Here is a 127,069-nt window from a genome sequence, read left to right as displayed (position 1 = left end):
GTTACAAGTTAGATTTTACTCACCTATGGGCAGTCCCAGTTCAGTCCGGTCTGATGGGCGTCGCGGTCCAGCGCCTCCCATCTTCATACGATGACGTCCTTTTTGCTTCCTGCCATGGCTCCTGCGCAGGCGAACTTTATCTGCCCTGTTCAGGGCAGAGCAAAGTACTCCAGTGCGCAGGCGCCGGGAAAGGTCAGAGAGGCGCGGCGACTGCGCACTGCAGTACTTTACGCTGCCCTCATCAGGGCAAAGTACGCCTGTGCCGTAGCCGCAACAGGAAGCAAAGAAGAGGACGTCATCGTATGAAGATGGGAGGCGATGGACCCGGACCGCGACGCCCATCGGACCCAAACCGGGACCGCCCCTGGGTGAGTATAATCTAACTTGTTTTTCTTATCTTTCAGGTTACATCGAGGGCTTATCTACAGAATTACAGAATGCTGTAGATAAGCCCCTGATGGCGGTGGCCGCAGTTTATATACGAAATATGAGGTGACAGATTCCCTTTAAAGATGTAAACTGCGGTATCATTTTGGAATTTTCCAACTCCTCTCGTGTTCATTATTGGTGAAAAAGAATTCCTTGTGTCATCATTGGCACAGACATCTCACTTAACAAATCTGGTTAATATTCGTTAGTGCACCGATATTTTCACATGCCGTGCTGTAAGTTATTGAGTGGCATATCACATTTAGGACAAAAAGCAACCTGTCTGAAAAGTTTGAAGACACGTAAGCCATACAATCTCTTGATTACACGTATGCACTTTCTCCCAAAGAACACATTTCTGTAATATTAAGACTTCCTGTCATTAGGGGTCCAAATTGAAGAAGACATGCCGGTATAATGTGTAAAGGGCTACTCTATGCTTATGACACCTTTTATTCTAATTAAAAAAAAACAAAGAAAGAGAATTTCTTTTTGAATACAAGCACATTGTGCCTCTTTATAGATACAGGACATGTACAAATCATTTAAGAAACTCAACAGTCTTTGCAAGAGACAGCCCTGTGGACCTGTATGTAGTGTAACAAGGAGAGTAGAATTGCTGCCATATTGACAAGTATTATGAAGACGGTTAAACATTTGTCAAAAAAACTTACATTATTTTATTAATTATTGTTACAGAACCCCCCAGCACCAAGAATATGTTATGCAGTATATGTATGTATAATAGGTTCCATGTGAAATGCATCAGCCCACAGGCTGCCCCTGGACAAGATATTCTCCTTCTGACCTCCCCCACCTTTGTAATTCCCACAGTAAATATCGGCAGGCTCCGGCCACCTGCGGCTATTGTAATGTATGTCTGGCCTGCTGTTTTTCTATTGGCCTGCCCTCTGTATCTGTGTTATATATTCTGTGTGCTGTGAATAAAGTGTTGTTAGACTGGAAATACGTGGAGAAGCAGTGAGATTTTATATGCACCCATGTAATCAAGGAATTCCTGCCAGCGTCCTTCATTCAGAATCCAGCCAAGGCAGAGTGGACCTCCTGAAACACGGGGTGGTACCTAAAGAGGTACTACAGCACAGTAGACCCCGTTACACTGGTGGCAGACAGCGGGATGTGAGACCCCTTCTACAGGAGGAAAGGAATGAATGGAAAACAACTACCAGAAGTTAAAGAGGACTACATTAAAAGATCTGGTGGAAGCCCGAGGGTTAATCGCCAGCAACAAAACAAGAGCGGATTTGATAGCAGCCATCATGGAACACGACAGTGCAGCGCCCCCCAATGTGAATGTGAACGTGGAGGAGACTGAATTCCAGAGGGAGGTAAAGAACAGACTGGCTTCTATGGCCCAAACCCTGCAATAGAGATCATACGAGAGGTGATGACTGATGTGCGTACTGATCTGAAGGAAAAGATGGCAGAGCAGACCAGCATAGAGCTAGCCAAGATGGAGATGGCAGAGCGGACCAAAGTGGAGCTGGCCAAGATGGAGATGGCAGAGCGGAGAGAGGAGAGTCAGCGAGCAGGAGGAGCTCTGGCCTCCGTCCAAGTACCTTCAACAGTAAGCCACAAAAAGATCCAGTATAATGCCTTCCGACAGTTGGGGGAGGCAGAGGAAGACATTGATGGCTTTCTGCAGGACTTTGAGCAGCAGTGTGCCCTTCATCAAGTGAAGCCGGAGGAACGGGTTCAGATTCTGGCCAGCAAGCTGACAGGCCGGGCAGCGGACGCCTGTCGCACGGTGATGATCATGTGATAAGGACTGTATGGACTATGAGCGGATCAAAGAAGTGATCTTGGCCCAGTATGCGCTGACACCAGAGGCATACCGCCAAAAGTTCTGCGGACTTATAAAACGAGTAATCGATACCCACGCTGAATGGGCCTGTAAATTACGGCTGTCACTGCTACAGTGGGTACAAGGGAGCCAAGCAACCACTAAGGAGGACGTCCTCCAGCTCGTCTTGTTAGAACGATTCTTTAATGGACTAACCCCCGAGACACAGGAATGGCTTCGGGACAGGCGGCCAACGACTCTTGAGGAAGCCGCTCGTCTGGCCGATGAACATCATGATGCCAGGAGGCCTCAGTTGTCCGGATCAAAGATGGTCACTAGGGGTCCGCCCATGGACCTGGAGGGCCCCAAACCACCGAAGATTGTAGGGGGACCAGCTAGAAACCTGGCCTACCACAGTTCCCCTGGGGCGCGATGCCACACCTGCCGTCATCTGGGCCACCTGCAAAGACAATGTCCCAACCGGCCTCAGCATACCCAGTGGCCAAAGGCGGGAACAGCTACCTTCAGCTGGGCCGCTGTACACTGCTACCAAGGCGAAGTTGACCCGACATTGGGGGCTACGACTAACCAAGGGGTGGAAAAGATGGAGGAAGTGCTGCATGAAGTGGACCCCGTGCAGGCAGCCCGGGCAGATAATCGACAACAGAATCGACAGGTCGGGTGGGTTAATGGGAAACGTATGCAGGGACTAAGAGATTCCGGGGCAACTTTGACCCTTGTGAAGCCTCATCTCGTCCGGGACAAAGAGAAGACGGACCGGACAGTGGCAGTCCGTGTAGTAGGGGGAGCCATACATCGACTGCCCACTGCCCGGATTCACCTGAACTGGGGAGTCGGGGATGGCCTTGTTGAGGTCAGCTTGATGGAGGATTTGCCCGCAGATGTCTTGCTGGGAAATGACTTGGGGCCCATGTTGTCTGCCTTCTCGGTTGCCCCTCTGGCTGAGACATATCCTGTGACCACCCGGAGACAAGCTCGAGCTGCGGAGGCAAAATCACACTCAGATGAGGCCCAGGTAAGACATCCCAGCCCTACACGTATTCCCATAGCCAGGCACATTTCTTGGGCCACACCAGATGAATTTAAGAGGGAGTTACTTGAGGATCCTTCATTGAAGGGATATCGTGGGAAGGCACAAGAGGGGAAAGGGGTACAGTTTATATGGAAGCAGGGACTCCTCTACCGGATCACAGAGCAGCACCACACAGGGACGAGCCCCACTATAAAACGACAGCTGGTAGTTCCCAAGAAGTACAGGCAGGAGTTACTGCGAATCTCTCATGACATACCCTTGGCCAGGCACTTTGGCGTCAGTCGCACCAGGCATCGTCTGACACAAAACTTCTTTTGGCCGGGGGTAACCTATGATGTTCGTCAGTACTGCCAGACCTGTGACAGTTGCCAGCGCATTGGCAAGAGGGGAGATCGATGCAAGGCCAAATTACGCCCCCTCCCCATTGTGGAGGAACCATTTAGCCGAGTAGCGGTCGATCTGATAGGGCCGTTAGCCAAACCCAGTCCTTCAGGGAAAAGGTATATATTGACAGTGGTAGATTATGCCACACGGTATCCAGAGGCGGTTGCGTTACCTAACATACTGGCAGAGACGGTGGCGGCTGCCCTGCTTCAGGTTTTCTCACAGGTTGGATTTCCCCGGGAGATTATCTCGGACCAGGGTACCCAGTTTACAGCAGAGGTGACCAACCAACTGTGGATGCTGTGCGGCGTAAAGTCCATTAGAAGCGCCCCGTACCATCCGCAAACCAATGGGTTGTGTGAACGCTTTAACGGGACGTTAAAACAACTCATTGGGACTTTTACCTGGACCTACAGGGACTGGGAGAAATTCTTGCCTCACCTCCTGTTTGCCCCAAGAATCCACGGGGTTCTCTCCGTTTGAACTGGTATACGGGAGACGGGTAAGGGGACCCCTAGACTTAGTGCTAGAACACTGGGAAGGGGAGGGCATCATAGAAGGGGTACCTATTGTACCCTATGTGCTGGAATTCCGGGACCGCCTACAGGAGCTGACCCAGGCTGTACGTGGGAACATGCAGGAGGCTCAGTGGCGCCAGCGTGTATGGTACGATCGGAAGGCCAGAGAGCGCACCTTGGAAATAGGACAGAAGGTCCTGGTGTTAGAGCCCACTAGGCAGAACAAGTTCCAAGCTGCATGGCAGGGGCCCTACCAGGTAGTGGGGAAAATAGCCGACATCACCTATAATGTCGCCGATTGTGACGACCCCAGGGTTTTCCGCATGTTCCATGTGAATATGCTGAAGCCCTACCGGGAGCGCCCTGAAAAGCTAGTGGCCATCTGTGCACCTGAAGCAGAGGATTTAGCCGGACTTCCCTTGCCTGATGTTTTAGGGGAAAGGACTCAGTCTAAAACATGGGACCAGGTACACTTGGGTGAAGACCTAGGTCCCCGGGAGAGACAGCAGGCGGAGGCGTTGTTGAGGCAGCGACAGAGGATGTTTTCGGGGAAACTCGGGTACACTCACCTGGCACAACACAAGGTTGAGACCCAGGATCAGACCCCCCTGCGACAACCCCCCTTCCGCGTCTCTGAGTCTGTACGAGAAGGCATGCGACAAGAGATACAAGAGATGTTGCGTTTAGGGGTCATTGAAGAGTCAGATAGTCCCTGGGCATTCCCCGTAGTGTTAGTGCCCAAGAAAGATGGGACTACACGGTTTTGTGTAGACTATTGTAAGCTCAATGAGAAAACAGTGACGGATGCGTATCCCATGCCGCGTGTGGATGAGTTTTTAGACCGGCTGGCAGGGGCAAAGTATTTGACCACCATCGATCTATGCAAAGGCTACTGGCAGATTCCCCTTAGTCCTGACGCTATTCCCAAGTCTGCATTTGTCACCCCGTTCGGCTTATTCCAGTTTCGAGTTATGCCATTCGGGATGAAGACTGCCCCGGCGACCTTCCAGAGGCTGGCTGACCGGCTTCTGGATGGTCTCCAGGACTATGCTTGTGCCTACCTGGATGACATCGCCATCTACAGCGCGACATGGGAAGAGCATCTAAATCACCTAGAGACAGTATTAGACAGGATCCACAAGGCCGGAATCACCCTGAACCCAAACAAGTGTCACGTGGGCAAATCAGAGGTTCAGTATTTAGGGCATTGGGTGGGAAGTGGGAAACAGAGACCAGAACCAGCCAAGATTGAGGCCATAGCCAAATGGCCCACCCCACGCGCTAAAACCCAGGTCATGGCGTTTCTAGGGACAGCGGGGTATTACAGGAAATTCGTTTCCAATTACAGCAGCGTAGCCAAGCCCCTCACTGATCTGACCCGTAAGAACCAACCCCGCCAGGTAACCTGGACCTCAGAATGTGAGGAAGCCTTCCACAAGCTAAAGGACACCCTCACCAATACCCCTGTATTGGCCGCACCCGATCCAACTAAACGTTTCCTTGTACACACAGACGCTTCTATGTTTGGATTGGGGGCAGTACTAAGCCAAGTCGGGCCAGATGGCCAAGAACACCCGGTAGCTTACCTGAGTCGGAAACTACTGCCCCGTGAAGTGAGCTATGCGGCCATCGAGAAGGAGTGCCTGGCAATAGTATGGGCACTCAAAAAGTTACAACCATATTTGTATGGACGACAATTTTCTCTCCTAACGGACCAGAATTCCCTAGTCTGGCTTAATTGGGTCTCCAGAGACAACGCCAGATTACTGCGGTGGGGTTTAGCCCTACAACCTCTGGACTTCACCATCCACTACAGACCCAGCAAACAAAACGGTAACGCCGATGGACTAAGTCGACAAACGGAACTTGTACCAACCCCAAAAACTTCGGTCATCCCCAAACCGATCCGTTAAGGATCAGACTGTGTATGCCGATCGCGTCGCTGAAAAGGGGAGCCGTGTTACAGAACCCCCCAGCACCAAGAATATGTTATGCAGTATATGTATGTATAATAGGTTCCATGTGAAATGCATCAGCCCACAGGCTGCCTCTGGACAAGATATTCTCCTTCTGACCTCCCCCACCTTTGTAATTCCCACAGTAAATATCGGCAGGCTCCGGCCACCTGCGGCTATTGTAATGTATGTCTGGCCTGCTGTTTTTCTATTGGCCTGCCCTCTGTATCTGTGTTATATATTCTGTGTGCTGTGAATAAAGTGTTGTTAGACTGGAAATACGTGGAGAAGCAGTGAGATTTTATATGCACCCATGTAATCAAGGAATTCCAGCCAGCGTCCTTCATTCAGAATCCAGCCAAGGCAGAGTGGACCTCCTGAAACACGGGGTGGTACCTAAAGAGGTACTACAGCACAGTAGACCCTGTTACAATTATATCAAAGCAAACTTGACTTGTGACAAATGTGTCACTGAATATGACTTTTTTTTATTAAATCGGTCAAACTGTAAAAAAGTAGTCACTATCAATTGCCACATTATTTATGACTTTTTAAAAAGTTGCATTTCATAAGGCCACTTGTACACAAAAATTGGTCCGATCATCAGGTAGGGTTTCAGATTTTACCATCTATGTTTTACCAGTGATTCTCTTGTATGGAAAAATTAATAAATTGCAAATCTTTTCCTACATATAACACTGTAAAAACAGACAGCACATGGGTGGCAATGTGCACGGTCATTGATTTTCCCCAATTTCGTAGACTTAGGTAATTTTAATTCATGACTCACATCAAAAGTAGACAGGTCTCTGTATTTTTGTGGACCGTGGGTTCGTAAAAAAACAAACATGTGAATAGCTTCATAGAATAGAATGGTTATGTGTTATAGCCGTGAGAAACAATCACGTATTTGATTTAAGGACGTCTGAATGAGGCCTGAATGTAAAAAAAACTGGCCAAGTGGCAAACAAGGCTAACTTTTCTCTACAATTTTACAAATGGACATACATGGCACAAATTCCACAAAATTTATAGGAAAATAGTAATAAATATGTCACACAACAAATAAAACTATTTTAGAGCAACATGAAACAAAAAGAAATGGAAATACATAGGATTGAGGGCCATATTTCTCACTGTTCTTATGTATTCACACCATATGCGTCTACATGTCACTAAAGGCTTGAGAAAACAGTAACAAAATGTTTAAATTAATTTATTTGAAAAAAAAAAATAATAATAATAATATATAAACAGGGATCTCATTCACAATAGACAGTTGTGTGTTCCACCAACATTAGTCTAATGTATATGGGGGCCTTAAAGAGGATATCCAGAACTTTAGGATAAAAAAGGCATCTTGTTGCTAACAGAGGTAGCTACCTGTCTGTGGTACCCGGCACCGGTCATTGACCGCTCCTGCCAGAGGTTCAGCTACTCCCTGTCAACAGAACAGCAGTTTCTCTTCTTGTTGACAGGGCAGGACTACTGGTGTCATGCTGATTAACAGCTGGCTTCTGCTGCCTAACTGGGGGAAGCCGGCTGTCAATCAGCATGACACCAGTAATCCCGATCTGCCAAGAGGAAGAAAATTGCTTTTCTGTTGATAGGGAGTAGATGAATCTCTGGCAGGAGCCATCAATGACTGTCAAAAGGTGCAACAGGCAGGTAGTTGCCTCTGTTAGCAACTACATGGCTTTTCTATTTTTTTTAAAGTCCCAGATATTCCCTTTAACATGCAGATTAATATTTATATATACACAAACCAAAGGTGTTTCAAGACAAATATTACATGTTCATCTGTCAAATGTCTGACTGCAGGAATTTATAACAATCCCAAGACTAAAAGCAGCCATAGCCCTCTGGTTCCTGGCAGAGTTGACCATATATAATTAAGGTCACAGACTATGGAAACAGCTTTTCATGAAACAGCTATACTTTTATTATTGCTGAAAACTATCCTCCATACATGGAACAGATAATCATCCCTGATCCGTTACATTGAGTAAATACTCTTATGAGTGCAATAAAACTAACATCTCTGTACAGTAAAATAACATGTACTTTACAAGACTAATAATTGGTACATTTTTGCTATGGCTACAAAAAGAGTTCTAAATTAAAGAGGTTGTCCACTTTTTGGACACCCACTTCTCAATCACCATATTTTCTTTACTGTACAATGAAAACAGCTATACTCACTCTGTGGGCACCGATCCAGTGATGTCAGCACCCGTTCTTCAAGGGCTTGCGTGATGTTCTTATGTTACGCGAGCCCTGCAGGCATTCAGCAACTGCTTCACTTTCACTTCTTTGACATCAAAGGGAAAATAAACTCCAAGCAAATGTGGCGCTAAGCACCTACGGATTTTTTGAATGCATCCACTTCCAGTGAAAAATGTTAATAAAAATTCATTTATTTTCTCAAAATAAAATAAAAAAAAAAATTTGTAAAATATGTTTAAAATACAGTACAACGCGTTTCGGCTGCTATTTTTACAGTGCAGCCTTCATCAGGTAGCAAAAAAAACAAAAAGAACAGACATACAATAAGCACTATATGACTTTATAGTGCTTATTGTATGTCTGTTCTTTTTGGGGTTTTTTTGCTACCTGATGAAGGCTGCACTGTAAAAATAGCAGCCGAAACGCGTTGTACTGTATTTTAAAAATATTTTACAAATATATATATATTTTTTTATTTTGAGAAAATAAATGAATTTTTATTAACATTTTTCACTGGAAGTGGATGCATTCAAAAAATCCGTAGGTGCTTAGCGCCACATTTGCTTGGAGTTTATTTTCCCTTTGAATTCGCCACCTATGTGGATCCGAAGCAGGATCAACACATAGTTCTCCAAAGTGAGCTGCACACCTTATTGGATTATCCAACATACGGAGAAGAGTTGCCTAAAGAATTGATTCCTTGAGAATCTCAACGTGCATTTCTTACCGATAGAAGGTGAGCATAACCACAACTAAAATATATATATTTTTTTAACTGTTGGTAAAAACGTATTACGCTCAGAGGAAGCGCCGCACTTGTCTCTTTTTCCCTAAACCAGGGTATTTCTAAAGACTTCTTTGACATCAGGAGGAATTGATATCCAAGGGAAATCTTAGCAGCTGCTCCAATTTCCTCTGGATGTCAGTTTTGTCCCAAGGAAGTTAAAGTGAACCAGTCACTGATTGGCTGCAGGACTCATGTGACAATGTCACGCAAGCCCCGGGAAAACAGACGCAAAGAGGTGGTTACAGCTGTTATTACAAAATCATGGGACAATATGGTAATTGAGAAGAGGTTGTTTGAGTTGTGGGCAAACCTCCAATTTGGAAACTTTAATCACATTAGTTTTGTAATTAGAAACACAAGAAAAGGTGGAAAACTTGTCAAGCATCCGATAACAAGAATATGTAAAATAGATCACTTTATTTGTCCATTCAAATTATTACTTTATTCCACTACAATTTGCTCTCTGGCAACTTGAACTAACTCTGTAAGAGCAGCAAAGCTTTCGAAATCATCTGTAGACAGTCCAAAATTCTGAATCTAAACAGGAAAAAATACAAAATTATAGTTAATTGGAGCAAATGTTACAAAATAATGCAATAACATATTCCATAATGGTTTGTGCCTAAGAAGTAGACATTAGACTTTTCATCAATGTTTATGCTCTTAGGTGCAGAATGCTGATAGTTTAGTTTAAAAGGGAACCTGTCACCTGAATTTGGCGGGACCAGTTTTGGGTCATATGGGCGGGGTTTTCGGGTGTTTGATTCACCCTTTCCTTACCTGCTGGCTGCATGCGGGTAAGGAAAGGGTGAATCAAACACCTGAAAACCCCGCCCATATGACCCAAAACTGGTCCCGCCAAATTCAGGTGACAGGTTCCCTTTAAAGTTGGTCCAAATTCACCTGTCAATTTTTTTTCTCAACTGTAAAAAATGGGATAGCTTTTTAGTAGTGTACTGGATCAGATTTTCATCAGTGTTTGGTCCATTTATCAGTTATTACCATTAGTTTTAATCATTTTTTTCCAGATAAAAAAAAAAAAAAAAACTGAAGGAAATTTCACATCCTTTTAAGTCAGACAGCGAAAAATGACAGCAAACAGAACCCTCGACCTACTGTCTCCTTAGGCCATGTGCACACGTTCAGTATTTTTCGCGTTTTTTTTCACGTTTTTTCGCTATAAAAACATGATAAAAACGCGAAAAAAACGCAAAAAAAACACTAACATATGCCTCCCATTATTTTCAGGGTATTCCACATTTTTTGTGCAAATGTTGCATTTTTTTCCGCGGAAAAAAAAGCAACATGTTCATTAAATTTGCGGAATTGCGGGGATTCCGCACACCTAGGAGTGCATTGATCTGTTTACTTCCCGCACGGGGCTGTGCACACCATGCGGGAAGTAAGCAGATTATGTGCGGTTGGTACCCAGGGTGGAGGAGAGGAGACTCTCCTCCACGGACTGGGCACCATATAATTGGTCAAAAAAAAAATTAAAATAAAAATAGTCATATACTCACCTTCAATGGCCCCCGGAGTCTTCCCGCCTCTCAGCGCTGCATGCTCTCTCTTCCGTTCCTATAGATGCTCTGTGTGAAGGACCTGCGATGACGTCGCTGTCTTGTGATTGGTCGCATGACCGCTCATGTGACCGCTCACGTAACCGCAACGTCATGGAAGGTCCTGCACACACCATCTATAAGAACGGACGCCGCTGAGGAGATCGGCTGTCTGCAGAGGGTGAGTATAACCATTTTTTTAATTATTTTTAACATGATATCTTTTTACTATTGATGCTGCATAAGCAGCATCTATAGTAAAAAGTTGGTCACACTTGTCAAACAGTATGTTTGACAAGTGTGACCAACCTGTCAGTCAGTTTTCCAAGCGATGCTACAGATCGCTTGAAAAACTTTAGCATTCTGCAAGCTAATTACGCTTGCAAAATGCTAAAAAAACGCGAAAAAAATGCAAAAAAAAATAAAATGCGGATTTCTTGCAGAAAATTTCTGCAAGAAATCCTGACGTGTGCACATACCCTTAATCCTGTAGAATGTAAGCCCGCAAGGGCAGGGTCCTCTTCCCTCTGTATCAGTCTGTCATTGTTAGTTTTGTTTACTGTAAGGGTATGTGCACACGATGCAGATTTAAGGCCCCGTCTCACATAGTGATTTACCAACGATCACGACCAGCGATACGACCTGGCCGTGATTGTTGGTAAGTCGTTGTGTGGTCGCTGGGGAGCTGTCACACAGACAGCTCTCTCCAGCGACCAACGATCAGGGGAACGACTTCGGCATTGTTGAAACTGTCTTCAACGATGCCGAAGTCCCCCTGCAGCACCCGGGAAACCAGGGTAAACATCGGGTTACTAAGCGCAGGGCCGCGCTTAGTAACCCGATGTTTACCCTGGTTACCAAAAAAAACAAACAGTACATACTCACCATCTGATGTCCGTCAGGTCCCTTGCCGTCTGCTTCCCGCTCTGACTGAGTGCCGCCGTACAGTGAGAGCAGAGCGCAGCGGTGACGTCACTGCTGTGCTCTCACTGTACGGCGGCACTCAGTCAGAGCAGGAAGCGGACGGCGAGGGACCTGACGGACATCAGATGGTCAGTATGTACTGTTTGTTTTTTTTACATTTACGCTGGTAACCAGGGTAAACATCGGGTTACTAAGCGCGGCCCTGTGCTTAGTAACCCGATGTTTATCCTGGTTACCAGTGAAGACATCGCTGGATCGGTGTCACACACACCGATTCAGCGATGTCAGCGGGACCTCAACGACCAAAAAAAGATCCAGGCCATTCCGACACGACCAGCGATCTCACAGCAGGGGCCGGGTCGCTGGTACGTGTCACACATAGCGAGATCGCTACTGAGGTCGCTGTTGCGTCACAAAACTTGTGACTCAGCAGCGATCTCACTAGCGATCTCGCTATGTGAGACGGGGCCTTTAGTGCAGAAATGGTGCAGAACTGCACTGTGATTTACAGTACAATGTAAAAAAAAAAAGCTGTGCACATGGTGCAGAAAAATCTGCGCAGAAACGCTGCAGATTTCAAAGAAGTGCATGTCACTTCTTTTGTGTGTTTCTGCAGCGTTTCTGCACCCCTCCATTAATAGAAATCTGCAGTGGTAAAATCTGCACAAAAAACGCATAAAAAAAAAAGCACAAAAAAATGCACCTGCGGATTCTGCCAGGAGATGCAGATTTAGTGCAGAAAATTCTGCACCACATTTCCTACGTGTGCACATAGCCTAAGTGATATTTGTATTTTGATGTAACCCCATCTAGTGTACAACACCATGGAATCAATGGTGCTATATAAATAAATAATAATAATAGTTAAGACGACATCAGAACGTGTGCTGCCCCTAGAATATAGTGTGCGATCAGTGAAAAACAATGATGGCACCCATGGACAAAGACTGACATATGAATGAGCTCTTAGAGCTTGATCAAGCAAGTGTATTTTTGGTCTGTGTGCTATCTGTGCTTGCAACAGAACTCGCAGACAGGATACAGACCTGCTATATCCTAATAATATATAAGGATAATAATATATAGCTTATATATTGTTGCACAAAAAGTGAATTTCCACCTGGACTGTTCTTGTGGGAAAAAAAAATTGCAATAATTATTCTTTCTATAGGGCCAACATATTCCAGGGCACTTTACAATTCAGAGGCTACTTGTAGAAACAAGATAAGACATTACTGAGCAACACTTAATACAAACATACCAGGAGGAGTGAGGGCCCTGCTCGCAGGCTTACAATCTATGGAAATAGGGGACCATAAAGGGTAAAAATAAAGAAGTGCTTGTCGTGTAATGTCCAGCCATCAGTGTAATTAATAGGGCAAAAAGGAGGGGACTAAAATCCTCCAAAAATTCAAGAATGAATACATCACAAAGGGACTGCAGTGCTTACCTGTCCAGGTACCTGAGCTAGTGCACTCCCAGGATGCAGCAAGCCCATGTGATAACAATACAGGGGCAAAATACTGATGAGGCAGCCTCTCACAGCCTACCAACACATGGAGGGGGTGATTGCTTACTGTTAGATTGCACAAAAGAGGCTTGTATAGGGCGATGGTAATGCACAGTACATGGTTTTCAGCCTATTAGTGACGCCTGTACTATTAGATCAGGCGGGCCGCCCAGCACTATCTAAATGCATCCCATGAGGGCACACACAACATAGTTTACAAGACCAAAAGTACTGAGCCTGGCTGCACCCTGAAAAATGAAGAGCAAAAAACATATATATAAAGCAATCATCCCCTCCATGAGTTGGTAGGCTGTGAGTGGCTGTCTCACCAGTGTTTTGCACCTGTATTGCCGCCATCTTTATCACATGGGCTTGCTGCATCCTGGGAGCGCACTAGTTCAGAGACCTGGACAGGGAAGCAATGAGGCCCCTCTGTGCTGTATTAATAAATAGGGCATTCATATAACGCTGCATGAACCAGTCACCAGCCAGTACATGTACAAGCACAGATACAAGGTACTATTGAGTGCATGGAAAAGCGAAGCGGGAATAGGGAATGTTTTACGGCAGACAGCTCCATTACCGGTGTGCAGTGCAGATAAACACACGCAGACAAAACGTATGGACATCTGGCCTCAAATGAAGATTGATGGCAGAGGTGTGTGTCAGGCCTCCACCATTCTGATACTGATTACATATCTGCGAGAAAAAGGTCATCAGCATCTTAAGTCCGAAAACCAGCATTATAGAGTTACCATATAATGTATGGCTGTTCCAGGTCTCCCATAGAGGGAGCAGCTATGTTTGTCCCCTTTACAAGTTGCCATTTCACATGGCCGTAAGAAAAACAAATGTAGAAATATTATAGGAGATCAGATTTAGGTCGTTTTTTGAAAATTTGATTTAATGTGCTTTGAAGTACTGATGTAAAATATAATCTGCATACCTGATTTGCAAAATATTCCACGTCAAGCGCTAACTGTAGACGGATTTTGTTGTCATCGCTGATCCCACCATTAGTAGTATTACTGGGCATTGCAGTTTTCCGTGCTTGTTTGAGTCTTTTCAGACTTTCCTCCATTTTCTTAACAGAACTGAGAACATCAGACACAGTCTCGTAATACCTGTAGGGCACAGGTGATCCATTTTAAGGTAATACCATATCAGAACAGACAGCAGAATGTTCAACAAACCAGTTTGTGTGAAAAGTATGCATATAAAGATATTTTCAGGGGGCTGGTAGATATTGAGTTAACTAAAAGTATTCCTTCAAGTAGACCCAAAATATTGAAGATTTTTTTTTTTACATATTACAATCTGTATTAAAAATAGAAAACAGAAATCTTGCAATTTTCACACTGGCTTTTTTAGACTCTTAACTTCCAGTTTCAGGAAATAACATGTACATAGCCCCAACCCTATCTTTTGCATTCAAGTATCTAATGAGCCTGTGCAAAGGTGAAGGGAGGGGGAGAAGGTCAGCTGTGATATCGCATATGGTGAATACTTTGTTATTAGCTATATACAATGCCTACAAGTAGTATTCAACCCCCTGCAGATTTAGCAGGTTTAATAAGATGCAAATAAGTTAGAGCCTTCAAACTTCAAACAAGAGCAGGATTTATTAACAGATGCATAAATCTTACAAACCAAAAAGTTTTGTTGCTCAGTTAAATTTTTATAAATTTTAAACATAAAAGTGTGGGTCAATTATTATTCAATCCCTAGGTTTAATATTTTGTGGAATAACCTTTGTTTGCAATTACAGCTAATAATCGTCTTTTCTAAGACCTGATCAGGCCGGCACAGGTCTCTGGAGTTATCTTGGCCCACTCCTCCATGCAGATCTTCTCCAAGTTATCTAGGTTCTTTGGGTGTCTCATGTGGACTTTAATCTTGAGCTCCTTCCACAAGTTTTCAATTGGGTTAAGGTCAGGAGACTGACTAGGCCACTGCAACACCTTGATTTTTTGCCTCTTGAACCAGGCCTTGGTTTTCTTGGCTGTGTGCTTTGGGTCGTTGTCTTGTTGGAAGATGAAATGACGACCCATCTTAAGATCCTTGATGGAGGAGCGGAGGTTCTTGGCCAAAATCTCCAGGTAGGCCATGCTATCCATCTTCCCATGGATGCGGACCAGATGGCCAGGCCCCTTGGCTGAGAAACAGCCCCACAGCATGATGCTGCCACCACCATGCTTGACTGTAGGGATGGTATTCTTGGGGTCGTATGCAGTGCCATCCAGTCTCGATCTTGGTCTCATCAGACCAGAGAACCTTGAACCAGTCAGTCTCAGAGTCCTCCAAGTGATCATGAGCAAACTGTAGACGAGCCTTGATATGACGCTTTGAAAGTAAAGGTACCTTACGGGCTCGTCTGGAACGGAGACCATTGCGGTGGAGTACGTTACTTATGGTATTGACTGAAACCAATGTCCCCACTGCCATGAGATCTTCCCGGAGCTCCTTCCTTGTTGTCCTTGGGTTAGCCTTGACTCTTCGGACAAGCCTGGCCTCGGCACGGGAGGAAACTTTCAAAGGCTGTCCAGGCCATGGAAGGCTAACAGTAGTTCCATAAGCCTTCCACTTCCGGATGATGCTCCCAACAGTGGAGACAGGTAGGCCCAACTCCTTGGAAAGGGTTTTGTACCCCTTGCCAGCCTTGTGACCCTCCACGATCTTGTCTCTGATGGCCTTGGAATGCTCCTTTGTCTTTCCCATGTTGACCATGTATGAGTGCTGTTCACAAGTTTGGGGAGGGTCTTAAATAGTCAGAAAAGGCTGGAAAAAGAGATACCGTATATACTCGAGTATAAGCCGACCCGAGTATAAGCCGACCCCCCTAATTTTGCCACAAAAAACTGGGAAAACTTATTGACTCGAGTATAAGCCTAGGGTGGAAAATGCAGCAGCTACCGGTGAATTTCAAAAATAAAAATAGATGCTCCATACCATTCATTATTGCCCCATAGATGCTCCATATAAAGCTGTGCCATATACAGTCATATGAAAAAGTTTGGGCACCCCTATTAATCTTAAGCTTAATGTTTTATAAAAATTGTTTTTTTGCAACAGCTATTTCAGTTTCATATATCTAATAACTGTTGGACACAGTAATGTTTCTGCCTTGAAATGAGGTTTATTGTACTAACAGAAAATGTGCAATCTGCATTCAAACTAAATTTGACAGGTGCATAAGTATGGGCACCCTTATCATTTTCTTGTTTTAAATACTCCTACCTACTTTTTACTGACTTACTAAAGAACTTTTTTTGGTTTTGTAGCCTCATTGAGCTTTGAACTTTATAGCTAGGTGTATGCAATCATGAGAAAAGCTACTAAAAGTGGCCACTTGCAAGTTGTTCTCCTGTTTGAATCTTCTCTGAAGAGTGGCATCATGTGCTCCTCAAAACAACTGTCAAATTATCTGAAAACAAAGATTATTCAACATAGTTGTTCAGGGGAAGGATACAAAAAGCTGTCTAAGAGATTTAACCTGTCAATTTCCACTGTGAGGAACATAGTAAGGAAATGGAAGAACACAGGTACAGTTCTTGTTAAGGCCAGAAGTGGCAGGCCAAGAAAAACATCAGAAAGCCAGAGAAGAAGAATGGTGAGATCAGTCAAGGACAATCCTCAGACCACCTCCAGAGAGCTGCAGCATCAACTTGCTGCAGATGGTGTCACTGTGCATCGGTCAACTATACAACGCACTTTGCACAAGGAGAAGCTGTATGGGAGAGTGATGGGAAAGAAGCCGTTTCTGCAAGCACGCCACAAACAGAGTCGGCTGAGGTATGCAAACGCACATTTGGAGAAGCCAATTTATTTTTGGAAGAAGGTCCTGTGGACTGATGAAACCAAGATTGAGTTGTTTGGTAATACAAAAAGGCGTTATGCATGGCGGCAAAAAAACACAGTGCGTTGTATAGTTGACCGATGCACAGTGACACCATCTGCAGCAAGTTGATGCTGCAGCTCTCTGGAGGTGGTCTGAGGATTGTCCTTGACTGATCTCACCATTCTTCTTCTCTGCCTTTCTGATGTTTTTCTTGGCCTGCCACTTCTGGCCTTAACAAGAACTGTACCTGTGTTCTTCCATTTCCTTACTATGTTCCTCACAGTGGAAATTGACAGGTTAAATCTCTGAGACAGCTTTTTGTATCCTTCCCCTGAACAACTATGTTGAATAATCTTTGTTTTCAGATCATTTGACAGTTGTTTTGAGGAGCCCATGATGCCACTCTTCAGAGGAGATTCAAACAGGAGAACAACTTGCAAGTGGCCACTTTAAGTAGCTTTTCTCATGATTGCATACACCTAGCTATGAAGTTCAAAGCTCAATGAGGTTACAAAACCAAAAAAAAGTGCTTTAGTAAGTCAGTAAAAAGTAGGTAGGAGTATTTAAAACAAGAAAATGATAAGGGTGCCCATACTTATGCACCTGTCAAATTTAGTTTGAATGCAGATTGCACATTTTCTGTTAGTACAATAAACCTCGTTTCAAGGCAGAAACATTACTGTGTCCAACAGTTATTAGATATATGAAACTGAAATAGCTGTTGCAAAAAAAACAATTTTTATAAAACATTTAGCTTAAGATTAATAGGGGTGCCCAAACTTTTTCATATGACTGTATAATGCTCCATACCATTGATTATTGCCCCATATATTATCCATATATAGCTGTGCCATATAGAATGCTCTGCACCGTTCATTATGGCCCCATAGATGCTCCATATAAAGCTGTGCCCCATATACAATGCTCTGCACCGTTCATTATGGCCCTATAGATGCTCCATATAAGTTGTGCCATATATGCTCTGCACCGTTCAGTTTGGCCCCATAGATGCTCCTTATAAAGCTGTGCCATATATAATGCTCTGCACCGTTCATTATGGCCCCATAGATGCTCCATATAAAGCTGTGCCATATATAATGCTCTGCACCGTTCAGTATGGCCCCATAGATGCTCCTTATAAAGCTGTGCCCCATATACAATGCTCTGCACCGTTCATTATGGCCCTATAGATGCTCCATATAAAGCTGTGCCATATATGCTCTGCACCGTTCAGTTTGGCCCCATAGATGCTCATTATAAAGATGTGGCATATATAATGCTCTGCACCGTTCATTATGGCCCTATAGATGCTCCATATAAAGCTGTGCCCTATATGCTCTGCACCGTTCAGTTTGGCCCCATAGATGCTCCACATAAATCTGTGCCATATATAACGCTGCTGCTGCAATAAAAAAAACAAAACACATACTCACCTCTCTTGCTTGCAGCTCCCCAGCGTCCGGTCCCGGCGTCTCTCCGCACTGACTGATCAGGCAGAGGGCGGCGCGCACACTATATGCGTCATCGCGCCCTCTGACCTGAACAGTCAGAGCGGAGAGACGCCGGGAAGACAGAGCGGCGCCCGGCGTGTGGATCGTGGACAGGTAAATATGCGATACTTACCTGCTCCCGGCGTCCCGCTCCTTCCCCCGGGCTGGTCTCCGGGTGCCGCAGCCTCTTCCTCTATCAGCGGTCACCGGCACCGCTGATTAGAGAAATGAATATTCATTTCTCTAATGAGCGGTCCCACGTGACCGCTGTACAGGGGAAGAGCTGCGGCACGGGCAGGGGGAGCGTCAGGATCGCCGGGACTAGGTAAGTATGCCTCAGCGCTCTCTCCCCCTCACCCGCCGACCCTGCCACAGACTGTGACTCGAGTATAAGCCGAGAGGGGCACTTTCAGCCCAAAAATTTGGGCTGAAAATCTCGGCTTATAATCGAGTATATACGGTAATTAATCCAAACATGTGAAGCTCATTGTTCTTTGTGCCTGAACTACTTCTTAATACTTTAGGGGAACCAAACAGAATTCTGGTGGGTTGAGGGGTTGAATAATAAATGACCCTCTGAAAAGACTTTTCCCAATTTAAAAAAAAAAAAAATAAACAAAGAAATAACATTCTTTTTTGCTGCAGTGCATTTCACACTTCCAGGCTGATCTACAGTCCAAATGTCACAATGCCAAGTTAATTCCAAATGTGTAAACCTGCTAAATCTGCAGGGGGTTGAATACTACTTGTAGGCACTGTATATGGTCATCACGCCAATAAGAAGCCTTGCTGAAAACTCCTCCCGAAAGAAAAGGGAGAGTCTAAAAAACAGCCCTAGTGGCTTGTGTTAACACGGAAATATAACTTTTTTTTTTTTTAAATATTGGGATATAAAAAAAATTATATAAAAGTGCTGATTTCTATAACAAAAAAGAAGAAGCAAATGTAATAAAAATCTGATTTAAATAGCTAATTTTCTTATGATGGCTTCCCTTTAACCCCTTTCTGACCTCGGACGGGATAGTACGTCCGAAGTCAGAAGCCCCTCTTTGATGCGGGCTCCGGCGGTGAGCCCGCATCAAAGCCGGGACATGTCAGCTGTTTTGAACAGCTGACATGTGCCCGTAATAGGCGCGGGCAGAATCGCGATCTGCCCGCGCCTATTAACTAGTTAAATGCTGCTGTCAAACGCAGACAGCGGCATTTAACTACCGCATCCGGCCAGAAATGACGGCATCGCCGACCCCCGTCACATGAGGAACGGCGATGCTTCAGTATTGTAACCATAGAGGTCCTTGAGACCTCTATTGTTACAGATCCCCAGCAGCTGTGAGCGCCACCCTGTGGTCGGCGCTCACAGCACACCTGATTTTCTGCTACATAGCAGCGAACATCAGATCGCTGCTATGTAGCAGAGCCGATCGTGCTGTGCCTGCTTCTAGCCTCTCATGGAGGCTATTGAAGCATGGCAAAAGTAAAAAAAAAAAAAGTGAAAAAAAGTGAAAAAAATAAAAAATATATAAAAGTTTAAATCACCCCCCTTTCGCCCCAATCAAAATAAATCAATAAAAAAAAAAAATCAAACCTACACATATTTGGTATGGCCGCGTTCAGAATCGCCTGATCTATCAATAAAAAAAAGCATTAACCTGATCGCTAAACAGCGTAGCGAGAAAAAAATTTGAAACGCCAGAATTACATTTTTTGGATTACTGCACTTTATTTTGCAATTTCACTGCACTTGGAATTTTTTTCCCGTTTTCTAGTACACGACATGCTAAAATCAATGATGTCATTCAAAACTACAACTCGTCCCGCAAAAAAGAAGCCCTCACATGGCCAAATTGACGGAAAAATAAAAAAGTTATGGCTCTGGGAAGGAGGGGAGTGAAAAACGAACACGGAAAAACTAAAAATCCCAAGGTCATGAAGGGGTTAAGTAAAACAGAGACCGCAAATGTTCTCTGAGATCTTAATGACTGGTGACATGCCTTTTCACGGTGGTCATTAAGTGACTTTACCGTTATGAAAAAGCAATGCTGAAGATAAGTGGATAGCCCACTCCAATAGGCAAAAATGCAGCAGGAGTTGGCTGTTTCGGAACTGATCAGAGCCAATTAACTCCTTAGATGCCACTGTCAATAGTGACAGCATTATCTATATGGTGTAAGATGGCCGCCGGACAGGTCCTTGAGGGGAGATATGCATTATGGAGGTTAGTAGCATCGGTGATGTGAGCTCGGAAAGCACGCTCCAGCACATATAGTGCCAAGAGAGTTATTAAGGCATTCCAGGGCTGGGTTTAAAAAGCTGACAAAAGAGATGGGTGGGAATGACTGCTCACAAATCCCACCCTGGAGGCGTGGTATGGCAGATAAAATGGAGACCGAGTGTCTCATTCAGTGTCTGTGACTGGAGGTGTGGAGGCCACCACTGTGTTTGCTAAAGACACTGACCTGAGCGGGCGGCCGCAGTACTAGATGGACTGGTTATTTTCTGTTTGGGTTCACTTTGTGTCGGAGAAGGCTCTCTTTTGTTTATGCTTAAGCAGGTTTATAAAGTCAATAAACCTGACTAGACATTTTTATGAAAACTGCTTCCTGTGCCTACCTCAACCGCAGCCGAGTGAGTACAGACCTCCACAATGGTTAGAAGAGGGAGAGGATCCCGCTAACACCATCTGCTGTAAGCAGTGAAGAGCCGGTGAAGAACTGACACGAGAAGGAGACTAGCATTCAAAGTAAAAAATAGACATGGGCCACAGGGAGGGTTAGTAGAAGAAAAAAAAAGTAAAAAACACAAAAGTTAAATAAAATGTCTAAAAATGTAAAAACAAACAAAAAAACCCACAAAAAGCTGTTTTGCTACTAAAATTGCAGCTGGTACCAATGACAAAGTTAGAGGGAGATGGAAGGTCTTTTAAAATGATTACAGGGAACTGGCAGAGAAGCTGAAGGCCACGACCTCCAAGGTGGTGTTTTCAGAAATACTGCCAGTGCCCCGAGAATCACTGGAAAGATAGCGGGAGCTTAGGGAGATAAGTGGCTCAGAAATTGGTGCAGGAAGGAAGGGTTTGAGTTCATGGAGAACTGGGTCGACTTCTCTGTCGGCTACAGGCGCAATGGTAGGGATGGGCTGCAGTGCTTAGGGAAAAAAAACGGTCAGACGGATGGAGGAGATTTTAAACTAGGATCTGGTAGAAGGGAGGGTGTTAAAAAGGGGATAGATAAAAGTAGACAGAGAGCGAGACCGTAAGGGTCAATCAGGATGTGGTGGTGGTGGGGGTGGTGGTGGGGGGGGGGGTTATTGGCTCATGCAAGGAACTTATGAAGGTGAGAAGGAGTAATAAATGTGCTAACAGTATTAAATGTCTGCTGGCAAATGCAAGAAATCTTGAAAACAAAATTAATGAACTGGAGACTTATGTCAGCCACAGAATACGATGTGGTGGGCATTATGGAAACCTGGCTGGATGAGAAACGTAGACACTACATTTATAAACAACAGGAAAGACAGAAAAGGTGAAGGGGTGTGTATTTTTACTAAATCCAACTCAAGACCTGTGCTCAATGATGATATTGGGGGGAGTTGTAACAATGTACAGGCAGTGTGGGTAAATGTACATGGGGATGGCAATAATGGAAAGCTGCTAATTGGAGTTTGCTACACGCCTCCTAATATAAGAGAAAAATAGACCACAAAATATATTACACAATTTCTCCTGAGCACACGGATATCCCATATGTGCTTATAAATTAATTTTGAGGCACAGTGCAAAGCTCAGAAGGAAAGAAGCGCCATATTGTAGTGCACATTTTACTGGAATGGTTTCAGGGTGCCATGTCACATTGGCAGAGCCTCTCAGGTGCCAGAAGAGCTGAACCCCCTCCATAAGTCATCTCATTTTACACCTCTCAATGAATTGATGTAGGGGTGCAGTGAGCATGTTGATACCACATGTGCCGCACAGAATTTTATACCTTTGGGCAATGAATAATTACATTTTTACCATAAAAATGTTGTTTTAGCCCGTTATTTTACATTTTAACATTGGGAAATGGGTAAAAAAGGTACCAAAAATTGTCTCACAATTGCTGCTGAACATGGTCATAACCCATAAGCCTCTGAATGACATGATTAAGATAAAACTCCAGAGGAATCCATTCATAAGGGCAGAAGTGCACAAAACTGGCTGACCGCGCTTTTATGCATGCTTACAAAGACGGACACCGCTGGATCATAGGCCAGACGGCATCCACAGGGTCTCCATCTGCCTCGTTAAGGAGAATTTTCTGCAGGGGTTTCCATCTGAATCACGTGTTTCAGAGATTTACCCAGAAACCCAAGTGTAAGCACTCAGCGCAGACGCAGGATAAATGTGCGACAAGCCTTACTACGATCTCTGGGAGGTAAAATTAACAAATGAACAGCAGGTGAAGAATTGGTTTTAATTTTCACGCCGTTCCTTGTGCAGTATAAGTGATTAGGCGACTTTATTCTTCGGGTCGGTGCGATTACAGCGATACCAGATTTATATTTTTTTACTAGCTGTTTCCAGCCAGCTAACGCTCGGCATGCTCATTGCTATCTAATTAACGCTGCTAGTGATTAAACTAAAGTAAATAATGACAACATTCAATAGTGCTTACGCACGTGGTAAATTAACTTAAAATGAAGTTAATAACAATAATAATTAAAAATCGGAATAATACTAATACATTTTATTCACAGTGTAAAATCAAAAGCAAACTGGATTTGTGTGGTAATGTGTGGGGACAGAGCCTCGTGTGGTAATGTGTGGGGACGCAGCCTCGTGTGGTAATGTGTGAGGACGGAGCCTCGTGTGGTAATGTGTGGGGACGGAGCCTCGTGTGGTAATGTGTGGGGACGCAGCCTCATGTGGTAATGTGTGAGGACGGAGCCTCGTGTGGTAATGTGTGGGGACAGAGCCTCGTGTGGTAATGTGTGAGGACGGAGCCTCGTGTGGTAATGTGTGGGGACGGAGCCTCGTGTGGTAATGTGTGGGGACGCAGCCTCATGTGGTAATGTGTGAGGACGGAGCCTCGTGTGGTAATGTGTGAGGACGGAGCCTCGTGTGGTAATGTGTGGGGACGGAGCCTCGTGTGGTAATGTGTGGGGACGGAGCCTCGTGTGGTAATGTGTGGGGACAGAGCCTCGTGTGGTAATGTGTGAGGACGGAGCCTCGTGTGGTAATGTGTGGGGACGGAGCCTCGTGTGGTAATGTGTGGGGACGCAGCCTCATGTGGTAATGTGTGAGGACGGAGCCTCGTGTGGTAATGTGTGGGGACGGAGCCTCGTGTGGTAATGTGTGGGGACGCAGCCTCATGTGGTAATGTGTGAGGACGGAGCCTCGTGTGGTAATGTGTGGGGACAGAGCCTCGTGTGGTAATGTGTGAGGACGGAGCCTCGTGTGGTAATGTGTGGGGACGGAGCCTCGTGTGGTAATGTGTGAGGATGGAGCCTCGTGTGGTAATGTGTGGGGACAGAGCCTCGTGTGGTAATGTGTGGGGACGCAGCCTCATGTGGTAATGTGTGAGGACGGAGCCTCGTGTGGTAATGTGTGGGGACGGAGCCTCGTGTGGTAATGTGGAGGGACAGAGCCTCGTGTGGTAATGTGGAGGGGGGCGGGATTGTGTGTGGTAATGTGATGGGGAGGCGGGATTGTGTGTGGTAATGTGTTGGGGGGGCGGGATTGTGTGTGGTAATCTAGTGGGGGGCGGGATTGTGTGTGGTAATGTGGTGGGGGGGCGGGATTGTGTGTGGTAATATGGTGGGGGGGCGGGATTGTGTGTGGTAATGTGGTGGGGGGGTGGGATTGTGTGTGGTAATGTAGTGTGGGGGGCGGGATTGTGTGTGGTAATGTACTGGGGGGGCCGGATTGTGTGTGGTAATGTAGTGGGGGGCGGGATTGTGTGTGGTAATGTGGTGGGGGCAGGATTGTGTGTAATAATGGTGTGGGTGGCGGGATTATGTGTGGTGATGTGGTGAGGGGCAGAGCTACTGTGCAGGGGGCGGGATTAGCGAGTAATCACGATGCCTCATATATATAGATGTTTGGCAGCTGTCACACTAAAAGAAGCTCATTTTTGCAAAACAGTTTTTGCATCGCCATATTTTGAGAGCTATAAATTTTCCAGATTTCTGCCAACAGTCATGTTAAGGCTTGTTTTTGCAGGACGAGTTGACGTTTTTATTGATACATACATTTTTTGATCGCTTTTTATTCCAATTTTTTGGAGGCAGAATTAACAAAAAACAACAATTCAGAGGTTTTTTCCGATGTTGTTCGCCATGTGGTAAAAGTGATAAGGCAGCTTTGTTCTTCGGGTCGGTATGATTACAGCGATACCACATTTATATAATTGTTTAATGTTTTGCGCTTTTACATAAACACAATTTTATATAAAAAATTGTTTTTTTGCACTGCTGTATTCTGAGAGCTATAGCTTTATTTTTTGACTGATGGAACTGTATGGCGGCTTGTTTTTTGAGGGACAACATGACATTTTCAGCTATACCATTTTTATTTACATTCAACTTTTTACTTGCATTTTTTTCCACTTTTCATTCAGCAGTATGATGAAAAAGCAAAAAAAAAATGTCCACTATTTATTTTTACTGTGTTCACTAAAGTGAACTAGTGGGATATTATTATAGGTCATTTCGTTCTGGAAGCGGCAATACCAAATATGTGTACTTTGTTTATTTTTGTTTTTACATAAATATATGTGTTTATTGTGTTTATTGCATTAATATTATTTTCATTTGTTTTGTTCTTTATTTTGTGATTTTTTTTTTTTTAATATATTTTTTTTCTACCTGGTCCCAGGATGGGACATCAACATTCCCTGCCCGGATTGCTGATCTAATACTCTGCAATGCTTTTGCAGACCGTCGCACATAGGGAGGAGACCAGTCAGGTCCTGCTCTCTATATATTCATTCTAGAGAGACGTTATGTTTGTATTAGTTTCTCCATTTGATGGCAGTAGAGTATAAGAGACAGTCAATGGTGCTGGTGAAGTGGAGAATGGTTATGCTATTATGTATGGTACCTGCCCACAATAGCAGCAGCATCTTGGACGCAGCGTAAGTAAACACTGCGTTGTACAGCACAAACGCATGGATGGAATTTATCGAAATCCCATGCCCACTGTGCTTCTATTTGACATGGCGTAAACTCAACCATGGCGCGGCTTAACGAGCTGCAGCATGTCAATTTCTGCTGTGGAGACGCTAGTCTCTGCAACGGAAATTAACACAATAGATATGTATTGGATGCAGTACATCCGCATTGTTCACTGAACACATGCAGATTTACCTGTGTGATTAGAACATAGTGCTTTGGACGCAACGAAAATAAGCTGAGGCCAAAGCGCTGATACTTCCTGATCGTGGGAACATAGCCTAAAGTAGGGGTGGGGAACCTCAGGCCCCAGGGCCATTTACGGCCCCTTGATGACCTTTGATCAGGCCCCCCCGAGCAGATTCTCAGGTACCGCATTCTTGGGCAGGGAGGTGTATTTTGATTACAACCAGCTCACTAATTTCTTCTTGCTCTGTTAGCGCACACACACACACACACACGCAGTGTTCACTACTGAACACTGAAGGGCATTCAATGAAAGATTACGTCCTGACACCAGTGCCAGAGTCAGGATGTACTTTGTGGGCGGAGTTTGTACGGCCCCCGAAGGATGGTATAAATATCCAAAAGGTCCTTGGCAGAAAAAACGATTCCCCACCCCTGGCAGAAAAAAAGATTCCCCACCCCTGGCCTAAAGGGTTATCTTCAGCCAAAGATGATAAAGACAAAAAATTGGGCCAGTGATCGCCAAGAATAAGGTCCTTGTAATAAGATCCTTGATTCTTCAAGGGAAAGCAGGCTTGCTGTAGATGAATAAGTGGTTACACGTCTAAGTTACCATAAAACATTCAGTTAGAGACTGTGCAGAGAAGAACTTACTATCTGTTAAGATGTCGAGATTTAGATGTAGACACCGTCCACAATATGGTTGCTTAAGGAAGGGGAGAAGAGGCTAGGAGATTAAAGGCAGCCAAAGTCCATTGTTCCCTATTGCTTTGTGACAGACAACCTCAGTTCCTTAATTAGGTGGATCTCAGAGGGACACATGTGGACCGGAGGATTTCCACAGCAGCAGATGGACAGATTCAAAATGGCCAATGGCAGTTATAGAGGCAAATCAGCGTGTCACTGGTCATACTTGGATGCAACTCTCCAAGTTGGTGAGGACTTCAAAGCCACAAGCAGCAAGGTCCCCTGCTCTGGATGTTCTAGGGAGAGCATGTCACCAGATTACCAGATCCCAGGGACCCCAGGCTCGTTGGGGAAGTTGTTAGAGCTGGATTTTAAGACGGCTTCAAGATGTGCAGATCAAGCAAGTTCTCACATTCCTCAAGATGACTGCAGATGGACTCTACAGCTAGGGTCACTCAAAAGGGATAGGTAGAGATAAGGTATGGTGCAGGGGGCTAATGAGGTCAACCCAGCAAGTGATAGTGGCAGTCACCTGAAGCCAAGCAATTCCAAGAGAATTGGTCACCGGGATTTTGCTATCTCATTTGAGAGTAGCATATAGGATAAGAAACCCTCGTTCCAGCAATATATCACTTAGGGTGCTTTCATATTGCGTTCAAGCACTCTTTCGGTGGCCCTGTTGGGGCTTAGGCTACTTTCACACTAGCGTTAACTGCAACCCGCCGCAATGCGTCGTTTTGCCGAAAAAACGCATCCTGCAAAAGTGCTTGCAGTATGCGTTTTTTCCCCATAGACTTACATTAAGCGACGTATTGCGACGGATTGACACACGTCGCAACCGTCATGCGACGGTTGCGCCGTGTTGTGGCGGACCGTCGGGACCAAAAAACGCTACATGTAACGTTTTTTGCTCACGACAGTCCGCTTTTTCCGACTGCGCATGCGCGGCCGGAACTCCGCCTCACAATGGGGCAGCGGATGCGCTGGAAAAATGCATCTGCTGCCCCCGTTGTGCGGCGGAGACAACGCTAGCGTCGAGAACCTCGGCCCGACGCACCGCGACGGGCAGAGCCCGACGCTAGTGTGAAAGTAGCCTAACTTGCAAATCACCCGCAAAACAGGATTCAGATGAATGTGACAATGTTGCCATAGACTATAATGGTGCCAGCAGAGAAAACGTGCGCTCTGATGTGTATGATTTTCAGGAGTGTACGCCTACTGGAGGCAGACACTCAGAAGCAGTAGACCAACTACTGAATGTCATAGTTTCCCTGCATATTCTTTGGCATGTCACAGATAAGCTGTACAGCTGCAAGATGTATCCCTTCCATACTCTATTCCCCTCTCATCAGCACTGCTCTCTCCTTTCCCTCTCCCTGCAATTTTATCACTCTTGTTTAACAAGTGTCTCCCCAGCCTGTGCATAGGGCATACTAAGGGGTTCTGGTGAAGTTACAGGTGTTTCTCTCAAAATTAGAATATCAACAAAAAGTTAATTTCAGTTCTTCAATACAAAACATGAAACTCATTATATAGAGTCATTACAGAGTGATGTATTTCAAGTCTTTATTTCTGTTAATGTTGACGATTATGACTTACAGTAAATGAAAACCCAAAAGTCATTATCTCAGTAAATTAGAATACTTTATAACACCAGCTTGAAAAATTATTTTAAAATCCGAAATTTTGGCCTATTGAAATGTAAGTTCAGTAAATGCACTGAATTCTTGGTCGGGGCTCCTTTTGCATCAATTACTGCATCAATGTGGCGTGGAATGGAGGCGAACAGCCTGTGGCACTGCTGAGGTGTTATGAAGCCCAGGTTGTTTTGATAGCAGCACACTCGACTATGTGGTTAAGGTCAGGCGAGTGTGCTGGCCAATCAAGCACAGTGATACTGTTGTTTTTAAACCAGGTGTTGGTACTTTTGGCAGTGTGGACAGGTGCCAAGTCCTGCTGGCAAATTAAATTTCCATCTCCAAAAAGCTTGTCGGCAGAGGGAAGCATGAAGTGCACTAAAATTTCCTGGTAGACGGCTGCGCTAGATTCGTCTTGAGAAAACACAGTGTACCTGCACCAGCAGATGACATGGCTCCCCAAACCATCACTGACTGTGGAAACTTCACACTAGACCTCAAGCAGCTTGGATTGGGTTTGTAGCAAACAAGTCATGCCAGACTAATTAATTTCATTCTATGATGGAATCACTGACTGGGTCAAACAGGGAAATGCGGTAGATATACACTGTGTTCCAAATTATTATGCACAAAGAGTTTAGGAGTGATAAGGTTAGAATTTTTTTGTTTGTCATTTAAACTCATTGATGGTGATGTGTGTCAGGGCTCTTTATATCACTGAAAGCAATTGCAGATACCTGTGCAAATTAGGGTACTGTCACACAGTGGCACTTTTGTCGCTACAACGGTACGATCCGTGACGTTCCAGCGATATCCATACGATATCGCTGTGTCTGACACGCAGCAGCGATCAGGGACCCTGCTGAGAATCGTACGTCGTAGCAGATCGTTTGGAACTTTCTTTCGTTGCTGGATCTCCCGCTGTCATCGTTGGATTGGTGTGTGCGACACCGATCCAACGATGCGTTCGCTTGTAACCAGGGTAAACATCGGGTTACTAAGCGCAGGGCCGCGCTTAGTAACCCGATGTTTACCCTGGTTACCATTGTAAAAGTAAAAAAAAACCAAACCGTACATACTCACATTCCGGTGTCCGTCAGGTCCCTTGCAGTCTGCTTCCCGCTCTGACTGACTGCCGGCCGGAATGTAAGAGCAGAGCACAGCGGTGACGTCACCGCTGTGATCTGCTTTCACTTTACGGCGGCACTCAGTCAGAGCGGGAAGCAGACTGCAAGGGACCTGACGGACACCGGAATGTGAGTATGTACTGTTTGTTTTTTTTTACTTTTGCGATGGTAACCAGGGTAAACATCGGGTTACTAAGCGCAGCCCTGCGCTTAGTAACCCGATGTTTACCCTGGTTACCCGGGGCCTTCGGCATCGTTGGTCGCTGGAGAGCGGTCTGTGTGACAGCTCTCCAGCGACCACACAACGACTTTCCAACGATCACGGCCAGGTCGTATCGCTGGTCGTGATCGTTGGAAAGTTGCAGAGTGTGACAGTACCCTTAGTTTGGCAGGTGTGTCCAAATAAAGGCAAGACTACTTAAGAAGGCTGTTCCACATTATTAAGCAGCCTACATTTTTTGCCAAAATGGGAAAGAAAAAGGATGTGTCGGCTGCTGAGAAGCAACAAATTGTGGAGTATTTAGGTCAAGGCATGACTACAATCAACATTGCCAAGACACTTCATCGTGATCATCGCACAATCAAGAAGTATGTAGCTGATTCCCAGCACACATGTGTGCGTGCCGATAAGGAAAAATTGAGGACTCTTTCCAACAGGCAATTGCGTAAGGTTAAAAGAGCAGCTGCAAAAATGCCTTGTCATAGCAGCAGACAAGTTTTTGAAGCTGCTGGTGCCTCCAACGTCCCCAGAACAACAAGATGCAGGGTCCTTCAGAGGTTTGCAGCTGTGCGTAAGCCATCCTGTCGACCACCTCTATCCACTGCACACAAGCAGAAACGGCTCCAGTGGGCCAAACGATACATGAAGACTGACTTCCAAACGGTTTTGTTCACTGATGAGTGACGTGCAATGCTCGATGGTCCAGATGGATGGAGTGGAGGATGGCTGGTTGATGGACACCCCATGAAAACACGGCTAAGGCGCCAACAAGGAGGAGGTGGAGTAATGTTTTGGGCTGGAATCATGGGGAGAGAGATTGTCGGCCCCTTTATGATCCCTGAAGGGTAAAGATGAACTCCATAATCTATGTGGAGTTTCTAAAACAACACTTCCTGCCATAGTTCAAGAGGAAGAACCGTGCTTTCCGCAGCAAGATCATTTTCATGCATGATAATGCACCGTCTCATGCTGCAAAAAACACATCTGCATCTCTGGCTGCTATGGCCATAAAAGAGGACAAACTTATGGTGTGGCCACCATCTTCCCCTGACCTCAACCCCATTGAGAACCTCTGGAGCATCATCAAAAGGAGTGTCTATGATGGCTGGAGGCAGTTCACATCTAACCAACAGCTCTGGGAGGGTATTCTGTCCACATGCAAAACAATTGAAGCAGAAACCATCCAAAAACTGACAAATTCAATGGACGAGAGAGTTCAGAAGCTTCTTTCGAACAAGGGGTCCTATGTGCAAATGTAACATCACCTAGAATAAAGTTTTCACTTGAAAACTGTTTGATTTCATTTTGTAATAAGCTGATAATGCTTATAACTTCACAAATGACCATTTTTTTGTTCAAAAAAAAAAAAAAAAGGTTGAAAACTCTGCTGTGCATAATAATTTGGAAAAACAAGGGGGGTAGCCAGCTCACCAGTAATCACCGCAGGTGCACGGAACTCCGCTGTGGACAGGCGTAATGTTCATCAGAAGAAAAAGATTTGAGTTCCAGCTCCTAAAATAATTTGTTTATTGAATCCAAATTAAAATCTAATGTCCATGGTGTACACGCACCCACCGATAAGTGCCTTGGTTACAGAGCTTATACGGCAACGCATTTCGATCAGAGTGATCTTTATCAAAGCCATACCTTGGTCTGGTTGTGTTCCTCTATATGGGGAAACTCCACCAACCAGAACATTTGTATATATCACATGACAATTTGCAAGGTCCTGTTTTAAAACCAATATATAAACATACAAAAATACTTAAAATATTTATCTCACAGTCAACAATAATGTAACAGTTTCAATTCTTTTATTTAGTCCCATTGGAGCACGAGTATTTAGTTGGAAAATCCAATATGCTTCTCGTGTGAGAAGCCGGCGTCTAATATCGCCGCCACGAGGAGATGCATTGGCTCGTTCTATTCCCTGGACCTGGAAAAACGTAGTACTGCGTGAGTGGTGCATAACAAAATGTTTTGATGCTGCCGATATACTTCTATTTCCATTGAGTACATTACCTATATCATATAGGTGTTCTCTAATGCGAGTTTTTAATTTTCTGGTTGTACAACCCACATATGATAAATTGCACTTTGTGCATCTAATGTAGTGTATAAAATTAAATGCACAAAGTGCAATTTATCATATATGGGTTGTACAACCAGAAAATTAAAAACTCGCATTAGAGAACACCTACACTCACCGGCCACTTTATTAGGTACACCATGCTAGTAACGGGTTGGACCCCCTTTTGCCTTCAGAACTGCCTCAATTCTTCGTGGCATAGATTCAACAAGGTGCTGGAAGCATTCCTCAGAGATTTTGGTCCATATTGACATGATGGCATCACACAGTTGCCGCAGATTTGTCGGCTGCACATCCCAAAGATGCTCCATACAAGGCAGGATGGATCCATGCTTTCATGTTGTTTACGCCAAATTCTGACCCTACCATCCGAATGTCGCAGCAGAAATCGAGACTCATCAGACCAAGCAACGTTTTTCCAATCTTCTACTGTCCAATTTCGATGAGCTTGTACAAATTGTAGCCTCAGTTTCCTGTTCTTAGCTGAAAGGAGTGGTACCCGGTGTGGTCTTCTGCTGCTGTAGCCCATCTGCCTCAAAGTTCGACGCACTGTGCGTTCAGAGATGCTCTTAGGCCTACCTTGGTTGTAACGGGTGGCGATTTGAGTCACTGTTGCCTTTCTATCAGCTCGAACCAGTCTGCCCATTCTCCTCTGACCTCTGGCATCAACAAGGCATTTCCGCCCACAGAACTGCCGCTCACTGGATTTTTTTTCTTTTTCGGACCATTCTCTGTAAACCCTAGAGATGGTTGTGCGTGAAAATCCCAGTAGATCAGCAGTTTCTGAAATACTCAGACCAGCCCTTCTGGCACCAACAACCATGCCACGTTCAAAGGCACTCAAATCACCTTTCTTCCCCATACTGATGCTCGGTTTGAACTGCAGGAGATTGTCTTGACCATGTCTACATGCCTAAATGCACTGAGTTGCCGCCATGTGATTGGCTGATTAGAAATTAAGTGTTAACAAGAAGTTGGACAGGTGTACCTAATAAAGTGGCCAGTGAGTGCATATGATATAGGTAATGTACTCAATGGAAATAGAAGTATATCGGCAGCATCAAAACATTTTGTTATGCACCACTCACGCAGTACTATGTTTTTCCAGGTCCAGGGAATAGAACGAGCCAATGCATCTCCTCGTGGCGGCGATATTAGACGCCGGCTTCTCACACGAGAAGCATATTGGATTTTCCAACTAAATACTCGTGCTCCAATGGGACTAAATAAAAGAATTGAAACTATGTTACATTATTGTTGACTGTGAGATAAATATTTCAAGTATTTTTGTATGTTTATATATTGGTTTTAAAACAGGACCTTGCAAATTGTCATGTGATATATACAAATGTTCTGGTTGGTGGAGTTTCCCCATATAGAGGAACACAACCAGACCAAGGTATGGCTTTGATAAAGATCACTCTGATCGAAATGCGTTGCCGTATAAGCTCTGTAACCAAGGCACTTATTGGTGGGTGCGTGTACACCATGGACATTTGATTTTAATTTGGATTCAATAAACAAATTATTTTAGGAGCTGGAACTCAAATCTTTTTCTTCTGATAATAATTTGGAACATGCATTTTGAGTGTTTATTTTTTTTAAATAGATACCGTTTTCATAGGCAGTTTGTTCCAAAACATTGCAATTATACTAGAATAGTAGATGACTGGAAAATAACAATGACTGCAATTCAGATAGGTAATTTAAAGAAAATATGAGGAAATATTATTTGCATAATAATTTGGAACACAGTGTAGTACAGTGCTGTGCTAATTAATTGGGACAAAGCATTTTTTAAGTAAAGTTGTAAGTCAGTGATTCAAACCAGTTTTAATATATAATAAATAAATCTTGGTCAACTAGCCAGTGGAAAAAGGTAATTTTCAGAATTAGTATGTAACAGTGCATTATAACATTTTATTTTTTTGCTTTGTCCCAATTAATTTGCACAGCACTGTATATCTCAACTTCAGCAAAGCATTTGATAAAGTTGATAAAGTATCTCATACTATCCTTACTGAAAAAATGACCACGAATGGGATTAACAAGGCTACGGTTAGGTGGATTCATCTCTGTCTCAGTGATTGTACTCAAAGAGTGGTAATAAATGGTTGTACATCCAATTGGTAGAGTGTTTCAAGTGGGGTACCACAAGGCTCTGTCCTGGCCCTAGTGTTGTTCAACATTTTTATTAATAATCTAGATAAGGGAACTGAAGTTAAACTAATCAAATGTGCAGACAATGCAAAGCTAGGAGGGATAGCTAAGGCCAAGTTCACATTTGCGTATACGTCCGCAGCATGTTTACGCAGCGTTTTTTATCCGCATCAGGTTAAGCATGACGGCTAAAAAAAAAAAACGCGTTTGCGTTGTTTATGAGCATGCGTTCGATATTTCCAGGAGGGTGTGTCTCAAAACAGTTCCTGGACATGTGCAGTCCAAAGAACGCAAGTGCATCAAACGCATGCATACGCATGTCCTCGCGTACGCATGCGTTCCCATAGACAGTAACACGTTTAACACACTCATTCGCCTGCGCATATGTGACGGATTTTTGACACCTCCAAAAATGCAACATGTTGCGTTCAGCCGCACACCGCTTAACGACGCATGCGTACGCAAAAACATGCGAACGCATGTCCATGTGTACACCATGTTAAATATATGTGCGCATGACGCATGCGGATCAAATGCTGCGCAAAAAAAAAACGCAAATGTGAAACCAGCCTAACACTAGAGAAGATAGAGAAAGGTTTCAGATGGATCTAGATAAGCTTGAACAATGGGCAGCGACTATGAGAATGGAATTTAACAGAGAGAAATGCAAGATTCTACATCTGGGAAAGAAGAACAAAAATTACATCTATATAATGGGAGGAATAGAACAACAACACGTCTGAAAAAGACTTTGGTATGCTAATAGATCACAGACTGCACAAGTCAACAGTGTGATGCAGCAGCAAAAAAAAGGCAAACAGTTCTAGGATTTATTAAGAGAAGCATAGAGTCTAGATCGTGTGAAGTAATTATCCCCTTCTACTACTCCTTGGTTAGGCCTCATCTGGAATACGGAGTTCAGTTCTGGGCACCACATTTTAAGAAAGACATTAAAAAGCTGGAGCAACATCTGAGAAGAGCTACCAGGATGGTAAACGGACTACAATGTATGTCCTATGAGGGACAGTTAAAGGATCTGAGCATGTTTAGCTTGCAAAAAGAAGGCTTAGAGGAGACAAACGCTGTCTACAAATATCTGAAGGGATGTCAATGTAGAGGGATCATCATTCTAATTTGCACATGGAAACACGAGAAGCATGGAATGAAACTGAAAGGGAGAAGATGCAGATTAGATAAAACCTTTTGAAAGTGAGGGTGAACAATGAGTGGAACAGACTGCCACGAGAGGTGGCGAGTTCTGCTTCAATGGAAGTCTTCAAACAAAGACATCTTTCTGAGATGATTTACTGAATCCTGCATTGAGCAGGGGGTTGGACACTACGATGACCCTTGAGGTCCCCTCCAACTCTAACATTCTATGATTCTATGTGGCTGAAGAGGCATGTCTGAAACAGGAGTGATAAGAGCTTTTACAGGGGTTCGGAAACTCACAAGGCACACTAGCTTATATTCATTTAGGTAAAGATTCTTAAATACAAAATATTTGTAAGGCAGGTCCACTCACTTGTGTGTACATTCAGAGAGGGTTCCTTTCAGCCATCCTTGTCTAGTTGCCATTTTTACTTTGTTCCCATACTCGTGCTGAATTTGGAACAGTGGCTTGAGAGCATTGTCCACGTAGGAGGACGCTTTCGTAGGCACCTCCTGCAAACAACAATATATATTTCTCACAACATACTGTTTTCACTTAAATGACATCTACCAGAAGAAAAAAAAAAAAGTACACTAAAACCCCTCTGAATATTTTATGTTTATGCGGAGATGTGATCACAAATTTACAGTTTTGGTGAAAACTTTGCAACTGTGTGACTTTTAACCTTTATTTTTGAAACTTGTAAAGCTCTGATAATATTTTTCCAAACAGGAGCTGTTATAAAAGGTTATTCACGCACTGGACTTTTTATTACCAAAATTATGCTACAAAGCTGGCTATATTAACCACCCAAAACATAAGAGTACTGGACCCTACTCTGATATAAAATGAGACTAGACAGTGCAAAGTTCTGGCTATATTTAACCCCTTTTCCAAAAATGACATACTGTTGAAGCCAGAAGTTTACATACACTCCTGACAAAACTGGTGTAACTGACCCAGGTTTGTAGGTCGCCTTGCTCACATCTGCCTTTTCAGCTTTTCATAAATTTTTAATAAGACTGAAATCAGGGCTTTGTGATGGCCACTCCAAAATATTGACTTTGTTATCCTTAAGCCACTTTGTTACTATTTTGGAATTATTCTTCGGGTCATTGTCCATTTGGAAGACCCATTTCCACCCAAGGTTTAACTTCCTGGCTGATGTCTTGAGATGTCGCTTCAGTGTTGTCACATAATCTTCACTTCTCATGATGCCATCTATTTAGTGAAGTGCACCAGTCCCTCCTGCAGCAAAACAACCCCACAACACGATGCTGCCACCCCATGTTTCACAGTTGGGATGGTGTTCTTAGGCTTCCAAGCTTCTCCCTTTTACCTTTAAATTTAACAATGGTCATTATGCACAAAAAGTTCAAATTTTAGTTTCATCAGATCACAGGACATGTCTCCAAAAATTAAGGTCTTTGTTCCTATGTGCATGCATTAGTCTGGCTTTTTTATGTTTCTTTTGGAGTAATGGCTTTTTCCCGGCAGTGGCCTTTCAGCCCATGTTGATACAGTACTCGTTTCACTGTGGATATTGACACAAGCTTACCAGCTTCCGCCATCATCTTCACAAGGTCTTTTGCTTTTGTCCTTGGGTTAATATGCACTTGTCGGACCAAAGCACGTTCATCTCTGGGACACAGAACTCATCTCCTTCCTGAGCGGTATGATGGCTGGACATTCCCATCTTGTTTGTACTTGCGTATAATTGTTTGTACAGGGGCTATACAACCGCTCTGCGCACCAAATCTGAGACAAAGATGGCGTGCAGAACGGTGATCGTTATTTTACATTAACCCCTTTGGCGCTGATTGGCCAGAAACGATTGTTCAGCCAATTGGCGCCAAAGGGGTTAATCAGGTGAGGTGACGCGGTGATCACCCCACTCATTGTGATGGTTGTGATTGGTGCTGTGTCACACAGCACAGATCACAACAGGTCACGTTTTTTCTTTTCACTAACTTTATTGACATAATGGTGTGCCTGGCTAAGCCAATCACAGCGATTGCAGATGCGGGGGAGGGGAACGGGGTTGTGGTGCAGCCCCCCCGGGGCGACATGCAGAGATGGTCTGCTGTCAGGGACAGCAGCCATCTTAACCCGGTCACCGGGTGATGCAGCGCGGTAACTGGAAATAGCATCGTCGTATTAGTATTGCGGTTTGCGCAAGTGCACCTCCCACAGAGCAGTACTAGAACGGCGCATGTTGCGAAGGGGTTAAAAAGACCACTAGGATTTATAGTGGTTTTTAAACACAGTCACATAGTCGATTTGTTTTTCAATGGATCTGGCCCATTCATCTTCAATATGAAAATATATGTGGCAGACATGGGGGCCTTGAGAAGTTCCCATGGAAACCTAAAATCACATTCCGGGGATGCTCGTAGGGTAACAGAAACTCCTTAGGTAATGTGTGCACTGCTGACTACTGCATCTGAGATAATAAAGGGATGAATGGCTAGCACTGGAGTTATTTCTGATCCTGGCCATTACAGCTGACACCCAATGCTCAGGATGCCAAGCTCCTGTAACAGAACTGTGCATTGAGGTGCGTGAAGTCATTCAAAACGTGAACGCACAGTTATATGGTTTTTCAGAAAGGAGTTAGCAAGAGAAGCACTGTCAAGGCCCCCCCCACACAGATAAGTAATATGCGCAGAACCTGTACGGCTCTAGATATAAAGTGGCACATTTATAAGACTGTCTCAAAGAAAAATTACCTTTATGCCCATAGCAACCAATCAAAGCAGTTTTCATTTTATAGACTGAAATGGGCCTGTGTAAATGGGATTTTCCCATCTCATATAGTGATATCCCCAGTATTTGCCATCAGTTTTGAGGCATGTCTTAGGAATAATATATAAATATCAGATCATTAATACTTTTCTGGTCTTGTTAATGTAAGGTAAATTGATCTCAACTGCATCATGTTCACTTCAGTCAACATGTAAATAAATCTAGATATGTCCCAAACAAAACACACAGATTAGACTTAATAGTTCACTTAATGTTACATTCTGGAAGTCAGGAGACTAACTTTGTTCGTCCTTCTGTAAAGCCTAGGGACTTCTACGGCACTTTTAAAGTATATCAGACATGATTCTCCAAGGTCCTCTGAGATTTTGCCATTTATAGCAGACAGAGGTGCTGATAAAGAACTGGATACGTCTCCTAGTGCGTCTAGAAAAACACAAAAATGAGAGCATTCAGTATTTCAGAAATAAATTCCATTTATTATTTTTCATGGGGAGTATAGCTGCAGTGCCTCTTTCCAGGGAATGACTGGACAAACTTGCTAACTGAAATCAGATATTCTCTGACGGCTCCTTTGTCCTCTATCCCAGATCAGCTCCAAGGCAGCACTATGCCTCTGGTACAAGAGAAAGTTATAGAAGGCTGCTCATTGACTCTTAGACAATGACAAACCAGCATCAAAGTGTGGCGTGTCAGGCATATTTCCAATTCAGACACATACGGCACATACACATGGATTCATTCTACCGCCAATGATATATTGAGGAGAACACAGAAGGTAAGGCAAATAGTGAAAAACTTTCTACAGATTACTCAAAAAATTGAGAGAATTCTTGAACCTCAGAGTACCCTGGAATTTGGATTACATTTCATGGATATCAATGTGTCCAGGTTAGAAGCATAAGCGCTGGCGATTCAATTATACCTTCTTTGCTGCAAATGAAAGTTGACAACAGGTGAACTGGAGGGGCAACCGCAAGACATCCCCAAAAGGGAACATAGGTGGTGGGTACATACATTTTCTCCCTACTAATCCTTTGTGCGATTCCGTCTTGTTTTGCAAGTGTCCTTGTCACTAACTGGTAGCATGAGGCCATTAAGGTAGCACAAGCAGTCCAGCTCCTCCTGGATTGCACACGTGCCATTGCAAACAGGTTTCCATGCATCAGCCCAGCAGCAGGATAGGTATCTGCTCCTCTGTGCAAGCAGGAACAGAAGGGGAACTGCCAGGGTCCTATAAAATAACCTCCAGTGAGATACAGGCGTGCATGTCTCTGGTCATCCTATTGGAAACAGACCCCATGACGGCGGCCCACATTCTTTAGCAGGACCAGTGCTCACAGTTCAGCACAATGCAGCTTGGTTGACATTCAGTAGAATTGGGAGGCCTGCAATTTGCATCCACCTTAACCTTACCCATTCACTTCACATATGAGTGTGCATTTTCACACTGAGCACATTTGAGAGATGTTAAAAAGTCTAGAGAAACAGTGTGCTGCCTGTAACATTATCCATCATGACAAAGCCAACAAATGCATTCCCATGTGCAAATAAAAGTCTTTTATAAAGGTGACTATGTAAGACAGCTGTCTTTAATGCAGGTAATGAGTTGATTTGGAGCGTCTAACTGGTCTGTAGGAGCCAGAACTCTTAATGATTGGTAGGGGATCAAATACTTATTTCTCACAGCAAAATGCAAATAAATGTATATAATTTATACAATGTGATCTTCTGGATTTTATTTTCGATATTCTATCTCTCAATGTTAAAATAAACCTACCATTAAAAATTATAGACTGTTCATGTCTGTCAGTGGGCAAACTTACAAAATCAGCAATAGATCAAATACTTATCACCCCCAGTGAATATAGTTATTTCTAATGGAGAATAGTACAATGTCTCCACCTAGTGGTCAAACATATGTATAGTATTGGGAATAATCATATCTCATACTTTTTCAGTGATGTACAATAACAAATTGTATTGTGGCACCGTGTTAGCCAGAAAAATCGATGTGAATACTTTTCTGCCCAATGATGACAAAAGTATTGTAGGTGTGATACCTTTATTGACTAACCAGGAAGGTATTACTCCTGGAATACTTTTGTCATCATTGGGCAGAAAAGTGTTCACATCCATATACCTTTTCAGTGAAACTACCCTAGTACACAATAGAGATACAATTGATACTCCCTACTACTGATGGTGCAGACTGTATGGACACGACAAGTGGCTTGAGGCCTGCTGACTATTTGTAAAAGTTCTGTGATAGCTGGGCACTGGCATACAGAATAATGGTCAGAATTACCGTAAAGAACTGAATTTTGTACATTATCATATGTGTGGAAGACAGTCTTACCTTTAATTATTTCCATATTCTTAAGTCCAGTTAAACGAAGTTTGACTTGAATCACATCAATTAATTCTGGTATCTAGAAAATATAAAAAAAATTCTATGTAAATGGATGGTCATTTGAAATGCTGTGAGTAGTAAATCTGTCTAATGGTTGGAAGTGGGGGGGGGGGGGAAACACCTTGCACCAACTAGGTTTTTTCTAAGGCTCTTTCACACATCAGTTCTAGAGTCTCTGCTAGGAATTATTCTAGTAGATCACGGACCCACTATAACAAATGTTATATGTTATAGAATGGTAACAAAATTCTCATTGGGGTCTGTTACAAACCCCCAAATATAACAGAAATCATGGAAAGTCTACTTCTAAAGCAGATAGATGAAGCTGCAACCCATAATGAGGTCCTGGTTATGGGGGACTTTAACTACCCGGATATTAACTGGGAAACAGAAACCTGTGAAACCCATAAAGGCAACAGGTTTCTGCTAATAACCAAGAAAAATTATCTTTCACAATTGGTGCAGAATCCAACCAGAGGAGCAGCACTTTTAGACCTAATACTATCTAATAGACCTGACAGAATAACAAATCTGCAGGTGGTCGGGCATCTAGGAAATAGCGACCACAATATTGTACAGTTTCACCTGTCTTTCACTAGGGGGACTTGTCAGGGAGTCACAAAAACACTGAACTTTAGGAAGGCAAAGTTTGACCAGCTTAGAGATGCCCTTAATATGGTTGACTGGGACAATATCCTCAGAAATAAGAATACAGATAAAAAATGGGAAATGTTTAAGAACATCCTAAATAGGCACTGTAAGCGGTTTATACCTTGTGGGAATAAAAGGGCTAGAAATAGGAAAAACCCAATGTGGCTAAACAAAGAAGTAAGACAGGCAATTAACAGTAAAAAGAAAGCATTTGCACTACTAAAGCAGGATGGCACCATTGAAGCTCTAAAAAACTATAGGGAGAAAAATACTTTATCTAAAAAACTAACTAAAGCTGCCAAAAAGGAAACAGAGAAGCACATTGCTAAGGAGAGTAAAACTACCGTATATACTCGAGTATAAGCCGACCCGAGTATAAGCCGACCCCCCTAATTTTGCCACAAAAAACTGGGAAAACTTATTGACTCGAGTATAAGCCTAGGGTGGAAAATGCAGCAGCTACCGGTGAATTTCAAAAATAAAAATAGATGCTCCATACTGTTCATTATGGCCCCATAGCTGTGCCATATAGTGCTCTGCACCATTATTGCCCCATAGCTGTGCCATATAGTGCTCTGCACCGTTCATTATTGCCCCATAGCTGTGCCATATAGTGCTCTGCACCATTATTGTCCCATAGCTGTGCCATACAGTGCTCTGCACCATTATTGCCCCATAGCTGTGCCATATAGTGCTCCGCACCGTCCATTATTGCCCCATAGCTGTGCCATACAGTGCTCTGCACCATTATTGCCCCATAGCTGTGCCATATAGTGCTCTGCACCGTCCATTATTGCCCCATAGCTGTGCCATACAGTGCTCTGCACCATTATTGCCCCATAGCTGTGCCATACAGTGCTCTGCACCATTATTGCCCCATAGCTGTGCCATACAGTGCTCTGCACCATTATTGCCCCATAGCTGTGCCATATAGTGCTCTGCACCGTCCATTATTGCCCCATAGCTGTGCCATACAGTGCTCTGCACCATTATTGCCCCATAGCTGTGCCATATAGTGCTCTGCACCATTATTGCCCCATAGCTGTGCCATACAGTGCTCTGCACCATTATTGCCCCATAGCTGTGCCATACAGTGCTCTGCACCATTATTGCCCCATAGCTGTGCCATACAGTGCTCTGCACCATTATTGCCCCATAGCTGTGTCATATAGTGCTCTGCACCATTATTGCCCCATAGCTGTGCCATATAGTGCTCTGCACCATTACTGCCCCATAGCTGTGCCATATAGTGCTCTGCACCATTATTGCCCCATAGCTGTGTCATATAGTGCTCTGCACCATTATTGCCCCATAGCTGTGCCATATAGTGCTCTGCACCATTATTGCCCCATAGCTGTGCCATACAGTGCTCTGCACCATTATTGCCCCATAGCTGTGCCATACAGTGCTCTGCACCATTATTGCCCCATAGCTGTGTCATATAGTGCTCTGCACCATTATTGCCCCATAGCTGTGCCATATAGTGCTCTGCACCATTACTGCCCCATAGCTGTGCCATATAGTGCTCTGCACCATTATTGCCCCATAGCTGTGCCATACAGTGCTCTGCACCATTATTGCCCCATAGCTGTGTCATATAGTGCTCTGCACCATTATTGCCCCATAGCTGTGCCATATAGTGCTCTGCACCATTATTGCCCCATAGCTGTGCCATATAGTGCTCTGCACCATTATTGCCCCATAGCTGTGCCATATAGTGCTCTGCACCATTATTGCCCCATAGCTGTGCCATATAGTGCTCTGCACCATTATTGCCCCATAGCTGTGCCATACAGTGCTCTGCACCATTGCCCCATAGCTGTGCCATATAGTGCTCTGCACCGTCCATTATTGCCCCATAGCTGTGCCATATAGTGCTCTGCACCATTGCCCCATAGCTCTGCCATATAGTGCTCTGCACCGTTGCCCCATAGCTGTGCCATATAGTGCTCTGCACCGTCCATTATTGCCCCATAGCTGTGCCATATAGTGCTCTGCACCATTATTGCCCCATAGCTGTGCCATATAGTGCTCTGCACCGTCCATTATTGCCCCATAGCTGTGCTGCTGCTGCAATAAAAATAATAAAACACATACTCACCTCTCTTGCAGCTCCTCGGCGCCATCTTCCCGGTGTCTCTCCGCACTGACTGAACAGGCAGAGGGCGGCGCGCACACTATATGCGTCATCGCGCCCTCTGATCTGCACAGTCAGTGAGGAGAGAGAGACGCCGGGAAGATGGAGACAGCGCCCGGCGTGTGGAACGCGGACAGGTGAATATGCGATACTTACCTGCTCCCGGTGTGCCGCTCCTTCCCCCGGACAGCTGGTCTTCGGTGCCGCAGCCTCTTCCTCTATCAGCGGTCACCGGCACCGCTCATTAGAGAAATGAATAGGCGGCTCCGCCCCTATGGGAGGTGGAGCAGCCTATTCATTTCTCTAATGAGCGGTCCCACGTGACCGCTCAGGGGAAGAGGCTGCTGCACCCGGAGACCGTGGGACGGGCAGGGGGGGCGACAGGAGCGCCGGGACTAGGTGAGTATGCATCAGCGCCCTCTCCCCCTCACCCGCCGACCGTGACTCGAGTATAAGCCGAGGGGGCACTTTCAGCCCAAAAATTTGGGCTGAAAATCTCGGCTTATACTCGAGTATATACGGTAATCCCAAACTGTTCTTCAACTTTATCAATAGTAAAAGAATTAAAACTGAAAATGTAGGCCCCTTAAAAAATAGTGAGGAAAGAATGGTTGTAGATGATGAGGAAAAAGCTAACATATTAAACACCTTCTTCTCCACGGTATTCACGGTGGAAAATGAAATGCTAGGTGAAATCCCAAGAAACAATTTAAACCCTATATTAACCCCTTAATCCCATCTGACGTACTATCCCGTCAAGGTGACCTGGGACTTAATTCCCAGTGACGGGATAGTACGTCATACCCGATCGGCCGCGCTCACGGGGGGAGCGCGGCCGATCGCGGTCGGGTGTCAGCTGCCTATCGCAGCTGACATCCGGCACTATGTGCCAGGAGCGGTCACGGACCACCCCCGGCACATTAACCCCCGGCACACCGCGATCAAACATGATCGCGGTGTGCCGGCGGTATAGGGAAGCATCGCGCAGGGAGGGGGCTCCCTGCGGGCTTCCCTGAGACCCCCGGAGCAACGTGATGTGATCGCGTTGCTGCGAGGGTCTCCTACCTCCTTCCTGGCTGCAGGTCCCGGATCCAAGATGGCCGCGGCATCCGGGTCCTGCAGGGAAGGAGGTGGCTTACCAAGTGTCTGCTCAGTGCAGACGCTGGTAAGCCTGCAGCCCTGTCAGTGAGATCGGTGATCTGACAGAGTGCTGTGCACACTATCAGATCATCGATCTGTGATGTCCCCCCCTGGGACAAAGTAAAAAAGTAAAAAAAAAATTTTCCACATGTGTAAAAAAAAAATAAAAAAATTCCTAAATAAATAATAAAAAAAAAAATATTATTCCCATAAATACATTTCTTTATCTAAATTAAAAAAAACACAACAATAAAAGTACACATATTTAGTATCGCCGCGTCCGTAACGACACAACCTATAAAACTGCCCCACTAGTTAACCCCTTCAGTAAACACCGTAAGAAAAAAAAAAAAAAAAACGAGGCAAAAAACAACGCTTTATTACCATACCGCCGAACAAAAAGTGGAATAACACGCGATCAAAAAGACGGATATAAATAACCATGGTACCGCTGAAAACGTCATCTTGTACCGCAAAAAACGAGCCGCCATACAGAATCATCAGCAAAAAAATAAAAAAGTTATAGTCCTGAGAATAAAGCGATACCAAAATAATTATTTATTCTATAAAATAGTTTTTATCGTATAAAAGCACCAAAACATAAAAAAATGATATAAATGAGGTATCGCTGTAATCGTACTGACCCAAAGAATAAAACAGCTTTATCAATTTTACCAAAAGCGGAACGGTATAAACGCCTCCCCCAAAAGAAATTCATGAATAGCAGGTTTTTGGTCATTCTGCCTCACAAAAATCGGAATAAAAAGTGATCAAAACCGGTCACGTGTCCGAAAATGTTACCAATAAAAACGTCAACTCGTCCCGCAAAAAATAAGACCTCACATGACTCTGTGGACCAAAATGTGGAAAAATTATAGGTCTCAAAATGTGGAGACGCAAAAACTTTTTTGCTATAAAAAGCGTCTTTTAGTGTGTGACAGCTGCCAATCATAAAAATCCAATATAAAAAACAGCTATAAAAGTAAATCAAACCCCCCTTCATCACCCCCTTAGTTAGGGAAAAATAATAAATTTAAAAAAATGTATTTATTTCCATTTTCCCATTAGGGTTAGGGTTAGGGCTAGGGTTAGGGCTAGGGTTGGGGCTAGGGTTAGGGCTAGGGTTGGGGCTAGGGTTGGGGCTAAAGTTAGGGTTAGGGCTAGGGTTAGGGTTGGAGGTAAAGTTAGGGTTAGGGTTGGGGCTAAAGTTAGGGTTAGGGCTAGGGTTAGGGTTGGAGGTAAAGTTAGGGTTAGGGTTGGGGCTAAAGTTAGGGTTAGGGTTTGGATTACATTTACGGTTGGGATTAGGGTTGGGATTAGAATTATGGGTGTGTCAGGGCTAGGGGTGTGGTTAGGGTTACCGTTGGGATTAGGGTTGTGTTTGGGTTAGGGTTTCAGGTAGAATTGGGGAGTTTCCACTGTTCAGGCACATCAGGGGCTCTCCAAACGCGACATGGCTCCGATCTCAATTCCAGCCAATTCTGCGTTGAAAAAGTAAAACAGTGCTCCTTCCCTTCCGAGCTCTCCCGTGCGCCCAAAAAGGGGTTTACCCCAACATATGGGTTATCAGCGTACTCAGGACAAATTGAACAACAACTTCTGGGGTCCAAGTTCTCTTGTTATCCTTGGGAAAATAAAAATTTGGGGGGCTAAAAATCATTTTTGTGGGAAAAAAAAAGATGTTTTATTTTCACGGCTTTGCGCTATAAACTTTAGTGAAACACTTGGGGGTTCAAAGTTCTCACAACACATCTAGATAAGTTCCTTGGGAGGTCTAGTTTCCAATATGGGGTCACTTGTGGGGGTTTTTTACTGTTTGGGTACATCAGGGGCTCTGCAAATGCAACGTGACAGCTGCTGACCAATCCATTTAAGTCTGCATTCCAAATGGCGCTCTTTCCCTTCCGAGCTCTGTCATGCGCCCAAACAGTGGTTCCCCCCCACATATGGGGTATCAGCGTACTCAGGACAAATTGGACAACAAATTTTGGGGTCCAATTTATTCTGTTACCCTTGTAAAAATACAAAGCTGGGGGCTAAAAAATCATTTTTGTGAAAAAAAAAAAAAATTATTTTCACGGCTCTGCGTTATAATCTGTAGTGAAACACTTGGGGGTTCAAAGCTCTCAAAACACATCTAGATAAGTTGCTTAGGGGGTCTACTTTCCAAAATGGTGTCATTTGTGGGGGGTTTCAATGTTTAGGCACATCAGGGGCTCTCCAAACGCAACATGGCGTCCCATCTCAATCCCAGTCAATTTTGCATTGAAAAGTCAAATGGCGCTCCTTCCCTTCCAAGCTCTGCCATGCGCCCAAACAATGGTTTACACCCACATATGGGGTATCAGTGTACTCAGGACAAATTGCACAACATTTTTTGTGGTCCAATTTCTTCTCTTACCCTTGGGAAAATAAAAAATTGGGGGCGAAAAGATCATTTTTGTGAAAAAAAATATGATTTTTTATTTTTACGACTCTGCATTATAAACTTCTGTGAAGCACTTGGTGGGTCAAAGTGCTCACCACACACCTAGATAAGTTCCTTAGGGGGTCTACTTTCCAAAATGGTGTCACTTGTAGGGGGTTTCAATGTTTAGGCACATCAGGGGCTCTCCAAACGCAACATGGCGTCCCATCTCAATTCCAGTCAATTTTGCATTGAAAAGTCATATGGCGCTCCTTTCCTTCCGAGCTCTGCCATGCGCCCAAACAGTGGTTTACCCCCACATATGGGGTATCAGTGTACTCAGGACAAATTGTACAACAGCTTTGGGGGTCGATTTTCTCCTGTTACCCTTGGTAAAATAAAACAAATTGGAGCTGAAATAAATTTTGTGTGAAAAAAAGTTAAATGTTCATCTTATTTAAACATTCCAAAAATTCCTGTGAAACACCTGAAGGGTTAATAAACTTCTTGAATGTGGTTTTGAGCACCTTGAGGGGTGCAGTTTTTAGAATGGTGTCACACTTGGGTATTTTCTATCATATAGACCCCTCAAAATGACTTCAAATGAGATGTGGTCCCTAAAAAAAAATGGTGTTGTAAAAATGAGAAATTTCTGGTCAAATTTTAACCCTTATAACTCCCTAACAAAAAAAATTCTGGTTCCAAAATTGTGCTGATGTAAAGTAGACATGTGGGAAATGTTACTTATTAAGTATTTTGCGTGACATATGTCTGTGATTTAAGGGCATAAAAATTCAAAGTTGGAAAATTGCGAAATTTTCAAAATTTTCGCCAAATTTCTGTTTTTTTCACAAATAAACGCAAGTTATATCGAATAAATTTTACCACTAACATGAAGTACAATATGTCACGAGAAAACAGTGTCAGAATTGCCAAGATCCGTCAAAGCGTTCCAGAGTTATAGCCTCATAAAGGGACAGTGGTCAGAATTGTAAAAATTGGCCCGGTCATTAACGTGCAAACCACCCTCGGGGCTTAAGGGGTTAAGGGTCACCAATCTAACCCAAGAAGAGGTGCGAAACCGGCTAAATAAGATACAAAGAAATATGATACAAAACTATGTAAAGCAGTTAATACAAGAGAAGATAGTATTCTGCTACAGATGGATCTGGATAAGTTGGAAACTTGGGCTGAAAGGTGGCAGATGAGGTTTAACAATGATAAATGTAAGGTTATACACATGGGAAGAAAGAATAAATATCACCATTACACACTGAATGGGAAACCACTGGGTAAATCTGACATGGAGAAGGACTTGGGGATCCTAGTTAATGATAAACTTACCTGGAGCAGCCAGTGCCAGGCAGCAGCTGCCAAGGCAAACAGGATCATGGGGTGCATTAAAAGAGGTCTGGATACACATGATGAGAGCATTATACTGCCTCTGTACAAATCCCTAGTTAGACCGCACATGGAGTACTGTGTCCAGTTTTGGGCACCGGTGCTCAAGAAGGATATAATGGAACTAGAGAGAGTACAAAGGAGGGCAACAAAATTAATAAAGGGGATGGGAGAACTACAATACCCAGATAGATTAGAGAAATTAGGATTATTTAGTTTAGAAAAAAGACGACTGAGGGGCGATCTAATAACCATGTATAAGTATATAAGGGGACAATACAAATATCTCGCTGAGGATCTGTTTATACCAAGGAAGGTGACGGGCACAAGGGGGCATTCTTTGCATCTGGAGGAGAGAAGGTTTTTCCACCAAAATAGAAGAGGATTCTTTACTGTTAGGGCAGTGAGAATCTGGAATTGCTTGCCTGAGGAGGCGGTGATGGCGAACTCAGTTGAGGGGTTCAAGAGAGGCCTGGATGTCTTCCTGGAGCAGAACAATATTGTATCATACAATTATTAGGTTCTGTAGAAGGACGTAGATCTGGGGATTTATTATGATGGAATATAGGCTGAACTGGATGGACAAATGTCTTTTTTCGGCCTTGCTAACTATGTAACTATGTAAATGTGCTTTTTCTATTTTACATGTACATAAAAAAAAAAAAAAAAAGATATGTTACTTTGAGTCATGTTGTGGATCAAACTCCACGATCCAAATAAATGACTCTTTTGGAACCCCCCCCCCCCCCCCCCAAACCAACAATATCCATATAATTGCTTAACCCTTTCCAGACATTTTTGCAGCGAGTTCCCACAGATGGATGTACCGGTATGTCCAGATGGTCATGTGGGCACAGGAGCTGTGCACGCACAATCATTGCTAGGAGGTCGGCTTTAGCTGAGCTCCTCCTGTAACAGCCAGGGAAACTGCCATGTCTGCTTAACCCTTTAAATGCTTAAATCAATAGAGATCACGGCATTTAGAAGGTTGTGAGAGGGAGGGTGCTCCATCTCTACTCATCAACACACCTGTGTATTTATATCTGTACTCACCCAAAAATCTAACATTTTCACACCAATAAATACCCATATTAATGTGAAAACAAAAAAAGTATACATTGTTATCTCTGCATCCAGAAAAACACAATCTATAAAATGGCCACACTTTTTAACTCCTACAGTGAACAATGTATGATTTAAAAAAAAAAAAACCTGAATCCATCACACCAGCGAACAAAGGTGGAGTACAACACGATCAAAAAGTCATGTAAATGTAAACAGCCTGGTTTCCCTGAAAAAAATCATCTTGTCCAGTAATAAAACCCCCACTCAGCTCTGTCATAACAAAAATATATAAAGAGTTCTCAGAGTCTGGAGATGCAAAAACTATTTTTTTCTTCTAAAAAATTGCTTTTGGTGTGAAAGAGTAGCAAAACATTAAATGCCCTACATAAATTGAGGGATTGAGAGTAAAGTGTCAGTCTTTGCTGATGACACCAAACTATGCAACATATTAAAATCTGACCTAGAATTACAATATTGCACAACGATCTGAATAAGATGACCAAATGAGCAAACACTTGGTAAATGAGGTTTAATGTAGATAAATGCAGAGTTATGCACCTAGGACGGAGTAATCCTATTGCTGCATATACATTAAATGGGAGTATACTCGGGGCTACAGAACAGGAGAAGGACTTGGGTATTCTGGTTACAAGTAAGCTGAGCAGCAGTGCTCAATGTCAAGCAGCAGCCGCAAAAGCAAACAAGATTTTAGGATGTATAAAAACAGAGATAAAATCCCACGATCCCAACATATTACCCCTTTATAAATCACTGGTGAGGCCACATCTAGAATATGGGATCCAGTTTTGGGCTCCACATTTTAAAAAGGATATTCAGAAGTTAGAATCAGTTCAAAGATGGGCAATTAGATTATTACAAGGGATGGAAGGCCTGTCATATGAGGAGAGGTTGGAAAAGCTGGGCTTGTTTAGCTTTAGAAAAAAAACGCCTCAGAGGAGCTCTCATTTAGACTTATGGGGGAGGCGGGAGGCGGTGCCGTTTTGGCATTGTAAATGCTTTTCAAATGTGACAATTATAGCACAAAATTACACTCCAAAATTCTAATAGAGTTCCTTACTCACTTCTGTTTGCCCAAACTGTAGTTTCTTAAAGCAGAATACTTAATTTTCACCGCCCAATGTTAAAAAAAAAAAAAAAAAAAAAAAAATCTGATCTGCAAATCAGTTGCGAGTTCCTAGTGCTCACTACACCCTTGTATACATTTTTCGATAGATGCAATTTCAAAAATAAGGTCACCTATGGAGAGTTCCTGATTTGACATGGTGTCTGCAATCTGTTACAGCAAACATTGTGCTCCTTCCCTTGCCCTGCTACGTAACCCAGGTTGTTGGTGTTATAGCACCTCAGTTCTTCAAATGTAACATTGCGTCAAACCAGCCAAATATGCAATGTAAAAATCAAATAGTGTTTTCCTTCTGAAGCCTGCAGTGTGCCCAAGCAATAGTTTCTCACCACATATGGGGAACCCATGTAGCAAGGAGAAAATGCAAAGCAAATAGTGAAGTCCATTTTCTCCTGTTACTGTGGTGGAAATGAAATATTTCTGGCTCAACCAACAATTTAATAAAAAAAATAAATACGTTTTTCATTTCTTCCAGTTTGCATTCATTTCTGTTAAGAATCTGAAGAGTTAAACATTCTGAAGGCGGATTTTAAATAATTTGAGGAGTGCAGATTTAAAAATTGGGTTTTGCTTAAGGGTTTTTGATATATAGTATAGGCCCCTCAAAGTCACCTCCAAAGTGAAGTGGTCCCTTAAATATAGAGGCTTTGTAAGTTTCATTGAAAAATGCTGCTAAAATTTTAACCATTCTAACATCTTAAAAAAAGAAGACTTTTCAAGAATTATGTCAATTTAAAGTAGACATGTCGTAAATGTTAATTGCTTTAATTATACATCATGAAAAAAAGCAAACTGACTTTTGTATCTACTGTCATTCTACAGCAATTACAGCTTTTATCTTTCATACTGTACAGCTGGTTCGGCCACTAGTGCCAGCCCAGAGTGTACAGTAGCTACAGTCCAGGAGAGAGGTTAACCCTTAACATACCAGCCACCTCTCTCTATCCCATTGATTTCTACACAGCAATTCGATGCTCATCTCTCCCCTCCCTCTCAGATCCTAAAAAGCGGACGTTATAAATCTTTTAAATTCACCAGCACCTACCATTGGCTATTTTCAGCATCGTTCTGCTATTCAGGGCTCAATCTGCTGTCCGGACTTTTATCTATGTATGTAAATACAGTGTAGACTTCAGAACAAACCACTGATGGCTGAATGAGTTGCAGCACAACTTGTGTAGAGCTTTATAGTACTACTTATGTTATAGCAGCTCTGCTACGCGCCAGAATGGTCACTCAAGGAACAGTGCCCGACCTTTCAGAAACTAGTGAGTAAGGAGACTTCACGGCTCTGAACTGCACAAGAGACAACTTGAAAATACATGTTTAACTATTTTGTTTGGTATGACTTAATTTTAGGGTCATACAGTCAAAGTTTGAAAATTGGTAACTTTTCAACATTTGTCAATTTTTTTATCTCTTACATTTTCCTAAATAAACAAATTCATATCAACCTAAATTTTCTGCTAGGATAAATTACAATGTGTCAAAGAAAAAAAAAAATCTCAGAATCACTGGGATATGTTGAAGCATTTTACAGAGTTATCACAAAATAACACCTCAGTCTGGAAATATTTGGCTTTGTCAGGAAGGTGAAAACCGATCATGGCGGTAAGGGATTAATGGGAAGGAGAAGATGAGAATTTTTTTTCATGAAAGAAAAACAGATGCAACAAAGATTGTAAAAACTGACAGACCAAAAATGGGTCCACACATTGAATAAAACAGATATTTTCAAATATAGGAAACGATAAAAATATCTTGTGAACCTAATATAATCCACCATGTGCTGGGGAATTAATACAGTTTTCAAGGCAAACCAAGGAGTGCGACACATGATTATGATTTTTGATCTCTTCAGTTTAAAACATTTTACAAAGAGGAGCTGGAAGACACAGGAATGTAAACTGCAAACATGCATTATTTGTTACAAAATGTTACTTATAGCTGATAAATTGCACTGAAGATGCTCATTAGGATTGGATGGAATTTCCACAATATGCAAGTTGATTACTTTCAGAAAAGGTAGACGTGATTTTTTTTTTTAAAATTCTAGAGTCTAGATTATATTTGTGCATGGGCAGCGAAAAAGTCATGCGAAAGGATGAAGCAAAAATAAATACATGATTTTAATAAAGCCTAGTATTTTATCTGACAAAAATAGTCCCCTATGAATACAGGACAATATACCGTATTAAGACAAGCCTTAGCTACACTTAACTAATGTATCACCAACTTAGAATCTTGCATGGAAGTACTGTTAGGCAGCTTTTACACTTGCTGTGTTTTTGTGGGCCGTTTTTGCTACAGAACTGGTATTTACCAGTGTATGGTCACCATATAGAAATATCATCGGTTTTGGTCTTTGTATAGAGATTTATTTTCAATAACGGCACAGTCATCTGCTGAGGTTCCCATAAACCCCCCGATTAGGGTGTGCCACCACAGTGGTAAACATTCTCAACTGGTTTGGGGCTGATGTTTTGCAACCCGTGAGCTGAACAAAAGATCATCATTAGTGATAAGTGAGTGTACTCGTTGCTTGGGTGGTCTCGGAGTATATGTAACTGCTCGGAGATCTAGTTTTTGTTGCCTCAGTTGCATGATTTAAGTCAGCTAGCCAGCCTGAGAACTTGTGGGGGTTGCCTGGTTGCTAGAGAATCCCCACGTTTTCAAGCTGTCTATAAGCTGTAAATCATGCAGCTGAGGCAACCAAAACGAAATCTCCGAGCACTGACATTCTCAGAGACCACCCGAGCGTGCTCAGGAAAACCCGAGCAATGAGTATATTCGCTCATCACTAATCATCATGTTAAGTCTTTCCTCTGACATCTGCCATATTGGAGAAGAGTTATAAAACATACACTGCTGAAAAAAAGGCAACATTAATATACCACATCCTAGATATCACTGAATGAAATATTCTAGCTCCAAATCTTTATTCATTACATAGTGGAAAGTGTTTAGGACAATTAAAAATAAAAATGATCAATGAAAATCAAAATTAATATCCCACGGAGGTCTGGATTTGGAATGATGCTCAAAATCAAAGTTGAAAATCACATGCCTCAAGTCAAGAAAATGATTCTCAGGTGTGTGTGTGGCGTCCACGTGCTTGTACGACCTCCCTACAACGCCTGGGCATGCTCCCGATCAGGCAGCGGATGGTCTCCTGATGGATCGCCTCCCAGACCTGGATTAAAGCATCAGTCCTGGATAGTCTGTGATGCAGCGAGACAATGTTCCAGATGCGATCAATTGAATTCAGGTCTGGGTAACGGGCGGGCCAGTCCACAGCATCAATGCCTTCATCATGCAGGAACTGCTGACTCACTTTAACCACATGAGGCCTAGCACTGTCATGCATCAGAAGGAATACAGGGCCCACTGCACAATGGGTCTGAGGCTCTCATCCCGATACCGAATGGCAGTAAGGATACCTCTTGCTAGCACATGAAAAGCTGTGCAGCCCTCCAAAGAAATGCCTCCCCATACTATTACTAATCCACTGCCAACCCGGTCATGCTGGAGGATATTACAGGCAGCAGAATGTTCTCCATGGTGTCTCCAGTCTCTGTCACATGTGCTCAGTCTGAACTTGTATGAAGAGCACAAGGCGCCAATGTCAAATCTGCCAATCTTGGTGTTCTGTGGCGAATGCCAATCCCCTGCACAGTGTTGAGCTTGTGGTTGTCCGGCCCTCCTACTACCCCCATGGAGTTTGTACTAGTATGGCGCATGTCGTGTCTCTCCCTTTGATGTGGCATCAGGCACTGAGCCCACATCTTTCCTGGCACATGTGAGCTGTCTTTAACAGTTGACATGTGCTCCTAACAGCCACGGGTGGAATCGCAATACACCGGCGGCTGTTAACCTGTTAAATGCTGCCGACAACAGCATTTAATGTGATTGCGCTTCACTAATCCTGCCTATTCGTGACCCCATCACATGATCGTGGGTCACCGATGGCTCGGCATGACAACCAGAGTTCTCCAGCAGACCTCTATGGTTGTCAATGCTAGATTACTATGAGCGCCGCTCAAACAAAGTGAATATTTCCGCTACATACATGTGATCTGATCATCGCCTGTGTGTAGGAGAGGCGATTGGGTTATCGCAGCTTCTAGTCTCCCGTGCAGACTATTGAAGCATGCAAAAAGTAAAAAAAAAAAATTAAAAATATTTTTTATAAATATAAAAGTTCAAAGCACCCCCATTCAAAATAAAACTAAAAAATTATATATGTATATACAGTACAGACCAAAAGTTTGGACACACCTTCTCATTTAAAGATTTTTCTGTATTTTCATGACTATGAAAATTGTACATTGACACTGAAGGCAACAAAACTATGAATTAACACATGTGGAATTATATACTTAACAAAAAAGTGTGAAACAACTGAAAATATGTCTTATACTCTAGGTTCTTCAAAGCAGCCACCTTTTGCTTTGATGACTGCTTTGCACACCCTTGGCATTCTCTTGATGAGCTTCAAGAGGTAGTCACCGGGAATGGTTTTCACTTCACAGATGTGCCCTGTCAGGTTTAATAAGTGGGATTTCTTGCCTTATAAATGGGGTTGGGACCATCAGTTGTGTTGAGCAGAAGTCTGGTGGATATATAGCTGATAGTCCTACTGAACAGACTGTTAGAATTTGTATTATGGCAAGAAAAAAGCAGCTAAGTAAAGTAAAACGAGTGGCCATCATTACTTTAAGTAATGAAGGTCAGTCAGTGCGAAAAATTGGGAAACTTTGAAAGTGTCCCCAAGTGCAGTTGCAAAAACCATCAAGCGCTACAAAGACACTGGCTCACATGAGGACTGCCCCAGAAAAGGAAGACCAAGAGTCACCTCTGCTTCTGAGGATAAGATTATCCGAGTCACCAGCCTCAGAAATCGCAGGTTAACAGCAGCTCAGTTTAGAGACCAGGTCAATGCCACACAGAGTTCTAGCAGCAGACACATCTCTACAACAACTGTTAAGAGGAGACTTTGTGCAGCAGGCCTTCATGGTAAAATAGCTGCTAGGAAACCACTGCTAAGGACAGGCAACAAGCAGAAGAGACTTGTTTGGGCTAAAGAACACAAGGAATGGACATTAGACCAGTGGAAATCTGTGCTTTGGTCTGATGAGTCCAAATTTGAGATCTTTGGTTCCAACCACCGTGTCTTTGTGCAACGCAGAAAAGGTGAACGGATGGACTCTACATGCCTGGTTCCCACCGTGAAGCATGGAGGAGAAGTTGTGATGGTGTGGGGTGCTTTGCTGTTGACACTGTTGGGGATTTATTCAAAATTGAAGGCAGACTGAACCAGCATGGCTATCACAGCATCTTGCAGCGGCATGCTATTCCATCCGGTTTGCATTTAGTTGGACCATCATTTATTTTTCAACAGGACACTGACCCCAAACACACCTCCAGGCTGTGTAAGGGCTATTTGACCAAGAAGGAGAGTGATGGGGTGCGAAGCCAGATGACCTGGCCTTCACAGTCACCAGACCTGAACCCAATCGAAATGGTTTGGGGTGAGCTGGACCGCAGAGTGAAGGCAAAAGGGCCAACAAGTGCTAAGCATCTCTGGGAACTCCTTCAAGATTGTTGGAAGACCATTCCCGATGACAACCTCTTGAAGCTCATCAAGAGAATGCCAAGAGTGTGCAAAGCAGTCATCAAAGCAAAAGGTGGCTACTTTGAAGAACCTAGAATATAAGACATAATTTCAGTTGTTTCACACTTTTTTGTTAAGTATATAATTCCACATGTGTTAATTCATAGTTTTGATCTCTTCAGTGTGAATTTACAATTTTCATAGTCATGAAAATACAGAAAAATCTTTAAATGAGAAGGTGTGTCCAAACTTTTGGTCTGTACTGTATATACACACACACACATCTGGTTTCGACAAATTCAGAATCGCCTGAATCAAGCTATATAAAGAATTAATCCGATCGGTAGAGGCTGTAGCGGAAAAAAAATAAAACCGCCAGAATTACATTTTTTTTTGGTCACCGCAGCATTGCATTACAATGAAATAACGGGCGATCAAAAGATCATATCCACACCAAAATGGTATCATCAGAAACGTCAACTAGGCACGCAAAAATAAGCCCTCACTCTGCCCGAGATCAAGAAAAATGGAGACGCTATAGGGCTCAGAAAATGACGCAATGTTTATATATATATTTTTTTAATAAACTTTGGCTTTTTTTCACCATTTAAATAAAAAATAACCTATACATGTTTGGTATCTATGAACTCGTAGAACCTGGAGAATCATAACGGCAGGTCAGTTTTAGCATTTAGTGAACAAGGTTAAAAAAAAAAAAAAAAAAAAAAAAAAAAAGTTGTAGAATTGCACTTTTTTTTCAATTTTGCCGCACTTGGATTTTTTTTCCGTTTTCAAGAACACGACATGGTAAAACCAATGGTGTCGTTCAAAAGTACAACTCGTCCCACAAAAACCAAGCCCTCAATTTGCCATACTGATGAAAAAATAAAAACATTATGGCTCTGAGAAGAAGGTGAGCGAAAAACAAACTCAAAAATGAAAAAGGGCTGTGGTGAAGGGCCTAAGCAGACATATGTATGTTAGTGGCCTGCTGGAGGTCATTTTGCAGGGCTCTGGTACTGCTCCTCCTTGCACAAAGGAGGAGGTAGCGGTCCTGCTGCTGGGTTGTTGCCCTCCTACGGCCCCCTCCACAACTCCTGGTAACTGCTCCATGCTCTGGACACTGTGCTGACAGACACAGCTACCTTTCTTGTCACAGCTCACATCTTTATATGGGTTGTCTTACTTACTGCCCATCATTTCTACCTGTTGTCTGCTCCATTGCACAACACAGGAGAAATGTATTCTCAATCTGTGTTACCGGACAGGTTGATTTCACAGAAGTGTGATTGTCTTGGAGTTACATTATGTTGTTTACGTAATCACCTTATATTTTTGAGCAGTATATATTAGATAATTAGTGGGTTAAGTCAACAGTTATCTATATAAAGCGCATTCTATAAAATACAGAACAAAATTTAACTACGGTGGACCCGTAGAAGCGCTGGCATAGCGTGAAACAGCCGTCGTTCTGACCTGCTCGCACTAACTCCTTTCTTCACTCTCCCGGCCATGGACTCTTGAAGACTCAATAAAGCTAAGGATTTTTCAGATCGATGAGTGCTTTTCTTTTTTCTATTGTACAAGTGGACGGATTTGTTTTTTCTGGATATAGTACCCGAAATCTTGGAACATAGCGTCCTATCATACCGGCTTTGGATATCAGTGGTCTGCAGCTTCATGTTGGCAGTGGGTGCTGCCCCCCTGTCTCTTTCTTTTTTGTTGTTTGCAAAATGTAACTAAGGTTCTGCTTTTTTCCCTCCGTTTCTGGCACATAAAAAAACAATCAAAATAAACAAAATACAATTTAAATACCTACAGTATATTGTAGGTTTACATGCACAGTATATATTTTTCCTGTATTTTATGTTTTTCTTTTTTCAAGGTTAAAATACATTAGGGTGTTACAAGATTAATCCAATTTATGAACTTGCTCACCGCAAGCACATCTACAAACAAGAGTAATAAATAACACAATATGCTTGAAGAAAGACGTCGTAACAGATCATAATTGTTTGTTTCCTTCTCACCTGATCCATTAGTTTATCTATATCTGCAACAATAAGAATTAGCTGACGCGTTGACAAAACAGAAGACTGGGCATCTGGTGCTGATACAGTTTGCTGATCTTCAGAACTTAAAGTGGGGGGTACATCTCTCCCACTGGTTGGCATCAAACTTTTGCTCTCAGTTATATTACCTTCTGAAGTGGCACTGGCTGACAACTGGAAGATAAAAAATATTAGTCATTTAGGAAAAATCTATTTCTCTACAAAGTTAGACCCTTTAAAGCGAACCTGTCAGCAGCATTTTGCTAAGTAACTACAAACACTGTCGGCAGAGTTAAACTGATTAAAATTAAAAAATTATAATAATGTTCATCAAAACACATAAGTTGTTGCACTGAGATAGTAGAGATGCCTTTTACAAACTTTTGTGTGGACAAAGAGGTGACAATCTATGAAGGCGTCATGATTTTTTGGTAGGCTCTCACATTTGATTTTGCAATGAATGTGAATCAATCATGTCAAGTAAAAGGTGTAACATGGTTTCACTTAATGGAATGGGTATATATAAGGATGTTTTTATGTATTGTTCATATGCCTATGATTAAGAACTTTGTTCGAAACTCGTCAAGCGTTTAGGGGCTTCCCTGCATGATGTTTTATTCTTGACATGAAAATAAAATATTGAAGATTTTAGTGAAGAGACGCCTGGTGCTGGAATTTTTTTCCTTCCTTTGCTATTGCTAATGAGTGGTATCCAGCCACTTGCTCCTGGCACCTGTGTTCATCTGGATTCTGGTGAGGCACCACTAATGCCCTTCCCTGCTCACAGTATGATGTTTGATTAAAATGATACCCTGGGGTGAAGAAATCCATTTTTTGGCTCTTGTGTAATCAGTGTTCGTTTTCAGTCAATGAGATTCTTGTGCTTCGGTGCAGGACTGTAGGCAGAGTCTTATCTTCCTGCTCTAAGCCAGAGAAACCAAGGAAAGACCTGACCACAGGCCGCCATAAAGCACAAAAATCTTCCTCATCATAGAAATAGACTTTGTGCTTTGGGGCGGCCTATGGTCAGGTCTTTTCTTGGTTTCTCTGGCCTAGAGCAGGAAGATAAGACTCTGCCTACAGTCCTGCCCTGGAGCACAGGCATATCCTTAACTGAAAACTTCCAACAATGATTACACAAGTGGGGTAATATTTGTGGGGTTGATGTCACCTTTGTGACCCTGGTGACATCGAGCCTGCAGCTTCGTAAAGGAGAGGCGGCTATAAAACACCTATCCATTACTAATCCTATAGTTGAATTGTAAATAAAGACACAACAAGTATTAAGTATTTTATTTGAAATCAAACAAATCACACTTTTTCATTTTTATATCCCTCACCTCTCCGACGTTCTGTCCCACACCGTAATCCATGTCTAGGGATAAATAGTTTTCAACCTGGACGGTGCCAAGATGCGATAGAATTAAAGGATAGGCTCAGATTTAGCAAGGCTGGTTGTTAAATATGCAGGGGAACCCCAGGCCATTTTTTAAATTATTTAATCGTGGGGACCCCTCTATTCTTTATAACCAACCTTGCTAAAGATGACAGTTGAGGGTTGCAGCCCCCAGCTGTCAGTTTTGCCTGGCTGGTTATCAAAAATACAGGGTAACCCATGTCATATTTTATATTTATATTTATTTATTTTGAGCGTGGGTGCCGGCTGATGAATATTCCCATCAGCCGTGCCTGCTCTCACTGTAATTAGTGGCAGCAGGCATCAGCTGATGGGAGCAGTAGTCCCATCAGCTGACGCCAGTGACCTGAGGTAAACTTTTTTGATTTTACTGCCGATAAGAAGCAGTGTTTGCGCCGCTGACATGCACATGACAGCATGGCAAACACTGGGTGTTCGAGCATTTAAGTGAATGGGGTCCGGGTTCTGTTCTCCCATCTCTAGTCAGATATTATAAAGTAACCTAAAAAAAGAAGGACAAGCCAAGCCACACAGTTGTATAAAAATATTTATACTTTATTACTTTAAGCTATGACATATACAGACAGTATTATGGATCAGTATTATAAGAGAAAAGTGGGCTAACAGATCTAAAATAGCCAATTACAGCTTGCACATAAAAAATTCTGGACCCTTCCCATGGAAACGACACAGCAAGTAATTTACGTATATACGCAACAACCAAACATCATCCAGTAGAAACAGAAATTGGAACAGGTAATTTAATTTTCATGATAGAGGTTCAGAAGTGTATAATAAGATAATATATACTATATAATAAATTACTCGCTGTGTTATCGCCATGGGAAGAGTCCTGAAATGTTTGCATACACGCTGTAAAGGACTATCTAGATCTGTTATCCCCCTCTTTCTCTTTCCTCTATAATACTGGATCTATAATGCTGTATGTATTTGTCATATTTTAAACTAATAAACTACAAATATTTTCTGATCAGATTGCGTGGTTTGGCTTTTCTCAATTTTATTAGGTTGCTGCATGTAGAATTATGGGAGTCTCAGCCTAAAATCTTTTTGAGGGTCTATAAGGTGTACATTTTAAATAGTAATCTGGGCTTGTAAAGAGGAGGCTGCAAAGTGTTAATCCTGTGATGTTTATGAAAGGATATGAAAATCTAGAGCAGGGGTCTCAAACTCGGCTGGGTAAATGGGCTGCAGTCTACGGGCCACATTCCTAGCACGACAACATGACGTTTTCAGTGATAACACTTATTTTTCTAAACAACTTGTTAATCACTTTTTATTTTCTTTTTTGTATGTCAATATAATGAAAACACAAAATTGTAAACATTTTTTAATTTTGTTTAACGGTGTTCATTGTATGGGTTATGGGACAGAAAGGACGAAGAAATACTAAATGTACTTTTAATTTAGTTGATAAGCAAATACAGATGACAATGCACAGAATGAAGCACCATCAAACACCTGTGCCCAAACAGGGAATTATATGTAAAGTATTCAGTGCAAAAAAATTACATGACCCATATAAAGAACAAAATAACCAAATAAAGCACAAAAAAACAACAGGGTAACATTAAAAAAAAAATATATGCTTTATTACATCACTAGTAAAAACATGATTGTAACAGAAGGGATAATCAGGTGGTGAAAAATGCCAATAGTGGAACCACAGGTCTAGGCAATTAAGTACACAAGAATGCCATATATCCTCTCCAAACATCTAATCTGTATATATACAAAGTGGAATCTATGTTGTTACAGGAATTAAATAGAGCTGTAGGTATAGAGAAGATGGAGGAGTAGGAAGGAAATATCCAGTATAAAGTATTACCTCAGACCAGCGGTGCCACGGCCCCTACGCGCGTGTCGGCTAGTGTGCCTTCTTCCGGGGGAGGGGGGGTGTGTGTGTCATACTCCGCTGAAGATGACACTGGATGTTTGTGGGCCCCTCGAGGGGATTGGTTATCATTAGGCCCATTGTCATGGCAGCTCTGGCGCCTTGTAGGCGGCAGAATGAGGCTTCAGGTGCTCCTGTGTGTTTGAGACCCCTGATCTACAGGATGCCACTACTGAGTTTATGCATACAGCCATAGGTTCTACCAACAGTCAAAATAAAAAATAGAGGGGCACAATTTTCATTCCTCACCTCTTTAATAAATACACAATAACGTGACAGCAGTTGCAAGGTTAGCTTCCAGAAACGGTGGGCAAGTAGTGGTAGGTAGATGTCATCAGACCAACAAGCAGCTAGACACGTCCACAAGACATTAGTAACTCTGAGACAATATGCACTTTCAGCTGAAAAACACAACACCCAACAGAATAAATATAATTACCAACCTATTGTATAAAAAGTACGGTAATAATACATTGGGTTCATTCATTCATTGGGTGGATCGGCCCAATTACATGTGGCTATGTGCAAAAAAGGATTATTGTTAATACCATCTGCAGCTGTACATAGCCAGAGCCTGACCATCGCCTACTGTAGATAAACCTTCTTATTAAGACTGTCACATATTCACCAACTTTGAAACCTAGCCATTTATTTAGCTACATTATAATACGTAAACCTAATATACTCTTTGCTGTATGGCTGCTTTTAGAGTAACAGTCAATGAGTAGAAGTATTCTTGGAAAGTGATGTTAGGTTCTATACCTGAAGCCTCCTCTTGATTAGAAAGTATTGCAGATTCTAGGCTTCCTGCTATTTCTTTAAACCTAGGAGGAAAAGAAAATTACGTCAAACATTTACCAAATGCATTTTTTAATTTATGGCTTATTAGCTTCTAAAAATATATTTAATAAACGTCAACTGTGTATACTAGTGTTACCCATCATTCTAATCCTGCATCAGATAAGAAGTCTGAAAACCCTTCCAGACAGGGCATAAAATAGTCCCCATTGGCCAGTGTGAAAACTGCAAGATTTCTAATTTTGCTTATCACAGATTGAGACAAAAAAAGTATTTAAAAAATAAGTACCTGTGACAGGAAAACCTTATTAAAAGCACCACTTCAGCATTTTATGTTTTGAAGACAGTGACTGGAGAGTATATTACTAGGGGCAGGGAACTACAATTAATTGAACCACTCCAGCGCTGCAATAAAAAAATAAAACCTGGTGCTTTAAATAAGAGTTTTTTCTTTTGGATTATATGTTCATTCCACTTAATGTGCAATGAGGTCCATCAAAAAGAAACAATCCCAATAAAAAACACTTATATAGTGTGAACAGAGCTTTAGAATGTTTGGGTGGGAAGAAGTGAACTTGCCAAAGCTTTACATGATTACTAGCACACCGTAAATCTAAAACAGGGTAGTGCTATGAACTGATTTTCATGGAAACCTCTATCTTATCTCAATCAAATCTAGTACTAAAGATCTGTTGGTTTTTTTTGTTTTTTTTGGTGAACCTTCTTGCACCTTTAAAGGGAATCTGTCAAAAGGATCATTTCTCCTGGGCATGTAGGTCGCAGAAAGCTAAATAAAATGATACCTTGATATCTATGTTCCAATGTCTTATTCCAGAGAATTACATCTTTTTTCTTAAAGTAAAGGAGCTGTTAAAAATCGATGGGCCGGACGTGGATTTCCCTGAGCATGCGCCTCCAGAGCTTATTTTATATGAAAGGGAGCGTTAGGCTACGTTCACATTTGCGTTGGGCACAGCGTCGTCGACGCATACCGACGCATGCGTCATGCGCCCCTATCTTTAACATGGGGGGCGCATGGACATGCGCCGGTATGCGTTGTACTGCGTTTTACGACACATGCGTCATATAGACGCACAAGACAGGGCGCAGGGGACGCTACTTGTAGCGTTTTCCCTGCGCCGAAAGTCCCGATCTGTAGGATCTTAGGACAACGCATGCGTCGCAAAATGCTGCGTTGTGTACATGCGTTGTTGGCTGTGTCGCGTCGCCGACGCTGCACCCAACAACGCAAATGTGAACGTAGCCTTAAGGCCCCGTCTCACTTAGCGACGCTAAAGCGATCCCATCAACGATACGACCTGTCATGGATCGTTGCTGCGTCGCTATGTGGTCGCTGGTGAGATGTCAAACAGTGAGATCTTCCCAACGATCGCTGCTGCGATCTCACTGTTTGACATCTCACCAGCGACCTGTAGCGACCTGTACAACGATGTCACATGGGAGCTATTATGACGATTCAGTGTCTGAGTCGTCAACGAGGTCGTTGGTAAGGTGTCAAACACAGCGATGTGTGCTACCCAGCGGGACCTCAACGATCAGAAAACGGTCCAGGCCATTCCGACACGACCAGCGATCTCACAGCAGGGGCCTGGTCGCTGCTACGTGTCACACATAGCGAGATCGCTACTGAGGTCGCTGTTGTGTCACAAAACTTGTGACTCAGCAGCGATCTCGCTAGCGATCTCGCTTAGTGAGACGGGGGCTTTACCCGTGTGATCCATGTAATAATTGTTTGTCTGATCTCACTGCAGAGCTGTGCGTAAACAAAACCAGTACAGCAGAGCTGAGCTTTATCCTCTTACAAACACCTCTGCAGCTGTCCTCATACTGCTTTCAGTTCAGTTGTACTTCCTTTCCCCCGTACTGGCTGCCTGTCAGATGAAAGCTCATTCACATGCATGAATTCAATCCATGGTATTCACACAGAAACTCGCACCTCGTATAATCTATTGTGCTGTTCACATATCCGATTACTTTTGTGGACCAAGTGGGTCATGCAAAATTGTGGAGACATATCTGATATTGATCTGAGTGTTGGATCAAAATTGGCAATGCAAGTCAATAGGTCCGTGAAAACATTGGACAGCACGCTGATGCCATACGAGTTTGGTTCATTTTTCAACGGACTGCTCGATAAGAAAAGATTGAGAAATTATTTTCCTCATCAAAGAAAATCTGATGAAACTTCTCAAAAACACTGATGAAATATGTTTTTCTCCTACATAAAAAAATGACATCTAATAAAAAAATAGAGAGAAGCCAGAAAGAGTCCCCCAGTAAATATTTCTCCCGCATCCAGCTTGTATTTCAAGCAGCATGAAATTGGGACACATTCCTTTTAAAGAGGACATGTCCCAGATCAAAAGTGGTCAGTTTTTGCTTTAATATTATTCTCGCTGCTCCTATTTCTTATTTGTCTTTAATACACAATACGGATCTAGTGCTATGGGTCATTTAGTGTACAAAATATGCTAATTTTTATGGTGATTACCAAGGGGGGTGTTGCTCACAGAGAAATTATGGAGAGCAGCCCAACAAATTCCCTAGAGAATCTGGTGAGCAATACCCACTAGGTAAAGATCATAAAAATAAGCATGATGGGGCAGTAAACAAAAAGGCCCATAACTCTAAAACCTTCTTATGGTAAAGAAAAGCCCCAGAACAAAACAAAAAACAATTCTGAGGGTAGCTGCAGGACTAAAATAAGAACAAAAACTGATCACTTTTGACCTGGTGACAGGTAGTCTTTGACCAGAAGAAATCTGAGGGTAGACTGGATATCTAGTATGGTTGCACTTTACTGAGGCTCCCATTACAGCGCACAATTATCTAACAAATTACTACCATCCAAAACGAGCTAACGCTATAACAAGCACTTGCTTCTGACATAGAACATTAATGTGGGTGCCAAAAATGGAACTACTCTGAAGCCATAGTGCAAATTTTTGCACAGAAGGCCACATCACCCGATGGCCATCTTGCAGCTTATTGAAGGGAAGACTTCTGCAACACTACTGGACACACCATGCCCTCTGCCTCACCTTATGCTGATAACAGGCACTGAATGCTGAGGTCCTTCGATAGTAAAACGTGACTGTATGCTATGCAGAGCTCCCAGTTAACTCGCATCCCGAAGGCGGTGGGGCCTGTTTTGCAGTGTGGTCCACCCACACTCCTACTCCTCCTGACCCATCCCCAAATCCTGGGACTTGATAGGCCCAGATGCTGTGCAACCTTACAGCAAAGAGTTTCTGATGAACACCAGCTGGAACTGGTGAGCAAGTCTGTTGTTGGCATAAATTCACTTGCCATCTTGCACATGTGCACAAGCCTTCCCCACTTTTTAAGACAGGAGCAGTAAACAACTCCATACAAGACACCGCTTCATCATCAATGTACACTGATGGCACCCCAGTGCAACCTGGCATCTCAAATTTTCAAACCATACACAGCATTGAAGTAGATTTTGGTGGCGAGAACTGTTGCTTGCAAGTGGAAGACCTTCAAAAAAGGATGAATTACGTAAACTCATTTTCTTCTCTCGATTTCACTCTTATGTAACCCCTTGTTTTGAACATACACCTTTTTATATCTTGAGGCGAACACCATTTCTACAATACAATCCTCAAATTGTCAAACCAAGAATGAAAAGTCATGTAACTATGTAAATCATGGAATCGATATGCAAGTGAAAAATGGAAAATAAACGTTCAAAACATATTGATTTATCCAGTATTGAGCGCCATGCGCAGCAATACATGCACTTTCATGCCTTGGTTGACTTCAGTGAGGTTAGAAATCATCAAGATCAGCTGCCAGCAGCTCCCTGTGTAGTTGCCGACCAACGATGTATGAGATGTGCTGGATAGGAGTCGACCATTAATAACCTCTCTGACCGCATGCCAAGGCGTGAGTGAGTGCATGTATTTCTGAAAATGATGCCCAGACTCGATAATTAATAAATCGTCATCTTTTAAAAGTTTTGTTTCCATTTTTAAATCATTACTGTGTCTATTGAGCCTGTGATTTCCATAATTTCATTAATTTTCCTTTTTTGTGTTGCAAATTCAATGTTGAGGAGTGTCTAGGAGCAGATTATGGTAACATGCAAGGTGCCATGAATCTTTTCATTTTAGCATTTCAAATTCTTATTCTGATTATGATTTGAGTCCAGAAAATAAGAGTCAATAAGGCCTTTAAAAAAAAAAAAAAGAAAAGAAAAAAAAAAGGAGCCATGTTCCGAGACCCCTAGCGTTTCCATTTTTCGGTATCTGGGGTGGGTGAGGACTTATTTTTTGCGTGCTGAGCTGACATTTTTATTGATGCCATTTTAGTGTAGATACGATCTTTTTATCACCCGTTATTGCATATTAATGCAATGTTGTGTCAACCAAAAAAAGTCTGACAGCTTCCAATAAAATCAAACCTGTTAATTCAAAAATGAGATACAAAATGTACATCAGCGGAGAATATGATCAGAATAACATGAAAGGAGAGTTACTGGTCATGTAATTTTGATGATGTCTTCCACTGATGTACGTTTTTTTAGCTAATTTTTAAATAAACAAGTTTGATTTTATTGGAAGTTGTCAGACTGCTGGAACATTTACCTTGGACTTTTTTATATATTTTTTGTTTTCCCAGTTACGTAGTGGACTGCATCGAGAACAATAAAAATTATTGATATAAGTCAAAATTAACCCCTCCACCACCTTGGGTGAGGACTTATTTTTTGCGTGCCGAGCTAACGTTTTTATTGACACCATTTTGGTGTAGATATGATCTTTTGATCGCCCGTTATTGCATTTTAATGCAAATGTTGAGTCAACCAAAAAAAAAAAACTTAATTCTTTCGCTTTGATTTTTTTTTCTTGTTACGCCGTTTACCGATCAGTGTAATTCTTTTTACACATTGATAGGATTCTGAACATGGTGATACCAAATATGTGTTTTTTTTATTGTTTTATTTTGAATCGGGCAAATGGGGGTGATTTGAACTTCTATATTATTTTTTAATAATTTTAAAAACATTTTTTTTGTTTTTTACTTTTTACTGGCTTCAATAGTCTCCGTAGGAGACCTAAAGCTGCGATCATCGGAATGTTTGTGCTACACCGAGCAGGGCTTCAGCCCTGCACTGTGTAGCACAAATGCTCACTTGCTATTAACGATGACCGCTGGGTGGTTCCCGTAGCAATCCGGCATTGACAACCACACGGGTCTGCTGCAGACCCAAGGTTGTCATGCCAACCCATCGGCGTCCTGCGATGGGTGGGATTAGTGATGCGCTTCCGGCGCGATCATGTTAAATGCCGAGACTGACAGAGATTGACAGCGGAATTTAACATGCTAAGAGGCGTGGGTGGATTACGATTCCAGCCGCGGCTCTTGGTGCACAGGTCAGCTGATGAAATGCCAATCGCCCTGCACGGTGTTGGGCTCCTACCACCCTCAAGGAGTCTGTTTCGGAGCGTTTGAGCAGATACATGGATGTTAACGGCCTGCTGGAGGTCATTTTGCAGGGCTCTGGCACTGCACCTCCTTGAACAAAGGAGGAGGTAGCGGTCCTGCTGCTGGGTTGTTGCCCTCCTACGGCCCCCTCCACAACTCCTGGTATCTGCTCCATGCTCTGGACACTGTGCTGACAGACACAGCTACCCTTCTTGCCACAGCTCGCATTGATGTGCCATCCTGGATGAGCTGCACTACCTGAGCAACTTTTGTGGGTTGAACAGTAGACACCGCTACTGCTACTGTACCTCTAGGGGTGAGAGCAATGACAAAATGCATAAGTGACCAAAACACCAGCAAAAAAGATGAGAACAGAGAAATGGTCTGTGGTCACAACCTGCAGAACCACTCCTTTATAGGAGTTGTCTTGCTAATTGCCTATCATGAGTGCCAGTGAATGCACATAACAGTAGTTTGCTCTACCCTCACAGGGCACAGAAAAGTAGGCCCGTACAGGAGTGCGATGCTTGATACTGTGTGGGTGTCATCCACATGAAGCAGTGCAGGAGGATGGCAATTGCATGAAGAGAGGCGGCGCCGAAGCAAGACCAGACTCACCTATAGGGCCAGACCGCCCTGTAGAAGCGTATAATAAAAGGTCTTTTTCTTGTCTGACAGGCTGGATTGGGGGCATATATACAGCATATTAGGATGCTATTAGTAATGAGCGAGTGTACTTGTTGCTCGGGTTTTCTCGAGCACGTTCAGGTGATCTTCGAGTATTTGTAAGTGCTCGGAGATTAAGTTTTCGTCACCTCAGCTGAATGATTTACAGCTGCTAGACAGGCTGAATACATGTGGGAATTCCCTAGCAACCAGGCAACCCCCACATGTACTCAGCCTGGCTAGTAGCTGTAAATCATTCAGCTGAGGCGATGAAAACTTAATCTCCGAACACTAACAAATACTCAGAGATCACCAGAGCGTGCTCGGGAGAACCCGAGCAACGAGTATACTCGCTCATCACTAGAAGCTGTACATGAGAGCTTACAGGTACTGGCCTTAGCTCATATGGGAAAAACCTGGTGACAGGTTCCCATTAAGAATCTATTTTTTTTTTCCGTTATGCATAGAGATGGCTACTCTTAGTTTGCACCTGTTCACACCAGTTTTCGGATTAGTCTTTTGCTATAGGTTCCCTTTAAGGATACACTAGGAGTTGTAGGTTAATGCAATACAATTGTATTTGAGGCTGACCTGACACTACATTTTATTGGTGTACTAAGCTTGGCAATGTATCACTGCACCGACTGCGGCTCTGGTCAGGTGTGGGTGTCAACAGGGCAGGCAAAGTACGCCTGCGCCGGAGCCGCAGCGTGAATACAAGAAGAGGACGCCATCGTAAGAAGATGGGAGACCCCGGACCGCAAAGCCCATCGTACCGGGACCGCCCCTGGGTGAGTATAATCTAAACTCTTTTTCTCATCTTTCAGGATACATCGGGGGCTTATCTACAGCATTACAGAATGCTGTAGATAAGCCCCTGATGCTGGTGGGCTTAGCTCACCTTCGATTTTGGGGGGTGACAGGTTCCCTTTAAAGTGCCTAGGGCAGCATGAATTCAAAGATACGGTCCTGGCCACAGTGTGAATGCACACCTATGGACTGCATCTATACCATCATATGGGTCAGTTCATTTTTTTTCTTTTTAATATAGCTAAAGAATTATAAAGCTAAACAGGGGTGAGTGTTTACTATCACAATATGGAGTACACTGCAGAGGAATGGCATACATGGGTGTAGTCCATTAAGGAAGCCTTTGTTAAAACGCATGCACAAAAAAGTCTGCTAATTTGCCAGGGACCATGATGAATATACGAACACTATTGGGATGCTGTACTCTGAAGTGATGAGACCAAGATAAATGTTTTTGGAAGTGATGACTTGAAAACTATATGGCATTGCAAAGGCGATGAGTACCAACAAAAATGTATGTTGCCTACAGCTAAACATAGTGGTGACAGTGTCCTTATGTGGGGATGCACGAGCGCTGCTAGTGTCCGGGAGCTACATTTTATGAATGGTACCTGAATTCACCAATGTACTGCTCTATATGCCACCAACACTCCATGCCCCTGTTAAACATGCACTTTTCAAACATGCGAATTATCCAAAATTCATATCTAAGGTCACTGTTGCATTTCTACAGAAGAACAGGGTGAAAGTGTTTGAATAGTCAAAAGAGGTCATTCTTGAAGAATGAAAAAGGATAGAGGCTGCAATAAGCAACCAACTTATTAATTTCATATCTAGAAAACTTGGTGCCATCCTTAAAAATCATACAAGTCATAAAAAACTAGTACATCTAGAATTTTTCATGCTAAGTGTGTTCATTTTTATTAACATTACTTACATGTTATGGGTTACAATATGTTCTAAGAAACTCAGTCTGGTAAAAATGTTGGAAATTGTTCACGTGTTCAGTGAAATACTGTTTAAAATCTTTTCAAAGGTAGTGTACTCATTTATGCCGAGCAATATATAATATATATATATATATATATACACATAAACACACACTATATACATGCTCATTTACGATCAGCACTGTGTGTGTACCTTTTGAAAAGTAAGATTTTAATCAATATCTCACACAACAGATCTTCATTAGAGATTTAGAAAAGATTCTCTCCTGACCCCATATCATTACCTGATCTGAAAATATACAGGCAGATTCCACCTATTATTAAAACTGTGGTAGAAGGGATGTGCACGTAACCTCTTTACACTTGCTTGGGAACCACATTGTCTTTCAAACTTCCTCAGAAAATCCATGCTTAAAGTGTATTTCTGGAAAAAAAAAACATTAATATAACACAATAATAAACATTTAAGGTCACATTTATATAGTTTATAAGAGGAGTTTTTCCCCAAATACTCATTCATGGCATATCTAAGGTAAGTCAGACCCTAAAAATCAGAGCGTAATGTCATTTTGATCTAAAATCTGTGCAGATAACATTCAGTCAAATACCATATACCGTATTTTGCGGACTATAAGACGCACCGGACCATAAGGCGCACCCCAAATTTGGGGTGAAAATTGCAGAAAAAAAGATTTTTTATAAGATGGGGGTCCGTCTTATTGTCCGAATTTACAGTATCTTACCTGAAGGCTGGCGGTGGCAGAGCAGGGTCACAGGAGGCATGGTGTCGGCAGAGGTGGGGTGATGCGGTACGGCGTGCACCTGAGCAGGGTCCCTTCCTGCTTAGGTGGGCGACGCCACGGCCTGGTGTTCATGGGAGGGTTGCAGCACGGGTTACCGGCAGAGGTGCTGGGATGAGGAGGTGCTGGGATGAGGAGGTGCAGGGATCAGGAGGTGCAGGGATCAGGAGGTGCAGGGATCAGGAGGTGCAGGGATCAGGAGGTGCAGGGATCAGGAGGTGCAGGGATCAGGAGGTGCAGGGATCAGGAGGTGCAGGGATCAGGAGGTGCAGGGATCAGGAGGTGCAGGGATCAGGAGGTGCAGGGATCAGGAGGTGCAGGGATCAGGAGGTGCAGGGATCAGGAGGTGCAGGGATCAGGAGGTGCAGGGATCAGGAGGTGCAGGGATCAGGAGGTGCAGGGATCAGGAGGTGCAGGGATCAGGAGGTGCAGGGATCAGGAGGTGCAGGGATCAGGAGGTGCAGGGATCAGGAGGTGCAGGGATCAGGAGGTGCAGGGATCAGGAGGTGCAGGGATCAGGAGGTGCAGGGATCAGGAGGTGCAGGGATCAGGAGGTGCAGGGATCAGGAGGTGCTGGGATCAGGAGGTGCTGGGATCAGGAGGCGCAGTGACAGGTATGGTGTGAGAGGGTCCCTTTCCCCGGTGAGGTGATGCAGCAGCTCGGTAAGGAGCAGAGCCGGGTGAATGCTGTTGTTATCGGTGGTGGCGGCCACCTTCCGGGGGCCGCGCGAGCGCAGATGAAGCGCTCTGCTTCCCGGGGCTTCAGGAAAATGGCCGTGGGAGGCCGCGCGTGCGCAGATGGAGATCGCGCGGCCATTTTCCTGAAGCTAAGAACTTCAGAAAAATGGCCGCCGCGATCCCCATCTGCGCACGCGCGGCATCCCGCGGCCATTTTCCTGAAGCCCCGGGAAGCAGAGCGCTTCATCTGCGCACGCGCGGCCCCCGGAAGATGGCCGCCACCACCGATGACAACAGGATTCACCCGGCTCTGCTCCTTACCGGGCTGCTGCATCACCTCACCGGGGAAAGGGACCCCGCTCACTGCTCCTCCTCATCTCCGCACGTCTGCCGCCGCACCTCTGCCGCCGCACCTCTGCCGCCACGGGTAAGCCTGCATTTCGACTATTAGACGCACCCCCCATTTCCCCCCCTTTTTTTTGGGGGGAAAAAGTGCGTCTTGTAGTCCGAAAAATACGGTATATAGCATATAAGATACTCTGAAGCATTTTTTCATTGGATATTTTTTATCTTTTAAATTTGGTGTCATTTTATAAATACATTTGAGAAGTTTTGCTCAGAATTCCATGAAGAAAAGGACAAAAACTATATTTACAGGTAAATGAGGATTTCTAAAAGGAAAAAAAAACAGATCATACAAAAGATTGGTATAAAAACATTGGAGACTTTTAGCAAGCATATAACTGTAGTGTTTTAGCCACCACTTCAAAATAAAACACATGAAAAATAAAAAATGATTGTGGCACAGTACAATAATAACTTTAGCTGATGGGACAATTTTGAGACTCAGCATACACAAAGAATACCTTAACTATAGTATAAAAAAAGTCAAAACTGGAGAGAGACTAAAAGCTAGCCACAAGATTAACCCATTAGTGACAGAGCCAATCAATTTTAACCTGAAAAGGGTTGTGCCATCTTATAACATATAGCCAACGCTGCAGACATCATGGAAAGAAACCCTTTCACTATTTAACCCGTTCACCCCAGGTCATTTTCCTTTTTTTTTTTTTCGCTCCCCTTCTTCCCAGAGCAATAACTTTATTTTTCCGTCAATATGGCCATGTGAGGGTTGTTTTTTGCAGGACGAGTTGTACTTTTGAACGACACCATTGGTTTTACCATAGAATGTACGAGAAAAAATTCCAAGTCGCAGAACTGATAATCTACTATGAGCGCCGGCCACCAGCATGTAACATGTTAACAGCAGTGGGTGGATGGCTAATCCACCAGCAGCTGTTAGATTTAATCAGCTGGCACGTGCCAGAGAAAATGCGGGCTCAGCGCCGGAGCCTGCATTAAAGGGGAAGACCCGACATATGACATATTTGTGCATTATATGTCATGAAGGGGTTAAACCTATTAAAAATGATGTCCCATTCAAATTAGATGTACCTTTGATGGCCAGTATGGCACACCCTAGTGTTAGCACCTCTGGTCTCTACGTCCGTCCATCTAGCCCTCTTGGCCGAGCATGCGCTGTTAGATGCAGTAAAGTGTCTTAACTGACCTCGCTGTGCGCCTCCTGCCCCCTTCTTGATGAGCAGAGCTAAATAAGCGCTTGTCTTGCTGATGGCTGCTACCAGTGCAGTACAGATGTGAGGCGCTTGGCATCTGGTTGCTGCTCTGTACATGGGCAGCCATTGATACGGCAGAGCTTTGTCATCTCAATCACTGCCTTCACCGACCGCAGCAACCAGATGACATCACAGGTGCTGAACTCTTTGCCCTGGCAGAAGGGATTGAGAAGATAAACCACTGACTACCTCACTGATCCAGCTCCCCGCTGGTCGCACAGGTCAGCCACCCACACCTCCTTCTCCACAGCGGTGACATGTCTCCTCCCAAACTTCCTGCCATCTACAGACCTCCCTCAGCTTCCAGAAAGGAGCTGAATCAGTGAACAGTTTAATAAGTGCTATGTCTACTCAAGAGATGTTTCCAGAGCAGAGAGCAACAGTTGTGATGAGTTTGTCATCTGGCCATTCTTGGTATGCCCTCTTACAGCTCCCCCATTCTTTTTATGCCTTCCCATGACTCGCGGGGCTTCTAGCATTAGTCTCAAAATGTAGTTTTTAAGGGAATCATTCCATCATCAGGTTTTACTATGTAATATGAGAGCGGCACAATGTAGGGACAGATGCCACTTAGTTTGCTGGGTGCAGCAGTCACGATAGTTTTCTCTGCTGCAGATCTTGCACTGCTCAGTTGTTAGAACCCTTCCCCCTCCACAGCTTTCCGAGTACATTGCATAGTGACAGAGCTAATCACTGCTGGGGGTCTGGCAGAACGAGGATGCAGGAAGCCAGTTGTGTAGTAGTGATAACCTCCTACTAATAAGACATTGATTGTATTGCGACAGAAAAACACAGCCCAGTAAGTGACATATCCCTGTAATCAGGGTCTGTCCCCTATATTATGGTGCTCTCAGATTACATAGCAAAACCAGCTGGCAAATTCACTTTAATAGATAGTTGCAGAACAATGTATGATCATAGCCTCGGAACTGCGGAGAAACATTGATATAGTTAATAAAAAGCCGATTACCTGATGAAATATGCTGGGATTTCCGGGGTTGAAAAGGGAAGGCAATTTTTCCTCTAATCCAGAAGCTATCTCTGGCCAAACAGAATTCACTAAGAAGTCGTATCCTGGAACCATATCTGCTTTTTCACTAAAAGATATCAGATAGCAATGTCAGTTTTTAAAGCAGCATAGGGGGCTTCATTTGCAAATGTAACTTGTCCATTAAACTCATTGCAATGTGGTAAACTTAGGAATGCTTGAAGGTTTTCCATCTCAGACATTAACCCCTTAACGCCTGGAGGTATTTTCATTTTTGCGTTTTCGTTGTTTGCTACCCTTCTTCCCAAAGCCATAACTTTTTTTATTTTTCGGTTAATATGGCCATATCAGGGCATGTTTTTTGAACGACACCATTGGCTTTAACATATCGTGTACTGGAAAACGGGGAAAAAAAAATCAAAGTGTGGTGAAATTGCAAAAAAGTGCAATTAAACAATTGTTTTTTGTTTGGCTTTTTTGCTAGGTTCACTAAATGCTAAACCTGACCTGCCATTATGATTCTCCAGGTCATTATGAGATCATAGACACCAAACGTCTAGGTTATTTTTTATCTAAGTGGTGAAAAAAATTTTCAAACTTTGCCCCCCCAAAAAATTGAGCCATTTTCCGACACCCGTAGCTTCTCCATTTTTTGGGATCTCAGGTCGGGTGAGGGCTTATTTTTTTGTGCGCTGAACTGACGTTTTTAATGATACTATACTAGTGCAGATACGATTTTTTGATCACCGGTTATTACATTTTAATTAAGTGTTGCGGCGACCAAAAAAAAGTAATTCTGGAGTTTTTACTTTTTTCTTGTCATGCCGTTTATCGATCGGGTTAATTCTTTTTTTATATTGATAGATCGGGCAATTCTGAACGCGGCGACACCATGTGTATGTTTTTTTAATTGCTTTATTTTGAATGGAGCGAAAGGGGAGTGATTTGAACTTTTTTTTTTTTTTTTTTTAAATTTTGGCATGCATCAATGGGAGACTAGAAGCTGCCATAACCCAATCGGCTCTGCTACATACAGGCGATGTATGCAATACATAGCAATCCGGTTGTCATGCGAACCCATCAGCGACACACGGTCATGTGCAACTGGCGCCGATGGGCGGGGTTTCCGGCGCGCATGCCGGAAGGGCGTGTTAAATGCCACTTCCAGAGTTTGACAGCCGCATTTAACCAGTTAACAGCCGAGGGTGGAGCGTGATTCCACTCGCGGCTGTTTGAGGCACATGTCGGCTGTTCAAAACAAATGGCATGTGCCAGAAGGGAGGGAGGGAGTCCGACATCGGCGTACTATTATACCCGATGGCGGAAAGGGGTTAACCCCTTCATGACCCAGCCTATTTGACCTTAATGACCTGGCCATTTTTTGCAATTCTGACCAGTGTCCCTTTATGAGGTAATAACTCAGGAACGCTTCAACGGATCCTAGCGATTCTGAGATTGTTTTTTCGTGACATATTGGGCTTCATGTTAGTGGTAAATTTAGGTCGATAATTTCTGAGTTTATTTGTGAAAAAAACGGAAATTTTCACATTTTGAATTTTTATTCTGTTAAACCAGAGAGTTATGTGACACAAAATAGTTAATAAATAACATTTCCCACATGTCTACTTTACATCAGCACAATTTTGGAAACAATTTTTTTTTTTTGCTAGGAAGTTATAAGGGTTAAAATTTGACCAGTGATTTCTCATTTTTACAACAAAATTTACAAAACCATTTTTTTTAGGGACCACCTCACATTTGAAGTCATTTTGAGGGTTCTATATGGCTGAAAATACCCCAAAGTGACACCATTCTAAAAACTGCACCCCTCAAGGTGCTCAAAACCACATTCAAGAAGTTTATTAACCCTTCAGGTGTTTCACAGCAGCAGAAGCAACATGGAAGGAAAAAATTAACATTTAACTTTTTAGTCACAAAAATTATCTTTTAGCAACAATTTTGTTATTTTCCCAAGGGAGAAACTGGACCACGAACGTTGTTGTCCAATTTGTCCCGAGTACGCTGATACCTCATATGTGGAGGTTAACCACTGTTTGGGCGCACGGCAGGGCTCGGAAGGGAAGGAGCGCCATTTGACTTTTTGAATGAAAAATTGGCTCCAATCTTTAGCGGACACCATGTCGCGTTTGGAGAGCCCCCGTGTGCCTAAACATTGGAGCTCCCCCACAAGTGACCCCATTTTGGAAACTAGACCCCCCAAGGAACTTATCTAGAAGCATAGTGAGCACTTTAAACCCCCATGTGCTTCACAAATTAATCCGTAAAAATGAAAAAGTACTTTTTTTTCGCAAAAAAATTATTTTAGCCTCAATTTTTTCATTTTCACATGGGCAACAGGATAAAATGGATCCTAAAATTTGTTGGACAATTTCTCCTGAGTACACCGATACCTCACATGTATACAATTTTGTTATTTTCCCAAGGGAGAAACTGGACCACGAACGTTGTTGTCCAATTTGTCCCGAGTACGCTGATACCTCATATGTGGGGGTAAACCACTGTTTGGACATGGTAAGGCTCGGAAGGGAAGGAGCGCCATTTGACTTTTTGAATGAAAAATTATCTCCATCGCTAGCGGACACCATGTCAGGTTTGGAGAGCCCCTGTGTGCCTAAACATTGGAGCTCCCCCACAAGTGACCCCATTTTGGAAACTAGACCTCCCATGGAACTAATCTAGATGTGTGGTGAGCACTTTGAACCCCCAAGTGCTTCACAGAAGTTTATAACGCAGAGCCATGAAAATAAAAAATAATTTTTCTTTTCTCAAAAATGATTTTTTAGCCCACAATTTTTTATTTTCCCAAGGGTAACAGGAGAAATTGGACCCCAAAATTTGTTGTCCAGTTTCTCCTGAGTACACTGATACCCCATATGTGGGGGTAAACCACTGTTTTGGCACACGTCGGGGTTCGGAAGGGAAGTAGTGATGTTTTGAAATGCAGACTTTGATGGAATGCTCTGCGGGCGTCACGTTGCGTTTGCAGAGCCCCTGATGTGCCTAAACAGTAGGAACTCCCCACAAGTGACCCCACTTTGGAAACTAGACCCCCTAGTGAACTTATCTAGATGTGTGGTGAGCACTTTGAACCCCCAAGTGCTTCACAGAAGTTTATAACGTAGAGCCGTGAAAATAATAAATGTGTTTTCTTTCCTCAAAATTATTTTTTTAGCCCAGAATTTTTTATTTTTCCCAAGGGTAACAGGAGAAATTTGACCCCAAAAGTTGTTGTCCAGTTTCTCCTGAGTACGCTGATACCCCATATGTGGGGGTAAACCACTGTTTGGGCACATGCCGGGGCTCAGAAGGGAAGTAGTGACGATTTGGAATGCAGACTTTGATGGAATGGTCTGCGGGCATCATGTTACGTTTGCAGAGCCCCTGATGTGCCTAAACAGTAGAAACACCCCACAAGTGACCCCATTTTGGAAACTGGACCGCCCCAAGGAACTTATCTAGATGTGTGGTGAGCACGTTCAACCCCCAAGTGCTTCACAGAAGTTTACAACGCAGAGCCGTGAAAATAAAAAATCATTTTTCTTTCCTCAAAAAAGATGTTTTAGCAAGCAATTTTTTATTTTCACAAGGGTAACAGGAGAAATTGGACCCCAATAGTTGTTGCCCAGTTTGTCCTGAGTACGCTTGTACCCCATATGTGGGGGTAAACCACTGTTTGGGCGCACGTCGGGGCTTGGAAGGGAGGGAGCACCATTTGACTTTTTGAACGCAAGATTGGCTGGAATCAATGGTGGCGCCATGTTGCGTTTGGAGACCCCTGATGTGCCTAAACAGTGGAAACCCCTCAATTCTAACTTCAACAATAACCCCAACACACCCCTAACCCTAATCCCAACTGTAGCCATAAACCTAAACACAACCCTAACCCCAACACACTCCTAACCACAACCCTAACCCCAACACACCCGTAACCCTAATCCCAACCCTAACCCTAATCCTAACCCCAATCCCAACCCTTACCCTAATCCCAACCATAACCACAACTGTAACCCCAACACACCCCTAACCCTATCCGTAACCCTAACCACAAGCCTAATCTTAACCCTATTTCCAACCCTAGCCCTAATTCCAACCCTAAATCTAATTCCAACCCTAACCCTAAGGCTATGTGCCCACGTTGCGGATTCGTGTGAGATTTTTCCGCACCATTTTTGAAAAATCCGCAGGTAAAAGGCACTGCGTTTTACCTGCGGATTTACAGCGGATTTCCAGTGTTTTTTTGTGCGGATTTCACCTGCGGATTCCTATTGAGGAACAGGTGTAAAACGCTGCGGAATCCGCACAAAATTGACATGCGGTGGAAAATACAACACAGCGTTTCCGCACGGTATTTTCCGCACCATGGGCACAGCGGATTTGGTTTTCCATAGGTGTACATGGTACTGTAAACCTGATGGAAAACTGCTGCGGATCCGCAGCGGCGGATCCGCGGCCGATCCGCGGCCAAATCCGCACTGTGTGCACATGCCCTAACCCTAGTTCTAACCCTAACCCTAGTGGAAAAAGAAAAAAAAATATTTTCTTTTTTTTTATTATTGTCCCTACCTATGGGGGTGATAAAGGGGGGGGGGGGGGGGGTCATTTACTATTTTTTTTTTATTTTGATCACTGTGATAGGTTATATTGCAGTGATCAAAATATACCTGGAACGAATCTGCCGGCCGGCAGATTCGGCGGGCGCACTGCGCATGCGCCCGCCATTTTGGAAGATGGCGGCGCCCATGGAGAAGACAGACGGACGCCCGGAGGCTCGGTAAGTATGAGGGGGGGGGGGGGGATCTGAGCATGGGGGGTGGATCGGAGGACGGGGGGGTGGCATCGGAGCACGGGGGAGCGGGCAGGACGACGGGGGAGCGGACAGGACGACTTAGGGGGGCGGACCACATAACGGAGGACTGGGGAGGAGATCGGTGGGTGTGGGGGGGACAGATTAGGTTTTCCAGCCATGGCCGATGATATTGCAGCATCGGCCATGGCTGGATTGTAATATTTCACCAGTTTTTTAGGTGAAATATTACAAATCGCTCTGATTGGCTGTTGAATGTGAAACTGCCAATCAGAGCGATCGTAGCCACGGGGGGGTGAAGCCACCCCCCTGGGCTGAAGTACCACTCCCCCTGTCCCTGCAGATCGGGTGAAATTGGAGTTAACCCTTTCACCCGATCTGCAGGGACGCGATCATTCCATGACGCCACATAGGCGTCATGGGTCGGATTGGCACGGGTTTTCATGATGCCTACGTGGCGTCAAAGGTCGGGAAGGGGTTAAACAAAAAAAAAGGAGCAATACAAATTATACAAAAAGACAGATTACTAACTTTTAGCATTAGACAATACATGCAAATTGTAACTGTACCTTGAAATGGCTCCTCCGGTTACCTCTCTCAGAAGTCGACAGTGGTGGGGAACAAACTCGAGAAGCTTGTTATACATAACCTGCAGACCATTTGGATGGGATTGTACATATTGTTCTACTATAACCTGTCAAAATAAGATAAATTACTAGTGTGACCTACCGTAAATAAATGAAATATGCATCTCAACATCTGAGAACTTCTGAAAAGGGCTACACCTGCCTTAGAAGTAGAACATAGGTAAAATATGAGGCATGAGTAAATCCTCAAAGTTAGCAAGAACAATTTACCTAGAAGGATAAATTGTACTGTAAGAATTACTATTGTTTGCATGGTTCAAGGGAATGGGTCATCATAAAATGATCTACTGTTTAACCCCTTAACAACCGGGGTCATTTTTGGTTTTGCATTTTCATTTTTTGCTCACCTTCTTCCAAGAGCCATAACTTTTTTATTTTTTTGTCAAAATGGCCATGTGAGGGCTTGTTTTTTGCGGGACGAGTTGTACTTTTGAACGACGCCATTGGTTTACCATGACGTGTAATAGAAAATGGGAAAAAAATTCCAAGTACGGTGAAATTGCAAAAAAAATGCAATCCCACACTGCAGCCCTGCGCTATATAGCAGATATGCTTACTTGCTATGAGCGCTAACCACCAGGCGGCGCTCAAAGAGATCCAGCAATGACAACCACAGGGGTCTCCTGCTGACCCCGGGTTGTCATGCCAATCCATCGGCGACACGTCGTCATGCGCGCATGCATGTTAAATGCCGCTGTCAACGTTTGACGGAAAAGGTGCAGGCTCATGATTGGAGCCCGCACCAAACAGGGGGAGGCATCCAATGACAGACTATGTCAGTCATTGGACGTTAAGGAGTTAAATCAGGTTTTGTTTGTATTCTTTAAATTTTTCATATCTTGAACCTAAAAGTCAGTATAAATCCTTCAACCCCTTCGCGCCACAGCCTGTTTTCACCTTCCTAACAAGGCCAATTTTTTTTTTTTTTACTTCTTATCAGTGTCACTTTGTGTTGTAACTCTGGAACGCTTCTATATATCCCAGTGTTTCGGAGAATGTTTTCTCCTGACACATTGTACTTCATGATATTAGTAAATTTAGGTCAATATATCTTTGTAAAAAGATGCAAATCATACATTTTACAAACATTTTGAAAAAGTCAAAATTTTTGAAATTCACATTTTTGTGCTGTCAAAACAATTATGTTTATGATCTCAAAACATATGTCAGCATATGTCCTATATCTAAGAAATCCCCCAAACAAGACCCCCGTTGTAAAAACTCCACCCCTCATGCTATTCAAAACTGCATTCATGAATGTTAACCCTTCAGGTGCTTCACGGGAATAATAGCAATGTGGAAGAAAATAATGAAAAATTATGTTTTTCCACAACATTTTTTGCTTTAGCCCCAAATTTTTCATTTTCACAAGGGTAACCAGAGAAACTGCACAACAAAGTGAGTGAGCCATTTTCTCCAGAGTATGCTGATGCCTCATATGTGGGGGAAAACTACTATTTGGACACACGGCAGGGCTCGGAAGGGAAGAAGTGCTATTTGACATTTCGAGCACTGAATTTGTCATAACAGACTGCGGACACCATGTTGTGGTGGCAAAACAGGAGAAAAATCCCAAAGAGGATTCCATTTTGGACACTACACCCCTCAAGGAATGTATCAAGGGGTGTGATTAGCCTTTTGAACCCATAGGGCAGGGCATATCAGTACGCATGCACAGGAGCTGCGACATGAAGCAAGGAGGACGACATCGTATGAAGATGGGAGGCGCTGGACCTGGACCTGCGACGCCCATCGGACCCAGACCGCCCCTGGGTGAGTATAATCTAACTTTCTTTTTCTTATCTTTCAGGTTACATCGGGGGCTTATTTAGCATTACAGAATGCTGTAGATAAGCCCCTAATGACGGTGGCTGCAGCTGATATGCGAAAAATGAGGTGACAGATTCCCTTTAAAATTTGAAATTGCTGGTCAACGTTTAACCTTTAACTTCCTATCAAAAAGTTTAAAAATTGTGCTGATGTAGACATGTGGCAAATGTTATTTTTTAAACTATTTTGTGTGACATAACTCTGGTTTAAGAGAAACACGAACGGAGGTATCACTTATGTGCTGCTGAGATGGAATATCCTTAGGACTTAGGAATCCTTAGGAATACCTTATGGTCCAGGTTGGTCCTGGTGAAGAGGTCCTGAGTGACCTCGAAATGCGTAGACTTTTAACCTGTTCCAATAAATGTTTTCATCCTAAGGATATTCCATCTCAGTAGCGCATAAGTGATACCTCCGTTCGTGTTTCTCTGATTCCTGTGGTCGTCCTCTCGACCGCTATCTGTGCAGCAGCTGTTACATGCCGTTTGTGTGTTGTTATTTAGCAACTTAGCATGGTGAGTGTATCTCCCCTTGTTCCTGACACCCATTGTCATTGGATAAGACCTTATTGCACTTTTTCTTTCAAAGTTTATTCATATATCTCTGGTTTAAGGACATAACAATTGAAAGCTTGAAAATTAAAAAATTTGGGTTTTATTTCCGATTTTTTTCACAAATAAATTCAAGTCATATCGAACAAATTTGACCACTATCATGAAATAAAATATGTCACGAAAAAAAATGAGAATCAGTGGGATCCGATGGAGAGTTCCAGAATTATTACCTCAAAGGGACACTGGTCACAATTGTAAAATTTGACCTGTTATGAAGATGAAAACAGGCAAGGGGGGAGGGGGATAAAAAGGTTAAACTATGGGCACACGGCAGGGCTTGAAAGTGAAGGAGAACCATTTGACATTTTAGGGTATGTGCACACGTTGCGGATCCGCAGCGGATTTGACGCTGCAGATTCTCAGCAGTTTTCCATGCGTTGTACAGTACCATGTAAACCTATGGAAAACCAAATCCACAGTGCACATGCTGCAGAAAATACTGCACGAAAACGCTGAGGTTTATTTTCCGCAGCATGTCAATTCTTTGTGAGGATTCCGCAGCATTTTACACCTGCTCCATAATTGGAATCCGCAGGTGAAATCCGCACAAAAAGCCGCGGTAAATCCGCGGGTAAAACGCAGGGCGTTTTACCTGCAGATTTTTCAGAATCTGCGCGGAAAAATCCGAACACGAATCCGCAACGTGTGCATATACCCTTAAAGGGAACCTGTCACCCCGTTTTTTGAAGATGAGCTAAAAATAGCGTTAAATAGGGGCAGAGCTGGGCGTTACATTAGTGTCTTTTGTGTGCCTTTATTACCCACCTATGCTGCCGAAATACCTTTGCAAAGTCGCCGTTTTGTGCTGTCACTCACGCTGGTCTGGTCCTATGGGCGTGGTGACAGCGCTGTTTCTCCCCCAGATCAGGCTCATCATTCCGTTGGTGGCGTAGTGGTGTGCGCATGTCCAACAGAGAATATCCACTGTCCAGGTGATGAAAGAGCGCGATCTGCGCTATTCAGCCGTTTACCGGTGGTCGGCAGCATAGGTGGGTAATAAAGACACACAAAAGACACTAATGTAACGCCCAGCTCTGCCCCTATTTAACGCTATTTTTAGCTCATCTTCAAAAAACGGGGTGACAGGTTCCCTTTAAGCACAGATTTTGCAAGAAGAGACTATGGGTGACAAAAAAGCAGAAACCTGCCACAAGTGACCCCATTTTGGAAACTACACACTTCTTGAGGAATTCATCTAGGGGGTGTATTGAGCATTTTAAACAGACAGCCGATACACAGAATAGTGCAACATTAGACTGTGAAAATGAAATGTATTTACCGTATTTTTCTCACTAAAATGTTTTAGCCCCAAATATTTAATTTTTAAAAGGGCTATTAGGATAAAATGGACCTCACAGATTGTTACGCAATTTCTCCAGAGTATATCAATACCCCATATGTAAATTTTTTGTAAAAACTGACCATCACTTCCAAACATAGACTAGTTTGAACAGGTGCTAACCTAGAGTCACCAACGCATATACAATCAAATAAATAAGACAACACTCTGTAGCGCCACAGAGTGCTGCCTTATTTATTTGATTGTTTATGAGTTGGTGATTCTAGGTTAGCACCTGTTCAGACCTAGTCTAGTTTGGAAGTGACGGTCAGTTTTTTTAAATTTGTATTCATTAGCCTTCTGACTGAGCAATCCGCCTCTTAGCCACAGGCGTTTTTAATCACAGCAGGACCACTACCCCTCCACAGAGATATAGATTTTAGTCTAAGAGAGGATTCACAGGTTCCCATACATATGAAGACTTTATTCTAAGCGAGGATTGGCATTGTTAGGTCCTGGTAAACGAGAAATGGCTTATCGTGGCTACCAGGTACACATGAATTGGCCAATTTATGTGCTAAACTTTCAAAATTTTTCATATTCCTAGTGAAGTAATGCAATTCAATTTTCATATTTCATGTTTGCGAGCTTTGGCGCTACAGAATGCTGCCTTATTTATTTGATTGAATACCCCCATATGTAGTTGGAAGCTACTTTTCATGCAATGTCAAGCTCAGAAGGGAAGGAGCTCTATATTATAGTGCAGATTTTGCTGGAATGGTTTCCGGATGCCAGGTCACATTGGCAAAGCCACTGAGGTGCCAGAACAGCAGAACCCCCATAACTGACCCCATTTTACAAACTGCAGCCCTCAGTAATCACATTGACACCACAGGTGTGTCACAGGTGTTTATACCTTTGGGTAAGAAATGATTACATTTTTACTACTAAAATGTTGTTTTAGACCCAGATTCATTTTCAAAGGGTAAATAGGTAAAAAAGCAATCAATTTGTTACACAATTTCTCCTGAATGTTGCAAAACTCATTGGTCACACGGCAGGGCTCGGGAGGGAGGGAGCATCATTTTACTTTTGCGACAGATTGTCATAGCATAGTTTGTGGGTGGAAAAAAAATAAAAGTGGGACTTCAACATTTACTTCTCTTATCACTTGTCTAATGCATTGCAATACCCAAAACTGCAATGAATTAGGCTACGTTCACACTAGCGTTGTGCGCCGCTGCGTCGTCGACGCAACGCACAACGCACGCAAAAACGCTGCGTTTTGCGACGCATGCGTCGGTTTTTGCCGAAAATCGGACGCAAGAAAAATGCAACTTGTTGCGTTTTCTTGGTCCGACGCTTGCGGCAAAAAAGACGCATGTGTCGCACAACGCAACAAAAAAAAACGCATGCGTCCCCCATGTTAAGTATAGGGGCGCATGACGCATGCGTCGCCGCTGCGTCGCCGACGCAAACCCGACGCACATTAGCTTAACGCTAATGTGAACGTAGCCTTAGATTTGCCTGCTTGACACTAACCGAACACATTTTAGAATGCTCCTGCCATCATGTAAATAAATAAAATGTAACAAGCCACCATAGCTAGCAGACCCAGAGACCATTATATGACCTCTGGTTGCCATTACTATCATCAGCAACCCGTGGGGGTGTCGATCGGGTGTGGGAGAAAGCCAACACCCTCTCCTAACCTGATAAATGCTGCAATCGCTATTGCAGGCACCACTATCACTTAGGCCTCTTTCACACTTCAGTCTTTTTGTTTCCGTCCAAATCTGTCATTTTGTGAAAAAATCGGATCCAGCAAATGTTGCTGCTGGATCTGTTTTTTTCTCATAGACTTGTATTAGCGATGGATTGTGACGGATGGCCTTCCGTTTCATCCGTCGTATGACGGATCCATCGTAAATTCTGTGTCTGTCGGGTGGAGACAACGCACGTAGAAAAGTTTTTTGTGTACGTCGTAAAATCGCCCAGCGACTGATCTCTCTCTCGAATTCTGTTTCTTAAAATTCCAGCTTTAACTACATCAATGCATCTGTTTTTTACAATTGGCAGAGGATCCGTCTTTTCCTGACTTTGACGGATTGTGACTGATTCTAAAAAACGGATGTGTGAAAGGGGTCTTAAGCTGGGCTCCCAGTGGATGTCATATGGGCACAGCTTATGTGCCCATATGATCGAAACGATATAATCATGCATCAGTTTGTGGGAACCCCTTCCCAATCACGATGTACACTTGCGTCATATGTTGGAAGGGGTTAAACAGCTCTCTTAGCTCTAATGAGGAAGGTGCATTTACTTTGAAAATCCGGAGAAATACACCAACCTGATCCTGACTGAGCGATTTTCTTTTTTTTGCAGTTTAGTGTTTTCCTCCCCTTCTTCCTAAAGTCATATTTTTTTTTATTTTTCTGTAGACATAGCTGTATGAGGTTTTGGTTTTTTGTGGGATCAGTTGTAGTTTTGATTAACATCATTCATTTTAACATTCAATGTACTGGAAAACGGGAAAGAGTTACAAGTGCAATAAGAGTGTAAAAAAAACCCCTAAAATTCCATAATTGTTTTTTGGGTTTTGTTTTTATATCATTCATTGTGCTCTAAAAATGTCCTGCCAATATTACATCACAGGTCAGTATAATTACAGCAATACCAAAATTGTAAAGTATAACGTGCAAGTATGGTATACATATATTATTTTGAGAGACCTGTGTTCATTTTATGCTGATGGGTATGTGTGAGGGCTCGTTTCTAAGCATAGTGAGATGATTTTTTTGATAACTTTGGGACAGAGATTTTGGATTGCTCTGTAATGCATTTATTTACGGAGTTGAGACCAAAGATAAATTAAGATTTTGGCATTATGATTTTTTTTCCCTTTAATGATGGTCTTAAATTCGTTTTATATTTTGATAGATCTAACTTGTACAGAGGCAGCAATAGCACATTTTCATTTCTATATTTTTCAATGTATAAAGCGAGGCGGTTAAAATGTTTTTATTTTTTCATGTTTTAAAACTTTTTAATTTAAATTCACTTTTTTAACTTCCCTATGGGGACTTGAATCTGATTGTTTGATCACAAATACTTTATAATGCAATATCAAAGTATTGCAGCACAAAGAAAACTGTGGTTGCCCATCAGTGGTTGAGGCTCATAGGAAGATAGCAATTATGGGGACCTTCAGGATGCCCCTGGAAAACCCACTGGATCTCCGCCATTGCCAGAAGATGCAGCCATATCATCTGAAGGGTGAGTGACCGTGTAGGGGTAACTGTGTCTAAGGCTGCCTGTACTACTTTTTCAACAGAACTTTGTCCTCCAGTTTCTCCTGCATCTGAATGACGATCATAATAAATACCAACTGTCTAGATTATTAAACAGTCTACATCTCTCCTCCATGCTGCAGAGGCTATTGAGACTGTCACACTGGCTATGGCGCATGAAGGCAGCTATGCAATGGTAGTAACACTACTAGCTAAGCCAGCACAAACATCTCAACTCCTCATGTAGACTTCTGGAATGGAGAAGTCGCATGTGTGTGTGTGTCTCCCCCTGCATCCTGGGAGCAATTCTGAGTATCTGCATTAATTCTGAAGACCCTGCACAATAGCACTTCCCCTGTCATTCTCAGTATCTGTAATTGTTCTGTACACACAGTACTGTATAAAAGTTTAGGCAGCTGCTGCAAAGTAAGAATACTTTTAAAAACAGAAGCGTTGATTATTTATTTTTGTCAATTAAAACGGAAAGTGAATGAACAAAAGAAAAATCTAAATCAAATATTTGGTCTAAGCACCCTTTGCTATCATAACAGCATAAGAAGAATCAATTATTTTAGCCATACTTGCACAGGGTTTTTGAAGAATTTTGGAAGGAAGGTTGTTCCAAACATCTTGGAGAACTAACCACAGATCTTCTGTGGATTTAGGCTTATACTATGTATATAGACACTACATAATAACACGTCTTTCCTGTATCCTGGATGTAATATAGACACTGCACAACACCACCAAGGCCTATGTAGATGGGCCGATTTTGGCTAGTTAAAAAAAATGCAAACTGACTATATACTAGTTGATTGTCATTCATTTACTGACCTCTTTACACAGGATTGTGACAAATGATAGGAACAGAACGATTGTTAATTGTAAATGTGCTGCCGATGATTATTTTTTTGCCAACATAAACCACGAACAAAAAAAATATATATCTATATTACTAAAGGAAATGTCATTATAAAATTCTTATATAGCTTAAATGAGCAAATCCCAATTATTTTGTGAAAGGGGGTAATCATAACAAAAATCAAAATGGCGGCAGTCTTGTTACACTGACAGAAACTTTCTGCATTCAAATATGAGGTATGCCAGTAATGGGAATATAAACAAACATTCTATAGCTAAGAATATTGAGATTTTCAAACAAAGTAGTTGTATGCTTTAAGACATACCTCATCAATATACGGTTTTACCAGCACCTGACCAACAAGTGCTTCGGCGTCTTTTGTTTTGTCAATCGTTGCATATGTTCTCAAGCAGTGACGAATTATATCCACATTAGAGGTCTGAAGGCCTTCTAACAAGAGACCTTCCAGAGAGCGTTGTAACATAGCTGTGATGCCAGCAATACGCTTAAAGGTAGAAAGGGAAGCAAAATTTGTGTTAGTGAACAACAACAAATTTTGAAAGGAACAAAAAGAACATCAGACTCTAAAGGGATTCTCCATGTGATAAAATGACCTGTCACATAATCCAAACTGCAGCCCATCGCAGTCATGTGTTAAGATGGGCTGTTATCTAGAAATGCCGCTTTAGACGGGTCTCAACTGTCAATAGTATCATAAGCACAAATACTTCAGTGATCTGCCAGAGCAAGGCTGTGACAGGAGAATAAATCTTCATCCTAAAGAAATTAAAAAAACCTTTGTGCTCATTCAGTAAAAAGATTTATGCCGTTTAATGTCATAGTACTGTCTGAAAGCACACTGAGGTTTGTACGTATGTCTACAATACTGCTTCTCTGACAGTTGAGACACAGAACTCTGTAGCAGTGTCTGTTCAGGCGGCAACCCATTCTGACATGAGACAAGAAAGGCATGCAGTTCCAATTATGTGCCATTTAATTATATTCCTGGAGAAACCCTTGATGACTATCTCAGAACATACAAATATAATTTCTTGAAATAAACCCTTAAACAGAACAATTGCCTCAAAACATGTGTTGAAATATGGAGAAACAGTTTTGTGCAATAGTATTAAAACTTGCCTGGGACCCGGTCATCCCCAAAAATGCTTTCAACAATTCAAAAAGTTGAATTAGAGATTTTTCATTTAAAAAAAAAAAAATGTACTTGATTTTAATGGTATAAAATATGATGAAAAGTAGTTTAAAAAGTCTGGATATCTTCAACTTTTAATCACTAGGGAGTGCAGCTGCTGAAACTTCATGTAGTGCAAGCTCACATTATAACTGGAGTAATTGTGGACAGGATCTCCTCAATGTGTGCTGTCACTCATGTCCTCCCATTCTGGGCGTTTTAAAAATGATAAGGGAAGATGACGTTTAGGATCACAGGGTGAAGACATTGTGTTGGTTACTTCAAAGAAATACTAACATGTGATCAGTGTCACAGGGGACTGCTGTCATCGCCGATATGGTTAGATGGCACTGTTCACTGAATCACACATGATAGATAAATGGTATCACAGAATAGGGTTAGTCGCATCGCTCAGCAGACTATCACACATGAGAAAATTAGGTTAGATACATGGCTCTGTAGACTGTATCCCACCTGATGGGACTACATACATGGCATTAGATGCATGGTTCTGCTCAGTGGAAAGCCTCATTCAGGTGTCTGTAATGCAGGCATGTCTGAGTGAGGCTTTATGGATGTGTCTGCAAAGCACAGCAGACTTCAGATGCACTTAGCAGGCGCAGCAGTAAAGCCACATTCAAATGTCCCTGCATTATAGGCAAGTGAATGAGGCTTTACACTGACTGAGCAAAGGGAGACAGTGCTCAGCATTCAGTAGTGTCATGAGTTCACTTCTGTGAGCTAAATACTGGGGTGACAGCAGTGGTGACCATAGGTTGGGCAGGCGGCATCGTGCTACTAGTGACAGGCTACTGATCTGTTCTCAGCACTGGAAGAGGTCACTCAGCAGCATTGTTCTCACAGTTCAGAGCTGCAGAGGCGAATTCTTCTTGCCATGAGAACACTTGGTGTCCTGGCATTAGCAGTGCAATATCAGGCTCCCTGACCTGTGCAGTTCTCACCGCTGCTGCAAGGATCTTCTGTTATCGGTGGCCACTGAACACTGTGTGAGTGGTGCAGGGTAAATTGCAGCTCAGAGCACAGCTTTGGACTACAATAAAATGGCACTGGGCTCTCCCCCCAGAGCTGTAAACTGGATAGCCCAGGTGGTGTGCCTAGTTCACAGCTAAGACAGCCAAAGTATAGGAGATACGGTCGACCAGCAACCACAGTCTCCTATGGCCTTTGGATGCAGTATTTGCGGGTAAAGCTGGAGTCACACTAGTGTATAGCATCCGATGCGATATGCTAATGACCCTCGTATCCTGCTGTGCTGCGAGTGGGAGCCAAGTGTCATGCGTCTGTGCTCCCAGCCTCTCACGTGACAGGATAGGAAAACAGTTGCGGAGGAGGCGGAGAAATTAATTTCTCCATCTCCTCTGCTGCTGGTGTCGGTGGGAATCGCACTGCACTCGGGTGACATCAGAGTGTTGTGCGTTGTGTCACTCTCACCCATAGACTTGTATGGGTGCAAGTGAGCCGAGTCTCGCTGCCAATCGCAGCCATTGTTCTCGCACGCCGAATCAGCAAGAGAAAATCACTGGTCAGTGCTATGCGAGGTTTTATTGCATAGCATTCGGCCGTGTTACACGGTTGTGTGACTCCGGCCTAAGTGTCATGCTCACATACATACATACTAGCAAACAAAAATGTCAACCCTAGTTGCTGAAGAAAAAAATTAAATGTTAATACACTACATTTAATTTTATATGAAAAATAGCTGAATAAACAATTACTAATACAAAAATTTAAATTGCTACATTCCTTTTTTAGAGTGTAAAAAAGTAAATCTAAAAAAAAAAGAGAAACAAAAACAACGTAATCTGAGCACGTATAACTATTAATCTGACAAAATATAAACAGGGAGCTTTGGTGTAGGTGTAATATACTCACAGGTCTGACTTTATCTAGAAGAGGCATGCCTTTGCTTTGTACAGCATGAAACTGCAGCTGATTAAATTCTGTTGCAATCCGTTCCAAAATCTGCCCAGTTAGCAATGTGCTTTAAACAAGATAAAACAGGAAGAATGCATTTAACGCTAATTAAATGATTATAACTTTTGTTTTAAAATACGTCCCTTCATTATAAGACATAATCCATCACCTAGAGCTCCTAATATATCAGCTCATCAGACAGGGGAACTGTGCAGTGTTAAGCAACACTGGAGAGGTTCAGCAAGGAAGATTAGAGCAAGTTGAATATTTCATTCTTTGCACTGCAAAACTACCGTAACTTCAAATTTACAGTGCCGGTCAATTTATATTGTGGCTATTAAACAAATTCTTGAGAACTCCTTAATACCGTGTTAAACACAGAACATTTTCCGTCTGGAAATTCTGGACAGAAAATCTTCTTCATTTGCACCCTGGGGCAATGCACACTCAAAGTAAAACTCCAGGCTCCCTCTAAGCACATAGTTAGAGAGAACATATTATACACTTTACAACACTGTACTGGGGTAAAAAAGCACAAATGTTAGTGCGCAAGTCTTTTGTGTTGACTTTTATGCACTCCCATGACCTAACATTTACAGAAATTGCAATAAATTATAGCATATGTCTATGGCATATTTCTACGTCTCTAGCACAAGGACAGGTAAATATTGCAATAAATTTATTAAACAGCCCGCTTCCTGACAAATTTTCAACATTTTACTTCATTGGCCCTTTGATTAAGATCAATATAAGAAAATGTTGCACAGTGTGTTTCGCTCAGCACTGGATGAATGTATGTTACTGCACATGGCAAAACATTGCTCCATTGAAGAGAAAAAAATTCCTTTGATGAACCTTGCTGATTAAAAGGGAATCCGTCACCGCATTTGACCTATCTAACCTATTAGTATGGGCATACAGGTTATAGACTGCTGAAAAATGTTATAACTGTATGCCTCATATCAGCTGTGTTGTTGACAAATCATCTTTTATCACTTTATATAAATATTCCAGGCTATGGGGAGGATGTTGCCTGGAAGATAACTGCCTCCAGAGAATATTTTACATGAAGGGAGGGCTACCAGTGTGAGACAAGTGTGAGACAACACAGAACAGGAGAAATGAAATTTGTCTTTTTTGCCTCTCTCTGAGCTCTGCTGTATTGGAACAATATTACAGTCCTATCTGCCTGGAAGTTGGAAGCTGAGAGGAACCTGCAGATGTGTCAGGTATAACCACACACCGCTCTGCAGTGAGATCAGGAGAGCAGAGAGCGGCCATTACTCATCACACTGGTGACTCTCCCTTTGTGTAAAATAAGCTCTAGAGGCAGAGTTATCTTCCAGTCAATGTCCTCTCCATATCCTAAAAGAAGTCATTTATATAAAGTTATAAAAGATGATTTATCTGATATGAAACATACAGGGATGACTTTCTTCATTTTATAACCTATATGCCCATATTAATAGTTTAGATAGATCAAATGTGGTGACAGATTGCCTTTAATGCTGGATCATCACTTAATCTTTGGGTCTATGGCCTCAGTATACATGAGTAACCAATAATCGTCATTGTCTAACGGTTTATTCGGTTTCTAATAGTTCTACCCTTCCTATTAAGGGAATGTTTGCAAAGGGCGATTATACTGCAGCTTTTGTGAGCGGGAAGTTAACAGCATATTAAAGCAACAGCATTAAGTATAACATTTTACAAAAATCTCATCCACATGCTATGTGAAAAAAATGGACCATAAACTGATCTGCACTACAGATCTTTAATCTGCAGCAAGTCAATTTATAATACTGATTTTCAATGTGGATTTTACTCTAAGCAATGTAAAAAAAAGACCCACAACAGTAAATCTGACCCCTGCTCGCAACCACATCATGTGCGCATGTGGAAGGTATTTGTCCCACACATCTATCCCATTCATTAGATCTGTAGCCGTAATAACTAGCGATGAGCGAGTGTACTAGGGTGACCTCTGAGTATTTATGACTGCTCGGAGATTTAGTTTTCATCGCCGCAGCTGAATGATTTACAGCTACTAGCCTGCTTGATTACGTGTGGGGATTCCCTAGCAACCAGGCAACCCCCAAGTACTCAGCCTGGCTAATAGCTGTAAATCATTCAGCTGCAGGGATGAAAACGAAATCTCCGAGCACTAAAAAATTCTCGGAGGTCACCCAAGCAACGAGTACACTTGCTCATCACTAGTAAGAACTGCAGAAGTGATGATATTGGCCACACTCACCACCCTATAAAAGGGGCATGCCTGATTACCCCATTAAACAGGCTGGGTGCTCTTTTTCACCAGCTCATCTTTTCTTCATTGTATATGCGACTGTAAAGCAGATCAATGGGACTATATATTTTTGCTGTGAAATCTTTTCAAAACAATCACATCTTTGAAAAGACCAGTAGATCACAGCAGATTTCCTTTGGCAGATTTGCAGTCTTAAGGTACCTTCACACGAAACGACATCGCTAGCGATCCGTGACGTTGCAGCGTCCTGGCTAGCGATATCGTTTCGTTTGACACTCAGCAGCGATCAGGATCCTGCTGTGATGTCGCTGGTCGCTGAATAAAGTCCAGAACTTTATTTGGTCGTCCGATCGCTGTGTATCGTTGTGTTTGAAAGCAAAAGCAACGATACCAGCGATGTTTTACACTGGTAACCAGGGTAAACATCGGGTTACCAAGCGCAGGGCCGCGCTTCGTAACCCGATGTTTACCCTGGTTACCAGCGTAAAAGTAAAAAAAACAAACAGCACATACTTACATGCGTCCCCCAGCGTCTGCTTCCTGACACTTACTGAGCGCCGGCCCTAAAGTGAAAGTGAAACCGCTGTGCTGTTAGGGCCGGAGCTCAGTCAGTGTCAGGAAGCAGACGCTGGGGGACGCATGTGAGTATGTGCCGTTTGTTTTTTTTACTTTTACGCTGGTAACCAGGGTAAACATCGGGTTACTAAGCGCGGCCCTGCGCTTAGTAACCCGATGTTTACCCTGGTTACCCGGGGACCTCGGCATCGTTGGTCGCTGGAGAGCGGTCTGTGTGACAGCTCTCCAGCGATCAAACAGCGACGCTGCAGCGATCGGCATCGTTGTCGCTATCGCTGCAGCGTCGCTTCGTGTGAAGGTACCTTTATCCTACACAAACTATGCTGACACATCTTTGTTGGAAGGACCACCCTTTCATAACAGTTTCTGAACTGTGATCCACATCTACCCCCTACAGATCATGATTTGTCAATATTCACAGAACATTTCTGGGCCATTAACAATCCAATGTAAAGTATTGTAGAAACGCTAAAAACATGTTGGGGTACTTGAGAACACTGCTCTAGAAGAGATTTTTTTAATGCAACTGTGTGCTTGTCTCTAACAGGTTTCACCATAATCATACATGAAATTATTTTTATAGAACCATGCCATTTTATTCTGAATGCTTTCTTATTGTTAATGATCAGAGCATATGGGAAGGTCACAGACAGCTGCTATCCTGTTCCAAACTTACTGACAAATACTGTATAGCATTAGGAGCCATGTGAACAGTAGTCCTTTGGCTCTGCACTGCAGCGACACACATGGGCATTCCATGTACCCCTGTATAGCTTCTATGAGAGAAAACTACCATTGGTTGGCATTCATTTTACTGACAGATTCATACAAAATCAGAGCGGAAAAAACCTCCCCAAGCATAAATATGGGTAAAAGGCGTACAGGAATTTATACAGTGCAATCATGTGCCTGTGTGCATGAGGCCCAAGTCTCACCCGTTTAGCTCAGCATTTTCTTTATGGTTCTGGGAGTTCAAAATGTTTTCAATCTTCTCAACAGAACGTATAACATGAATCATCCTTAACACACACATCTGAAACAAAGAAAAGTTAGCCATCAAACCCAAGATTCAGCATGTTCTGTCTGGATGAGGTTATTTACCGCATTATGAAGGCCAGAATTGGGAGCTCTTCACAAATTGTGATAAACATCCTAATAAATGTTCATATGGCCTGTGCCTCAGATCATTGCCCAGTCTAAAAGGCCAAGCACTTCAATGACAGAACGCTTGATTGGAGTTTGATCACATCTCTTATCCAGGCTTAAAAATGAGCATTTGCCAGCAGATCCCCTCATATCAATAGGGAATGTGATCCTTACAATTGTGTAAAGTTTATGACAGCAGTGGACAGAAATACATGAACAAGTGTTTGCATAAACCCATCTGTGGAAATACGGGGGGTCAGTGGTGCTATCGTCTGCTGGCTCGAGACTGCTTGGGCCAGGGCTCATCCCACTTAACACCCACTTTCTTTTTACCGTGGGCTTAATACTACCCAGGCAACAAAGGATGAGGGTAAAACAGTGTGGCAATACTTTACTGAACCACAAAACAGACAACAACATATAAAACATTCCCTGCAAAATACCCAAGAGGGTGCAAAATTACAAAGTCTCACCCTTCCGCTGGCACGTCAGGATTAGAAAGCAGCTGCGACTTAGGAGCTTCCAGGGCCAACTACCCCACCTGTGGCACCCACAGAGAAGAGGTACTGACAAGATAAGGAAGCTGACAGTTCATTGAGATACAAGGCCAGGTGACGGGAGGGTCACAACCTATCTTCTCCAAACATCTCCATGGAGCCAGATAACCAGTGGGTCCTAATCCTGGGCTTACCCGAAGGTATCCATGGGGCTCGAGTGACCAGTGAGTCCAAATTCTGACTTTCCCAAACATATTAATGGGTTCAGTGATGGTCAATGGAACAGATCTGTATTGTTTTCAGATGGGCTGTGGTAACCTAAACTGGCATTTTCTTAGAATATCAAATCTGTGTCCCTTGTGATTGAGACATGACGTTCTGGCAGCTATCTTGTAGAGTGTTCCTGGATGTGGTTTTGTAAAGAGTCTCTAGTACTTTGGATCCCTGGTTAAAGAGGCATATAAACCTTATATAGTTCACAACTGTTGTCCTTCTAGCCATCATCCAGAGGTCAAGAGGAAGGCGTGATGAGATTAATTTGCATTGTTTGAATATTAAATCAATTTGTATAGTTTTTCCTCTTCTGTTTTGCAAGTCAACAAGCCACAGGACCCACAGAATGGTCAATCAACATATTAAGCAAAAATCCATTGTTCAATGACCCTACATCACCGTCTCGCAAAGATAGCAGGCAATAAGCCGTAGGAACTGATATAAGAGGCAAACATCAGCCATTCAAACATATCAAAAATCAATGTTTAAGGCTCGTATGACAACAGTCTATGGTTCTTGACCAACTGAAGAATCAACACAAATTCAAAAGTCAACATAAATATAACAGTCTATGCCTCCGGGCTTACTGAAAATAGACATCTGGATAACTAAGATTAAATGCAGTATCATCACACCATCATTTAGCAATTTAGAGGCCTGAGTAAAAGGACCCTTAACTGTGCCCTACGGTTTAGAAGATACAATCCCTCATTTCAGTAGGAGTCAACAAAATCCACATGTAAACTGATGTCACAGTAGCATAAAGATCTACCACCATCAAAATAAAAAAAAATCAGCATGAGGATCATGGACTTGCCTTTTTTTTTCGTATATCATCTTGTTTGGCCAGACGTTCATCTACCGCACTTATGCTGTCATTAACTGATGTTTTCAGGCTCTGAAAATTGGAAGAGGCGATTTAAGTTTAGTAAAGCTATATAGTGTGTCATATGATAGAGCATGCATCTGGTGCAATCACGGTACCAGTATTTAAACCAGTCTTTTGCTGGTTTTATCAAAATAAAGTTTATAATATCTATAGATCCATTTTTTGTTGCAACGAATTTGTATAACCAAAATGTAAGAAATATACCAGACATACCAATACTTCTTCTTTCAATTGTCCCAGTGGTACGGAAAGTTGACCCAGAGCTTTATCCATTCCAACCTGTACAATAAGAATAGGAAGATCTCAAACAAAATCAAACTTTTTGTTTTCAAATAGCAGCATGGTCACTATGTCCCAATAAAGCCAATTGCCTCCCACAAAAGGAAACCAAAAACACCAATGCAAGAGATGGTGGGAGCCTTGAGTACAACATCCTGGGTTCATTCCGATGCACGGTGACTCCAATAGCTTGGTATCATTTTTCCATAGCCATTTTATTCAAGTGCTTGCGGCAAATTTTTAATTTTTTACTTTTTTTTTTTTTTTACAAATTCAGGGATCAAAAGCAAGATGACCTATTGTTTAAATCAGATTTTCATGGTAAACTTAAAAAAAAAAGTGCAATTTTTAACTGAGCTATCGGCAGGTAGTTGCTAACTCCATTGATGTTCTTTGGTGCAACGATCTCCCCCCTGGTCATTGCACTGATGGCAGAGATTCTCCTGCTTCCAGTGTGGTCACGTCGATACAGCAGCTCCTTCTCTGGCCACTAAGTCTATAAGGAACAGATGACTTTTCAGCAGCCACATAGAAAGCAATAGACTTGTTCTGACTTACTGACTTCTACAGGAGTGCTTTCTAGGTATGCTCTGATCTGAGAAAAGGTCACTATGCAGAAAGTGGGTGGGAGCTGTTCCCATCAGATTGTGGATGCTGTGGCAGTAAGGAACTATTTAAATGCTCCTGTCTGTGACTAGACATAAGCATCTAAATGGTTAAAATAGTGGCGATTAGTGGCTTGTATAATATGCATTGACACTGTATTCTTCTCTCAGTGCAAGGCCTGGTGTCCAAATCAATGCCTGTTATATTATAACCAGTGTATCAAGTTGGATAAAACACATAAGGTGGGCAGCTAGAGTAAATCAATTCTTCAACAATGATAAAAAGGTTTTTTATTCACAACGCGTTTCAACACCGTACTGGCTACTTTATTGAGCGGAAAAAAAACAAAAACGACAGGATAGGAGAACCTTGATTTTGCAGAACCTGTGGTACTGCAGTAAATAGTGTGAGCAATGAAACGATCGCAGGTTCAAGTCCTGTAGAGGGACTAGTTACTGAAAATGTAAAAACAATCATTAAAAACATATAAAAGTTTAAATACCACTCTTTTCCTCAAACATAAATGGTGAAATTTTAAAAATAAAAAATCTAAGCGCCATCCATTTTTTTCCCACAAACTAACTAAGCTGAATGGGTGAATTTGGTTCGCACATCAGATAAAAAACAAGCACCTCTTTTACAGATAGTCTGCAAAAAAACCTCTCAGCTCAGTGTAGAACAGGTATTTAAAACATGGACGTGGGAATGAGACCTAATAAAAACAATAGCGCAAATTCATGTGTTTAATCTCGTTCACCTCTTGTTGCCACATATTGACAGAAAGTCCTAAGAGGAATGCCCCTTTAAGGTTTTGTTTTTGAAAGTGTGTTAAAGGGGTACTCCAGTGAAAAATAAGTAAACACTTATTCTTAGGATCAGGGACACCTTACATTGGGGGGCTCTGAGAGCTGTGACCGGCACCGACTGGTAGAGACGGGAACTCTCCTCCCCATTACAATGGGGTGACAGTGAGTATGCTGGACACGTGCGCCATTCATTCCCTTTTCAGGTGCTGAATGCTGCACTCCGCATTTCCTGGAAGCCCAAAAGAGAAGGAGTGGACCAGCGGTAAGACATGTGCACTGCCGATCTATACTAATGGGGATAGAAGTGCCTCTTCAGGCATAAAAATGTAGTGCTCTGCTGATCGGTATAGGACCCAGTGATAATTAAGTCCTAATGGGGTAGTTTCACTGGACAACCACTTTAAAGGGAATCCGTCAGCAGGCATTTGCCATGTAATCTGACAACAGCATTATATAGGGATAGCTAAGTATCACTTAGTTTACTGGGGGCAGACGTTATGATGTAGTCGCAGTTTTCTCTGCTGCAGATCTAGCAGAGCTCAGTTGTTGAGCTGTCTGTAACCCTTCCCACACCACAGCTATACATATACATTGTATGGTGACAGAGCTGCTAATCACTGCTGGGGATGTGGTTGGATGCAGGTCAGTTGTCCTGTAGTGATAATCTCCTGCTGATAAGACACTGATTGTAGTGAAATAGCAAAACCCAGCTCAGTAAGTGACACATCGCTGTAACCTGGGTGTAAGCCCCTTCATCATGCTCCTCTTCGATGGCCTAGCAAAAACCTGCTGTCAGATTCCCCTTTAACACATCTGAAAGTATATGAAAATCAAAGAAATATATCGTACCAAATTGGTGGAGAGGTTGACAAAGTCTGCGTAGTCCTTGTTAATGAGCTCCACCATGGCAGTTTTCAGGAGACGGTAATAAATCTCAAGATCGTTCCGAAGATCTTCCAGCTGCACGCGCTTTCTACATTCTGACACAAAGTGGTCAACATCAAATGAGTCCTAGTGAGAGAGAAATATACATGTACACAACAGGAATGCAATATTTCACGAAAATTACCGATACCAGAGTCATGAAATGTAAAAATATATTAAAATGGAGAATGTAAGGGGTGCCATCACCCCGGAAAATGCTATATACCTGCAGATACAGGGATAATGTGCAGATAATAGCGTTACAATGCAGTCTGGCCGCTGCGCTGAAAGTGCAACTATTCGGAGAAAACTACGGTAACTTATTTTTCTTACTGGAGCCGACGGCTTTCAGTCATAGCGGCGCGCACAGAGCCACTACAGTCATCTCACTATACTGGGGGACGGCTGGAAGCATACCCAGCACTGACAGCCGGCTCTGCAGTGCATCTGTGGCACAACGTGCTGTCAGGCATAGTGCCAGGGTGTGTATACTGTATAATGAGCAGTGCTGGAAGTGGCAACTGAAAGCCGCTCTGTGCACGTCCCATGGCTGAAAGCCGCTCTGCGCACGTCCCGTGACTGAAAGCCGCTCTGCGCACGTCCCGTGACTGAAAGCCGCTCTGCGCACGTCCCGTGACTGAAAGCCGCTCTGCGCACGCCCCGTGACTGAAAGCCGCTCTGCGCACGTCCCGTGACTGAAAGCCGCTCTGCGCACGTCCCGTGACTGAAAGCCGCTCTGCGCACGTCCCGTGACTGAAAGCCGCTCTGCGCACGTCCCGTGACTGAAAGCCGCTCTGCGCACGTCCCGTGACTGAAAGCCGCTCTGCGCACGTCCCGTGACTGAAAGCCGCTCTGCGCACGTCCCGTGACTGAAAGCCGCTCTGCGCACGTCCCGTGACTGAAAGCCGCTCTGCGCACGTCCCGTGACTGAAAGCCGCTCTGCGCACGTCCCGTGACTGAAAGCCGCTCTGCGCACGTCCCGTGACTGAAAGCCGCTCTGCGCACGTCCCGTGACTGAAAGCCGCTCTGCGCACGTCCCGTGACTGAAAGCCGCTCTGCGCACGTCCCGTGACTGAAAGCCGCTCTGCGCACGTCCCGTGACTGAAAGCCGCTCTGCGCACGTCCCGTGACTGAAAGCCGCTCTGCGCACGTCCCGTGACTGAAAGCCGCTCTGTGGACTTTCCGTGACTGAAAGTCAGCGGCTCCTGGGAGGAAAGAAGGTAATTTTCTCCCAATGGTCGCATTTTCAGAGCAGCATTGTAACACTATTAACCTACACAGTATCACTAGATCTCCGGGAAACTGGCCCTTTAGATAAGGAAGCAGCAGGCAGTCAGCTCTAGCTCCCGGCATTGCTGCCACACAGGACACTGCTGCGCATACACAGCACGTATACAGCTGATGGTGCAGTGACTTCACACACAGACACTCGGGGGCACACAGGAGTCACAGACAACGGCTCCAACCTTCATGAACTCATCTTTATCGAAACACAAGGCGCTCGGGCTCTGCGGCAGCTGCATTCTCCCTCTCTCCATCACACAGCCTGACAACCCCCGGCTGACGCGGCACTTCCGCCAACCTCAAGGAGCTGATGACGGCGAGTCATAGAGAGCGACGCCTTGGGCAGGAAGCTACACATCACAGCGCCACCTGGTGGATGCCGACCGTGAACGCAGCATGGAGCTGAACTAACAGCATTACTATTATCAGTATTATTATTTTACACCAATATTCCTTACACAGGTGATAGTGGTAATAATTACAATAACCCTTACAGAGATATTAATAATAATAAGATATAATATTAATAGCAATTCATTGCAAATATAATAATTATTATTTACCGAGATAACAAGGTCAGAATACTAAAAAGTTAATAATAATCATTCACTACAGCAATGATAACAATAATAATTAAGACAATATTAAATTCATTATATAGAGGATAATATGCCTGTCATTATACAGTGGGGCTGTGCATGTGTGTGTCATTATACAGTGGGGTTGTGCGTGTGCCTGTCATTATACAGTGGGGATGTGCATGTGCCTGTCATTATACAGGGGGCTGTGTTTGTCTGTGTCATTATACAGTGGGGCTGTGCGTGTGTGTGTGTCATTATACAGTGGGGCTGTACATGTGCATCATACAGTGGGGCTGTGTGGGTATGTCATTATACAGTGGGGCTGTGCATGTGTGTGAGCTGCGTGTGTGTGTGTGAGCTGCGTGTGTGTGTGTGAGCTGCGTGTGTGTGTATGAGCTGCGTGTGTGTGAGCTGTGTGTGTGAGCTGCGTGTGTGTGAGCTGCGTGTGTGTGAGCTGCGTGTGTGTGAGCTGCGTGCGTGTGTGTAAGCTGCGTGCGTGTGTGAGCTGCGTGTGTGTGAGCTGTGTGTGTGAGCTGCGTGCGTGCGTGTGAGCTGCATGTGTGTGTCATTATACAGTGGGGTTGTGCATGTGCCTGTCATTATACAGTGGGGCTGTGCGTGTGCCTGTCATTATACAGTGGGGCTGTGTGTGTGTGTCATTATACAGTGGGGCTGTACATGTGCGTCATACAGTGGGGCTGTGTGGGTATGTCATTATACAGTGGGGCTGTGCATGTGTGTGTGAGCTGCGTGTGTGTGAGCTGCGTGTGTGTGAGCTGCGTGTGTGAGCTGTGTGTGTGTGTGTGAGCTGTGTGTGAGCTGTGTGTGTATGAGCTGCGTGCGTGTGTGTGAGCTGCGTGCGTGTGTGTGAGCTGTGTGTGTGAGCTGTGTGTGTGAGCTGTGTGTGTGTGAGCTGTGTGTGTGAGCTGTGTGTGTGAGCTGCGTGCATGTGTGAGCTGCGTGTGTGTGTATGAGCTGCGTGTGTGTGTGTGTGTGAGCTGCGTGTGTGTGTGAGCTGTGTGTGTGTGTGAGCTGTGTGTGTGAGAGCTGCGTGTGTGTGTGAGCTGCGTGTGTGTGTGAGCTGCATGCGTGTGTGTGAGCTGCATGTGTGTGTCATTATACAGTGGGGCTGTGCGTGTGCCTGTCATTATACAGTGGGGCTGTGCATGTGTGTGTCATTATACAGTGGAGTTGTGCATGTGCCTGTCATTATACAGTGGGGATGTGCATGTTCCTGTCATTATACAGGGGGCTGTGTTTGTCTGTGTCATTATACAGTGGGGCTGTACATGTGCATCATACAGTGGGGCTGTGTGGGTATGTCATTATACAGTGGGGCTGTGCATGTGTGTGAGCTGCGTGTGTGTGTGTGAGCTGCGTTTGTGTGGGTGTGAGCTGCATGTGTGTGTGAGCTGCGTGTGTCTGTGAGCTGTGTGTGTGTGAGCTGTGTGTGTGAGCTGTGTGTGAGCTGTGTGTGTGAGCTGTGTGTGTGAGCTGCGTGCGTGTGTGTGAGCTGCGTGTGTGTGTGAGCTGCGTGTGTCTGAGCTGTGTGTGTGTGAGCTGTGTGTGAGCTGTGTGTGTGAGCTGCGTGCATGTATGTGAGCTGCGTGTGTGTGTGAGCTGCGTGTGTGTGTTATAGAAGGATTAATAGTTTGCCTTTAAGTGCCTCTTGCTTTTAAGTGTTAGAATTACTAGAATCTGTTGACGCAGTAGTCTGACGGTCTCCTCTTCAAGGAGACTATACTTCTTATCATGTATGTTCTCAATAGTCAGCCACAACATGGTCTGAGTTGTGGTAAATAAAGTATGACCCTGGGTGATGGTGGGGGCTACATGAGTTACATTGAAATGCATTTTGTGTAAATGGTATAAAGCATTGCCTTGGTTTTAATATATCAGATAAAAGTGACTTGCTCACAGGATATGTGTGAGGTGTCTTTTTGTCTCCAAGCGCTTGTCAATTAAGGGCGTAATTCCACAATTAGGCCTCACTGGTGATCTGACGTACTGACTCTGGGTCAGAGCGAAAACAGCTACGACATGTGTGTGCGTGAGCTGTGTGTGTGTGTGTGTGAGCTGTGTGTGTGTGAGCTGTGTGTGTGAGAGCTGTGTGTGCGTGAGCTGCGTGTGTGTGTGCGTGAGCTGCGTGTGTGTGTGTGAGCTGCGTGTGTGTGTGAGCTGCGTGTGTGTGTGAGCTGCGTGCGTGTGTGTGAGCTGCGTGCGTGTGTGTGAGCTGCGTGTGCAGCGCCCCAGAGTCCTGGTCGTTGCAGTACTGATGCTCCGCCACTAAGGGGAGTGATGGTACATCTGATGGCACTAAAGGAGTTCACCTGACCAGGTATCACAGTCACACATTACACTTCACACTCCGTCCACCAGGGGGAGCAAAGGGTTCTATGTATTAGGCCACTCCTCACACTCTGGTAAAATTGGGGGTTGGATAGGAAGTTAGGGAGAAGCTGACTGGGTTTTGCCCAGGTAACATCTAGTGAGAGAAGAGCGTTACTTGGGAAGATCCAGGGGGGTCCCTGTCAGGGGTGGGATCCTGGCAGAGGCCTAGCGAAAAGGACAGATCGTTACGGAGCCGCGCCTGCACTCCATTGCGGCGGCATCCTAAGAAAGGACACGAAGCGAAGGATATTGTGGAGAAGTGAGAAACGAGATCACAGCACAAAGGCGATAGAACCAGTAGGAGTCGTGCCCCGAGATCGGCAACATCCTACTGAGGCGCATAGCCGGTGGCCGGAATGCCGAGGAAGTATCGGGCTCTACGCATTACTTCAAACCAACGGCAGGGCAGTTAATTTTAGGTTGGCTGCTTCACCTAAATCACCTAATGAAGACAATGGAGGCAATTGTGGGAGAGGGGCGTCTCTAGGGTCCCTATAAAATAACTCCAGGCCTACCCCGTCATACGGGTGCGTCCTATCCATATCATCTTGGGGACGGAGAGAAAGAACAGAAACATACACAACAGTTGTGAGGACTATCCCGTGGTGCTCAGCAGGGAAGTACTACAACACCCAGGCGCTAGTAGGTAGGCACTGATTTCCACCTGCAAAGGGAACTCTGGATGTGCCTTCGGACCGGCCGGTCTCAGCCAGCCCAGTTAACAATGCTCTGGATTGCGGATGCCGAAGCCTTCAGTAAAGAGGTAAAGAGACTGCAACCCTGTGTCCTCGTTATTTACTGCGACCTACACCACCACCTACACCTTTTATTGGGCGCCCCTTCACAGGACCACGGACCAGGTCAGGCCACCGTGACTTCCTCAGAACCGAGAGACCCGGTACCGAGTACCCCGCCGTCCTGCGTCTGGCGCCCGCTCCAACTTGGCGTCACAAACAGGATCTACTTAAGCCTGAAGAATCAGGTCATGTGTGCCTTGGAACTGTGACTGAATTGTGCTTGAACCGTGATTTATTGCCAAGACTGTATATTGCTATTTGCCGCCAAAAGTTCCCGCCAAAACCGCCGCCATTACAGCGCAACGCGGAGCGCAGGAGAAGAAGAAGGGTGTGGATTTGTGGGCGTGGACAGACTGAAGAGCGCGAAGAACCATGGCCGCCCAGTCTAAATATTGCTGTATCCTGAGGACATGTCCGTCAGCAGCCGAGGTCCGCCTCCTCATTCTCTATGGAGGGTGGAGACCATGGAGACGGGGCAGCCCCCGAAAGAGATCGCGGGAAGATGACCCAGAAGAGGGGACAGACATGGCGAATTCCAGGCAGCCACATGGGGACACCCCGGCCCGGCGCAGGGCCTCACCATCAGAAGCAAGCCTGGATCCACCGTCGCTGCGGGGATTGACCGTTGCAGAGCTGCCCCTGGGGAGGCCAGCCGCCAGTCGCCAGAAGACTGGGTGGCCGCGGCCGAAGCCCGGCAGCTGGCACGCTGCCGGGACGCCCACACTCGTGTGGGTTCCCGGCTTGTCCACTCTGCGGAGATCCGCCTGTCCCCTGCATTCCCCTCTTCACCCATTCCGACCGCGGAGGACCTGCGAACCCCGTCACCGGGTCGTGAGCCGCGGGAGCGGGACCTGAAGATCCTGCCATTGATGGAGCACCAGCGGCACCTGGTGGCTGCGCGGAGGAAGGAGAGAGGGAGAGAGACTCGACCTGCGGTCATGGTTGATCTGAAGGACAATGTGGACGACCCTCCGCCGAAGTGGGGTGTTGTGGTAACCTTCAACTCTCAGGAAGGAAGGGGAGTAGTGTTGAGCATTACGATACCGCAAGTATCGGGTATCGGCCGATACTTGCGGTATCGGAATTCCGATACCGAGATCCGATACTTTTGTGGTATCGGGAATCGGTATCGGGATTAATATCAATGTGTAAAAGAAAGAATTAAAATAAAAAATAGGGATATACTCACCTCTCCGGCGGCCCCTGGACTTTACCGCCGTAACCGGGAGCCGTTGTACCTAAGAATGCGCGCTTGAAGGGCCTTAGATGACGTCACGGCGCTCTGATTGGTCCGTAGCGGTCGCGTGACCGCTACGCGACCAATCACAAAGCCGTGACGTCACCTAAGGTCTTTCAAGCGCTTGAAAGACCTTAGGTGACGTCACGGCTTTGTGATTGGTCGCGTAGCGGTCACGCGACCGCTACGCGACCAATCAGAAGCTGCGGACGTCTTCTAAGGTATTTCAAGCACTTGAAAGACCTTAGGTGACGTCACGGCTTTGTGATTGGTCGCGTAGCGGTCACGCGACCGCTACGGACCAATCAGAGCACCGTGACGTCATCTAAGGCCCTTCAAGCGCGCATTCTTAGGTACAACGGCTCCCGGTTACGGTGGTAAAGTCCAGGGCGCGTCAGAGGGTAAGTATATCCCTATTTTTTATTTTAATTCTTTCTTTTACACATTGATATGGATCCCAGGGCCTGAAGGAGAGTTTCCTCTCCTTCAGACCCTGGGAACCATACAGGATACCGTCCGATACTTGGTGTCCCATTGACTTGTATTGGTATCGGGTATCGGTATCGGATTAGATCCGATACTTTGCCGGTATCGGCCGATACTTTCCGATACCGATACTTTCAAGTATCGGACGGTATCGCTCAACACTAAAGGGGAGTCATCCAGGAGATCGGGGAGCCGCTGAAGGTGCACGTCACCCCGAACGAGGTAGAGCCCTGCTACGGGGAGGTCGATGCAGACCGCGACTTACAACCCGGGGATGCCGTGGTTTACACCCAGTGGCAAAGGGGGACTGGCTGGAGAGCCCAAGACGTCCAGCGGTGCGCAGCTCTCTCGGCTGCAACTGAGGCCCCGGAAACCGGGCCCGCTGCAGGCAAGACGACTGCCACCTCCCCTACGGACCACCAGGCTGCCTTGACCCATCGTGTGACCCTGGGTCCCACCCGTCCTCGGCTGAGAGGGGTGGTATGCGAGGTAAAGCCGTTACAGTCGCAAGATTAAACCTCGATGCCGCGAAAATGTAAATAGTTAATTTAACTGTTTGTCTTCCTGCTGTCTTGCTGCTAAGACCCGGCCAGGGTTAGTTCTTAAAGGTATCCCTTTGTTTACCCGGGATCCCTAATGCTTTATGTTTGTTTTGCATGAGTGTTTTAAAAGACTGCCGAATCATGGACGGTGAATGGTTCACAAACTGTGTTGTATATATTTCGCACCTTCTTAAAGGTGCCCTCTACTGGTTTTACAAAAGAAGGAGCTTTTGGAAGAGACTGTTCCTGGATACAGCGCAGAAGCTCTTGTTTATTGCAGACTTGCAGCTTGAGAGTTGCACTACCTCAAAGAGACTTGAAATGTCCCTCTTAAAGGGGATGTTCACTGTTGCAGTTAGTCAAGATATAATGTTGCGTTAAGAAAGTTGGAAAGTAATGATGTTTTACATAGTAGTATGTAGATAGATAGTGATAAGGAATAGGACTGTTGATAATGAATAAAAAAAAATTGAAGTCGAAGTGATTATTATAGTGATATTGTGGAGAAGTGAGAAACGAGATCACAGCACAAAGGCGATAGAACCAGTAGGAGTCGTGCCCCGAGATCGGCAACATCCTACTGAGGCACGTAGCCGGTGGCCGGAACGCCGAAGAAGTATCGGGCTCTACGCATTACTTCAAACCAACGGCAGGGCAGTTAATTTTAGGTTGGCTGCCTCACCTAAATCACCTAATGAAGACAACGGAGGCAATTGTGGGAGAGGGGCGTCTCTAGGGTCCCTATAAAATAACTCCAGGCCTACCCCGTCATACGGGTGCGTCCTATCCATATCATCTGGGGGATGGAGAGAAAGAACAGAAACATACACGACAGTTGTGAGGACTATCCCGTGGTGCTCAGCAGGGAAGTACTACAACACCCAGGCGCTAGTAGGTAGGCACTGATTTCCACCTGCAAAGGGAACTCTGGATGTGCCTTCGGACCGGCCGGTCTCAGCCAGCCCAGTTAACAGTGCTCTGGATTGCGGATGCCGAAGCCTTCAGTAAAGAGGTAAAGAGACTGCAACCCTGTGTCCTCGTTATTTACTGCAACCTACACCACCACTTACACCTTTTATTGGGCGCCCCTTCGCAGGACCACGGACCGGGTCAGGCCACCGTGACATCCTCACAACCGAGAGACCCGGTACCGAGTACCCCGCCGTCCTGCATCTGGGGGCCGCTCCACGTGCGTGTGTGTGAGCTGCATGTGTGTGTCATTATACAGTGGGGCCGTGCGTGTGCCTGTCATTATACAGTGGGGCTGTGCATGTGCCTGTCATTATACAGTGGGGCTGTGTGTGTGTGTCATTATACAGTGGGGCTGTGCGTGTGTGTGTGTCATTATACAGTGGGGCTGTACGTGTGTGTCATTATACAGTGGGGCTGTGTGTGTATGTCATTACACAGTGGGGCTGTGCGTGTGTGTGTCATTATACAGTGGGGCTGTGCGTGTGTGTATGTGTCATTATACAGTGGGGCTGTGCGTGTGCCTGTCATTAAACAGTGGGGCTGTGCGTGTGCCTGTCATTATACAGTAGGGCTGTGTGTGTCATTATACAGTAGGGCTGTGCGTATGTGTCATTATACAGTGGGGCTGTGCGTGTGCCTGTCATTATACAGTGGGGCTGTGCGTGTGTGTCATTATACAGTGGGGCTGTGTGTGTGTGTGTCATTATACAGTGGGGCTGTGGTGCGTGTGTGTCATTATACAGTGGGGCTGTGCATGTGCCTGCCATTATACAGTGGGGCTGTGTGTGTATGTCATTATACAGTGGGGCTGTGCATGTGTGTGTGTCATTATACAGTGGGGCTGTGCGTGTGTGTGTCATTATACAGTGGGGCTGTGCGTGTGTGTGTCATTATACAGTGGGGCTGTGCGTGTGTGTCATTATGCAGTGGGGCTGTGCGTGTGTGTGTCATTATACAGTGGGGATGTGTGTGCCTGTCATTATATAGTGGGGTTGTGTGTGTATGTCATTATACAGTGGGGCTGTGTGTGTTTGTCTTTATACAGTGGGGCTGTGCATGTGCCTGTCATTATACAGTGGGGCTGTGTGTGTGGGTCATTATACAGTGGGGCTGTGTGTGTGTCATTATACAGTGTTGGGCTGTGCGTGTGTGTGTATCATTATACAGTGGGGCTGTGCGTGTGTGCCATTATACAGTGGGGCTGTGTGTGTGTCATTATGCAGTGGGGCTGTGCGTGTGTCTGTCATTATACAGTGGGGCTGTGCGTGTGTGTGTGTCATTGGTGCATTCACTCTGTGTCATTCTATGGACTGCAGACTTGTGCTTCTCACATTGCTCGCAGTGCTGTGGTCATTTGGCGGGCGTGTGGCTGTAAGTTTGTGATTTGCATACATGCGGTCACATGTCGACTAGACTTGCATGGCCTAATGCAACTGTATTGAACAAGGCCCAAAACAGTCTAGTCGAAATGTGGCTGGGAATATATATATTGCATGCTTGCAGTCACAAGACCACCTGTTGCCAGCACCAGAGAATCTTCACAGCGCACAGTGCGCACGGTATGAGGATTCACACATAGTGTCTGTAGACATGTAGCATAAGATCCGACAACCCCTTTAAGGATGAGCCGCTACTCATGGGCCACTGCTGTGTGCTTTCCCCCCAGGCCAAAATTTGCCAGTCAGCCCCTGGATGGCGGTCTGTGCTGGATGAAAGATGAAAAACAAAGATGAAGGGCTTCACCTAGAGATGTCACTGATGAGTCAGTGTGTTACCTGTACACTGACACTATACACTGTATACTATATACAGTGGTCCTGTGTACAATGTCACAGTGATCACTGTATTACCTTTATACTGACACTATATACAGAGCTCCTGTGTATAATGTCATTGATCACTGTATAACCTGTACAATATATACAGCTCTCGTGTGTATAATGTCACTGGCGATCACTGTATTACCTGCACACTGACAGTATATACAGAGCTCCTGTGTATAATGTCACTGGTGATCACTGTATTACCTGTACACAAACACTACATATTAAGTATAGATATCCTGTGTATAATGGCATTATGGTGATATTAGTATTTGTCATGGTTAGGACAAGGTTAAAGTCCTGTTCTCTCAGGGTTAATGTTGATAGCCTCTCTTTCAAGATGGCAGGGCTATTTATACTCACTCCTAACCTGGTATCCTTGTCAGCTATAGGTTTTCTACAGTCTGTATGCTTGACCTCTGGAGTGTGTGCTGGCTTGCATAATGTCTTGCTTTCCGTGATTTACTTTATTCGTTTTCCTGGATTACTACTTCTGGCTTGGCTTCTGACTATTCCCTGACTCTCCCTGTTGGTATCTTGTAATCTCCTGGCTACGACCTCTGCTTGCTTCACTATTCTTTTATGCTTATCCCTTCTCTGTTTCCCAGCGTCTGGCTCCACCTCCTGACCGCCTCCCACTCTGTCACATGGTCTAAGGTCCTGTTGCTTTACCTGATCACTCTGTCACATGTGTAAGGTCCCGTTGGTGATCAGGTTAGTACTCGGCATCTAGTCCAGCTCTGTTGCTGCTGGGTGCAGTTTCCCCTGCAGCAGCAATACCCAGGTGTCGTGACAGTATTGTTTTTTTTTATTAATGATCAGTATTGTAGTATTCAGTCATTATGTGTTGGTAATATGTTGTCCGGCCATGGTGTGGCGGTATTTGTTCCTTGTAGGTGCTGTTATTTGGTCATTATGTGGTGGTAATATGTGGTCTGGTCATGGTGTGGTGGTATTTGTTCCTTGTATGTGGTATTATAGGTCACTATGTAGTAGTAATATGGAGTCTGGTCATGGTGTGGTATTTATCCCTTGTATGTGATATTATTGGTAATTCTAAAAAATTGAAAAATAAATAAAAATACACCAAAATCATATTGGATATTTTAACAAATGATTAATAGAATATAGTAGAGTAGTGCTTGGCCAAAAGAGTCTGCCTTGACATGGTGGTGGCTTAAAATATCTTTTGGCCAAAACAAAAGCTGCTGGCTATATGTGTGATCTGATGATGGGAACTGTTAATGTGTGATTGGTGAGAAGTGGAGTTTTTCCAAGAGAGCATGGTGGTGCTGTGGACAGTTTGAGGGGTGGTGCCTGGGCAGAGTCTCAAGGGGGCCTCGAAAATTTTGCCTGTATGGGGCCTCGAAATAACTAGTGGCAGCCCTGTATATACTATATGTTCACTGTGAGCTTCTTAATATCTGGCCTAGTAGTGACTGCATCCGTGGCCTCGTCCATGAATTGTCAGCCAATTGCATAACTGTCTTGGCGATTGGAGTCAGCAGAGTGGTGATTCATGAGCATCTGGCAACAAAGGGGGGAAATCTGCGGGATCTCCTGGCTGTTTACTGACATTATAGTTATCATTTCTGTAAGGAATTATTATTTCTGTAAGAAATTATTTTTATTGTTTCTGAATTATTCTTATTTCTTACAAAGATATAAATAATAATAATGATACGTTAATAATAATTTCTTACAGATATGATAACTACAATAACAATAATAATACAAATAATAATAATAGTTTTCTTTATATAATGCCAACATGTTCCGCAGCACTTTACAATTGAGGGAGATATGTACAGACAATAATGATATTACTGAGTAACACATAGTTCAACAGTTACAGGAGGAGTGAGGACTCTTCTTGCAAGTTTATGGAATGCCCGCCAGGACCATCGGGTACTCGGTACTGGGTCTGGTACTTAAAGGAGATGTCACGGTGGCGGCGACCCGGTCCGTGGCCCTGGGCGCCCAAGTAAAAGGGAATGTCTTTAAATGGGGTTTGAATAAAGTTTGTGTTCATGACGCCACCTGTGGTTCTCGGTCAGAGGTGACCGACGCTACTCAAAGGGGTCTACTGGGGTGATGTTATGGCAGCAAAGATGGTATAGCTTCCCACAGGTGAAGCTGGGTCCCCAGGGCTCCCGATGTATAGATGAAGATGGTGGATGGTGTAACACGAAACGGAGGACACAGGTTTGCAGTCTTTTTACCTGTTTTACTGAAGAATTCAGGCAGCCACAGTCCAGGGCACCAGATCACAGGTACAGGTAGGGTCCGGCCAGCTTGGAAGTGAGTTGGGAGACCCCTTTACCAGGTGGAGTTAGAAGTCTTCCTTCTAGCGCTGTGGTGTAGTTCCTTGCTGCTCTAGGCCTCACACAAGGTCCTCACGTGTTCTCTCTGTCCCCCTTGAAGGTAGGACACTAACCTGTATGACAGGTGGCTCGAGCCTTTTTACAGGGTCTCTATCACGACCCGGTCTCTCTGTGCCACTGTGTCTTCGGGTGTTGGGGTGGACAGGTGATCTGCAATCCAGCTGTCCCGCCAGTTTCTACTGTGCCACTTGGAGTACGACACAACCCCGGTCTTCTGGCTACCGGTGTCTGCGCTCTCCTCAGTTCTCACTCTCCTGCGCCTCACTTCTACTACACGCTCACTACAATCTGTTCTTCTTTCTGTTCTATCTCTTTCCAGGAGCTGCAGCACTTCTCTTGGCTGCACCCTTCTCTTCTGTCTCTCTGACAGGAACTAACTGAACTCACTTTCCCTCCTGACCAGAATATATATAGGGGAGCCACCCACAACCTGGATCAGAGCTCCCCCTTCTGGCCTGGAGTGTGACATGTTGCATGCTTGTGTGTACCTGATAAAGAAGATCCTTCCTCGCTTCCAAGCGTGACATCACTCTCCCCATGAGGAAAGCAATGCCACTGTGACAACCAGGAACCTGGGGTACTCACACTTACAATCTATAAGAATGTAGGGAGGACACAATAGATGACAAGTTCTTGTCATGCATGATCCAGCCATCAGTATAATGGATAGGAGTCTTCAGATAAAGCTGCATGATCCAGACATCAGTCAGTATCTGTCTAAGTACAGTTACCAAGTGCTATTTGATGCATGGAGGATGTGGAGACAGATAAGGAGGGACCAGATTCTGAGTAAAATTTAGAAATAGGGAAGAAGGAACAGTTAGATTAGTGAAGTGAGGTGATAGGTCTGTCTAAGGGTATGTTTCCACGGTCAGGAAACGCTGCTTGTTTGACGCTGCGCAGAGCTGCAGCATCAAACACGCAGCGTCCAGATGTTCCTGCATAGTGGAGGGGATTTTATGAAATCCCGTCTCCACTATGCGTGGAAACCCGCACGCGGCGGCCCTGCGACTCCGGACATGCTGCGCGTCTTTTCAGATCGCAGCATGTCCGTACACCTTGCGGGGACGCAGCGTCCCCGCAAGGCATATCACAGGGCCCTATGGGAGAGAGCGATCATCCCGGATGTGAAGAGTTAACACATCCGGCATGATCGCGTCCCAGAAAGGGGGCGGGGCTTAGCGCCGAGCGGCTTCGCCGCTGCGGCGATACCGCCGGCCATCCTGAACGTGGAAACATACCTTAAGTGTTTTTTTCATGCACATTTAAAAATGTGGGGTCTAGGTATTAGTCAGATCATCCTGAATATTTCACTTCTGAAGCACGAGAGAAGTCTTGGAGACAGAGGTGGGAAGTTGAGATTATGGATGTCATAAAAAATATTAAAATCTCTACTCCACACAGAATTGCAGGGACAAAATAGCTGTCATTCAGAACCAGACTGATACCAAGCCACATTAACTCACCACTCACCCTCCTTGCTCCCCTCTCTCTTTTTGCAGTAAGACAAGAGATAGCAATCAAAGGTGCATTTATGTGAATCACACAATTTTACACGAGAAATGAGCAAGACTACAGATGTATAGATTGGAGACCAAGAGAAATGACAATACTAATTAAAATGCAGGCAAGAGCTCCTTTTTGGACAAATGGCATACTAATGAGTCTGGCCATTGTGTATGGACAAAGAGGTACAGATCGGGCACACAGGAAAAGGCTTGTATGTTTTGGAGAGGATTAAGGTACCTTCACACGAAACGACGCTGCAGCGATAGCAACAACGATGCCAATCGCTGCAGCGTCGCTGTTTGATCGCTGGAGAGCTGTCACACAGACCGCTCTCCAGCGACCAACGATGCCGAGGTCCCCGGGTAACCAGGGTAAACATCGGGTTGCTAAGCGCAGGGCCGCGCTTAGTAACCCGATGTTTACCCTGGTTACCAGCGTAAAATGTAAAAAAAACAAACAGTACATACTTACATTCACGTCCCCCGGCGTCCGCTTCCTGCACTGACTGACTGACTGAGCGCCGGCAGTAGCAGGGCACAGCGGTGACGTAACCGCTGTGCTGTGCTTTCACTTTCACTTTGCGGCGCTCAGTCAGTGTGGGAAGCAGACGGCGGGGGATGCGAATGTAAGTATGTACTGTTTGTTTTTTTTACATTTTACACTGGTAACCAGGGTAAACATCGGGTTACTAAGCACGGCCCTGCGCTTAGTAACCCGATGTTTACCCTGGTTACCAGTGTAAAATATCGCTGGTATCGTTGCTTTTGCTGTCAAACACAACGATACACGGCGATCGGACGACCAAATAAAGTTCTGAACTTTATTCAGCGACCAGCGACATCACAGCAGGATCCTGATCGCTGCTGCCTGTCAAACTAAACGATATCGCTAGCCAGGACGCTGCAACGTCACGGATCGCTAGCGATATCGTTACAAAGTCGTTTCGTGTAAAGCAGATTCCTCAAACACCTTACAAATAACTATTGTTCTTCACAGGTCTACATTCCATTCATTCAAACATCTTTGCTAGGTACTGACGCAACAATAGAAAAGTATGAATATTGGAGTTTGTATAAATCTGATAAGGATGGGATATACATTTTCAGCATCATGGCGAACCAGAGAAGAATATGCATGTTTTCTCATATCTCTAACCCCTGCCTATAAACCACAAATCCATAGTGGCCAGATAACTGACAACAGCCATGTCATGTTTGATCTCTGGGGAAAGGTAATATCCTGATGAAAAATATGACAGTGATCTCAAACTTCTGCGAGCATCCAGAGAGAAGTTATTGCATAAGTTGGGATTTTCATAAAATCCTGAAGGGCTGAGGACATCCCAAAGCCTGGCCTATGTGAGCTGATCACGGAAAAGGGGACGAGGGGGGCGTATGGGTGTAACTCAGGTACTGATAAAAGAGCAAGATCTTGGTTCCTGTAGAGAGATACACATTGTGCATGCGTGAATCCCGCTTGCTGAATGTCCCCCAAATCGAAGAGCTCTTCTTCAGCTAAGGCCCCTTTCACACATCAGTTTTTTGCCATCAGTCACAATCCGTTGGCTTGACAGATCCGTCGCAGATTGTGAAAAACTAATGCGACGGATCCGTTTTTTCACCTAATCTGACTAGCAGATCTGGCTAATTGGATCCTAAAAAAACGGAGCATGCTCAGTTTAAAAAAACGGAATCCATCTCCGGATTTCGTCATTTGACGGATCTGGCACCCATAGGCTTCCATTCGAGCAAACGACGGACGGCGACAGATGGCAAATTTGACAGATGGCTCACGCAGCTGTCTGGTCCCAATTTGGGGTGACCATTGCAATCTTGGAGAAATGGTCAGTCATGACTCAGCTGTACTGTGTACCGCTAGTCGACTGTCCCATCACGATATAATCTATCAAGGAAACTTAACTTCAAGCAGTTCTTTGGTCTGTATGTCTTGTACATGTGCACTTTGTTTTGTGCTTGTGGTGAGGTCACACACCTGGCACTGTCGGCAAAATTCCTCAACCATGGCTTCCAGCTGATGGCAATATATGTAACGCTTCAGGTCAGGCACTGTTAGGTCTTTCCTGGTCCGAAGTGGGCTCCAAACTCATGAGCTTCTTTGGCAATTTCTCGTGCCACTCTTCTGGGGATTACTACTTGCCTTTAAGTCAGCAGGCTGTTACCACTTGCGGTATAGAACTCTCCTTGAACTTCCAACCTATCCCACTGGTGTAGCACATACTTCATCTAGGTCAGCACTTTCTTCCTTATTGGGTACTTTTTTCAGGGCTACCCAGCCGTTTACTTGCTGCCACCCTACATCATCTTGTTCTTGATCCCATGCTACGGTAATTCTCCCTAGTGTCCCCACTTGACTGTGCCACTACTGCTGGGGGTGTGAATTTGTGGAAGTCCATAAATTCCTCTTCTTCCAGGTGTTCATCAAAGTTCCTTTTCGGACTTTTGAAGGATACCCTTGAAAGGCCATCAGCATTGGTGTTCTCTGTGGCACAGCAGTAGCGGAACAAGAAGTCAAATTTTGCAACACAAGTTACCCAATGCTATTCCAGGGCAGTTTCTAGATGGGTTAGAAGATTGTTATCAGTCTGCACAAGGATCTTGGGCCTGTCAGGTATTCTGCAAACTTTTCCATCATGGCCCACCCCAGAGCAAGGCGTTTCAGCCGGAAGGAGATGTAGTCGTGAGGGTTTCACTCCGTGTCTGAGTGAGAGAGGGCCAGGGCCGTAGTTATAGCCGATTACACAGGGGTATTTGTGCCCTGGCCTCCCTTCACATGAAAATAGTGTCCATTACTCTGCATACCAGTGGCTCCACTTTCTACGCTGTCAGGGTCCTCTCTGCTCAGCATAAATAGAGACACAGTCCATTTCAACTTTCAAATGAACAATTTTACTGTTTCCTTTACGCAGCACATCCATATTTTTCACAGCATTTACAGCAGGTTTCACATTGCACATGTCTTCCTCTTTCCCTGCACTTTTCTCTCTGTCACACAACATGTACCCGGGTCGTCAGTCCTCAGCATCCTCCCTGTTCAGCTCTGCTATGGTTAGACCTTCCTTAGTCTGTTTCGCACCAAACATGAGAATATCAGTCTCCGAAGTCAGTTGCCCCTTGGTGAGCGACCTGCTCATCTGTACTGTCTTTTGCTGTGACACAGCATCCTCCTGGTCCAAACTCACTGCACCTGAGAGTTCCTTCAGCCATTTCACACCGGATCTGAGGGCATCAGCCCATGCGATAAGTGCCACATTATGGAGACACCTGTGTCCCCGTACTGTCACTGCTTCTGTCTTAAGCTTCTTTTCCTGCTGCTGTTCTAGCCTACTACTGTTCAGGCCTGGTGCTGCGGATTGCTGGGCTTCTCCCTTAATCAACCTTGCGTAGTCGCTGTTATCATTCTGGGCACTTAAGCCCGTGCAGGCGGTTTGGGCACCCTTGCCCATCTAACCCCTATCAGGAAATTCTCCTTCTCTTAGCTGCAGCTGACCCCTCCGATGTTTAAGTATTTACTACACTATACTATCTTCCATTCTATATATTGCGCCATCTAGTGGCCAGAAATGAGCATTAACCTTTCTCTAATAACAGGTTCACAACACAACAATTAGGTACCTTACACTATACAGATAATATTCACAGTATCAACCCAAAGAAAGGAAGTGGAGTATTGACGGCCCCATACACCCCTTACATCTGTAGGGACCTACTGGCATTGGCGGCAATAACCCTTTTGTGCCTGTTCTGTATCTGCGAAAGGACTGGTCTGATTCCGTAGAGTCTGCCATCAGTATACAAGAGGAACGGCCTACTGAAATTTGCATAAGCCAGTATGAGAGCTGATGTCATGGCTTCTTTCAGGGTCTGGAAGGCCTCCTCCTGCTTCTGTCACCAGAGTGTGCATTGATGTTATGTTGAGCTGGTGGTTAGGAGCACTAGAAATGACCAGATGAGCAAACTAGTAATACAGGACGAGCTCTGGGAAGTGGGAGCTCTGCTGACCGCAACCCCTAATCCTATCACAACAACTAGAAATAGCCGTGGAGCGTTCCTGACTCTGCCTAGACGCCTCTTCACAGCCTAAGAGCTAACTACCCCTAAAGATAGAAAATACAGCCTACCTTGCCTCAGAGAAATTCCCCAAAGAAATAGGCAGCCCCCCACATATATTGACTGTGAGTTAAGATGGAAGTCACAAACACAGGAATGAAATAGGTTTCAGCATAGGAGGCCAGACTTAACTTAAACAGACTGAGGATAGAAAAGGTATCTTTGCGGTCAGCATAAAAACTAACAAAAAACCACGCAGAGAGTGCAAAAGAAACCACCGCACTGACTCACGGCGCGGTAGTGCCACTCTGCATCCTAGAGCTTCCAGCTAACAGGACAAAATCATGATAGCAAGCTGGACAAAAAACAGTGGTAACAAATAAGCTAGCAGGGACTTAGCTTTTGCTGAAGTAGACAGGTCATCTGAAAGATCCAAGAGAACTGAACCAGTACTAGGACATTGACAGCTGGCATCAAGTAACGATCTGAGTGGAGTTAAATAGAACAGCCAGCCAAGGCCTAAACGAGATCAGCTGGAGAAGGAACCTCAGAACCAGCAGCTCCACTCACAGCCACCAGAGGGAGTCCATGAACAGAACTCGCCGAAGTACCATTCATAACCACAGGAGGGAGCTCGAGAACAGAATTCACAACAATTGATTCTTGGGTACCCCGGCTGTACCCCTTAGCAGCTCGTTTAGAGGCACCGCTATTTTCACATAGTTTTTGATGAATTGTCGATAGTACCCCACCAATCCACACGCCCCTGGAAAAAGCGAGCAGCAAAACGGCGCCCCTCGGTTGTGAGGGGAACACAGTTCGTCCCACAGTCACCTGACTTATCCTAACTCTAGGTAATATGCCCTTGTTATGTATAGCAATTTTGCTATGTGTCCATTAGGTCATTGGTTTCTAGAGGGAATGTTATGCTAAGTAAAGTATTTATATGCATGACTATGTGTGCAGAACATGTAATGGCACTTGTAAGATAACGCTTACTGCATGTGTTAGGGGACACTCGCTTAGCCACGGGATTCAGTGACACAGGCACGATTTTACATAGTAACATAGTCATTAATAGGGTTGAGCGACTTTTACTTTTTGGGGGTCGAGTCGGGTTTTGCGAAACCCGACTTTGTCAAAAGTCGAGTCGAGTGAAGTCGGCCGATTATCGCGAAAAGTCGGGGATCGACCGAAACATGAAACCCAATGCAAGTCAATGGGGAAGCATAGTCGGCAGTGAGTGGAGGCCAGGAAAACACCTACAGTGCCCATTTTAATGGCAAAAACATCCATTCTTGTTACTGAAGCTTGTCAATATTAATTTACTTTATAATAATAGTTAGGCATTGGAAATTGGGGGTCATTTGGCTAAAGTGGGGGGTAGGGCTGGTTAAAGTTTTTAGTGGGCCCAGGAAACGTGGACTACGTCACGGCGGTGGAGCAGGGAGAGGTAAGTATTTCAACGTTGCAAGTGCTGTGATCCTGAGCAAGCAGGGGGGGCCCACTCGTTCGCATTGGCACTGGCACAGGGCCCCTCACAGTACGGCGGTGTGTTTGCACGGCGTGGGCGCCTCCCAACGGCAGCGACTTTTGCGTACTATGAGGGGCCCTGTGCCAGTGACGTCGCCAATGAGTATGCCCCCCCACCTGATGAAGGAACCTGCACTTTCACCTGCACCTTCCTCTTTGTCCCCGTGTAAGGTGGTATAGTATGCGGGAAGAGGAACCTGACTTTCAGCAGGGTCAGATTCTGGCTGTGTAGAGTGCAAGGGGAATGTAGTGGTCTGGGTCAATGTACCAGCGGACTCATCTAGCAGTGGCTGGGCAATGGGCACGATGAGGAGGAAACACAGATCTAGGCCCAAATAATAAAGTGGTCTAAATGCAGTTCAAAATTGGTAACGGGACTAACCAGGCGACATTGCTTTGTTCAGTGGAGGACAACTGTAATGAGAGGCTGACACAGTGAGTAAGGCCAAATAAGTAACTAAATAGGCTAAATGCAGTTCTAAATTGGTAACAGTAGGAAACAGGCGGCACTGCTTTGTTCAGTGGAGGAGAACACCAAGCAGCGGCAGACACCGTTACTAGGCCCCAACCAAACTAGTAGGCCAACTGCAGTGTTACATTAACAACTACCTAATGAGAGCCTGAAGATTGAAGCTCAAGAAAAACAAACAGGAGGAAACCCAGGAGCGGCAGACACCGTTAGAAGGCCCCAACCAAACTAGTAGGCCTGATTCAGTGTTATCTAAACAACTACTTAATGAGAGCCTGAAGGTTGAAGCTCAGACAAGGAAACCTGGAGGAGAACACCAAGGAGCGGCAGACACTGTTACTAGGCCCCAACCAAAGTAGTAGGGCAACTGCAGTGTTACATTAAAAACTACTTAATGAGAGCCTGAAGGTTGAAGCTCAGACAAGGAAATCTGGAGGAGAACACCAAGGAGGAGGAGAACACCAAGGAGCAGCAGACACCGTTACTAGGCCCCAACCAAAGTAGTAGGGCAACTGCAGTGTTACATTAAAAACTACTTAATGAGAGCCTGAAGGTTGAAGCTCAGACAAGGAAACATGGAGGAGAACACCAAGGAGGAGGAGAACACCAAGGAGCGGCAGACACCGTTACTAGGCCCCAACCAAAGTAGTAGGGCAACTGCTGTCTTATATAAACAACTACTTAATGAGAGCCTGATGGTTGAAGCTCAGACAAGGAAACCTGGAGGAGAACACCAAGGAGCGGCAGACACCGTTACTAGGCCCCAACCAAAGTAGTAGGGCAACTGCTGTCTTATAAAAACAACTACTTAATGAGAGCCTGAAGGTTGAAGCTCAGACAAGTAAACCTGGAGGAGAACACCAAGGAGGAGGAGAACACCAAGGAGGAGGAGAACACCAAGGAGCGGCAGACACCGTTACTAGGCCCCAACCAAAGTAGTAGGGCAACTGCTGTCTTATATAAACAACTACTTAATGAGAGCCTGAAGGTTGAAGCTCAGACAAGGAAACCTGGAGGAGAACACCAAAGAGCGGCAGACACCGTTACTAGGCCCCAACAAAAGTAGTAGGGCAACAGCAGTGTTACATTAAAAACTACTTACTGAGAGCCTGAAGGTTGAAGCTCAGACAAGGAAACCTGGAGGAGAACACCAAGGAGCGGCAGACACCGTTACTAGGCCCCAACCAAAGTAGTAGGGCAACTGCAGTGTTACATTAAAAACTACTTAACGAGAGCCTGAAGGTTGAAGCTCAGACAAGGAAACCTGGAGGAGAACACCAAGGAGCGGCAAACACCATTACTAGGCCCCAACAAAAGTAGTAGGGCAACTGCAGTGTTACATTAAAAACGACTTAATGAGAGCCTGAAGGTTGAAGCTCAGCTTTTTCAGTGGAGGACCGCGTGATTGAGTGGCGCAGACAGACAAAGGTAGTATGTGGTAACTCAAAAAGTTGGCTCTATGCAGTTTTAAATTGGTTACAGGGGTACACAGGCAACATTGGTGTGGTCAGCGGAGGACAATTGGAAGGAGGGACCGCAGACAGACTTCCTAGGCCTAAAATAATAAAATAGGCTCTATGTAGCTTCCATTATGTGGCAGGGGTACACAGGCAGCATTGGTGTGGTCAGCGGAGGACAATTGGAAGGAGGGACCGCAGACAGACGTCCTAGGCCTAAAATAATAAAATAGGCTCTATGCAGCTTCCATTATCTGGCAGGGGTACACAGGCAGCATTGGTGTGTTCAGCGGAGGACAATTGGAAGGAGGGACCGCAGACAGACTTCCTAGGCCTAAAATAATAAAATAGGCTCTATGCAGCTTCCATTATGTGGCAGGGGTACACAGGCAGCATTGGTGTGGTCAGCGGAGGACAATTGGAAGGAGGGACCGCAGACAGACTTCCTAGGCCTAAAATAATAAAATAGGCTCTATGCAGCTTAAATTTGGCTACAGGGGTACACAGGCAGTATTGGTGTGGTCAGCGGAGGACAATTGGAAGGAGGGATCGCAGACAGACTTCCTAGGCCTAAAATAATAAAATAGGCTCTATGCAGCTTCCATTATGTGGCAGGGGTACACAGGCAGCATTGGTGTGGTCAGCGGAGGACAATTGGAAGGAGGGACCGCAGACAGACTTCTGTTGTGAATTCCGCTCTTGGGCTCCCTCCGGTGGTTGTAAGTAGCACTTTTGTGAATTCTGCTCTTGGGCTCCCTCCTGTGGTTTTGAGTGGTATAGCTGCTTCTTGGATTTAGCATCAGCAGCTGCGTCCACTGATCTTCTTTCTGCTCGGCTATATTAGTCTGGCTTTATCCCTCCTCAATGCCAGTTGCCAATTGTTCCTGCTTGGAGGCACGGCTCTTGGATTTCCCTGACACTCTGACCCGTTCTGCAAAGATAAGTCCTTGCTTGTCCTTTTGCAGTCCACTTGTTGTGGACTTATTGTTCAGCACATTCTATGTTTGCTCATTTGTCCAGCTTATCAGTATGGATCTATTTAGCTAAGCTGGAAGCTCTGGGCTGCAGATTTTGCCCTCCACACCTTTAGTCAGGTGTGGAGATTTTTGCATATCTCTGCGGTGGACTTTTTCTAGTTTTTATTACTGACCGCACAGTGTTTCTTTCCTTACTGTCTATCTAGCTAGAATTGGCCTCCTTTGCTAAAATCTTGTTTCATACTACGTATGTCATTTCCTTCTCCTCTCACAGCCAATATTTGTGGGGGGCTGTCCTATCCTTTGGGGATTTTCTCTGAGGCAAGATAGCTTTCCGTTTTCTACCTTTAGGGGTAGCTAGTTCTCCGGCTGTGACGAGATGTCCAGGGAGTGACAGGAACATTCCACGGCTACTGCTAGTGTTGTGTTAAGATCAGGAACTGCGGTCTGTATAGTTACCACCTGCCCAGAGCTAGTCACATGTCGCTCCTAAATTACCAGTCCATAACAGTGCAACTGGCCAAAAATGAGTTGAATGCATCTCAAAAGAAGGAAAAGAAAAAGAGTTCTGAGCCATTTTTTTTTTCTTTAGTCTGTTTTGTCTTTTTCCTTCCTCTTAATCTCTGGGTGGATTTGGGCGCGGACATGGATGTTCAGGGTTTGTTTTCTCGTGTGGATCAGCTTGCTGCAAGAGTTCAGAGTATCCAAGATTATGTTGTTCAGACTCCAGCCTTAGAGCCTAGAATTCCTACTCCAGATTTGTTTTACGGGGATAGATCTAAGTTTTTGAACTTTAAAAATAACTGCAAATTGTTTTTTGCTCTGAAACCCCGTTCCTCTAGTGACCCCACTCAGCAAGTTAAAATAGTTATTTCTCTGCTGCGTGGTGACCCTCAGGACTGGGCATTCTCCCTTGAGTCAGGGGTTCCGGCATTGCTTAATGTAGATGCATTTTTTCAATCGCTCGGACTATTGTATGACGAACCTAACTCTGTAGAGCATGCTGAGAAAACACTTTTGGCCCTGTGTCAGGGTCAGGAAGTGGCAAAATTGTACTGCCAGAAATTTAGAAAATGGTCTGTGCTCACTAAATGGAATGAGGATGCTCTGGCAGCAATTTTCAGAAAGGGTCTTTCAGAAGCCCTTAAAGATGTTATGGTGGGGTTCCCCACGCCTGTTGGTTTGAGTGAATCTATGTCCCTAGCCATTCAGATTGATCGGCGCCTGCGCGAGCGCAAAGTGGTGCACCATATGGCAGCGTCCTCTGAACAGAGTCCTGAGCCTATGCAATGTGATAGGATTCTGACTAGAGCGGAACAGAGGGGATACAGACGTCAGAATGGGCTGTGTTTTTACTGTGGTGATTCTGCTCATACTATTTCTGATTGCCCTAAGCGTATTAAGAGGGTCGCTAGATCTGTTACCATTAGTACTGTACAGCCTAAGTTTCTCCTGTCTGTGACCCTGATTTGCTCATTGTCATCTTTCTCTGTCATGGCATTTGTGGATTCAGGCGCTGCCCTGAACTTGATGGACTTAGACTTCGCCAGGCGCTGTAGTTTTTCTTTGCAGCCTTTGCAGAGCCCTATTCCTTTGAGGGGTATTGATGCTACACCGTTGGCCAAGAATAAACCTCAGTATTGGACTCAGCTGACTATGTGCATGGCTCCAGCACATCAGGAAGATTGTCGTTTTCTGGTGTTGCATAATTTACATGATGTTGTTGTACTGGGTTTTCCATGGTTACAAGTACACAATCCAGTGTTGGATTGGAAATCGATGTCTGTGACTAGTTGGGGTTGTCAAGGGGTACAAAGTGACGTTCCTTTAATGTCAATTTCCTGTTCCCCCTCTTCTGATGTTCCTGAATTTTTGTCAGGTTTCCAGGATGTATTCGATGAGCCCTAGTCCAGTTCCCTTCCTCCTCATAGGGACTGTGATTGTGCTATCGACTTGGTTCCTGGCTGTAAGTTCCCTAAGGGCCGACTCTTCAATCTGTCTGTGCCAGAGCATGCCGCTATGCGGAGCTATGTTAAAGAGTCTTTAGAGAAGGGGCATATTAGGCCGTCTTCGTCACCATTGGGAGCAGGATTCTTTTTTGTTGCCAAGAAGGATGGCTCCTTGAGACTCTGTATTGATTATTGCCTTCTTAATAAGATCACGGTCAAATTCCAATACCCTTTACCTTTGCTCTCTGATTTGTTTGCTCGGATTAAGGGGGCTAGTTGGTTTACCAAGATTGACCTTCGAGGGGCGTATAATCTTGTTCGTATTAAACAGGGTGACGAATGGAAAACTGCATTTAATACGCCCGAAGGCCACTTTGAATACCTGGTGATGCCTTTCGGGCTTTCTAATGCTCCTTCTGTATTTCAGTCCTTCATGCATGATATTTTTCGCAATTATCTTGATAAATTCTTGATTGTGTATTTGGATGATATTTTGATTTTTTCCAATGATTGGGAGTCTCACGTGAAGCAGGTCAGGATGGTATTCCAGATCCTTCGTGATAATGCTCTATTTGTGAAGGGGTCTAAGTGCCTATTTGGGGTCCAGAAGGTCTCTTTTTTGGGGTTTATTTTTTCTCCTTCGTCTATAGAAATGGATCCTGTTAAGGTCCAAGCCATTCATGACTGGGTTCAACCCACATCTGTGAAGAGCCTTCAGAAATTTTTATCGCCGTTTCATTGCCAACTTCTCTAGTGTGGTTAAGCCCCTGACCGATTTGACGAAGAAGGGCGCTGATGTGGCAAATTCGTCCTCTGAGGCTCTGGAGGCCATTCAGGAGCTTAAGCGCCGATTTACTTCTGCCCCGGTCTTGCGTCAGCCTGATGTGTCTCTTCCTTTTCAGGTTGAGGTTGACGCTTCTGAGATTGGGGCAGGGGCTGTTTTGTCACAGAGGAACTCTGATGGTTCCTTGATCAAACCATGTGCCTTCTTTTCCCGAAAGTTTTCGCCTGCGGAACGCAATTATGATGTCGGCAATCGGGAGTTGTTGGCGATGAAGTGGGCATTTGAGGAGTGGCGACATTGGCTTGAGGGAGCCAAGCATCGCGTTGTGGTCTTGACCGATCATAAGAATCTGATTTACCTCGAGTCGGCCAAGCGGCTGAACCCTAGACAGGCTCGATGGTCCCTGATTTTCTCCCGTTTTGATTTTGTGGTCTCATATCTTCCGGGATCTAAGAATGTTAAGGCAGATGCCCTCTCTAGGAGTTTTTTGCCTGATTCTCCTGGAGTTTTTGAGCCGGTTGGCATTCTTAGGGAAGGGGTGATTCTTTCTGCTATCTCCCCTGATTTACGGCGGGTGCTTCAGGAATTTCAGGCTGATAAACCTGACCGCTGTCCTGTGGGGAAGCTGTTTGTTCCTGATAGATGGACAAGTAAGGTAATTTCTGAGGTCCATTGTTCTGTGTTGGCCGGTCATCCTGGGATTTTTGGTACCAGGGATTTGGTTGCTAGGTCCTTTTGGTGGCCTTCCTTGTCGCGGGATGTGCGTTCTTTTGTGCAGTCCTGTGGGACCTGTGCCCGGGCTAAGCCTTGCTGTTCCCGCGCTAGTGGGTTGCTTTTGCCTTTGCCTGTCCCTGAGAGGCCCTGGACGCATATTTCCATGGATTTTATTTTGGATCTTCTTGTGTCTCAGAGGATGTCTGTTATCTGGGTGGTTTGTGACCGGTTCTCTAAGATGGTCCATTTGGTACCTTTGCCTAAATTGCCTTCCTCCTCTGATTTGGTTCCATTGTTTTTTCAGCATGTGGTTCGTTTGCATGGCATTCCGGAGAATATTGTGTCTGACAGAGGTTCCCAGTTTGTTTCCAGGTTTTGGCGGTCCTTTTGTGCCAGGATGGGCATTAATTTGTCTTTTTCTTCGGCGTTCCATCCTCAGACAAATGGCCAAACTGAGAGAACTAATCAAACCTTGGAAACCTATTTGAGATGCTTTGTGTCTGCTGATCAGGATGATTGGGTGGCTTTCTTGCCGTTGGCCGAGTTTGCCCTTAATAATCGGGCCAGTTCGGCTACTTTGGTTTCACCTTTTTTTTGTAATTTTGGTTTCCATCCTCGTTTTTCTTCAGGGTAGGTTGAGCCTTCTGATTGTCCTGGTGTTGATTCCATGATGGACAGGTTACAGCAGATTTGGACTCATGTGGTAGACAATTTGACGTTGTCTCAGGAAAAGGCTCAGCGTTTTGCTAACCGCCGTCGGTGTGTTGGTCCTCGGCTTCGTGTGGGGGATTTAGTCTGGTTATCTTCTCGTCATGTTCCTATGAAGGTTTCTTCCCCTAAGTTCAAGCCTCGGTTTATTGGTCCTTATAAGATTTCTGAGATTATCAATCCAGTGTCTTTTCGTTTGGCCCTTCCAGCCTCTTTTGCCATCCACAATGTTTTCCATAGATCGTTGTTGCGGAGATATGTGGTACCTGTGGTTCCCTCTGTTGATCCTCCTGCCCCGGTGTTGGTTGAGGGGGAGGCGGAGGCTTCAGTATCTTGTCAAGTGGAAGGGTTATGGCCAGGAGGATAATTCTTGGGTGGTTGCCTCTGATGTCCATGCCGCCGATTTGGTTCGTGCTTTTCACTTGGCTCGTCCTGATCGGCCTGGGGGCTCTGGTGAGGGTTCGGTGACCCCTCCTCAAGGGGGGGTACTGTTGTAAATTCCGCTCTTGGGCTCCCTCCGGTGGTTGTAAGTAGCACTTTTGTGAATTCTGCTCTTGGGCTCCCTCCTGTGGTTTTGAGTGGTATAGCTGCTTCTTGGATTTAGCATCAGCAGCTGCGTCCACTGATCTTCTTTCTGCTCGGCTATATTAGTCTGGCTTTATCCCTCCTCAATGCCAGTTGCCAATTGTTCCTGCTTGGAGGCACGGCTCTTGGATTTCCCTGACACTCTGACCCGTTCTGCAAAGATAAGTCCTTGCTTGTCCTTTTGCAGTCCACTTGTTGTGGACTTATTGTTCAGCACATTCTATATTTTGCTCATTTGTCCAGCTTATCAGTATGGATCTATTTAGCTAAGCTGGAAGTTCTGGGCTGCAGATTTTGCCCTCCACACCTTTAGTCAGGTGTGGAGATTTTTGCATATCTCTGCGGTGGACTTTTTCTAGTTTTTATTACTGACCGCACAGTGTTTCTTTCCTTACTGTCTATCTAGCTAGAATTGGCCTCCTTTGCTAAAATCTTGTTTCATACTACGTATGTCATTTCCTTCTCCTCTCACAGCCAATATTTGTGGGGGGCTGTCCTATCCTTTGGGGATTTTCTCTGAGGCAAGATAGCTTTCCGTTTTCTACCTTTAGGGGTAGCTAGTTCTCCGGCTGTGACGAGATGTCCAGGGAGTGACAGGAACATTCCACGGCTACTGCTAGTGTTGTGTTAAGATCAGGAACTGCGGTCTGTATAGTTACCACCTGCCCAGAGCTAGTCGCATGTCGCTCCTAAATTACCAGTCCATAACAGACTTCCTAAGCCTAAAATAATAAAATAGGCTCTATGCAGCTTAAATTTGGCTACAGGGGTACACAGGCAGCATTGGTGTGGTCAGCGGAGGACAATTGGAAGGAGGGACCGCAGACAGACTTCCTAGGCCTAAAATAATAAAAGAGTCTCTATGCAGCTTCCATTATGTGGCAGGGGTACACAGGCAGCATTGGTGTGGTCAGCGGAGGACAATTGGAAGGAGGGACCGCAGACAGACTTCCTAGGCCTAAAATAATAAAATAGGCTCTATGCAGCTTAAATTTGGCTACAGGGGTACACAGGCAGCATTGGTGTGGTCAGCGGAGGACAATTGGAAGGAGGGATCGCAGACCGACTTCCTAGGCCTAAAATAATAAAAGAGTCTCTATGCAGCTTCCATTATGTGGCAGGGGTACACAGGCAGCATTGGTGTGGTCAGCGGAGGACAATTGGAAGGAGGGACCGCAGACAGACTTCCTAGGCCTAAAATAATAAAATAGGCTCTATGCAGCTTCCATTATGTGGCAGGGGTACACAGGCAGCATTGGTGTGGTCAGCGGAGGACAATTGGAA

General features: G+C 44.2%; 1 protein-coding gene across 1 annotated transcript; it reads right to left on the bottom strand.

Moving 5' to 3' along the window:
* Nucleotides 1-9,557: 9,557 nt before the first annotated feature.
* COG2 (component of oligomeric golgi complex 2) lies at nt 9,558-100,151 on the bottom strand. Its single transcript, XM_077289117.1, has 18 exons — nt 100,003-100,151; nt 98,462-98,623; nt 96,135-96,200; nt 95,850-95,930; nt 94,052-94,149; nt 90,233-90,341; nt 87,473-87,652; nt 79,195-79,319; nt 73,783-73,909; nt 69,982-70,121; nt 61,764-61,825; nt 61,251-61,402; nt 57,649-57,843; nt 40,006-40,078; nt 37,930-38,072; nt 35,256-35,395; nt 14,097-14,274; nt 9,558-9,694 (listed from the first exon to the last, which is right to left on the bottom strand). The coding sequence occupies exons 1-18, from the start codon at nt 100,072-100,074 to the stop codon at nt 9,599-9,601; spliced, it is 2,199 nt and encodes a 732-aa protein (XP_077145232.1). The 5' UTR covers nt 100,075-100,151; the 3' UTR covers nt 9,558-9,598.
* Between the last annotated feature and the right edge of the window lie 26,918 nt (nt 100,152-127,069).

The sequence above is a fragment of the Ranitomeya variabilis genome, chromosome 2, assembly GCF_051348905.1.
Source record: "Ranitomeya variabilis isolate aRanVar5 chromosome 2, aRanVar5.hap1, whole genome shotgun sequence".
Lineage (NCBI taxonomy): Eukaryota > Metazoa > Chordata > Amphibia > Anura > Dendrobatidae > Ranitomeya > Ranitomeya variabilis.
The sequence above is the reverse complement of the archived record's forward strand: the minus strand, read 5'-3'. Positions and strand labels throughout refer to the sequence as shown.

Bases quoted from the DNA above. Each gene is read 5' to 3' on its own strand.
- COG2 (XM_077289117.1), bottom strand. From the start codon at position 100,074: ATGGAGAGAGGGAGAATGCAGCTGCCGCAGAGCCCGAGCGCCTTGTGT. The intron at 57,844-61,250 runs GTGAGGAATGAA...TTTATCTTCCAG, and splicing joins ATTGTGTATTTATTAAAGAG to TTGTCAGCCAGTGCCACTTC. The intron at 14,275-35,255 runs GTGAGTGGACCT...TGTGCCCTACAG, and splicing joins CTCTCTGAATGTACACACAA to GTATTACGAGACTGTGTCTG.